The sequence below is a fragment of the Scyliorhinus torazame genome, chromosome 29 (genome assembly GCF_047496885.1).
Source record: "Scyliorhinus torazame isolate Kashiwa2021f chromosome 29, sScyTor2.1, whole genome shotgun sequence".
Lineage (NCBI taxonomy): Eukaryota > Metazoa > Chordata > Chondrichthyes > Carcharhiniformes > Scyliorhinidae > Scyliorhinus > Scyliorhinus torazame.
This window is the reverse complement of record NC_092735.1, coordinates 11,274,098-11,417,974: the sequence shown is the minus strand read 5'-3', so window position 1 is coordinate 11,417,974 and position 143,877 is coordinate 11,274,098. Positions and strand designations below refer to the sequence as shown.

General features: G+C 51.7%; 1 protein-coding gene across 1 annotated transcript; it reads left to right on the top strand.

Annotated features, from left to right (window-relative positions):
• Positions 1–55,399: 55,399 nt before the first annotated feature.
• foxred2 (FAD-dependent oxidoreductase domain containing 2) lies at positions 55,400–114,695 on the top strand. Its single transcript, XM_072492059.1, is given in 10 exon segments — positions 55,400–55,458; positions 63,275–63,814; positions 66,075–66,326; positions 67,273–67,422; positions 67,424–67,501; positions 71,643–71,803; positions 83,114–83,279; positions 83,685–83,926; positions 111,020–111,190; positions 112,894–114,695. Coding segments are annotated over 9 exon segments (1,914 nt in total). The 5' UTR covers positions 55,400–55,458; positions 63,275–63,281; the 3' UTR covers positions 113,055–114,695.
• Positions 114,696–143,877: the final 29,182 nt, after the last annotated feature.

Genomic DNA, 143,877 nt, shown 5'->3' with positions numbered 1-143,877 from the left:
AATTATGGCGGGAATAGAGAAGCAGGAAGGAGGGGGCGTCGCACGGTGCGAGCCGTGGTCACGGGGGGAAGCCGAGGTCAGCCAGAGTTTGCTGACTTCTGGGAGCAACATGGGGGGAGTAATTACGCTAGCGGGGGGTCTAGCGGGGGGGTGGGAGGGGGGAATTACTGGGTTGCTGCTGCTGGGGAAAGGGGGGAGTGGGTACGGGAGAGGATGGGCGGGGGGGGCACCGCCTGGGGGAGATACAGCTGCGTGGGAACTGGGTGAGAAGCTGGAAAAAGATGATGGCTAACCGGCAAGGGGGGGGGGGGGTGGGAAGCCCCCCAACTCGGCTGATCACGTGGAACGTGAGAGGGCTTAACGGGCCGATAAAGAGGGCACGAGTACTCGCACACCTTAAGAAACTTAAAGCAGATGTGGTTATGTTACAGGAAACGCACCTGAAACTGATAGACCAGGTCAGGCTGCGCAAAGGATGGGTGGGGCAGGTGTTCCATTCGTGGCTGGATGCGAAAAACAGGGGCGTGGCTATATTAGTGGGGAAGCGGGTAATGTTCGAGGCAAAGACTATAGTGGCGGATAACGGGGGCAGATACGTGATGGTGAGTGGCAAATTACAGGGAGAGATGGTGGTTTTGGTAAACGTGTATGCCCCGAACTGGGACGATGCCAACTTTATGAGGCGAATGCTAGGACGCATCCCGGACCTAGAGACGGGAAAGCTGATAATGGGGGGAGACTTTAACACGGTGTTGGAACCAAGGCTGGATAGGTCGAAGTCCAGGACTGGTAGGAGGCCGGCAGCAGCCAAGGTGCTTAAGGATTTTATGGAGCAGATGGGAGGGGTGGACCCGTGGAGATTCAGTAGACCTAGGAGTAAGGAGTTCTCGTTTTTCTCCTATGTCCATAAAGTCTATTCGCGCATAGACTTTTTTGTGTTGGGTAGGGCATTGATCCCGAGGGTGAAGGGAACGGAATATACGGCTATAGCCATTTCGGATCATGCCCCACACTGGGTAGACTTGGAGATAGGGGAGGAAACAGGAGGGCGCCCACCCTGGAGAATGGACATGGGACTAATGGCGGATGAGGGGGTGTGCCTAAGGATGAGGGGATGTATTGAAAAGTACTTGGAACTCAATGACAATGGGGAGGTTCAGGTGGGAGTGGTCTGGGAGGCGTTGAAGGCGGTGGTTAGGGGGGAGCTGATATCAATAAGGACACATAAAGGGAAGCAGGAGAGTAAGGAACGGGAGCGGTTGCTGCAAGAACTTTTGAGGGTGGACAGACAATATGCGGAAGCACCAGAGGAGGGACTGTACAGGGAAAGGCAAAGGTTGCAGGTGGAATTTGACTTGCTGACTACAGGCACTGCAGAGGCACAATGGAGGAAGGCGCAGGGTGTACAGTATGAATATGGAGAGAAGGCGAGTAGATTGCTGGCACACCAATTGAGGAAAAGGGGAGCAGCGAGGGAAATAGGGGGAGTGAGGGACGAGGAAGGAGAGACGGAGCGGGGAGCGGAGAGAGTGAATGAAGTGTTCAAGACATTTTATAAAAAATTGTATGAAGCTCAACCCCCGGATGGGAGGGAGAGAATGATGGATTTTTTGGATCGGCTGGAAATTCCCAAGGTGGAAGAGCAGGAAAGGGTGGGACTGGGAGCACAGATCACGGTAGAAGAAGTGGTGAAAGGAATTAGGAACATGCAGACGGGAAAGGCCCCGGGACCGGACGGATTCCCAGTTGAATTTTACAGAAAATATTTGGACTTGCTCGCCCCGCTACTGACGAGGACCTTTAACGAGGCAAAGGAAAGGGGACAACTGCCCCCGACTATGTCAGAAGCAACGATATCGCTTCTCTTAAAGAAGGAAAAGGATCCGCTACAATGCGGGTCCTACAGACCAATTTCCCTCCTAAATGTGGATGCCAAGGTCCTGGCCAAGGTAATGGCAATGAGAATAGAGGAATGTGTCCCGGGGGTGGTTCATGAGGACCAAACTGGGTTTGTGAAGGGGAGACAGCTGAACACGAATATACGGAGGCTGTTAGGGGTAATGATGATGGCCCCACCAGAGGGTGAAACGGAGATAGTAGTGGCGATGGATGCCGAGAAAGCATTTGATAGAGTGGAATGGGATTATCTGTGGGAGGTGTTGAGGAGATTTGGTTTTGGAGAGGGGTATGTTAGATGGGTGCAGCTGTTGTATAGGGCCCCAGTGGCGAGTGTGGTCACGAATGGACGGGGATCGGCATATTTTCGGCTCCATAGAGGGACAAGGCAGGGATGTCCTCTGTCCCCATTACTGTTTGCACTGGCGATTGAGCCCCTGGCGATAGCGCTGAGAGGTTCCAAGAGATGGAGGGGAATACTTAGGGGAGGAGAAGAACACCGGGTATCTTTATATGCGGATGATCTGCTACTATATGTGGCGGATCCGGCCGAGGGGATGCCAGAAATAATGCGGATACTTGGGGAGTTTGGGGATTTTTCAGGGTATAAATTGAACATGGGGAAGAGTGAGCTGTTTGTGGTACATCCAGGGGAGCAGAGTAGAGAAATAGAAGACCTACCGTTGAGGAAGGTAACAAGAGACTTTCGTTACCTGGGGATCCAGATAGCTAAGAATTGGGGCACATTGCACAGGCTAAATTTAACGCGGTTGGTGGAACAGATGGAGGAAGATTTCAAGAGATGGGATATGGTAGCACTGTCAATGGCAGGGAGGGTGCAGGCGGTTAAGATGGTGGTCCTCCCGAGATTCCTCTTTGTGTTTCAGTGCCTCCCGGTGGTGATCACGAAGGCTTTTTTTAAAAGGATAGAAAAGAGCATCATGGGTTTTGTTTGGGCCGGGAAGACTCCGAGAGTGAGGAAGGGATTCTTACAGCGTAGTAGGGATAGGGGGGGGCTGGCACTACCGAGCCTAAGTGAGTATTATTGGGCCGCTAATATTTCAATGGTGAGTAAGTGGATGGGAGAGGAGGAAGGAGCGGCGTGGAAGAGATTAGAGAGGGCGTCCTGTAGGGGGACCAGCCTGCAGGCTATGGTGACAGCCCCATTGCCGTTCTCACCGAGGAACTATACCACGAGTCCGGTGGTGGTAGCTACACTGAAGATTTGGGGACAGTGGAGACGACATAGGGGAAAGACCGGAGCATTGGGGGGGGTCCCCGATAAGAAACAACCATAGGTTTGCCCCGGGGGGAATGGATGGGGGATATGGAATGTGGCAAAGAGCAGGAATAACGCAACTGAAAGATCTATTTGTGGACGGGAAGTTCGCGAGTCTGGGAGCGCTGACCGAGAAATATGGGTTGCCCCAAGGGAATGCATTCAGGTACATGCAATTGAGGGCTTTTGCGAGGCAACAGGTGAGGGAATTCCCGCAGCTCCCGACACAAGAGGTGCAGGACAGAGTCATCTCAAAGAAATGGGTGGGGGTTGGTAAGGTGTCGGATATATATAGGGAAATGAGGGACGAAGGGGAGACTATGGTGGACGAACTAAAAGGGAAATGGGAAGAAGAGCTAGGGGAGGAGATCGAGGAGGGGCTGTGGGCAGATGCCCTAAACAGGGTAAACTCGTCGTCCTCGTGCGCCAGGCTAAGCCTGATTCAGTTTAAGGTATTACACAGGGCACATATGACTGGAACACGGCTCAGTAAATTTTTTGGGGTGGAGGATAGGTGTGCGAGGTGCTCGAGAAGCCCAGCGAATCATACCCATCTGTTTTGGTCATGCCCGGCACTACAGGGGTTTTGGATGGGGGTGACAAAGGTGCTTTCGAAAGTAGTAGCAGTCCGGGTCGAACCAAGCTGGGGGTTGGCTATATTTGGGGTTGCACAAGAGCCGGGAGTGCAGGAGGCGAGAGAGGCCGATGTTTTGGCCTTTGCGTCCCTAGTAGCCCGGCGCAGGATATTGCTAATGTGGAAAGAAGCCAAGCCCCCGGGGGTGGAGACCTGGATAAATGACATGGCGGGGTTCATAAAGTTAGAGCGGATTAAGTTCGTCCTAAGGGGGTCGGCTCAAGGGTTCACCAGGCGGTGGCAACCGTTCGTCGAATATCTTGCGGAAGGATAGATGGGGGAAAAAAGAAGGCAGCAGTAGCAGCCCAGGACTTGGGGGGGGGGGGGGGGGATGGGGTGGGGGGGGGGTGGCCTGAGACAAGGCAGTTGCCAATTAGGGCTAGTTTTTATTTTTGTTATTTAATATTTATTTATTTGTTGTTGTTTTTTTTTTTGTTTAAATAAAAAAGGTCATTATTATCTGTATTGTTATAATGGTGTGTAAAGGATGCACAATGTACTGTGTTGGTTGACCAAAAATTTTCAATAAAATATTTATTAAAAAAAAAAGAAACCCCCCCCCTTTGACAAAACATTTGATCAACACGTATGGGACTGTGATTTATTCGCTACATCTCCTGAGAAATGCTGCAGGATGTTTTGCTGTGTTAAAGCAGCTATTTAACTGTTGTGGTTGTTGCAGTGCAGTGGGAGAGAGTTAGTGCCTGTACGCTGATCCAGCCTCTGCCGAAATTGGCCATCAGTCAAAAACAGCTCGTGATTGGAACAGTAAGAACATTTGAGCCCAAACAGTGATTCAGCACAAAGTCAAAGCCAAGGGGTAGTCAGCAGTTTCCTGTTGTTCATGGGACCTTGACCTAGCGTGACTCAGCAAAGTTTGCTTGGCCACTATTGATTCAGCAGAGTAAGAACCAGATTGAAGTGGCGGCTAGCCAAATATTGAATCAGCATAATATGTCTGTGAAAAAGGGGACTTCGCTCAGTCCTTGTAAACATGGCCTCGTGTGTGTGTGTGTGTATTTAGATGTTTGTGTGGTGACTGTGTGCGTGTATTTGTGTTTGTTAGAATGTGTTTGTGTGTGAATGCAGATATTAAAAAAACAAAAAACAGTCGTAATAACCACGCCAAGGGTACACAGGTGTGTATAGCCCCTGGGTGGCGAGGGGCTACATGTACCACCCCCGGCCATGCCAACCTGGCAGTGCTGGGATGGCAGTGCTGGGGTGTGCCCTCTGGGGAGCCCGATTTGGGGTGTTCAACTTATATGTGGGGGGGGGGGGGGGGGGTGATGCCAGTGAGGGGAGGATGCCCTGATGCCTGTGTGGTGGGGTATCACCCTAGGAGGATCCTCCGTGTCCATGGGGGTGGCCATCTTTAAAGATGGCGTCCTGATCTGTGTGGAGCCAGCCTTGCCAAGCTCTATCAGGCCCCGCCCCGCTAGAGTGATGGCATAAACCCCCAGATTCTCTGTGCGCTAAGTGCCTGAAAATCAGGTGAGAAAACTCAGCTGTGCAGCTGGAGAGCAACACATTGGTTTTCCATCAGAAACTGGCACTCTGGGGCAGCACGGTGGTGCAGTGGTTGGCACTGCTGTCTCATGGTGCCGAGGTCCCAGGTTCGATCCCGGCTCTGGGTCACTGTCCGTGTGGAGTTTGCACACTCTCCCCGTGTTTGCGTGGGTTTCGCCCCCGCAACCCAAAGATGTGCGGGGTAGGTGGATTGGCCACGCTAAATTGCCCCTTAATTGGGAAAATTGGGTATTCTAAATTTATTTTTAAAAATAAACTGACACTCTGATAAATTTTGGGACAATCCCAGCCTGTGTGAGTGTGTTTATCTTTGAGAGAGAGAGCGCAATCTATCTGAATTGGAATCCCGTAACGAGTGCGTCTAGGCAGCTGTTAGGCGCCGGGAAATAGCACGCTACCTCTTGGCACTCTGGTTCTATTTGGGGCCTCAGCGGGGATCGCTCCGACAAGGCCCGTTTTCTGCACGGAGGAGCTCCTCCGTGCTGGAGGTGGTCTGGTCCCCCAACTCAACTATCCTCAGGGCCCCCGCACCCAGGTAGGGCACCCCAGGCCCCATCCCCATCGAGGGACAAATACCAGTGTGCCACCTTGGCAGTGCCAGCCTAGACCCTGACAGTACCCCAGGTTGGCACCCAGGCAGCACTTCCAGGGTGCCAGTCTGGCAGTGCCAAGTTGGCACCAGCAGTGCCAGGGTCCCATCCTGCCCTGGGAGAAAGCACTGAGGGGCCTTTGATCCCCTGGGAGACCCCCAAAAGTAGTGTTCCATCTGGTCCCCGTTTGTGGAGACCAGCACTGAACGCCGTTTGCCCGAGGTCTCCGAGGCAAAAGGGTTAGATTCCAATGCCTCGGGTAGATCGGGACGAGCATATTAGAGTGAGACTAGCTGTTTCACTCTAATATGCAGATTTGTAAAATACTGATCCCGCCAAAATGGGCAGGATTCAGATTGTGTTAGGTCTCGGGAGGCATGGCGAGACGGGTAAATCCCGGCATCTACCGGCCGCGCTGCCTTTCGGGCGCCATGCGGCTGGTAGATCGCGGCCAGAGAGTTTGTCTATGTTGGCTGGACAGAATGGAGGTGACTGGGATCTTGCCTGCCTGTTTATTGTCCAATTGGATAATGGTGAGGTGATTGGCTTCTACGAATGGCGAGTGGTGCAAGGATGGACGTGTCAGGTGGCCAATGATGTGGGTGTCTGGGGGAGTGGCCTAGTTGGAGGTCGGAGGTTATCCGATGAGATCACCAGGAATACATTAATCCTGAGTTGGCCACTTCCTCACCTCCCCCACTCCCCTCTTCCCCAGACACACTTTCCCCCACTTCCCGGGACATTCTCTCCCTTGTTTCTCAGGAGACTCTCTCCCCTCCCTTCCCCGGGAACTCCCTCCCACCTCTCCCCATTAGTTGGCTTCCTGTGTCCAGCTTTGGCGCAGCATTGCCAGCGGCATTCCAGTGGGAATGATGCGAGATCCCTAGGAAGGTGAAAGTAGCATCTACTGACCTCAGAACCGTGGAAAGGTGAAGTTCACCAGGTGTACGGCCTTTTCTATGCAGGCGTAAAAATGAGTGTTCTAAATTCTCACTGGCGGAGAACTCATTTGAAGAGCCAACATAATTGCAGTGAGGTGGTCTGCTAATAGGCAAGGATGAAATGTGAATGCATGCTGACGGGGTTTCCAACATCGCTTGTCAGGAAGTCGGAAGACAGTTTATCCCACCGTCCAGGAACAGATTCTCGCTGCTGGCGGGGGTGGAAGATTCCGCCCATTATTTGACTGGAGAGAGGTTGCAGAAACCTGCGGCACAGAGGGATCTGGCCGTCCTGGCCCATGAAATGAAATGAAATGAAAATGGCTTATTGTCACAAGTAGGCTTCAAGTGAAGTTACTGTGAAAAGCCCCTCGTCGCCACATTCCGGCCCCTGTTCGGGGAGGCTGGTACGGGAATTGAACCGTGCTGCTGGCCTGCCTTGAAAGCCAGCTCTTTAGCCCTGTGCTAAACCAGCCCCTGTGAATCACAAAAGGTGATCATGCAGGTACAGCAAGTGATTAGGAAGGCAGATTGAACGTTGACTATTATTGCAAGCAGGAAAGGAATGTAAACGTCGGGAATGTCTTACTACAACCAGACAGGACACTTGTGGGATGGCGCCTAGAGTACTGTGTGCAGTTGTGGTCTCTTTACTTAAGGAAGGATATACTTGCATTGGAAGCTGCTCAGAGCAGGTTCACTAAGCTGATTCCTGAAACTACATAGAGTCGTGAACACAGCCCAGTCCATCATGCGAACCCACCTCCCATCCATTGGCTCCGTCTACACCTCCCGCTGCCTTGGGCAAGCGGGCAGTATAACCAAAGACCCCTCCCACCCGGGTCATTTTCTCTTCCAACCTCTTCCATCAGGCAGGAGATACAAAAGTCTGAGAACACACACTAACAGATTCAAAAACAGCTTTTTCCCCGCTGTTACCAGACTCCTGAATGACCCTCTTATGGACTGATATCTCTTCACGCATCTTCTCTGCTGAGTAGCACTACACTCCGTATGCTCACCCGATGTCTATGTATTTACATTGTGTATCCATCATATGTCCTATGTTTTTCATGTATGGAATGATCTGTCTGGACTATACGCAGAACAATACTTTTCACTGTACCTCAGTAAATGTGACAACAAACCCAAATCCAAAATCCAAATCCAATCCTTATGTGGCAAGATTGAGCTGCCTGGGCTTATACTCATTAGAGTTTAGACGAATGAGAAGTGATTGTGACATTATGGAAATGTGCAGAATGCAAAGGGTTAATGTCACATCATAGAATTTACAGTGCAGAAGGAGGCCATTCGGCCCATCGAGTCTGCACCAGCTCTTGGAAAGAGCACCCTACCCAAGGTCAACACCTCCACCCTATCCCCATAACCCAGTAACCCCACCCAACACTAAGGGCAATTTTGGACACTAAGGGCAATTTATCATGGCCAATCCACCTAACCTGCACACCTTTGGACTGTGGGAGGAAACTGGAGCACCCGGAGGAAACCCACGCAGACACGGGGAGAACGTGCCGATTCCGCACAGACAGTGACCCAAGCCGGGAATCGAACCTGGGACCCTGGCGCTGTGAAGCAATTGTGCTATCCACAATGCTACCGTGCTGCCCTATCATAATTAACCACTAGATGGAGCTAGATGCAGAACTCTATAAAACACTGACTCACAGAAGGCTGGAGAGGAGAGTTGGAAGAGAGCTAGAGAGAGCAGTGATAGAGAAGACAGTACAGTTATAGATAGAGCACAGGCACAAGTGTTAGTTGAGTGTAGATTACTAGACTATTGTTTACTACAGGAGTAAGTGGTCGAACTTTAATTAAGTAGTGTAAATAAATGTTAGCTTTGTTAATGAACTTAGCTTCTGTGGTCTTTGTGATCATTGCAACATTCAGAGAACAAGAATCACAAAGACCACCACAGTGATCTCATTAAAACTGATAAGATTCTGAGGGAGCTTGACAGGATAGATGTTGACGGGATGTTTCCCTTTGTACAAGAGCCTAGAAGTAGGGGGAATAATTTTAAAATAAGTGGTCTGCCGTTTAAGACGGTCTGGTCCCCAGAGAGAAGTGGAGGCTGGGTCTTTGAATATATTCGAGGCTGAGTTAGACAGAATTTAGGCCTGCAAGGGAGTCGAGGGCTACTGGGGGGGGGGGGGGGGGGGGCAGGCAGGAAAGGGAGTTAAGACCACAATCAGGTCAACTGTGACTGTATTTAATGGGGCAGCAGTCTTGATGGGCCGAATGGCTTACTCCTTCTGATATCCCTTATGGTCTTATTGAACCTTTCTTTACCCCCTCTGCTAAATTATTTTATAAATGTAATATAATTTAGCATTGATCTCTTGGAGCTTGTTCCCGTTCTTCGCTAAGGGAGGTGACGTCTTTTGCTGAATATGAGGGAAGGTCAGAGTTCAAGTCTTGATAGCGTGAACCCTCTAGTTTCACCCATAAATCACATCTTTTAAAAAACAAATTCCAATTTAGCGTGGCCAATTCACCGACCCTGCACATCTTTGGGTTGTGTGGGGGGGGGGGGGGGGGGGGGGGGGGGGGCTGAGGCCCACGCAGACACGGGGAGAATGTGCAAACCTCCACACGGACAGTGACCCGGGGCCGGGATCGAACCCGGCATCGTGCTAACCACTGCGTCACATCCAAAATCCACACCTGGTGTCATTGGCTGAATTGTTCATGACACGACCACATAGTTCCCACGTGGCCAATGACGTGAAAGCTTGATGAAACTTTTGTTCAGCCTGGCCATTCTGCCCGTCCCTTTGCCTGGCCCACCCGTCTCGGCTCGTGGTCGGTGCCTTGCCCAGCTTCCCTGCTGCGGTTTCGCATTTTGCTGAGTCGCGGCCAGCTGCGGGGAAATGGCTGGAAAATGCTGAGTAATGCTTCGGTTCTGCCCTCCTGCTGGATCAGTGCAGTGACGTGCGGAGTAGCATGACTCTGGCACAGGCCCCAGTCTCCTCTCAGAAGCAATGATTGATTCCCTTTGCCTGCCGCGCAGAACATTGTTGCTCTGAGGGAAATCTTGCGAAAGAAAAACATTCACAAGGTAGAAATGATTCTTTTTTCACTCGGGGAGCACACTTGGCATCTCTGAAACACTCCCTCTTACTTCAAACTCAGCATTTTTCAATTTAATTTTTTAATAATTGTTTTCTGGGATCTAGGCTATTGCATAACATGAATTGCCCTTGAGAACTGCCTTGATGAACTGCCCTTTGAACCGCTGCAGTCCTCGTTGTGTAGGCACACCCACAGTGCTGTTAGAGAGGGTGTTCCAAGATTTAAAAAAATATAAATTTAGAGTACCCAATTATTTTTTTTCCAATTAAGGGGCAATTTAGCGTGTCCAATCCACCGACACTGCACATCTTTTTGGTTGTGGGGGTGAAACCCACGCAGACACGGGGAGAATGTGCAAACTCCACACGGACAGTGACCCAGGGCCGGGATTCGAACCCGGGTCCTCAGCGCCGCAGTCCCAGTGCTAACCACTGTGCCACATGCCGCCCTGAGTTCCAAGATTTTAACCCATTGACAATGAAGGAACGACCGATATATTTCTAAGTCAGGATGGTGTGTGGCTTGGAGTGGACTCTCAGGTGGGGAGACTAGGGGCGAAATTGTCCGTAATCGACGCGATGTCCGCCGACCAACGCCAAAAACGGCGCAAATCAGTCCGGCATCGCGCCACCCCAAAGGTGCGGAATCCTCCGCATCTTGAGCGGTTGAACCCTAACCTTCAGGGACTAGGCCTGCGCCGGACTGATTTCCGCTCCGCCAGCTGGCGGGAAAGGCCTTTGGTGCCCCGCCAGCTGGCGGGGAAATGACATTGCCGGGCGGCTCATGCGCGGGAGCGTCAGCGGCCGCTCACGGCATCCCCGCGCATGCGCAGTGAAGGGGGGCTCTTCCGCCTCCGCCATGGTGGAGACCGCGGCGAAGGCGGAAGGAAAAAAGTGCCCCCACGGCACAGGCCCGCCCGCGGATCGATGGGCCCCGATCGTGGGCCAGGCCACCGTGGGGGCACCCCCGGGGACCAGATCGCCCCGCGCCCCCCCCCAGGACCCCGGAGCCCCCCCGCGCCGCCGTGACCCACCGGTAAGAGAGGTGGTTTAATCCACGCCGGCGGGACAGGCATTCTAGCAGCGGGACTTCGGCCCATCCGGGCTGGAGAATCGTCGGGGGGGGGGTGCCCGCCAATCGGCGCGGCGCGATTCCCGCCCCCGACGAATCTCCGGTGCCGGAGAATTCGGCAACCGGCGGGGGCGGGATTCACGCCAGCCCCCGGCGATTCTCCGACCCGGCGGGGGGTCGGAGAATCTCGCCCTAGATTGCAGCACGGTGGCGCAGTGGGTTAGCCCTGCTGCCTCACGGCGCTGAGGTCCCAGGTTCGATCCCGGCTCTGGGTCACTGTCTGTGTGGGGTTTGCACATTCTCCCCGTGTTTGCGTGGGTTTCGCTCCCACAGTCCAAAGATGTGCAGGGTAGGTGGATTGGCCACGCTAAACTGCCCCTTAATTGGAAAAAAATAATCATTATCTCTAAATTTTTTTTAAAAGGTGGGGAGACTAGTGCTGAAGTTCTAAATCTTGCCCTGGTTGTATCACTGGATTTGTTCATTAAAACTCCTGATGGGGACTTCCGGTTGCGGCTATGCGGAGCTAAGTCGCACATTCGGCAGCTCCCGCAAAAAACGGATTTTTGGGCTCTTTTCAGGGCCCCCAACGGGACTTTTTTGGCGTTTCCCGGTGTGGGAAGGAGATTACAATAGTTCCCCGACAGTGTATGGCTTTTACCAGGAGCGGGGCGACAAAAAAGGTGGTGGTGGACCCGAAGAAGGTGCGAGGGAAGAAGAACAAAATGGCGGCGGGCGGGGACCAGGCAGCGTGGAGGCAGTGGGCGGAGGAGCAGCAGGAGGGTATCCAGCGCTGCTTCAGGGAGATTAAAGCGGACCTGCTGGAGCCGATGAAGGCTTCTATTGATAAGCTGCTGGAGACACAGACGGCCCAGGGGGTGGCGATCCGCGAGGCCCGACAAAAGATCTCTGACAATGAGGACGAGACCTTAGGCCTGGCGGTAAAGGTGGAGGCGCACGAGGCGCTCCACAAGAAATGGCAGGAGCGGTTCGAGGAGATGGAGAATCGGTCGAGGCGGAAGAATCTGCGGATTCTGAGCCTCCCGGAGGGGCTGGAGGGGACGGACGTGGGGGCCTATGTGGTCACCATGTTGAACTCGCTGATGGGTCTGTCCAGGGGCCCCTGGAGCTGGAAGGGGCCCATAGAGTGCTGGCGAGGAGGCGCAAGGCTAACGAGCCTCCGCGGGCGGTGCTGGTGCGGTTCCATCGGTTCGTCGATCGGGAGTGTGTGCTCAGGTGGGCCAAGAAGGAGAGGAGCAGCAGGTGGGAGAACGCGGAGGTTCGGATATATCAGGACTGGAGTGCGGAGGTGGCGAAGAGGAGGGCCGGGTACAATCGAGCAAAGGCGGTGCTGCACAGGAAGGGGGTGAAGTTTGGCATGTTGCAGCCGGCGCGACTGTGGGTCACCTACAAGGACCGGCACCATTATTTTGAGTCTCCGGAGGAGGCGTGGGCCTTTGTTCAGGCCGAGAAGTTGGACACAGATTGAGGGTCGGGACGGGCGATTGGGGACTGCGGTTGATATGTTACTTTTTGAGGGGGGGGTCCTTTGCTCATTTTTTTTTTCTTTCTGGTTCGGTGAGGGTGGTTAGGGCGGGTTGGGCACTGTTTTGGTTGGGTTAGTCGGGGGGACTCTTGGGGGGGGGGGGGTAAGCAAATGGAACAGGGGTGGATGGCCGGCAGTGGGATGGGGCCCCGCTGGGGAGGGGGAGGCCCGAGTCGGGGGTGAGGGGACCGGGCCTGTAAAAGGAGCTGCGTCAGAGGTGGTGGGGCCGGGTAGGTGGAAAGCGCGGGCTTTTTCCCGCACTAAAGACTGGAAGGGGCGGGGTCTGGGCGGGAAACGAGGGATGTTTCCCGTGCTTAGGACGGAAGGGGGAGGGGAAGAGCCTGTGGATGGGGAACGGAAGAGGAGGGTGTGTCACACAATGGGAGGAGTCGAAGGAGAGGCGGGAGTGGCCGGGGTCAGCAGGAGTCAGCTGACTTGCGGAAGTGCAATGGGGGGAGTAAAGCAGCTAGGAGGGGTCCTAGCCATGGGGGGGGGGAGGAATCGAGTTGCTGCTGCTATGGTCAAGGGGGAGCTGGAGTGAGTAGGGGGGTCGAGACGGGGGTCTGCCGCCGTGGGGAACGGGCCGGGCGTGGGGTGCGGGCGCGTGGCAGGCCGAGGAGGGGGAGGGGGGTGGGTAGCCCCCTGATCCGGCTGATAACCTGGAATGTAAGGGGACTGAACGGGCCGGTCAAGTGGGCCCCGTGTTCGCGCACCTGAAGGGACTGAAGGCGGATGTGGTCATGCTCCAGGAGACACACCTGAAGGTGGCAGACCAGGTAAGATTGAGGAAAGGGTGGGTAGGTCAGGTGTTTCATTCGGGGCTGGATGCCAAAAATCGAGGGGTGGCGATCTTGGTGGGAAAAAAAGGTGTCGTTCGAGGCGTCGAGCATTGTAGCAGACAATGGCGGTAGGTACGTAATGGTAAGTGGTAAGCTGCAAGGGGAGAGGGTGGTGCTGGTCAACGTGTGCGCCCCGAACTGGGACGATACGGGTTTTATGCGGCGCATGTTGGGTCGGATCCCAGACTTGGAAGTGGGGGGCCTGATAATGGGGGGGGGGGACTTTAACACGGTGTTGGATCCGGCACTGGATCGCTCCAGGTCTAAGACGGGTAGGAAGCCGGCGGCGGCTAAGGTGCTGAGGGGGTTTATGGACCAGATGGGACGGGTGGACCCTTGGAGATTTGCAAGGCCGGGGGCTAGGGAATTTTCATTCTTCTCACATGTCCATAAGGCTTATTCCCGGATCGACTTTTTCATTTTGAGCAGGGCGCTGATAGCGAGAGTAGAGGATACGGAGTACTCGGCGATAGCCATTTCGGATCACGCCCCGCATTGGGTGGACTTAGAGCTGGGGGAGGAGAAGGACCAGCGCCCGTTGTGGCGCTTGGTGGTGGGGCTGTTGGCGAACGAGGAGGTGAGCGAGCGGGTCCGAGGAAGCATAGAGAGGTACCTGGAGGCCAACGATAACGGGGAGGTCCGAGTGGGAATGGTATGGGAGGCACTGAAGGCGGTGGTGAGGGGAGAGCTGATCTCAATTAGGGCCCACAAGGAGAGGAGGGAGCAGAGGGAGAGGGAGAGGTTGGTGGGGGAGATGGTGAGGGTAGACAGGAGGTATGCGGAGGTGCTGGAGGAAGGATGTTGAGGAAGAGGCACAGCCTCCAGGCCGAATTCGACCTGGTGACCACCAGGAAGGCGGAGGTGCAGTGGAGGAAGGCCCAGGGGGCGATTTATGAGGATGGGGAAAAGGCAAGCCGGATGCTGGCGCATCAGCTGCGGAAGCGGGACGCAGCTAGGGAGATCGGGGGAGTTAAGGACAGGGGAGGGAGTGTGGTGCGGAGTGGGGTGGGCATCAATGGGATCTTCAGGGACTTTTATGAGGAATTGTATCGGTCCGAGCCCCCACTGGAGGAGGGAGGGATGGGCCGCTTTCTGGACCAATTGAGGTTTCCGAAGGTGGAGGAGGGACTGGTGGCGGGATTGGGGGCCCCGATTGGGCTGGACGAGCTGACCAAAGGGATAGGGAGCATGCAGGCGGGGAAGGCACCGGGGCTGGACGGTTTCCCGGTCGAATTCTACAAAAAATATATGGACCTGTTGGGCCCGTTGCTAGTTAGGACCTCTTACATGCCGATTTAGTTGCTAAACGTAGATGCCAAGGTGCTGGCGAAGGTCTGAGCCACAAAGATTAAGGATCGTGTGCCGCAGGTCATCCACGAAGACCAGACGGGGTTCGTGAAGGGGAGGCAGTTGAACGCGAATGTGCGGAGGCTTCTGAACGTTATCATGATGCCGGCGAGGGAGGGGGAGGCGGAGATAGTGGTGGCGATGGACGCTGAGAAAGCCTTCGATCGGGTAGAGTGGGGGTACCTGTGGGAGGTGCTGAAGAGGTTCGGGTTTGGGAAGGGGTTTGTCAGGTGGGTTAGGCTGTTGTACGAGGTCCCGATGGCGAGTGTGGCCACGAACAAGAGGAGGTCTGAGTACTTTCGGTTGCACCGATGGACGAGGCAGGGGTGTCCCCTGTCCCTCCTGCCAGGAGCTGGGGGCTCTGCATAGGCTTAATTTCACAAGGCTGGTGGAGCAAATGGAGGAGGAGTTCAAGAGGTGGGACGCGTTGCCGCTGTCCTTGGCGGGTAGGGTGCAGTCAATCAAAATGACGGTGCTCCCAAGGTTTTTGTTCCTGTTCCAGTGCCTCCCCGTGTTTATCCCGAAGGCCTTTTTTCGGCGGGTCAACAGGAGCATAATGGGATTTGTGTGGGCGCGAGGGACTCCGAGGGTGAGAAGGGTGTTCCTGGAGCGGAGTAGAGATGGGGGGGGGTGCTGGCGCTGCCCAACCTCTGTGGGTACTACTGGGCCGCGAATGCGACATTGGTGCGCAAGTGAGTGATGGAGGGGGAGGGGGCTGCATGGAAGAGGCTGGAGACAGTGTCTTGTGTGGGTACGTGTCTGGGGGCGTGGCAACGGCGCTGCTGCCACTCCCTCCAAGGAGGTATACCACGAGCCCGGTAGAGGGCAGCCGGTGGCGGCTGCCCTCAAAATCTGGGGGCAGTGGAGGTGGCACAGGGGGGAAGTTGGGGCCTTGGTGTGGACCCCAATACGGGGGAACCACCGGTTCGTCCCAGGGAGAACAGATGGAGGGTTTTCGGGGTGGCACAGGGCAGGAATACGAAGGTTGGGAGACCTGTTTGTGGACGGGAAGTTCACGAGCCTGGGGGAGCTGGAGGAGAAGTACGGGCTCCCCCCCGGGGAACACCTTCAGATACTTACAGGTAAGGGCGTCTGCCAGGCAGCAGGTGGTGGAATTCCCGCGGCTGCTGCCACACACAGTACAGGACAGGGTGCTCTCGGGGGGGTGGGCGGGACTGGGGTAGATCTCGGAAACTTACCAGGTGATGCAGGAGGAGGAGGAGGAGGAGGCCTCGGTGGTGGAGGTGAAAGGTAAGTGGGAGGAGGAGTTGGGAGGGTAGATCGAAGAGGAGACGTGGGCAGATGCCCTAGGGAGGGTGAACTTTTCCTCTTCGTGCGCGAGGCTCAACCTCATACAGTTTAAGGTGCTGCACAGGGCGCACATGACCGGGACAAGGCTGAGCCGGTTCTTTGGGGGTGAGGACTGGTGTGTTAGATGCTCGGGGAGCCCACCAAATCACACCCATATGTTCTGGGCATGCCTAGCGCTGGAGGAATTTTGGAGGGGTGTAGCTAGGATGGTGTCGAGGGTGGTAGGTTCCAGGGTCAAACCGGGCTGGGGGCTCGCAATATTTGGGGTGGCAGAGGAGGCGGGAGTGCAGGGGGCGCAAGAGGCCGGAATTCTGGCCTTTGCGTCCCTGGTAGCCCGGCGAAGGATTCTTCTTCAGTGGAAGGATGCAAGGCCCCAAGCGTGGAATCCTGGATCAGCGATATGGCAGGGTTCATTAAGTTGGAGAGGGTGAAATTCGCCTTGAGAGGGTCGGTGCAATGGTTCTTCAGGCGGTGGCAACCGTTCTTAGACTTCCTGGCAGAACGGTAGACAATGGTCAGCAGCAGCAAACCGGCGGGGGGGGGGGGGGGTTATTTTATTTTTGTTTATTTACACTGGGGGATCTGAGGGGGTGTATATATTTGCTATGTTTGCTTTGTGTTAATTCGGGGTGTTAATTTATTATTTATGTACAGTGGAGAGAGGGGTAGGGAGGGTTGTTTTTTGACTGTGTTTTGTATTTAACCCTGTTGGGTTCCTTTTTCATTTTGTTATTGATATTCTGTGAAAACCTTAATAAAAATTTTTTTTTTTTTAAACTCCTGATGGCCTGTGTTAATAAACCGGAGAATGAATGTCCAAAACCACATTATAAATTTTGTTTTTAAAAATGATATATACGATCAGTTAAAGAGACCATGAAAGTGTTAGAGTGTCACTAAAAACCCATCCGATTCACTCATGCCCAGCTAGCGCCTCAGAATGCATCAGAATCAGTCGAAAACTTAAATAGCATTGCATTTTCTGTGATGGTGTTTCGGATTGGATTGGATTTGTTTATTGTCACGTGTACCGAGGTACAGTGAAAAGCATTTTTCTGCGAGCAGCTCAACAGATCATTAAGTACATGGGAAGAAAAGGGAATAAAAGAAAATACATAATGGGGAAAAGATTAGAACGAGTATAAGTTAAGTAAAAAGTGGATCTGTTGGGGAGAGCTCGCAGAGAGTCGCGTCGCTCCGGCGCCATCTCCTGTGGTAATTTTGTAATGCTCTTTCAGATATTTTACGAATAAAGTCTATCTTTGAAACAAAAACAATGTGGTTCCTGTGCTCCAACTGCCCTCTGAAGTGACCGAGACAGCCATTCAGGAAAAGGGTCCACATTTTTTAGGATAGGCAGACATCCATGCCACAGGAAGTTGACCTTAGTCCTTGGATAAATCCAACAACCAACGGATTCTCCGCTGACGATCTTATTGCTGTTTGTGGCACCTGGTTGTGCGCTGGAAACCCTAGTAAATGAGTGGGACTGCTCCAAACTGGAGCTACATTTTCAGGTGTACGAGACCTTTTCGGACCAGTGCCACTCACCTGCCTAGCGTGTTACTGTTGTTTCCTTCTGTTTCCTGCATTGTAGCTGTGAAAACACCATTCAAAGGATACTTAATTGGCGGTGAAACATGAAGGTCATGAATGGAGCCTCGTTGCCTCCTCCATTCAAGGTGGACTTTCCAGGACAGCTAAAGTCCATTATCGTAGCGTATGTTCGTTGTTGGAGGTCAATGCAACCGGTTAAGTCTGGATCCTGGTTTGGCTCGCGCCCAAAGTCTGATGCTCTTAACTAAGGAAGGAAACACTGGTCACGCCACCTTCGTCCTCAAATATGCATAGGAACAGATTACAGAGAGCGAAACTGATCACATGCCTTTGCTTTATTGTTTGCAGGAAGTAATTTGAACGTGGTGGATCTGCTAGTGAAGTGGCTCTGGTATGGGATACTGATAGAAATCAGATTTTCTGGTTAGCTGTAGATAAGATAGATAAAAGGTTTAATGAAGAAATCCTGGTTGGAAAACTCTGGGCATACCCAGCGCTGGAGGAAATTTGGAGGGGTGTAGCGAGGACGGTGTCGAGGGTGGTAGGTTCCAGGGTCAAGCCAGGCTGGGGGCTCGCAATATTTGGGGTGGCAGAGGAGCCGGGAGTGCAGGAGGCGAAAGAGGCCGGTATTCTGGCCTTTGCGTCCCTGGTAGCCCGGCGGAGGATTCTTCTTCAGTGGAAGGATGCGAGGCCCCCAAGTGTGGAATCCTGGATCAACGATATGGCGGGGTTTATTAAGTTGGAGAGGGTGAAATTCGCCTGAAGAGGGTCGGTACAAGGGTTCTTCAGGCGGTGAAGAAGCCTTAAGAGTAATTAACTAAATCAAAATATATTAACCATGAGAGTGAGAAACAGCTATTTCAGATAAGACTCAATGTTCACATTTTGCAAGTTGTTTGAAGACTGCTAGCGAGTGCAAGGCTAAATAGCAGAAAAGACCCTTTGTGTTATGGAGAACTGGGCTGACATCCCAGTTCTGTTTCGATGGTAATGGCTAGTCAGCCCTTAGTGATAATTTCTTGTGGGAAACGTGTTTCGCTCAGACCATCATGGAAAATTACAGCAAATCGTTTATCTCTTAAATTTGACAGACAGACACTTTGGTCGAATTAAGTGAATTATAAATTAGTTAAAACCAATCACAGCTGTAAAGAGGGCGTGACTTTAAAGATAGTAATCTCCTTAAAAAGATCAGTTGTCGGGATGAGAACTCATTCAGGAATCATTCTTACCTAATCTCTGAAACCTATTCTCAAGCTTGCTTTGCAAATCGTCATTTTTCTTTTGTTTAGTTTTGTACTATGCATCTTGATTTGAAGAAATTACCACAAACTATAATTGTATTTTAAATTCAATTCAACTATCTGTATTTGCGAAAGACAATCGATCTGACAAGCTTGCCGCAGGGCTAGTCGGAACTTCTCAAATTTTTTATCGAAAATTGACTTTACCAGTAGACACTACAAGCTGATAAAAATAAAGTTTCAAATAGCTTTGCCAATATCGCAGTCTGGAATCTCTGTTATTTGGGAACTAAGAAGGGATAACGCATATCCAGGGTTCCGAATAGACACAGAGATCCATCAGATACATAACCTAGAGGTGGGATGCTCACATTGCCCCCATTATGCAATAACCTCAGGTGAGGAAAAGAGTCCTGAACAACCCAACAGGCTCAGTAAAGGGAGGTGGTGGCTCAGTGGTATTGATTAATAATCCAGAGGCACCGGATGATGACCTGGCTTCGAATACCACCATGGCAAATGGAGGAACTTAAACCTAATAAAACATCTGGAATTAAATGTCTAATGATGACATTGTCGTAAAAAACCCAACTGGCTCGCTAATGTTCTTCCCTAGTTTGACTTGTGACTCCAGACCCTTGTGACTCTGAAATGGCCTCTCAGTTGTATTCAATCGCTACAAAAGGAATGAAACCCCGGCAACGACGGCAGCAAACCCAGCCCTGTCGACCCTGCAAAGTCCTCCTTACTAACATCTGGGGGCTTGCGCCAAAATTGGAGAGCTGTCTCACAGACTAGTCAAACTGCCTCACGGAATCATATCTTACAGGTAATGTCCCAGGCACCACCTTCACCCTTCCTGGGTACGTCCTGACCCACCGGCGGGACAGACCCAGCAGAGGTGGTAGCGGCACAAGTGGTATACAGTTGGGCAGGAGTTGCCCTGGGAATCCTCAACATCGACTCTGGACCCCATGAAGTCTCAAGCACCAGGTCGAATATGGGCTTGATTACCAGGCACTGTCGCTCCCTCAGCTGATGAATCTGAAAAACCATTTGGAGGAAGCACTGAGGGTGGCAAGGGCACAGAATGCGTGGGAAACGTCAATGTCCGTCACCAAGAGTGGCTTGGTAATACCACCGCAGACCAAGCTGGCCGGGACCTAAAGGACGGAGCTGCAAGACTGGGATTGCAACAGGTGATGAGGGAAGCAACAAGAGGGAAAGCCATACTTGACCTCATCCTCACCAGCCTGCCTGCTGCAGATCATAGATCATAGAATTTACAGTGCAGAAGGGGACCATTCGGCCCATCGAGTCTGCACCTGCCCTTACAAAGAGCACTCTACTCAAGCCCATGTATCTACCCTATCCCCGTAACCCAGTAACCCCCACTTAACCTTTTTGGACACTAAGGGCAATTTATCATGGCCAATCCACCTAACTCGCACATCTTTGGACTGGGAGGAAACCGGAGCACCCGGAGGAAACTTACACAGACGCGGAGAGAACGTGCAGACTCCGCACAGACAGTGACCCAGTCGGGAATCGAACCTGGGACCCTGGAGCTGTGAAGCAACTGCGCTAACCACTATGCTACCGTGCTGCCCTTGTCCAAGGTGCATCTGTCCAGGACAGTATTGGTACAAGTGACCACCGCACTGTCCTTGTGGAGACAAAGTCCCATCCTCACATTGAGGATACCCTCCACCGTGTTGTGTGGCACTACCACCGTGCTAAATAGGATAGACTTCGAACAGATTTAGCAACTCAAGACTGGGCATCCATGGAGCACTGTGGGTCATCATCAGAATTGTATTCGACCACAGCCGCAATCTGTAAGCTCATGGCCCAGTGTATCCCCCTCTCTACCTTTACCACAAAGCCAGGGGATCAACTCTGGTTCAATGAAGAGTGCAGGAGAGCATGCCAGGAACAACATCAGGCGACAGCACAGGACTACTTGTGTGCCAAACAACATAAGCAGCAAATAATAGACAGAGCTAAGCGATTGCACAAGCAATGGATCAGGTCTAAGCTCTGCAGTCCTGCCACATCCAGCCGTGAATGGGGGTGGACTATTCGATGGAGGAGGAGGCTCCACAAATATCCCCATCCTCAATGATGGAGGAGCCCAGCACATCTGTGCAAAAGACAAGGCTGAGGCACCAGAAGTGCCGAGTGGATGATCCACCTCGGTCTCCTCCGGAGGTTCCAGCATCACAGACGTCAGTCTTCAGCCAATTCAATTCACTCCACGTGGCATCAAGAAATGGCTGAAGGCGCTGGATACTGCAAAGGCTATGGGCTCTGACAATATTCCAGAAATAGTACTGAAGATTTATGCTCCAGAACTTGCCGCACCCCTAGCCAAGCTGTTCCCATGCAGCTATGTCAGTGGCACCTACCTGGCAACGTGGAAAACTGTCCTGTACACAAGAAACAGGACAAATTCAACCCAGCCAATTACCACCCCAGTCTAATTGCGATCATCAGTATTGTGTTGGAAGGGATCATCAACAGTGCTATCAAGCGGCACTTACTCAGCAATAACTTGCTCACAGATGCTCAGTTTGGGTTCTGCCAGGGTCACTCAGCTCCTGACCTCACTGCAGCCTTGGTTCAAACATGGACAAAAGAACTGAAGGTCAGAGGTGAGGTGACAGTGACATCAAGGCAGTATTTGATCGAATACATCAAGGAGCCCGAGCTAAACTGGAGTCAATGGGAATCAGGGGGAAACTCTCCGCTGGTTGGAGCCATACCCGGCACAAAGGAAGGTGGTTGTTGGATGGTAGTGGTCAGTTCTAGGACATCGCTGCAGGAGTTCCTCAGGGTAGTGTCCTAGGCCCAACCATCTTCAGCTGCTTCATCAGTGCCTTTCCTTCTATCATAAGGTCAGAAGTGGGGATGTTTGCGGGCGACTGTGCACAATGTAGGTGGATTGGCCGCGCTAAATTGCCCCTTAATAGGAAAAAATAATTGGGTAATCTAAATTTATTTTTTTTTTAAAGAAAAAAATCTCTGTTTTAAATGGACGACCCCCTTACTCTGAGATTCTGCCCTGTGGTCCTAGACTCTCCCAAAAGGGGAGACAACCTCTCAGCATCGACCCTGTCAAACCCCCAGAGAATCCGATATGTCTCAATAAGGCCGCCTCTCGTTCTTCTAAACTCCAATGAGCACAGGCCCAACCCACTCAACCTCTCCTCATAAGAAAATCCCTCCAAAGCTGGGATGAACATTCATCTGTGGCTCCATCTGCTGATTGGGTGGATGTAAAAGATCCCATGGTGGTAGTTTGAACGAGAACAGTGGAGCTCCCCCTGGTGTCAGGCTCAACATTTACCCCTCAGTCCAATGATCATCTGATTTAAAGGAATGAGTCTAGGCTGTTATACTTTTGTGTCTGTGCATTAATCTTCAAGAGACAGTGCAGCAACCCAGCAAGGCTCCTTCGACAGCGCCTTCCAAAGCCAGGGGGCGGGATTCTCCACTCCCGCGCCGAAGAGCCCACGCCGTCGACGGCGCGAAACGGCCCCTATCCCGACCGATTCAGGGCCTGATAATGGGCTAGGAGCGGGGCCGCGTCAGCTACACGCGCCAGGCCTTGTCGCCACGTAAAGGCGGCGCCGCATATATGACGCCGCCGGCGCCGCATAACTGGTGCCAACCCACGCATGCGTGGTTGCCGTCCTCCCCGAGTCCGCCCCGCAAGGTGGCGGACGGATCTTGCGGGGCTGCGGAAGGAAGGAGGTCCTCCGATCGCGGGCCACCCCACGTTTGAGGTACCCCCTGGTGCAGGATCCCCCTTCCACCCCCCCTCCGCAGGTCGCCCCCCCAGCGTTCCCGCGCTGTTCCCGACGGCAGCGACCAGGTGTGGACGGCGCCGGGGGGGGGGAATCCGCCATTTTAGCCTGGCCGCTCGGCCCATCCGGGCCTGAGAATAGCAGGGGTGCCGGGGAATCGCCATTTTGGTTGTCTCGGGCGATTCTCCGGCCTGCCCAGCGCGGAACCCGCGGGAGGGCGTCGGACCGGCGTCGCGGGAAGTTTTGGCGGCCCAGGCGATTCTCCCAACCGGCGCGGGAGTGGCGAATCTCGCCCAGGGTCTCTGCCGTTTAGAAGGACGAGAGCTAGGGTTGCCAATCTTCCACGATTGGCCTGAAGTCTCCACGAATTGTATGTGAACCTCCAGAGCACAGCTGTGTGCAGTGGAGAAAAATCATCGGGGCATTAAAAAAGATTATGGGCTGGATTCTCCTGTTCAGCGGCTAATTGCCGGCTCAGACGGAGATTTCCCGGGCTTTTACGACTCAAAAATTGGCATCGAACCCTCAACGATTCCGGGATGGGTGAGGGGCTTGCAACGGTGCCGGGTGAAACTCCCGGCTCCCATGCCGCAAACGGCTGGAGAATGGCCGGGTCCCTGGCCGCACAGTGACGACCTGCAGCGGTCGTGCCGTACAGAAGACATAGGAGCAGGATTAGGCCACTCGGCCCATCGAGTCTGCTCCGCCATTCAATCATGGCTGATATTTTTCTCATCCCCATTCTCCTAGGAACATGGCGCCGGCGGTGCGCGGACCTGGCCCGCCATCTGCGACCCCACAGGCCACAACCCCACCTGTCCCCCCAGCCCTTGCCGAAGTCCCCACCTCTCCCCGGCCAGCGTCCCCCGCGCGATCAGGAACTCGGCCCATCGGGGGTGGAGCGTCGCGGGAAGGCCTGTCAATGACGCAGCAAAGCCGTTACAACGGCGTGTGACTCGATTATGCCACTTCCACGGGGGCGGAACCAGCGCCGGCCCTGATTTGGGCATCGGAGTGAATTCTCCGCCCGATCGCCGATATCGGCATCGGACAACGGAGAATCCCGCCTACGTTTTGAAATTTCGTTCGAATATTTCTCTTTACCAGATATTTAAAAAGTTTAAAATTGTAAAAAAAAAGACAAATAGCCATTTAGGTCATTCATTCATTCATTCGGGAAATGGGTCTTTCTGTCTTCCAAGTGGTTTTGGATGGCGGTGCGTCACGAGGATGGATGTGTTGGCCAACTAATGATAAGCGTGTGAGGACAAGCCATATGACGAAACTTCCAGGAATACATTGAATCACAGTTGGCAACCCAAACAAAGGCAGAGGAAGCACCATCACCTCAACGTTCCCCGCCAAACCACACACCACCTTGATTTGAAATATATCAGCCGTTCCTTCACTGTCAAAACCCTGGAATTCCCTCCCTAACAGCACTGTGGGTGTACCTACACCGCATGGGCTGCAGTGGGTTCAAGAAGGCGGCTCACCACTGTCATGATATTCAAACACACACATCATGATAGACACACCAACAGACAAATCAGAACACACAACACCACAACCAATGACAGAAAGATATAAAAGCACAGACACGACCCCCGGTGGTCAGTATTAGCTGCAGAGGAGAACCAGGACACATCTATTGCCAAACATACTCAGGGAGACAGCACGTGCAGAGTATCCAGAACGAACTGTATTATAAGAGTTATAATAAAATAGAGTTGTACCACATACAACTGTGTTGGCTCATCTGTGCACCAGAGCACCCAACACCACATGGTACAGGAGTGGATCGATACCTGCCGGCATACCTCAGTGTACACAGACAACCAGCAGTGCCCAGGCATGATGTACGAGCTCCCGGTTCCGCAGGCGCTCCAGTGCCACGGCGACCTCCGTGAAAACTGGCGGCGATTCCGGCAAATGTTCGAATTGTTCCTGGTGGCAGCTGAACTCAAAGACCTGGATGATAGGGAAAAAATTGAATTTCTCCTCACCATCGCCGGTGCAAGGGCAAGAGAAATATTCAGAAGGTTCAGGTTCTTAAGGAGGCAGCAAAGGTACGATTACCAGGCAGTCCTGGGCAAATTCTCCAAGTACTGTGAAGAAAACGCAATCCAATCGGCACATAAAGGTAAGAAAAGCTGCAGTACTCACCTCGTGGCTGGGATCCCGGAGCCCGAATTCCCAGAAGCCAAAATCCCGGGCCTGAGAGAAGGCTGGGTCGAGGTCGGCGGCCATCTTGCTAAAGGTATAACGCTAGCACAGTTGCGCGAGCAGTGCGCAGAACCGGAAGTTTCGTTTGCGCATGTCAGAGGCCCCAGACTGCACCAATTTAAAAGGGAAATGTCCCAAATCCAATTTAAAAGGGAAACGTCCCAAATCAAAAAAACAAAAATCTGTTAAAGCTGTAAAACAACCTTCCCTCACCTGGAATGACAGCACAGTGCCGCAAATTGACCCAGGAGATGAATTTGACCTCCGAAGAACCCTCCGACAAGCAGTTACCTACGCACAAGCCGATGATTCCGACCTTGAATACTTCGATGACGATCTTTACAGTGTTTCCGGACCTCGCGAGCCCAATGATAGCTCCGTGGTCCTATATGACTATGACTCGGACGAACCTTTCGTGTTGCACATTGGCGGCCCCCACATTGAATCCGACGCAGATGCGGATTCATTTTTCGGATTTGAGGATCTTCAATCCAGCAGATATGACGTTCCAACTTATCAGTACCGGATGATGCTGCAGCCTGACATTAACAGACAGGGAGCGGTGCAAGCACACGGAGAGTGCCCTGCTGCCACACAGAGCGTGGTCCACGTCCCGCTCAACGTTCCCGACTCTATGAAAGAAGACATGCAAGACTCCAGAGTGCAGTCCTCGCATGAACCAGAAGTGACTCCAGTGTCACAAGCTTCCACAGCAAGCTCGTGGACAGACTCCACAATTGCAGAAATGCAAGACTCCAGAGCGCAGTCCTTGCACGAACAAGAAGTGACTCCAGTGTCACAAGCCTCCACAGAGAGCTCGTGGACAGCCTCCACGATAGAAGCAACGCAAGACTCCAGAGCGCAGTCCTTGCACGAACAAGAAGTGACTCCAGTGTCACAAGCCTCCACAGAGAGCTCGTGGACAGCCTCCACGATAGAAGCAACGCAAGACTCCAGAGCGCAGTCCTTGCACGAACAAGAAGTGACTCCAGTGTCACAAGCCTCCACAGAGAGCTCGTGGACGGACTCCACGATGGAAGGAACGCAAGACTCCAGAGCGCAGTCCTTGCAGGAACAAGACCATGAGGGTCTAGCAACCTCTCCTGACCAACCAGCGGCAGACGATGCAAGTCTGCCATGCTCACGTGAACAGCAAGAAGGCTATAACAGCCTACCATGCTCCACTACACAGCAGCATGAACATGACGGTCTCTCATGCTACAATGAAGGGCACAGCGCTGAAGACTGTTCAAGCCCAACTGAAGACAAGCCAAAGGAATCGCCTCGTCCAAGCCCGAAGAAAAAAGGTTTATGCGCTGACCTTCAGGATCATTATAGCCGAACAGAGATTAATAATGCTGCACGGCCACAGAAGGATGCTGAGGATTTGCTAACGAAATTAATTGAATGTTTAACTTGCAAGGAGCAGACTGAGAATTGCCAGTGTTTTAGTACGGATCGAAAAAATGGACAAGACATTGATCCTCAGGTAATGGAAATAACACAACCTGAATCATATCTACAGCAGGGACAAATGTCTCCCTTCAACACAACACCGCAAAATCCCAACTTCGGAGACCAGCAGTTAGTCAGTAATGACTCTTCAAACCTTGAGGGGAACATTAATTGCATTGAACCTATACACGCTCCACTGATTATTGAGCAGAACATTGGAGCAAGAATCCTGAGGACACCGACATCGAGTAGCCAGATAACAAATTTAAAACCCACAGCAGTGTCAAGTGAACCAAGTGTGCTTTCCACTAATGGTGAAGATGCAGATAAGGTCGACCCGATTATCCATTGTACCACACTAACCCCAGTGATTAAGCAGTTATGTATGGGGAGTATAAGGTGGGCAATTGAGAACAGTAAAAGAGAGACTGTGACCATGCCAGTCCCAGCAAAATCAGACCCAGAGACCATGAAGGCATGTACATTAGACAAAGATACACATGAGGCACCTGAGAAGAAAAGTGAAACGGAATGTTCTTTGGAAAATAGTACAATGTCGATAGAAACATTGGATCCTATATTCGAGACCATACCTATGGGAGAATTTGGGGGTAATAAACAAGGTTCAGCAATGTCTGGGGGAAGATTTAAAATTCCAAAGAAGAAAAGCCCAAATGAAGGACAACGGCAAGACAATGACAGTCCACCGACATGGTGTGCACCACCAGATGAAAACTCTGACAATTTACCCAACCCTAGTGAACAGCAAGCTGCTAATGAGGATCTATCCACGGGATGTGAGACGAGTGACGACAGCATCCCACTTCCCATGCAAAAGGTGCAAGGTGACAGACCTCGCCTAGTGCGTACCGAGGCACTCGACGATCACGGTGGGACCACTGACGACTGCGGTGGCAGCGCACCGCTTCCACCCTCGATGGCTCGACCCTCTCCACTGGTTGGTGCATTCCTGCATGTTCCGACTCCAGAAGTGCAGCTTCAGGGAATCTCGGCTGCCTCCAGTGAACCTGTTGGGACTCCGGACGGGGGGCATCGACGGAAGGCAGACCGGACTCCAGATGGGGAGCAGCCAAGCGCCGACTCTGATTCGCGCACGCCAGACCTTGCTCCGGATGGGCGGTGTCGCGGCCTCGGTGATGGCACGCTCAGGGTGACGGCGGATGCCACGGCGACAGGGAATGGATCGCGTGGCAGTCCCACTGGGTCGGCAGTGGCAACCAGCACCGGCGGTCCAAGATGGACACACCAATTCGCGCCATCGCCAGACGTTGATGCGAGCAACAATTCTCTCTCCAAGGCGACATGCTTCGACGTTTCTCTGCGGAGTCGCCCTTCCGGCACAGCAGGTGGCCGGAACCAGCGTACACGGTCTCGGCCAACTTCCACATCTGGCACAGTCATCGCCTTGCATGATATTAGTGATGGTGCTACTTCGATGGCAACGACCCATCGGCTACAAGATGCCGTCCACCACAAACATAAAAAGAAAAAGACTCCACCTTGTTCCTGGCATGCAGGGCGGATGGATTGGTGCGTAGGCGCAATCAGCGAGCTTTGCGCCGCCTTCCACGCTCGCAACTGAACCGTACGCACACGCCGGATCCTCCACTGGTTCCCAAGGATGACTTCGTGGAGATGCCATGGATCATGCCCCTTCCATCGCCACCAGAACCAAATCTCCACAGCTGAACCGGCTTGAGGACCAGCCCATTCTTGAGGCGGTCACCCATTAGACTGGACTTATAACGCTGTTCATACGTTCAAAAAGTCAAACACTTCTGTATTATAACCTGTTGTTGTTTATTGTTCCAGATATCGTCTGACCAGACCAATGTTCAAGTTTTTTTTTTTTCTCTCTCGCATCCAAGTTTTGTTATGGTACAACCTTGTTAGTGTGACGCACCCGACATCGCCCCATGTAAATAGTTACGTCATATACACACGCTGTACATAACACACACACACACTCTTCGATGCACTCACGACACAATTATATTTATAACCACGTAGGCACATATCTTTGTAAAAAGGGGGGATGTCATGATATTCAAACACACACATCATGATAGACACACCAACAGACAAATCAGAACACACAACACCACAACCAATGACAGAAAGATATAAAAGCACAGACACGACCCCCGGTGGTCAGTATTAGCTGCAGAGGAGAACCAGGACACATCTATTGCCAAACATACTCAGGGAGACAGCACGTGCAGAGTATCCAGAACGAACTGTATTATAAGAGTTATAATAAAATAGAGTTGTACCACATACAACTGTGTTGGCTCATCTGTGCACCAGAGCACCCAACACCACAACCACCACCTCAAGGGGCAATTAGGGATGGGCAGCAAATGCTGGGCCTAGTCAGCGATGCCCACATCCCTCGGGCGAATAAATCAACATTTACCAGAATTGGTCCAGGGATGGGAGTTTACAGTGATATGGAGAGGCTGCAGTTATTCTCCTGAGAGCAGGAGGAGATTTGAGAGAGGCGTTTAAAATTATGCCTGACAGGTTGAGAACCAGAGGGCACAAATATAAGGTGACTGGCAAAAGTGCCAGGGGTGACAGGAGGAAAAACCTTTTTATGCAACAAGTCGTTAGGATTTTTCAAATGATTCGCCTGGGAACACATTCAGTCGGAGCTTCCACATGGGAATGATTTAAATACCTGAATATCGTTGTATGGTTATGAAGTCGTAGAGGGAGGGAGTGGGTGGGTGGGTTTGGGCTTTGAGGCTAATTGGATTGTTCCTCCATTAGCCAGGACAAACTGGATGGGCTGAATGGTCTGCTCATGCGTTACATGGTTTAGCACACTGGGCTAAATAGCTGGCTTTTAAAGCAGACCAAGGCAGGCCAGCAGCACGGTTCAATTCCCATACCAGCCTCCCCGAACAGGCGGCGGAATGTGGCGACTAGGGTCTTTTCACAGTAACTTCATTTGAAGCCTACTTGTGACGAGAAGTGATTTTCATTCATTCACACCGATTTCTGATTCACTGTGTCACAGGCTCTTCTGCAGCGCCATGCACAGGCAGCAGCTGGTACAACAACTGAATTCCATTTATTTTCACAAAACATTTCACTTGCTTCTGACTTTCCTCAGCATTTTGAAGGGACGTAAGTGCTGGGAGCGGGAGTAGACCGGGGTCTACCGAGCCTGCGCCACCATTCAGTATAGTCATAGCTAATCTATGGCTTCAATTCCCCCTTATCCCTTGATCTCAGTCCTAACTATATTCAAGGATGGAACATCCACAAAGTTTGGAGCAGGGAACACCCGGTGCCTGAGAATGAATGCATATCACCTCTCGTAAGTGTAAATGAGCTTGACTGGGTACCTTCAAATGGTTGTCAGTGTAATAATAATAATCTTTATTAGTGTTGGAAATAGGCATCCATCAACACTGCAATGAAGTTACTGTGATAAGCCCCCAGTCGCCACACTCCGGCGCCTGTTCGGGTACACGGAGGGAGAATTCAGAATGTCCAATTCACCTTTTCTTTTTTTTAAATAAATGTAGAGTACCCAATTCACTTTTTCCAATTAAGGGGCAGTTTAGCGCGGCCAATCCACCTACCCTGCACATCTTTGGGTTGTGGGGGCGAAACCCACGCAAACACGGGGAGAATGTGCAAACTCCACACGGACAGTGACCTGGGGCCGGGATCGAACCTGGAACCTCGGCGCCGTGAGGCAGCAGGGCTAACCCACTGCGCCACTGTGCTGCCCTATGTCCAATTCACCTAACAAGCACGTCTTTTGGGACTTGTGGGAGGAAACCGGAGCAGCCGGAGGAAACCCACGCAGACACGGGGAGAAGGTGCAGACTCCGCACAGACAGTGACCCAAGCAGGGAATCGAACCCGGGTCCCTGGCGCTGTGAAGCAACAGTGCTAACCACTGTGCTACCGTGCTGCTCCTCAGTCAAGGCTGTAATGTGCAAAACAAGGCCTCCCACTGCACACAGCAAGATCCCACACAAACAGCCCTGCATTAACAGCCAGTTAATGTCGGGATTCTCCGTTTCTGAGACTAAGTGTTGACGCCGACGCAGAATTCGTGAACTGTCACGATAGAAAAACTGGCGCTGAACCTGGATCGATTCAGCAATTGTGGAGGGGCTAGTACCGCCGCCACGTGGAACACAATTGATTCCAATGAGAAACGGTGCGAGAGTCGCCGAGTCCATGATTGACACTCAGATGGCTGATAAGCTGCAGCCGCACATACACATTGCAATCCCCACACACACTCATCCCAGCTAACAAGGTGGCACTGGTTGTGCTGGAGCGCGCCCTTACAGCTGATGGGTCGGCTGGGGCCAGCGGGCACGTGGGGGCTGGCCTGGCAAATGCCCATACTGTGGTGATATGCAACACTGTAAATACACAAGGGGTTAATGCAAATACACTAAGACTAAATAAACACTAGAGGGAGCACCAGAGACATCATGACACCCAGACATTCAACCAATAGGCCAGTAAGATAGGACACGACCAATGGGCAGTCAAGACACACCCAGAGGTGACACTATCACAAGGGGGCTACCCATATAAAAGGACAGGGCACACATGCTCTTTCTCTTTCCATAGGCGACACTCAGGAAGACAGGGGCAGATCAGGAAGCATCACACCCACCGCATGGATTAGAGCAGACTGGTTAGTTAGATTGAGTTACAATAGCAAGATCAGCTGGAGAGTCGAACTCAAGTAGGAGAATTGTTATCTGTTCAATAAATGTGTTAAACCTATCTCCAAGTCTGAACCTTCCTTTGTCAGAGTACACATCAAGGAAGCAGCTTATGCTACATGAAGAAGCAGAACACAACATGGTTCCAGGAGTGCCTGTTGAATCTCTATAGTTCATCTTTTCCCCCCCCCCCCAATTAAGGGGCAATTTAGCGTGGCCAATCCACCTACCCTGCACATTTTTGGGTTGTGGGGGCGAAACCCAAGCAAACACGGGGAGAATGTGCAAACTCCACACGGACAGTGACCCAGAGCCGGGATCGAACCTGGGACCTTGGTGCCGTGAGGCCACAGTGCTAACTTCACTGCGCCACCCTGCTGCCCTCTCTATAGTTCATCTGAACATACCAGTGACAACCAGCAACAGCACCCAGGCAAGATGTTCAAGATTCCGGTTCCGCAGCATCTCAGGTACCACGGCAATCTCAGGGTCAACTGGCGTGCATTCCAACAGAGCTTTGAGGTCTAGCTGGTATCGTCCGACCTAGATGGCGTGGTGGGTGCAGAGAAAATAAAGTTTCTGCTCACTTTTGGGGGTGCAAGTGCAGCAGAAATCGTCAAGACCTTCAAGTACTCCAAAGGGCAAGACAAGAGCGACTTCCAGGCAGTCCTGGACAAGTTTCAAGAGTACTGCGAGGAACACACAAGAGAGAACGGTAAAAGAGGCGCCAATACTCGCCGCGAGGCGAAGGTAGGCCTGCAAATGCAGAAAACAGCAGTTTTGATTGGCAGCCATCTTGAGAAAGGAGCCGCACATGCGCAGTTCTCCAGCAAACGAGAACCGGCAAAACAGTGGTTCGCGCATGCGCAAGAAGTCAAGCATGCGCAGTTGCGCAAAGAAGGGGAAGTTCTGTCTGCGCATGCGCGGGAAGCCACACATGCGCAGTTGCAACAACGGATCACAGTAAAGGAACAGCGATCTGCGCATGCGCACTCCGTTCCCACGCACTACGTCACAAGCGTCATGACCAGGGGCCCCGGTCCACGCCCACTTAAAGGGGAAATGTCCCAAAATAGTGAGAAAAAAAATTTAAAGCCGGAAAACACAATTCTTTCACTTGGAACGGCAGCACAATGCCTGAACTTCGACCAGTAACTGAAAGTAACCTCCGCAGAACCCTGCAACAAGCAGCAAGCACCGCCCTAAGAGATGATTTAGTCCTTGACGACTACGACTCAGACGTTGATTACTTCTTTGGACATCGCGATCACAATGTCAGCTCCGACACAGAAAGTGATGATATTGTCCTTGAAGACTACGACTCATACGATGATTTCATCATTGGACGTGGCGACCTCAGTACCAAATCCGAACCGCAACGAGACGTGTTGTACAGTGAAGAATCCGACACAGACATGGACGAGTTCTTCGGATTTGAGGATCCTCAGCCCAGCACAGACGACATCCTAACCCAGAAGTACAGGATTCTTCTGTGGCCTGACACCTAGAGACAGAGAGCGGTACAAGACCACAGAGAGCGGCCTGGCGCCAAGAGACAGAGAGCGGTACAAGACCACAGAGAGCGGCCTGGCGCCAAGAGACAGAGAGCGGTCCAAGCCCACAGAGAGCGGCCTGATGCCACACCAGTAGTCTACGCACCACGAAGAGTCCCTGACTCCACACAGAGAGTGGTCCACGCACCACGAAGAGTCCCTGACTCTACACAGAGAGTGGTCCACGCACCACGAAGAGTCCCCGACTCCACACAGAGAGTGGTCCACGCACCACGAAGAGTCCCCGACTCTACACAGAGAGTGGTCCACGCACCACGAAGAGTCCCCCACTCCGCACAGAAAGTGACGAAAGACTCCACAGCGAAACCACTGCACGACTCCGCTGAGAGCGCACAGATCGACTCCACAGCGAGATCACTGCATGACTCCACACAGGGAACGCTGCCAGACTCCACAGAGATGGCGATACAAGGCTTCACAACGATACAAAGCTCGTTGACAGACTCCACGATGGAAGCAACGCAAGACTCCAGAGCGCAGTCCTTGCATGAACAAGACCATGAAGGTCTAGCAACCTCATCTGAGCAACCAGCAGCAGACGATGCAAGTCTGCCACGCTCAAGTGCACAGCAAGACGACTATGACAGTCTACCACGCTCACGTGAACAACAAAAAGACTATGACGGTCTACCCAGATTATTTGAGCCACCAGAAGAAGACTGACAGTCTACCCAGCTCATTTAAGCAGCAAGAACACACTGAAGGTCTACACACTGTATGTGCGACAAGTGACGAAGGCATTGCAATTCCCATATAGGATGTGCAACATGACAGCGAGACTGACAGAGGCACTCGACAGTCAAATTAAGGCTACTAGTAACTCCAGTGACACCACGTTAATTCAAACCTCATCCACTCGAGCCTCTCCACAAGAAAATGCATTCCTGAATGTTTTGATTCCGGACGGGGAGCATCAAGACACCTCAGATGATTCAAGTGAACCCGAAATGACTCCGGACGGGGAGTGTCAAGAAACCAAAGCTGATTCAGGTGAACCAGAAAGTGTCCTGACGGGGAGCATCGAAATGCCAAAGATGACTCTAGTGAACCGGACATGACTCCAGACGGGGAGCGCCGATGAATCAGAGACGTCACGTTCAATGAAACAGCAGATGCCACAAAGGACACTGACACAAATAACTTTGTGAAGGACTCGACTTATCCACAGAGGGTGGTCATTGAGCGCAATACGCATAACAACAAAACCTACGGAAACAACAACAAAGACAACAACAAGAAGCGTACCAAAGGCACCAAAGTCAACAACAAGCACGACAAAAACAACATGGTATGACTCTGCAACTGCAGGACAATGTTACAGTACAGCTCCTAACACTGGCAAGAGTACAGCTATACCATGGCATGACAGCAAATCTCACCGATTCAAGTTTGCTCCACTACAAACAAGCCAACCAGCTTTCAAGGCAGGTGACATACTGCATCAATATCGCAAACACAGGGAAAAGTCCAGGTCGGACAACACAGATGCCATACTGCGTCGCTACCACAAGCATAGAAAAAAAGGGTCCAAATCAGACAACGTAGTGCTTTGACCATTTGCACACATCCTGGTGACTTCTTGGTTCCTTAAGCACAGGGACACTGACGGCGTTCACAAGGAAATGACAGCACGAACATCGACACTTCAATAACACATGAAAGCCACTCGATTGTATACATTCATTAACTTTGGACTCATACATATTGTTTAGTATTGTGTAATCATCACTGTCATCATGATTTGTACGTGTCATCACTTATGTACCTATTTTTTTCAATTTTCTTTAACACTGTACAGAAAATGTGTAACACGGAAAAAGGGGGGATGTGGTGATATGCATCACTGTAAATACACAAGGGGTTAATGCAAATACACTAGAACTAAATAAACACTAGAGGGAACACCAGAGACATCATGACACACAGACATTCAACCAATAGGTCAGTAAGATAGGACACGACCAATGGGCAGTCAAGACACCCAGAGGTGCCACTACCACAAGGGGGCTACCCATATAAAAGGACAGGGCACACAAGCTCTTTCTCTTTCCATAGGCGACACTCAGAGAGACAGGGGCAGATCAGGAAGCATCACACCCACCGCATGGATTAGAGCAGACTGGTTAGTTAGATTGAGTTACTATAGCACGATCAGCTGGAGAGTTGAACTCAAGTAGGAGAATTGTTATCTGTTCAATAAATGTGTTAAACCTATCTCCAAGTCTGGACCTTCCTTTGTCAGTCAGAGTATACATCAAGGAAGCAGCTTATGCTACATGAAGAAGCACAACCCAACACAAACGACCTGTGGCCCTAAGTTCAGAGCGGGCAGTCAGCGGCGGGCGCAGCTGCATAGCAGCCTTTCCGGCTGCGGGAATGATGTTCCGTGTCTGACTACCCTGACGTCACAGCCCACCTCCCGCTACTCCCCGCCAGCCCTGGCAGAAGCCCCTCCCTCCCAGCCAGCGGCACCACTGACAGCAAACTATGGCGATATTGGACTCTTTGTGTACCCCCTCTATCTCCATCAGCAGCCACAATGCCGGTTTCACGATTTTCAAAAGCACAAGTAAACCACGCCATCGGAAACTCGGCCCATCGGAGGCAGAGAACCGCGGAGGCCCCGGAGAATACCGGGTCGGGCCCGCTAATGGTATGCAAACGCTATTTACTGCTGACTCAGTCCTATTTTACCACGCACTTCCAAGTACTCCCCGATCTCATCTTCAATAACAGACTCTAAAATCTTACCAATGACTGAAGTCGGGCTAACCGGCTTATAATTTCCTGTCTTCTGTCTCCCTCCCTTCTTAAACAGCGGTGTTAACCACTTTCCAGTCCTCTGGGACCCTTCCTGCCTCCAGTGATTCCTGAAAGATCACCACCAAGGCCTCCACAATATCCTCAGCTATCTCCTTCAGAACCGTGAGGTGTAGTCCAGCTGGTCCACCTTCAGACCTTCTCTTTAGTTTCTAAAAAAAAAATTTAGAGTACCCAATTCATTTTTTCCAATTAAGGGGCAATTTAGCGTGGCCAATCCACCTACCCTGCACATCTTTTCTTTTTTGGGTTGTGGGGGCGAAACCCACGCAAACACGGGGAGAATGTGCAAACTCCACACGGACAGTGACCCAAAGCCGGGATCGAACCTGGGACCTCGGCGCCGTGAGGCAGCAGTGCTTTTTAAAAATAAATTTAGTGTACCCAATTAATTTTTTCCAATTAAGGGGCAATTTAGCGTGGCCAAAGCCTGCACATCTTTGGGTTGTGGGGGCGAAACCCACGCAAAAACGGGGAGAATGTGCAAACTCCACTCGGACAGGGACCCAGAGCCGGGATCGAACCTAGGACCTCGGCGCCGTGAGGCTGCAGGGCTAACCCCTGTGCCACCGTGCTGCCGTGAGGCAGCAGTGCTACCCATTGCGCCCGAAGCTTCTCCTTAGTGTTGGTCACTGCACTCACCTCTGCCCCCTGATTTTCCTGGAGCTCTGGCATCCCACTGGTGTCTTCCACCATGAAGACTGATGCAAAGTAACTATTCAGTTCCTCTGCCATTTCTTTATTTCCTATTATTACTTCTCCAGCCACTTTTCCGGTGGTCCAGAGCCTATTTTTGCCTCTCTCTTACCTTTTATATATTGAAAAAAACCTCTTCTTATCTTCTTTTATATTACTAGCATTCATATTTCATCTTCTCACCCCTTATTGCTTTTTTAGTTGTCCTCTGCTTGCTTTTAAAGGTTTCCCAATTCTCTGGCTTCCCACTAATTCTCGCCACTTTGTATGCTTTTTCTTTTGCTTTTATGCTGTTCTTGACTTCCCTCAACAGCCATGGATGTCTTGTCCTCCCCTTCGCATGGTTCCTCCTCCTTGGGATGAATTTCTGTTGTGCCTCCCAAATTACCCCCCAAATCTCCTGCCATTGCTGTTCCACTGTCTTCCCTGCTAGGGTCCTTTTCCAATCAACTCTGGCCAGCTCCACCCACATGTCTTTGTAGTTACCCTTATTTAATTGTAATACCGTTACATCTGATTCCAGCTTCTCCCTCTCAAAATACAGGGTAAATTCTATCATATTGTGGTCACTGCTCCCGAAGGATTCCTTCACCTTAAGTTCCCTAATCAAGTCTGCCTCATTACACATCACTAAATCCAGAATTGCCTGTACTCTAGTAGGTTCTGTCACAAGCTGCTCCAAAAAACTATCTCTTAGACATTCCACAAATTACTTTTTGTGGGATCCACTACCAATCTGATTTTCCCAGTCCACCTGCATATTGAAGTCCCCTATGATTATTGGATTATTGCCTTTTTTACATGCCTTTTCTATCTCCTGATGTATTTTCTGCCCCACATCCTGACTACTGCTAGGGGGCCTGTACATAACTCCCATCAGGGTCTTTTTACCTTTGCGATTCCTCAACTCTACCCACAGAGATTCTATGCCTTCTGATCCTATATCGCCCCTTGCTATCGATTTAACTTCATTCCTTATGAACAATGCAACCCCGCCCCCTTTGCCCATCTGTCTGTCCTTTCGATAGGACACATATATGGGGCTGGTTTAGCACAGGGCTAAATCGCTGGCTTTTAAAGCAGACCAAGGCAGGCCAGCAGCACGGTTCAATTCCCGTACCAGCCGCCCCGAACAGGCGCCGGAATGTGGCGACTAGGGACTTTTCACAGTAACTTCATTTGAAGCCTATTTATGACAATAAGCGATTTTCATTCATTTCATTTTTCATCCTTGTATATTTATGTCCCAGCTCTGATCCCCTTGCAGCCACGTCTCTGTGATGCCCACAACATCGTACCGGCCAATTTCAAGGTGCGCAACAAGCTCATTTACCTTGTTCCATATACTGCGCGCATTTTGGTACAACACCCTCAGTCCTGCATTGACCACCTCCCTTCTCACATTTGTCACCTTTTTTGCTCTGCCTGAGGGTGATGTTCTATTATTTTTGTTCTCTATTTCCCTTCTAAGTCACATTCTAAGCTAACACTCTGGTTCCCACCCCCCTGCCATACGGGTTTCAAGCCTCCTGAGTGACTCTAGCAAACCTCCCAGCCAGGGTATTGGTGCACCTCCAGTTTAGATGCAACCCGTCCTTCTTGTACAGGTCCCACCTGCCCGGGAAGAAATGCCAATGGTCCAGAAATCTGAAACCCTCCCTCCTACACCACCAGTTTAGCCACATGTTTAGCTGCACTATCCTCCTAGTTCGAGCCTCACTGGCATGTGGCACAGGGAGTAATCCAGAGATTATAACCCTAGAGGTCCTGCTTTTTAGCTTACTGCCTAACTCCCTGAGCTCCTTCTGCAGGACCTCATCACTCTTCCTGCCGATGTTGTTAGTACCTATGTGTACTACAACCTCTGGCTGTTCCCCCTTAAGGATGTCCTGTGTTCGTTCAGAAATTTAAGCAACGTGGCAGCCAGTTTATGCACCACAACCTCCCACAGGGAGGAATGTGATAACATTTGGGTCATCTGTTTTCCTGATGTTAATCAAGGGATAATTATTGCCAGGACCGTCTCCTTCAAAATACTGCCACGAGATATATTTTTTTCTTTATTCTTACATGGGTTGTGGGCATCGCTGCCTGGGCCAGCATTTATTGTCAATCCCGGAGGGTAGTTCATAGAATCATAGAATTTACAGTGCAGAAGGAGGCCATTCGACCCATTGAGTCTGCACCGGCCCTTACAAAGAGCACCCTACTCAAGCCCACATCTCTACCCTATCCCCGCAACCCAGTAACCCCCACTTAACCTTTTTGGACACTAAGGGCTTTTTAGCATGGCCAATCCACCTAACCAGCACATCTTTGGACTGTGGGAGGAAACCGGAGCACCCGGAGGAAACCCATGCAGTCACGGGGAGAACGTGCAGACTCCGCACAGACAGTGACCCAAGCCGCGAATCGAACCTGGAGCCGTGAAGCAACTGTGCCAACCACTATGCTGCCGTATTTAAGAGTCAACCACAACCCATAGATGTGCAGGGTAGGTGGATTGAACACGCTAAATTGCCCCTTAATTGGAAAAAATGAATTGGGGTTTCCAAATGTATTTATTTTTAAAATTTGGGTTGTGGGGGCGAAACCCACGCAAACACGGGGAGAATGTACAAACTCCATACGGACAGTGACCCAGAGCCAGAATCGAACTTGGGACCTCAGCGCCATGAGGCAGCAGTACTAACCACTGCACCACCAAATTCCCATCATTAGACTTCTAATTCCAGATTTTTATTGAATTGCCCTGGAGGGGTTCGAACACGGGTACTCAGAGCATTACCTTGGGTCTTTGGACTATTAGTCCAGTGACAATACCACTACGCCACTTGCCTCCCCGTATCACCACTAGAACAGGCAGATGGGGCTGTCGTGTAACAGCTCATCTGGAATACACCACCTTGTCATGAGAATGTCGCTTTAAGAAATGTTTGGCTGCTCATGTTACTGCAGTGATGTCAGAGTGTGGGTGGAGCCGAGCTCTGGCTCTGCTTTTTAGTTTCATTTTGAGAAAAGCTTGGGTGTGTCTATGATTTTTTGGTTTCGTTTTCAGTGTTGGAGCTGAAGCCAGACAAAGCAGGTGTACTGTTGTTCTCTCTGCCATGAAAAGACTATCTCTTGATCATTTGGTGAATTCAGAATTATAAATGTTTTCAGCAGTGAATGTAAACCCGATGTGCTTCTGTTAAAAGGTTTCTTTTGTCTTCTGGAAAGTTATTAAGGATTACTTAGTGTTGTATTCTTTGGGGGCTGTATTTGAATTAATGGTTGCTAAGATGTTCACTGTATGTTTTAAAAAGATTAACTTGAGTTCATAGAATAAACATTGTTTTGCTTTAAAAAATACTTTTCCATTTCTGCTGTACCACACCTGTAGAGTGGGCTGTGTGCTCCCCATACCCCAATCTATCAAAAGTTGTGCGTCAGGTGAACTCCATGATACACTTTGGGGTTCTCTAAACCCTGGCCCATAACAACCTAGAAATATAGAATCTCTACAGTGCAGAAGGAGGCCATTCGGCCCATCGAGTCTGCACCCATCCTCTGAAAGCAACACCCTACCGAGGCCCACTCCCCCACCCCGAACCCCGCAACTCCACATAACCTTTTGGACACGAAGGGGCAATCCACCTCAGCTGCACATCTTTGGACTGCGGGAGGAAACCGGAGCACCCGGAGGAAACCCACGCAGACACAGGGAGAACGTGCAAATGGTCAGTCACCCAAGGTTGGAATCAAACCCGGGTCCCTGGCACTCTGAGGCAGCAGTGCTAACCTCCAGTAGCGCAGCTTCCCCTCAGTAACCTACTAGAGTGTTAACCTTGATTTTTGCGCTCAAGCCCTGGGGTGAGACGTGAACCTGGAACCCGAGGTGAAAGTACTACCATCTGCAGTACTACCATCTGCAGCGCTTTGACAAGATCCTTCCCATCCAGTGGCAAGAAAGGTAGTCCAACAGCATCAGTGGTCTCTCCCAAACCAATATGCCCAGCATTGAGTTGCTGGCCACTTAAAACCACCTCCCCTGGGCAGGATGCATTGTCCTTATGCCTTACACTGGACTCCCGAAGTAATAGCTCTATTTGAAACTCAGGAGGCACACAGGAAGACACCGGAAACACGCTGGGGATGTCCTGGTAGCATCTCTGAAGAGGTCCAACATACCCGTTGACTGATAGGAGTCCCTGGCCTATGATGAGTATAGGAGGAACCTCTTCACCCAAAGGGTTGTGAATCTCTGGAATTCCTTGCCCAGTGAAGCAGTTGAGGCTCCTTCTTTAAACGTTTTTAAGAAAAAGATAGATACCTTTCTAAAGAATAAAGGGATTCGGGGATATGGTGTACGGGCCGGAGAGTGGAGCTGAGTCCACAAAGATCAGCCATGATCTCATTAAATGGCAGAGCAGGCTCGAGGGGCCAGATGGCCTACTCCTGTTCCTAGTTCTTATGTTCTTGATAGATCAAAATGGAGATTGCTCATTTGGTAAGGCACCAAACACATTGAGAAACTTCATCAGAGGTGGAAGTTTCGAACTCAGAAAACTCCAAATAACCCATCTCCCCAACCCTCCCAACACCACCTGCCCCGCCTGTGGCGGGATTTGCAGATTGTGCATTGGATTTACCAATTTGGAGGGCAGCATGGTGGCGCAGTGGTTAGCACTGCTGCCTCACGGCGCTGAGGACCCAGGTTCGAATCCCGGCCCTGGGTCACTGTCCGTGTGGAGTTTGCACATTCTCCCCGTGTCTACGTGGGTCTCACCCCCCCCCCCACAACCCAAAGATGTGCAGGGGAGGTGGATTAGCCATGTTAAATTGCCCCTTAATTGGAAAAAATAATAATTGGGTAATCTAAATTTAAAAAAGGATAGGATTTACCAATTTGCCGTGGAATCAGGTCATGCTTAGTCCTGAGGGACTGCCCAGGAAGGGAGCTACAAACACAGCCACTGTTGAAAAAGACAGTGGAAGCAGATTCATAGAATCCTACAGTGCAGGAGACCATCGGTCCATCGAATCTGCACCAACCGTCTGAAAGAGCTCTCTACCTAGGCCATGCCTCCACCCTATCCTCACCCAACCTTTAGGACACAAAGAGGCAACTTATCATCACCAATCCACCTAACCCTGCACATATTATTTGGACTGTGGGAGGAAACTGGAGCACCCGGAGGAAACCTATGCAGACACGGGGAGAAAGAGCAGACTCCACACAGACAGTCACCCAAGGACGGAATTGGACCCGGCTCCCTGGCGCTGTGAGGCAGCAGTGCTAACCCACTGTGCCACCATTGGTGAATATGATGGGTTTTTAACAACGGTCACCAATGGTTCAATCATTAGACTTTTAATTCCAGCTATTTATTGAATTCAAGTTTCACCATCTGCCGTGGTGGGATTCGAACCCAGATCCCCAGAGCATTATCCTCGCTCTCTGCATTACATCAACCCAGAGATACCCTCAAGATTTTACTGCCATTTGGTGCCATCTTTCCTTTTACAATGGTGGCGCAGTGGTTAGCACTGCTGACGCAAGGCGCTGAGATCCCAGGTTCGATCCCGGCTCTGGGTCACTATCCGTGTGGAGTTTGCACATTCTCCCCGTGTCTGCGTGGGTTTGAGCCCCATAACCCAAAAGATGTGCACGGTAGGTGGAATGGCCACGCTAAGTTGCCCCATAATTGGAGAATCCCACCCATAAGATTCTGAGGGGGTTCGACAGAGTAGATGCTGAGGGCACAGACCACAGTTTTTAAATTAAGGGTCTCCAACTGAAGATGTGGATGCGGAGGGATTTCTTCTCTCAGAAAATCGTTAATCAGTGGAATTCTCTTAAACAGGGAGCAGAGGAGTTGGGTCATTTAATACATTCAAGGCCGAGTTATATGGATTTTTAACTGACAAGGGGGGTCAAGGGTTATGGGTTGGGGAGCAGGCAGAAATGAGGGGCGAAATTCTCCGGTATCGGCGCGATGTCCGCCGACTGGCGCCCAAAATGGCGCAAATCAGTCGGGCATTGCGCCGCCCCAAAGGTGCGGAATGCTCCGCATCTTGGGGGGGCCGAGCCCCAACCTTAAGGGGCTAGGCCCACGCCGGACGAATCTCCGCCCTGCCAGCTGGCGGAAAAGGCATTTGGTGCCCCACCAGCTGGCGCGGAAATGACATCTCCGGGCGGCGCATGCGCGGGAGCGTTAGTGGCCGCTGATGGCATACCAGCGCATGCGCAGTGGAGGGAGTCTCTTCCGCCTCCGCCATGGTGGAGACCGTGGCGAAGGCGGAAGGGAAAGAGTGCCCCCACGGCACAGGCCCGCCCGCGGATCGGTGGGCCCCGATCGCGGGCCAGGCCACCGTGGGGGCACCCCCCGGGGCCAGATCGCCCCACGACACCCCCCCCACGACCCCGGAGCCCGCCAGCGCCGCCTTGTCCCACCAGTAAGGTAGGTGGTTTAATCTACGCCGGCGGGACATGCATTTTAGCGGCAGGACTTTGGCCCATCCGGGCCGGAGAATTGCGGGGGGGTGTGCGCCATCCGGTGCGATTCCCGCCCCCGCCGAATATCCGGTGCCGGCAAATTCGGCAACTGGCGAGGGCGGGATTCATGTCAGCCCCTGGCGATTCTCCGACCCGGCGGGGGGTCGGAGAATCTCGCCCAAGGAGTCATAACCTTAAACAGATCAGCCACCATTTTATGGAACACAACAGGTTTGAATGGCCTACTTCTAGTTCTTTTAATCTTTTGATCCTGTTTTCACGTAGCACACATATAAAGTAAAAGTAAAGTCATAATCATCCCAGATGACCACAGGCTGCTTTCCCCTTTGAGGGGGGAGAGCTGACTGGTGGTGATTTAACCCGAGGATCACCCACACCTCAAGCGAGGGGCAAGGTTGAGACGGCGGGGCCTTCACGAATAACCCCAGGCGGTACGGGAATTGAACCCGCGCTGCTGACCTTGCTCTGTACCACAAACAAACTGTCCAGCCAACTGAGCTAAACCACGTGCGAACACATGCAATCGCACGCATACAAACAACAACAACTTGCGTTTATAAAACGCCTTTAAAAAAAGTAACCCGTGTTGAGTTGCTTTTCTTTTTTTTAAAATATATTTTATTGAAGTTTTTCAAACAAAGATTTTCCGTTTTTACAACTTAATAAAGGAATATACATTAAACATTATTTAAATAATATGTTAAACTAACAACAGATGGAAAAAGAAATAAACAAAAAGCAAATATCAACAACTAACTAAGAAAAAGCAAGAACACGGAATAATCCTAACCCCCTCCCCCCTCCCCACTGGGTTTTCTGTTTTTCCATTATCGTTCCGCGGGATAGTCAAGGAACGGTTGCCACCGCCTGGTGAACCCCTGAGCCGATCCTCTTAACGCATATTTTATTCGTTCCAGTCTTATGAACCCCGCCATGTCGTTTATCCAGGCCTCCACGCCCGGGGGCTTCGCTTCTTTCCACATAAGTAGAATCCTTCGCCGGGCTACTAGGGACGCAAAGGCCAAGACATCGGCCTCTTTCGCCTCCTGCACTCCCGGCTCTTCTGCAACCCCAAATATAGCCAACCCCCAGCTTGGTTTGACCCGGACCCCCACCACCTTTGCGATCACTCTTGCCACACCCTCCCAGAACTCATGCAGTGCCGGACACGACCAGAACATGTGAGTGTGGTTCGCCGAGCTTCCCGAGCACTTCCCACACCTGTCCTCCACCCCAAACAACCTGCTCAGTCTTACTCCCGTCATATGCGCTCTGTGTAGAACCTTAAATTGAATCAGGCTAAGCCTGGCACACGAGGATGAGGAATTTACCCTACTTAGGGCATCTGCCCACAGCCCCTCCTCAATCTCTTCCCCCAGCTCCTCTTCCCATTTTCCCTTCAGCTCCTCTACCAACGCCTCCCCCTCGTCTCTCATCACCCTGTATATTTCGGACACTTTACCTTCTGCAACCCATGCCCCCAAAATCACTCTATCCTGGACCCCTTGCGTCGGGAGCCGCGGAAATTCCCTCACCTGTTGCCTCGTAAATGCCCTCACTTGCATGTATCGGAAAGCATTCCCTGGTGGCAACTTATATTTTTCTTCCAATGCTCCCAAACTCGCAAACGTCCCATCCACAAACAGGTCCTTCAGCTTCCTAATTCCTGCTCGCTGCCAACATTGAAATCCCCCATCTATCCTCCCCGGGACAAACCTGTGGTTATTCCTTATCGGGGACCACACCGAGGCACTCGTCACTCCCCTATGTCGTCTCCACTGCCCCCAGATCTTCAAGGTGGCCATCACCACTGGGTTTGTGATGTACCTTTTCGGGGAGAACGGTAGTGGCGCCGTCGCCAGCACTTTTAGGCTTGTTCCCTTACAGGACGCCGTCTCCAACCTTTTCCACGCCGCACCTTCTTCTTCCCTCATCCACTTACAGACCATCGACACATTGGCGGCCCAATAGTAGTCACTCAGACTCGGCAGTGCCAGTCCCCCTCTGTCCCTACTGCGCTGCAGGAACCCCCTCTTTACCCTCGGGGTCTTTCCCGCCCACACAAAGCTCATAATGCTCCTGTCTATTTTTTTGAAGAAGGCCTTTGTAATCAGGATGGGGAGGCACTGAAACACGAAAAGAAATCTCGGGAGGACCACCATTTTAACCGCCTGTACTCTGCCCGCCAATGACAGGGGCACCATATCCCACCTCTTAAAGTCCTCCACAGTCTGCTCTACCAGTCGCGTCAGGTTAAGTTTATGTAGGGTTCCACAGTTCCAGGCCAACTGAATCCCCAGGTATCGAAAATTCCTTGCTACTCTCCTCAGCGGCAGAGCATCTATCCCCCTGCCCTGTTCCCCGGGGTGCATCACAAAAAGTTCACTCTTTCCCATGTTTAATTTGTATCCCGAGAACTCTCCAAACTCCCTGAGTATCTGCATTACCTCTGGCATCCCCTCTACCGGGTCCGCCACATATAGCAGCAAATCGTCTGCATATAGTGACACTCGATGTTCTTCTCCCCCTCTAAGCACCCCCCTCCACTTCTTAGAGTCCCTCAGCGCTATGGCCAATGGTTCAATTGCCAACGCGAACAGTAACGGGGACAGGGGGCACCCTTGTCTTGTACCCCTATGTAATCAAAAGTATCCCGATCTTTGCCTGTTTGTAACGACGCTTGCCACCGGGCGCGTACAAGAGTCTAACCCATCTAATGAACCCCTCCCCGAACCCAAATCTCTTCAGCACCTCCCACAAATAGTCCCACTCCACCCTATCGAATGCCTTCCCTGCATCAATCGCCACCACTATCTCTGCCTCCCCCTCCGGTGGGGGCATCATCATCACCCCCAGCAACCTTTGTACATTGGCATTCAATTGTCTCCCCTTAACAAACCCTGTCTGGTCGTCATGTACCACCCCTGGGATGCAATCCTCTATCCTTGCCGCCATCACTTTGGCCAGCAGTTTGGCGTCTACATTTAGGAGGGAGATGGGCCTGTATGACCCGCACTGCAGCGGGTCTTTGTCTCGTTTCAGGATTAGCGATATCGTCGCGTCCGACATTGTCGGGGGTAATGTCCCCCTCTCCTTAGCCTCATTAAAGGTTCTCGCCAAAAGCGGGGCCAACAGGTACATATATTTCCTATAAAATTCCACCGGGAACCCATCTGGTCCCGGGGCCTTCCCTGCTTGCATGCTCCCAATTCCTTTGATCACCTCATCCACCTCAATCTGCGCCCCCAGACCTGCCACCTCCTGCCCCTCCACCCTCGGGAACTCTAGCTGGTCCAAAAAGTGTATCATTCCCTCTTTCCCCTCCGGGGGTTGGGACTTGTACAGCCTCTCATAGAATGTCTTGAACACCTCGTTCACTTTCCCTGCTCTCTGCTCCATCTTTCCCGTTTTGTCCCTAACTCCTCCGATCTCTCTCGCCGCCCCCTCTTCTGAAGTTGTTGGGCCAGCAGCCGGCTCGCCTTTTCCCCATATTCATATTGTATCCCCTGTGCCTTCCTCCACTGTGTCTCTGCCTTTCCCATGGTCAGCAGGTCAAACTCCGTCTGAAATCTTCGTCTTTCCCTGTATAGCCCTTCGTCTGGGGCCTCCGCATACTTCCTATCCACCCTCAAAATTTCCCCCACTAATCGCTCTCTTTCTTTACCCTCTTGTTTCCCCTTGTGGGCTCTGATGGAAATCAGCTCTCCTCTAACCACCGCCTTCAGCGCTTCCCATACTACTCCCACCTGGACCTCCCCATCGTCATTGACCTCCAGGTATCTTTCGATACATCCCCTCACCCTTCCGCATACCCCCTCGTCCGCCAGTAGTCCCATGTCTAATCGCCAGAGTGGGCGCTGGTCCCTTTCTTCTCCTAGTTCCAGCTCCACCCAATGCGGGGCGTGATCTGAAACGGCTATGGCCGAGTACTCCGTTCCTGCCACCTTCGGGATCAGTGCCCTTCCCAAAACAAAAAAATCTATCCGGGAATATACCTTGTGGACGTGGGAGAAAAAGGAAAACTCTTTACCCATTGGTCTGGCGAATCTCCACGGATCTACTCCCCCCATTTGCTCCATGAACCCCTTAAGCACCTTGGCCGCTGCCGGCCTTCTCCTGGTCCTGGATCTGGACCGGTCCAGCCCTGGGTCAAGCACTGTGTTAAAGTCCCCCCCCCCCCATTAACAAGCTTCCCGCCTCCAGGTCCGGGATACGTCCCAGCATTCGCTTCATGAATCCCGCGTCATCCCAGTTCGGGGCATATACATTCACCAGCACAACCGCCTCACCCTGCAATCTGCCACTCACCATCACATACCTGCCCCCTCTATCCATCACTATGGTCTTAGCCTCGAACGCTACACGTTTCCCCACCAGTATTGCCACCCTCTGTTTTTCGCGTCCAACCCGTCCCACCCATCCTTTCCTTAGTCTAACCTGATCCGCCAACTTCAGGTGCGTCTCCTGGAGCATGACTACGTCCGCCTTCAGTCTCTTTAAGTGCGCAAACACCCTTGCCCTCTTAATCGGCCCATTTAAACCTCTCACATTCCACGTGATCAGCCGGGTTGGGGGGCCATTTACCCCCCACCCACCCTCGTCGACTAGCCATCCCCTTTTTTAAACCATCTCCTCACCCAGGTCCCACGCACCCGTCTGTCCCCCAGACGGCGCCCTCCCGTCCTGACCACCTCGTCTCGTATCAGCTCCCCCTTACTCTCAGCAGCAGCAACCCAGTTAATCCCCCCCCCCCCACTAGATCCCCCTCTAGCTTGGTTACGCCCCCATATTGCTTCCGGAAGTCAGCTAACTCTGGCTGACCTCGGCTTCCCCCGTTCATCCTTTGACCTCCCTGCGTGTGAGGCTCCCTTCCTTCCTGTGCCCTTTTTCCGCCATAGTTTCCATAGCGCGGGAAAATACCCGCGCCTTCCTCTCGGCCCCACCCCTAATGGCGCAGTTCCCTCATTCCCCTTCCCTGTCCCCTTTTCCACCGGCGCCCACATTTCTTCGTGCCCCCCCCCCATCGGGAGGAGAAAAAATTCCCCGTCCAACGTTATTATACATTAGCCCTCCCCTCTCCCCACTTTACATTTCTGTGCCACCACCTCGCTACCCCTCTCCGGGCAATTTCTCAAGTCTAGTCCAATTTCTCTTCCTGAATGAATGTCCATGCCTCCTCCGCCGTCTCGAAGTAGTGGTGTTTGCCCTGATGTGTGACCCACAATCTCGCCGGCTGCAGCATCCCAAATTTGACTTTCTTCCTATGGAGCACCGCCTTGGCCCGGTTGAAACTCGCCCTCCTTCTCGCCACCTCCGTGCTCCAGTCTTGATACACGCGTATCACCGCGTTCTCCCGCTTGCTACTCCGTGTCTTCTTAGCCCAGCTCAGGACCATCTCTCTGTCCCTGTAGCGATGGAACTTCACCACTATTGCTCTTGGTGTTTCCCCTGCCTTTGGTCTTCTCACGAGGACCCGGTACGCTCCCTCCACTTCCAGGGGGCCCGTTGGGGCCTCAGCTCCCATTAGCGTGTGGAGCAGCGTACTCACATACGCCCCAGCATCAGCTCCCTCTGTTCCTTCGGGGAGACCTAGAATCCGTAGGTTTTTCCTCCTCGAGCTGTTCTCCAGGGCTTCCAGCCTTTCTATACACCTCTTGTGTAGTGCCTCGTGCGTCTCCGTTTTTACCACCAGGCCCTGTCTTCTTGTCTTCGTTCTCGGCTGCTTTTGCCTTCACTCCACGGAGCTCCATCACCTGGATCTTCTGTGTTTCCTTTAGTCCCTCGATTGCCAGTAACATCGGCGCCAGCACCTCTTTCTTGAGCTCCTCCACACAACGTCGGAGGAACTCCTGCTGTTCCGGGCCCCATACCATCTGGGCTCCATCCGCCGTCATCTTGCTTCTCCCTTCTCTTCTCTGCCGCTGCTCCAAAGGATCCTCTGCAATCTGGCCACTACTGTCGCTCCTTTCCATCCACACCCGGGGGGACTCCTTCCTTTGTCACCTCACACTGGGTTTGGCCGCAAAAAATTCCGTTGGGGCTCCCGATAAGAGCCCGAAAGTCCGTTGAAACGGGAGGTGCCGAAACGTGTGGCTTAGCTGGTCATCGCCGCAACCGGAAGTCCCCTTGAGTTGCTTTTCTGACCAACAAGGCACAAAGAGATATTTGAGCGCTGTGAGGTGTCTTGACGACCGGTGTTTTGTTGACTGTAGACCTCTTGGAGATGTGCGGAGGCCATAAAAGGTGCTCTATAAATGCAAATCCCTCTCGCTGAAAAAAACAATTGACGCATTCAATAGATGTGGTTGGGATCAAAATTGTGGAATTTTGTAAGGGCCAACTGGATATTTCAATAGGGTGGAGGGACGGAGAGGGTTTTGGGGAGGGGGGAGGTGGCTGGAGAACCAATGGTCTTTCTGGATTCCATGATGCTGTCCTAAATTTTACTTGGTCAGTTTTTAAAAAATAAATTTAGAGTGCTCAATTATTTTTATTTCCCCAATTAAGGGACAATTTAGCGTGGCCAATCTACCTAGCCTGTAGACCTTAGGGTTGTGGGGGTGAGGCCCACGAAGACACGGGGAGAATGTGCTAACTCCACGAGGACGGTGACCCGGGGCTGGGATCAAACCCGGGTCCTCGGCGCCGTGAGGCAGCAGTGCTAACCACTGCGCCACCGTGCTGCCCTTGTTTGGTCACTTTTCCTGATTTCAGCTATCACATAGCCATTGCTTTAAGATTAACATGGTACCAGGCAGGACTGATGAAGGTTTGTCAATCCTGCAGGTAAAGTGTTGAGGGCCCATACAGGCTGTATGTGAACAGCAGTGCGCATGGTCTGGGGGCAAAGGGCTGGCTTGAACGGTCCATCGATGGTGTGTGGACAGTAAGACACGTCAGGTTGAAGTTAACAAGACCGCTTGAACGCTTATTGTCACAAGTAGGCTTCAAATGAAGTTACTGTGAAAAGCCCCTAGTCGCCACATTCCGCCGCCTGTTTGGGGAAGCTGATATGGGAATCGAACCGTGCTGCTGGCCTGCTTTCAAAGCCAGTGATTTAGCCCTGTGCTAAACAGCCCCATTACCTGGGCAAGAGGCCAAAACAAACTTCCTGAGTTGCAACAACAGAAATTAGTTTAGTCCAAAGATGTGCAGGTTAGGTGGATTGGCCATGATAAATTGCCCTTAAAGTGTCCAAAATTGCCCTTAGTGTTGGGTGGGGTTACTGGGTTATGGGGATAGGGTGGAGGTGTTGACCTTGGGTAGGGTGCTCTTTCCAAGAGCCGGTGCAGACTTGATGGGCCGAATGGCCTCCTTCTGCATTGTAAATTCTATGATATGATAAAGCTTCACCTTTGAGTCATGTCATTAATAAAAGCCACTTTCCCAGCTCAACACTATCTGGCAGATATGGACTAATGGAAGTTCTCACTATTAATTCTATATCAGTTCCAAATGTTTTATCATTTTTCTCAAATCCCTTCCTGACCTCGTCCCTCCCTATCCCTACGATCTCCTCCAGCCCCAAACCGGAATCTCTGTGCTCCTCTAACTCTGGCCGAATGATTATCCCCAATTTTAATTCCATCATTGGCAGCCGTGCCTTCTGCTCCCTGGGCCCTAACCTCTCGAGCACAAACTCTCTCTAAACCTCTCTGACTCTCTACCCCTGTTAAGCAGATCCTTGAAACGCCCCCCCCCCCCCCCCCCCCATCTTTGACAAAACGTTGGGTCAGCACTTTTCGGTCTCAGATTTTATTTGCTACCTGATAGTAATCAACTATTTCCTGATAGATCTGATGGGTAAAAAGGCTATTTTAATGCAAATATTAAGACCCAGTTTTAATACCCATTTTAAAATGAGGATTTCAGCACTCATAACCTCAGGTCATGACAAAACACATAGCTTCACAAGAGACACAAAAAGCCTGACACATGAATAAACTAATTGGAGATAAAAACAACATTTTCGCTAAGCAAGATGAAAAAGCTATTGTTCTGATGAACATATTTTCAAAGTCAGTTTGACATTAGGAAATAAGCTGTACCAGTAATCAGATCAAGGCCAAGTAAGCACCATAGTATAATGAAGACACCATTGTCCAGAATGTGGATAAAGCAAAGTCTGCAGAAAACTAGTAGAAACCAGTCTTGATAATAGCACAGAATCGCATTCCATAACATACACAAATATTCAAACATGAAACATTCAGAACTTATGTTGCCCATTAAGGATTGACAGTTAACCATCGAATCAAATGTATTTGATTCTAACCCAAACCAATTCGGACGACATAGAGGTGTAGACAGATGGCTAAAGACTGATAAGATTCTCCTCAAACATGATGGTCCGTACGGCCATCTTTATCCTGGATCATTCTATACTTTGATCTAACTACTCGCTATCTTTATTTTCATATTTTCACTTTTCCACTCTTAACTCTTGAAGTAAATGCAAGCTGTTTTGCCACAGGCAAGAAACCATTTCTGTATTATTTTGACAGTTAAATTGTTTATAAGTTACTTCTCTTTAAGTCCTTTGCTAGCTGGACTTTATTGAGAATAGATTTAAGTTTCTCCTAATTGTCATCAAATAGAGGCAATAAAGATTCTTGTTTGCATCCGAGAAGTTTAACTCAAATTTCTACTGAGTTTTAGTGTCGCAAGACTTCACTAATTCCGCATGGTAGATCTCTTCAATTCGGCGTAGTTCGGCAAAAGGGGAGGAGTGCTGAGACGGCGATCGGAAGAAATCGGACGAAATCGGAGAGGATCGGAAAGAATCGGAACGAGTCTGAGACGATCGGGGAGAATCGGAGGACATCGGAAGACCGAAGATTGTACCGCCCAGAAGGACGGAATACCCAAAGAAAAACGGCTAGACTGGGGTAAGAAACATCTTTTTCACCCATTAAAAGTCTTAAAGCCGCATCAAGCAGTGCTTCAACCCCTTAGAAAGGACCTTTTTCAAGACTGTGTTATTCAATCGGGTGCCGGTCGTAGAAACTAAAATAAAACAGGACTGAATAGTGAATAGTCGTGGTAGTGTACAAAGATTGCATAACAACATAGTTGACTGCCAAAACATTGGATGTAAGGCTGAGTTTATGGGGGACATGACTCCTAAAATAGATTCAGAACCTTCAAATGGTAGAGAACTACTTCCCATAACGTCCAAGGGAGGTCACGCTGTACCGGATGTCTCTATTGACGATATATTGTGAGATCTTAGATCTTTGATTTATAGACATTTTGGACAGTCTGAAGTAGCCACAAAAAGTGAATCAAAATATGACATCCCCAAAGGGCAGTGGTCCCTTGATAACATCAAGAAGGCATGGGGAAAAACCACACGCTTAAATAGAGGAAAACATATGAAATGGTCTTTTGCAGTAATGGCACAGCTCCACAAACATCAAGAGACAATCGCAAAAATGAAATTTGATCATGACCTTAAGTCCACTAAAGACCAGCTAGCAGCAGTTGTTGAAGAATTACGAGATGCAAAATCTAAACTTGAACAATGTGATCATATTAAAACATTATTGGAAAATGAAACCTTTAAAGTTCAACAACAATCATTTCAAATTGGTGAATTACAATGTAAAAATACTGACTCAGAATCCAAACTTCAACAGTTAATATCAGCAAATGATGGTCTTAAAAGTCAAAATTGCCAGTTACTTGAGGAAAATATATTTTGGAAAGTGACATGGACACCATGAAATGTCAGAACAAATTACTGACAGACAAATTAACAGCTCAAAAGCCTTCAAATCTGTCTTTAAAAACTCAGCTGAACTCTCCAAAGCAAACAGCGCCACAAATGGGAAGAGTTGAAATGATTTTAACTAAGGCCCAAGATGTACCAGTGATATCTAAATCAAATCCTACATTATTGCAAGCTGCTACTGACATGAAAACAATGAATACACTGATCGAAGTTCCACAGGGGAAGTCTGGCCAAATTAACTATCACTACCTTTCCTGAGAAGTGCCCTGCAAAGTTTTGCTGTGTTAAACCAGCTATTTAAATGTTGTAGTGCAGTGGCGACAGTGTTGGGAGAGAGTTAGTGCCTGTACTCTGATCCAACCTCTGTCGAAGTTGGGCACAGGTCAAAAACAGCTCGTGATTGGAAGTCATAACATTTGAGCCCAAACAGTGATTCAGCACAATGCCAAAGCCAAGGGTTAGTTCAGCAGTTTCCTGTTGTTCATGGGACCTTGGCCTAGCGTGACTCAGCAAAGTTTGCTTGGCCACCATTGATTCAGCAGAGTAAGAACTAGATTGAAGCGATAACTAACCAAATATTGGATTAACAAAACATGTCTGTGGAAAAAGGGATTCGCTCAAGTCCTGGTAAACATGGCACATTGTGTGTGAGTGCATAAGTGTGTATCTATTAATATGTTTGAATGTGACAGTGTGCATATACATCTGTACTTAGCCTGAATCCTCGGTAAGCAAATACCAAGTGTCACTATGTGTTGAGCATTTACCTGTCCTCAATGTTACGAAGGATGGGACTGGCCTCATTATTGCCAAATGCTCCAAGCTGTACCACCTATCTCTTTTGCATAAGTTTGTGCAGAAAAACACCTTTGACAACAGGAAATAGCCTGTGTGTAATGTCCTTGAGGCCTGGAGGGAATGGGAGAGAGCAGATTCTTTTTTCTGAAATGTTTGTATTGGCATTTTTCAATTTTACAGAGTGAAACTTTTGCGTCCGATATTTACAATTTATACAGTTTCTTATTTACATACATCTTTCTTGGTGTATCTTCTACCCCTCCCTCCTTGGTATCCACCTCTTCCGCCCTGGTGTTTTATCATTGCGCTCCCGTTCTTATTCTTTTATAATGATCTTTATTGTCACAAGTAGGCTTACATTGCAACTAAGTTACTGTGAAAAGCCCCTAGTCGCCACATTCCGGCGCCTGTTCGGGTACACAGAGGGAGAATTCAGAATGTCCAATTCACCTAACAGCACGTCTTTCGGGACTTGTGGGAGGAAACTGGAGCACCCGGAGGAAACCCACGCAGACACAGGAGAAGGTGCAGACTCCAACCCCTTTACAGTGGCTTTTGTTTCTCCCCTGGATTTCCTCCTCATCGCCTCCCCCCTTTGTACCTCCTTATAGTATGTATTCTTGTCTGCTCTCCCCCATCTCTCCCTCTTTCCCTAGTCGCTGTTGGCCTCAAACAGGGCTTGGATCTTGATCTTCTCCTGCTGGAGAAATTCTGCCAGCCAGTCTGCAGCTGTGGGAGGTGCTGCTGATTGCCAGCCGAGCATGTGTAGCTCTGGCTGTTCCGATACACCGAAGACTGCCACTCTCGGGCAAGGTTTCACCCTCACCCCCCCCCCCCCACAACCTCAGACATTGCCTTGAAGAAGGCTGTCCAGAGTCCTACAAGTCTGCTTTCTCTGTCTGCACCCTCACCTGTGGTTCCCTGTCCTTGCTCTCTCCTGTGACCGGTCTTTCTGATCAGAACGAGGCAGTACAGTGCTGTGCAAACCTATTACATTGTTCTACGAGTCTCTGTTTCTGTTTCTTTCAGCGATCTTCCTCCGACTTGCCGTGATCGCTGCCTCGCCTGTCCTTTGGCCCATACAAAGTCGTTTGCCTCCGCCGGGGTATTGAAATAGTACTCCTTGCTCTAGTGTGTGACCCAGAGTGTGGCTGGGAATAACATGCCAAATCGCACCCCATTTTTATAAAGCGTCGACTTTGCCTGATTAAACTCGGATGTTCTTTTTACATAGCAGATCCTGTTGGATGGTTCCCTGAGCAGACTGTCCAAGCCATTTGGCAGAAGACGCTGTCATGATATTCAAACACACATCACAACACACACATGATAGACAGACCAACAGACCAATTAGCACACATAACACAACCGCCAATCACAGACAAGAGCAGTCACAGTATAAGACAAGAAACACGACACCTGGTGGCCAGTCCATCTGGAGACAGGACAAGGCCAGGACCTCATTAACAAGACACTCACACAGTCATCACGTGCTGAGTACCAAGTCAGATGTGTAAATAACTAGTTGGAATAAAACTGCGTTGTAGCAATCGCAACCGTGTTGGTTCGTCTGTACCTCAGAGCACCCAACACCACAGGCGCCATCATTGGGACTTTCAAACAAGCACGGCGGCAGAGCTTGGGTGGTGGGGAGGAGGGCCCCACCCAGGTAGATTGTTCCTACACGGCCGAAGGCTCACTCCGCCCGCGCCTCCTCGAGGCGGCTGCGGCGAGGAGGAGGCCTCTGTCCATCATTCTCTGGATAGGTTGGAGACGTTGGGGGTGTTTCCGCTGGGGGAGGTTGGGAAGGAAGTGGGGGAGCTGGAATTAGATTATTGTCTGGAAAAAGAGAACAAAAGGGCAAGTTTGTGGAGGGAAGGGCGGGGGATTGGTCCTCCAGAGGGCTAGCACCAACACGAGCAGCTGAATGGCCGCCTCCTGCCTCCCCCTCAAAGAGCTGCCCTCAAGGGGCCCGACGGGCCGAACGGTCGCTGCAGCAATGCGGCCGCCCAGCGCTAGGGGCGCACCAGAGTCCGCGGGGGCCGCACGGCCGGATTGTTGTGCAGGGCGTGTGGGAGGGGGCGGGGCTGGCCAAGGGGCGTGGTCGGAGAGGGGGCGGGGCTTCGCCGCCAGCATGTTTTAAATGGGTGGGTGGGGCCTAGGGGGGGTTTAAAAAGAATCGGAGGAGCAGTTGCCACGTTAACGGAGAGATCGGGACAGGAGCCGCGCTTTGACGGGTAGGTCCGTCCGGATGGGGGCAGCGCTGCGTCCTGAGGACAGGAGGCAGGATCCGGGTGGTGGTGGTGGTGGTGGTGGTGGTGGTGAGGGAGGGAGGGGGGGGGGGCGAGGTGAGGTGAGGTGGGGGGGGTGAGGTGAGGTGAGGTTGGGGGGGGAGGTGAGGTTGGGGGGGGGGGTGAGGTGAGGTGGGGGGGGGTGAGGTGAGGTGGGGGGGGGTGAGGTGAGGTGGGGGGGGGTGAGGTGAGGTGGGGGGGGGTGAGGTGAGGTGGGGGGGGGTGAGGTGAGGTGGGGGGGGGGTGAGGTGAGGTGGGGGGGGGTGAGGTGAGGTGGGGGGGGGTGAGGTGAGGTGGGGGGGGGTGAGGTGAGGTGGGGGGGGTGAGGTGAGGTGGGGGGGGGTGAGGTGAGGTGGGGGGGGTGAGGTGAGGTGGGGGGGGTGAGGTGAGGTGGGGGGGGTGAGGCGAGGTGAGGTGGGGGGGGGGTGAGGCGAGGTGAGGTGGGGGGGGGGTGAGGCGAGGTGAGGTGGGGGGGGGTGAGGCGAGGTGAGGTGGGGGGGGTGAGGCGAGGTGAGGTGGGGGGGGTGAGGCGAGGTGAGGTTGGGGGGGGTGAGGCGGGGGGTGAGACGAGGTGAGGTGAGGTGAGGTGGGGGGGGTGAGGCGAGGCGAGGTGAGGTGGGGGGGGGTGAGGCGAGGTGAGGTGAGGTGGGGGGGGTGAGGTGAGGTGAGGTTGGGGGGGGGGGTGAGGCGGGGGGTGAGACGAGGTGAGGTGAGGTGAGGTGGGGGGGGGTGAGACGAGGTGAGGTGAGGTGGGGGGGGTGAGACGAGGTGAGGTGAGGTGAGGTGGGGGGGGGTGAGGCGAGGTGAGGTGGGGGGGGTGAGGCGAGGTGAGGTGAGGTGGGGGGGGCGAGGTGAGGTGGGGGGGGCGAGGTGAGGTGGGGGGGGGCGAGGTGAGGTGGGGGGGGGCGAGGTGAGGTGGGGGGGGGCGAGGTGAGGTGGGGGGGGGCGAGGTGAGGTGGGGGGGGGGCGAGGTGAGGTGGGGGGGGGCGAGGTGAGGTGGGGGGGGGCGAGGTGAGGTGAGGTGGGGGGGGCGAGGCGAGGCGAGGTGGGGGGGGGGCGAGGCGAGGTGGGGGGGGCGAGGCGAGGCGAGGCGAGGTGGGGGGGGCGAGGCGAGGCGAGGTGGGGGGGGCGAGGCGAGGCGAGGTGGGGGGGGCGAGGCGAGGCGAGGTGGGGGGGGCGAGGCGAGGCGAGGTGGGGGGGGCGAGGCGAGGCGAGGTGGGGGGGGCGAGGCGAGGCGAGGTGGGGGGGGCGAGGCGAGGCGAGGTGGGGGGGGCGAGGCGAGGCGAGGTGGGGGGGGGCGAGGCGAGGCGAGGTGGGGGGGGCGAGGCGAGGCGAGGTGGGGGGGGCGAGGCGAGGCGAGGTGGGGGGGGCGAGGCGAGGCGAGGTGGGGGGGGGCGAGGCGAGGCGAGGTGGGGGGGGCGAGGCGAGGCGAGGTGGGGGGGGCGAGGCGAGGCGAGGTGGGGGGGGCGAGGCGAGGCGAGGTGGGGGGGGCGAGGCGAGGCGAGGTGGGGGGGGCGAGGCGAGGCGAGGTGGGGGGGGCGAGGCGAGGTGGGGGGGGGCGAGGCGAGGCGAGGTGGGGGGGCGAGGCGAGGCGAGGTGGGGGGGGCGAGGCGAGGCGAGGTGGGGGGGGGCGAGGCGAGGCGAGGTGGGGGGGGCGAGGCGAGGCGAGGTGGGGGGGGCGAGGCGAGGCGAGGTGGGGGGGGCGAGGCGAGGCGAGGTGGGGGGGGCGAGGCGAGGCGAGGTGGGGGGGGGCGAGGCGAGGCGAGGTGGGGGGGGGCGAGGCGAGGCGAGGTGGGGGGGGGCGAGGCGAGGCGAGGTGGGGGGGGCGAGGCGAGGCGAGGTGGGGGGGGCGAGGCGAGGCGAGGTGGGGGGGGCGAGGCGAGGCGAGGTGGGGGGGGGCGAGGCGAGGCGAGGTGGGGGGGGGCGAGGCGAGGCGAGGTGGGGGGGGCGAGGCGAGGCGAGGTGGGGGGGGCGAGGCGAGGCGAGGTGGGGGGGGCGAGGCGAGGCGAGGTGGGGGGGGCGAGGCGAGGCGAGGTGGGGGGGGCGAGGCGAGGCGAGGTGGGGGGGGCGAGGCGAGGCGAGGTGGGGGGGGCGAGGCGAGGCGAGGTGGGGGGGGCGAGGCGAGGCGAGGTGGGGGGGGGCGAGGCGAGGCGAGGTGGGGGGGGCGAGGCGAGGCGAGGTGGGGGGGGCGAGGCGAGGCGAGGTGGGGGGGGCGAGGCGAGGCGAGGTGGGGGGGGCGAGGCGAGGCGAGGTGGGGGGGGCGAGGCGAGGCGAGGTGGGGGGGGCGAGGCGAGGCGAGGTGGGGGGGGCGAGGCGAGGCGAGGTGGGGGGGGCGAGGCGAGGCGAGGTGGGGGGGGCGAGGCGAGGCGAGGTGGGGGGGGGCGAGGCGAGGCGAGGTGGGGGGGGCGAGGCGAGGCGAGGTGGGGGGGGCGAGGCGAGGCGAGGTGGGGGGGGCGAGGCGAGGCGAGGTGGGGGGGGGCGAGGCGAGGCGAGGTGGGGGGGGCGAGGCGAGGCGAGGTGGGGGGGGCGAGGCGAGGCGAGGTGGGGGGGGCGAGGCGAGGCGAGGTGGGGGGGGCGAGGCGAGGCGAGGTGGGGGGGGGCGAGGCGAGGCGAGGTGGGGGGGGCGAGGCGAGGCGAGGTGGGGGGGGGCGAGGCGAGGCGAGGTGGGGGGGGCGAGGCGAGGCGAGGTGGGGGGGGCGAGGCGAGGCGAGGTGGGGGGGGCGAGGCGAGGCGAGGTGGGGGGGGCGAGGCGAGGCGAGGTGGGGGGGCGAGGCGAGGCGAGGTGGGGGGGGCGAGGCGAGGCGAGGTGGGGGGGGCGAGGGCGAGGCGAGGTGGGGGGGCGAGGCGAGGCGAGGTGGGGGGGCGAGGCGAGGCGAGGTGGGGGGGGCGAGGCGAGGCGAGGTGGGGGGGGCGAGGCGAGGCGAGGTGGGGGGGGCGAGGCGAGGCGAGGTGGGGGGGGCGAGGCGAGGCGAGGTGGGGGGGGGCGAGGCGAGGCGAGGTGGGGGGGGCGAGGCGAGGCGAGGTGGGGGGGGGCGAGGCGAGGCGAGGTGGGGGGGGCGAGGCGAGGCGAGGTGGGGGGGGCGAGGCGAGGCGAGGTGGGGGGGGCGAGGCGAGGCGAGGTGGGGGGGGCGAGGCGAGGCGAGGTGGGGGGGGCGAGGCGAGGCGAGGTGGGGGGGGCGAGGCGAGGCGAGGTGGGGGGGGCGAGGCGAGGCGAGGTGGGGGGGGGGCGAGGCGAGGCGAGGTGGGGGGGGGCGAGGCGAGGCGAGGCGGGGGGGGCGAGGCGAGGCGAGGCGGGGGGGGCGAGGCGAGGCGAGGCGGGGGGGGGCGAGGCGAGGCGAGGCGGGGGGGGCGAGGCGAGGCGAGGCGGGGGGGCGAGGCGAGGCGAGGCGGGGGGGGCGAGGCGAGGCGAGGCGGGGGGGGCGAGGCGAGGCGAGGCGGGGGGGGCGAGGCGAGGCGAGGCGGGGGGGGCGAGGCGAGGCGAGGTGGGGGGGCGAGGCGAGGCGAGGCGGGGGGGGCGAGGCGAGGCGGGGGGGGCGAGGCGAGGCGAGGCGGGGGGGGGCGAGGCGAGGCGGGGGGGGCGAGGCGAGGCGAGGCGGGGGGGCGAGGCGAGGCGAGGCGAGGCGGGGGGGCGAGGCGAGGCGAGGCGGGGGGGCGAGGCGAGGCGAGGCGGGGGGGCGAGGCGAGGCGAGGCGGGGGGGCGAGGCGAGGCGAGGCGGGGGGGCGAGGCGGGGGGGCGAGGCGAGGCGAGGCGGGGGGGCGAGGCGAGGCGAGGCGGGGGGGCGAGGCGAGGCGAGGCGGGGGGGGCGAGGCGAGGCGAGGCGGGGGGGCGAGGCGAGGCGAGGCGGGGGGGGCGAGGCGAGGCGAGGCGGGGGGGCGAGGCGAGGCGAGGCGGGGGGGCGAGGCGAGGCGGGGGGGGCGAGGCGAGGCGGGGGGGGCGAGGCGAGGCGGGGGGGGCGAGGCGAGGCGGGGGGGGCGAGGCGAGGCGGGGGGGGTGAGGCGGGGCGAGGGGGGGGCGGGGTGGGGATGGCGAGGCGGGGTGGGGATGGCGAGGCGGAGTGGGGATGGCGAGGCGGGGGGGGGGGGCGAGGTGGGGGGGGCGAGGCGAGGTGGGGGGGGCGAGGCGGGGGTGGGGATGGTGGGGCGGGCGGGGCGGGGCGAGGTGGGGGGGGGCGGGGCGAGGTGGGGGGGGCGAGGCGAGGCGAAGCGAGGTGGGGGGGGCGAGGTGGGGGGGCGAGGCGAGGCGAGGTGAGGTGGGGGGGGCGAGGCGGGGTGGGGGGGGCGAGGCGGGGTGGGGGGGGCGAGGCGAGGCGAGGCGGGGTGGGGGGGGGGGCGAGGCGGGGTGGGGGGGCGAGGCGAGGCGGGGTGGGGGGGCGAGGTGGGGTGGGGGGGCGAGGCGAGGCGAAGCGAGGTGGGGGGGGCGAGGTGGGGGGGCGAGGTGGGGGGGCGGGGCGAGGCGAGGCGGGGTGGGGGGGGCGAGGCGGGGTGGGGGGGGCGAGGCGGGGTGGGGGGGGCGAGGCGGGGTGGGGGGGGCGAGGCGGGGTGGGGGGGGCGAGGCGGGGTGGGGGGGGCGAGGCGGGGTGGGGGGGGGCGAGGCGGGGTGAGGTGGGGGGGGCGAGGCGGGGTGAGGTGGGGGGGGCGAGGCGGGGTGAGGTGGGGGGGGCGAGGCGAGGTGAGGTGGGGGGGGCGAGGCGAGGTGGGGGGGGGCGAGGCGAGGTGGGGGGGGCGAGGCGAGGTGGGGGGGGCGAGGCGAGGCGAGGTGGGGGGGGGCGAGGCGAGGTGGGGGGGGGGCGAGGCGAGGTGGGGGGGGGCGAGGCGAGGTGGGGGGGGCGGGGCGAGGTGGGGGGGGGCGAGGCGAGGTGGGGGGGGGCGGGGCAAGGTGGGCGGGGTGGGGGGGGGCGAGGTGGGGGGGGGGGCGAGGCGCGAGGCGGGATGGGGGGGGGCGAGGCGGGATGGGGGGGGCGAGGCGGGATGGGGGGGCGAGGCGGGATGGGGGGGCGAGGCGGGATGGGGGGGCGAGGCGGGATGGGGGGGCGAGGCGGGGGGGGCGAGGTGGGATGGGGGGGAGGTGGGGGGGGGCGAGGCGAGGGAGGTGGGGGGAAGCTGGGGGTGGTGAGGGGGGGGGAGCTGGCGGTGTGGGGGGGGGGGGGGGAGAGCTGGCGGTGTGGGTGGGGGGGGGGGGGGGAGAGCTGGCGGTGGGGAGCGAAAGTAAAACAGCCAGACAGCCCAGCTCCACCCAATTATTAGAGAGGTCCTAATTATTTTTTTCCAATTAAGGGACAATTTATCGTGGCCATTCCACCTCCCCTGCACACTCCCAAAGGCTGTTCATGGTTTCTGGAATGCGGGTGGGTATTTGGAGGTGTGGGGTCGTTCCAGAGGTCGAATAGACTTTACTCCCCTCCGTGTTTTAGACAGAATTGGAATTTCCACAACGGAAAGATGTGAAGTTCGATGGGACATTCAGAGCTCACGATGAAAAACCCAGAGTGCCTTCCAGGCAATGGAATGTTTGTTTTTGAAGTGTAGCCAGTTTGCGCACAGCAGGAGGCCTTGCTGATTGCCCGAAGGTGTTGGGGTGGAGGTCGGTTTCTCCACCCTGTGCCTCGGCGTGGCGGGGGACCTGCTGGTATTTTATACGCTCAAGAAGGTGATGTTTGAGTGGAGGGGGAGGATGGAAGGGTTCTACAATTCCTGGGCCGTATTTTATCTTGCACTTTCAAGAATTGGATACCATTCAACACCTGGAGGGTGGGTTTGAGTGGATTATTTACCGTGTATGGGATAATCTTTTATTGTCACAAATATGAAGTTACTGCTAGCACAATTGCTTCACAGCTCCAGGGTCCCAGGTTCAATTCCGGCTTGGGTCACTGTCTGTGTGGAGTCTGCACGTCCTCCCAGTGTGTGCGTGGGTTTCCTCCGGGTGCTCCGGTTTCCTCCCACAGTCCAAAGATGTGCAGGTTAGGTGGATTGGCCATGATAAATTGCCCTTAGTGTCCAACATTGCCCTTAGTGTTGGGTGGGGTTACTGGGTTATGGGGATAGGGTGGAGGTGCTCTTTCCAAGAGCCGGTGCAGACTCGAAGGGCCGAATGGCCGCCTTCTGCACTGTAAATTCTATGAAAAGCCCCCTGTCGCCACATTCCAGCGCCTGTTCGGGTAAGCTGGTACGGGAATTGAACCCGTTCTGCATCACAAACCAGCTGTCTAGCCCACTGAGCTAAACCAGCCCAGTATGGGATGACTGTGAATTCTCTTTTTTTGGTCTGTCTTGTTTTGTATTTGGGATGCAGAGGGGAGGTTTGGGGATTGTATGTTGAAGGGGCTGCTGGTTGGGGATTGCTTTTTTATTTGTTGTTGTTCATTATCTTTTGTTGGGTGTACATTTGATGATAAAATCGGAAAATGAGGCGAATAAAAATGTTTTAAAAAACATTGTTAAACTCAGCCCCAGATTAATTAAAAGTTAAATATGTTTATTCAAAGTTTTTCCAACAAGTTTTCAACCAATTAAACCCCCCCCCGAAAGAGACACACTTCCCTCCCTGGGTTGCTGCTGCTGCTGACCGACCTCATTCTAATGCTCCGCGAGATAGTCTAGGAACGGTTGCCACTGCCTGAAAAACCCCTGCGTCAACCCTCTCGGCAAACTTTATCCTCTCCAGCTTAATGAACCCAGCCATGTCATTTATCCAGGCTTCCACACTGGGGGGGCTTCACGTCCTTCCACATAAGCAAGATCCTCCGCCGGTCTACCAGGGACGCTAAGGCCAGAATGCCGGCCTCTTTCGCCTCCTGCACTCTCGGCTCGTCCGCCACCCCAAATAATGCCAGCCCCCAACTTGGCTTGACTTGGACTTTCACCACCTTGGACATAGTCTTCGCGAAACCCATCCAGTGCCGGGCACGACCAGTACATGTGGGCGTGATTCGCCGGGCTTCCCGAGCATTCCTTCAGTACGAGCTCCATCAGTATTCTCCCTCTGACTTTGCAGCACTCCCTTTCTACTGCACCTCTGATGCTCCCTCTGAAGGGGCCCCTCCAACCGTGCGGCTCTCCCTTTGAACTTCAGCTCCGATAGAGCTGCCCTCCGCCCTCTCAACGCTCCCCCTCAACTGCACTTTCCAACTGAGTGGCTCGCCTTTTGACCTGCACTGGGAGGACATCAAATTGTGTTCAGTTTTGGTCTCCTTACTTGAGAAAGGACGTACTGGCCCTGGAAGGTGTGCAGAGGAGATTCACTAGGTTAATCCCAGAGCTGAAGGGGTTGGATTACAAGGAGAGGTTGAGTAGACTGGGACTGTACTCGTTGGAATTTAGAAGGATGAGGGGGGATCTTATGGAAACATATAAAATTATGAAGGGAATAGATAGGATAGATGCGGGCAGGTTGTTTCCACTGGCGGGTGAAAGCAGAACTAGGGGGCATAGCCTCAAAATAAGGGGAAGTAGATTTAGGACTGAGTTTAGGAGGAACTTCTTCACCCAAAGGGTTGTGAATCTATGGAATTCCTTGCCCAGTGAAGCAGTAGCGGCTCCTTCATTAAATGTTTTTATGATAAAGATAGATAGTTTTTTGAAGAATAAAGGGATTAAGGGTTATGGTGTTCGGGCCGGAAAGTGGAGCTGAGTCCACAAAAGATCAGCCTTGATCTCATTGAATGGCGGAGCAGGCTCGAGGGGCCAGATGGCCTACTCTTGCTCCTAGTTCTTATGTTCTTATGCTTCAAAGTGAATATCTGCCTCTGATTTATTTAACTAGGAGCAACATGCCAAAACCACATAGGGGTTGTACCTTCGCCACGCTTGTGGCATGTATGACCTTTGCCTCTGCCTACGGAGCTATGCCAACAGACTACCTGCACATTGACTACTGTGTAATTGGAGCAGGTCCAGGCGGCCTGCAGATCGCTTACTTCCTGCAGCAGTCCCAAAGACACTACCTGGTCTTTGAGCGCAACAACATCTCCGGGAGTTTCTTTGTGAATTATCCCCGCCATCGGAAGCTCATCAGTATTAACAAGCGGTACACCGGGAAGCAGAACAAAGAGTTTAACCTCCGTCATGACTGGAACTCGCTCCTCAGCCATGATGACAATCTGCTCTACAAACACTTCTCGGAAGATTTCTTTCCTCACGCTGACACCATGCTGCACTACTTGAACAACTTCACAGACCGATTTGATCTAAAGGTTCAGTACAACACTACGATAACCTGGATTGAAGCCGAGAAGGACCCCGTGGCCTGGAACGGGCACTATTTCTTCTTGACTGATCAGAATGACAATCGTTACCGATGCAGGTACGTCACATAGTCTTAGCTCTGCTGGTGTCAGTCCAGGCACCCGGTAGCAGTGGGTTTCAGCAAAGCGGTGCAGGCATTGGAGAGGATGCAGAAAAGCTTGACTAGAATGGTTCTCCTTCGAGAAGAGCAGGTTTGGGGCACATTTTGATCGAGGCGTTGCAAAATAATGAGGGCTCGGGGCAGAGCGGGAAGGGAGAATCTGTTCCCACTGGAGGAAGGATTGAGAACCAGAGGGGGGCAGAAGGAAAAGCTGCTTTATCGCAGAGGAACGGTTAGGATCCAGCATGGGCTGCCTGCGAGTGAGGCAAAGGCAGGTTCAAGCAAGGCTTTCAAAAGGAAATTGGATAATTAACGAAAGAGAAAATTGCAGGAGCGTGACTTGCTGAGTCTCTTTAGTAGAGAGCTAGCGAGCGCATGGCAAACCGAATGGTCCCTTCCCGTGCTGTGACCATTTTACGTGAGTCCACCACACGTTGTACTGAAGAGATGGTCCTGCTTTTATCGAGAGAAGTTGCTGTAAGGACCTCTGTTCAGGAGAAGGAAGACGTCACTTGGCTGCTTGAGGCTGTTTGGGTGTCATTCAGAGCAAGGCCACCCACCTGCCTTGGCCCACCTGCCTTGGCTTCATATCCCTTCATCTCCTTGGCTCTTAAAAGGCTGTCAAGTGCAGATTTAAAACTTGTACTTCATAGTCATAGAATTTACAGTGCAGAAGGAGGCCATTCAGCCCATCGAGTCTACACCAGCCCTTGGAAAGAGCACCCCACTTAAGCCCACTCCTCCACCCTATCTCCGTAACCCCACCCAACCCAACCTTTTTTGGTCACTTGGGGCAATTTATCATGGCCAATCCACCTAACCTGCACATCTTTGGACTGTTGGGGGGGGGAGCCAGAGCACCCGGAAGAAACCCACGCAGACACGGGAAGAAAGTACAAGCTCCACACAGGCAGTGACCCAAGCCAGGAATCGAACCTGAGACCCTGGAGCTGTGAAGCAACGGTGCTGACCACTGTGCTACCGTGTTGCCCATTGAGTTAGCATCGACTGCTTTTTCTTGGCATAGCATCCTTTGCATGAGAAGGTGTTTTGGCATAGCATCCTTTGCATGAGAAGGTGTTTCTGATGTTTGTTCCAAAGTGGTCTCGCTCTGACTTTAAGCCCATGTCTCCTTCTGCTCGACTCCCCAATCAACAGGAAAAGTTTCTCTTTCTGCCCTATTGATTCCTTTCAAAATTTTAAAAGCATGAATTAAATCGGCACAAACTCTCTCAAACTGTAATGTGATTATGATCAATCAGTCTGTTTAGTGATGTTGATAGAATCATAGAATTTACAGTGTAGAGGAGGTCATTTGGCCCATCGAGTCTGCACCGGCCCTTGGAAAGAGCACCCCACCGAAGTCCACACCTCCACCCTATCCCTGTAACCCCATCCAACCTTTTTTGGACACCAAGGGGCAATTTAGCACGGCCAATCCACCCAACCTGCACCTCTTTGCACCTTTTTGTGGGAGGAAACCAGAACACCCGGAGAAAACCCGTGCAGACTCTGCACAGACACTGACCCAAGCCGAGAATCGGACCTGGGACCCTGGCGCTGTGAAGCAACCGTGCTAACCACTGTGCTACCGTGCTGCCCTACATGGGATCTTTTTAACGTTCGCTGAACAAGCAGTTGGGGATCTCCAGTTTAAGGTCCCATTCTGAAAGATGGTGCCTGTGGCAGTGCAGCCCTTCCTCAGGATCACACTGGGCTGCCAATCTGGATTATTCAGTCACACTCCTGGAAGTGAATCTTCAATCCACAACCTTCAGGAGTTAAGGACCTCAAACCTGCATCCTTCCATCAATTTGCAATGAGTCATTGCTGCTCAATGGGCAGCCACCACATGGCTGACTCCTGTTACATTGCAAAAGGACTGCACCGTTTTGAGGCCCTACAGAAGAACTGCTGTGAAAGTAAAACCGGTGAGCCTTAGTTGCAGCCCAGCAAGTTTGGAGGAGCAGGAAGGAGCTTGGATTTGTAGTTTTGAACCGGAGGGAAGGGTTCTGGGAAGCATTGATTGGATTTGATAGTTGATCGAGGTTGCATCAAAGAAGGTTCAGGTGTCTGCCGAGCTGACCCTGTTGTGTGCTTTGCTCTTGGTGCTGCCAGAGGCTGTGTGACATTGGGTGCTGCATTGAAGAGGATGAAAGAACCCTTTTTTTGAGTTCAACTACAAGCTGACAGTTTTTGCTTCCCTCTCTGCCTTCAGTGTCCTGTTGGTTGCGACTGGGATATCGATGCCCAACATTCCGAAGTTTCCAGGTTCCGAGCACAGTGAGGGCTACGAGACTATCTCCGTGGACCCAAACGACTTTGTTGGGCAGACGGTTCTCATCCTAGGCCGGGGCAATTCGGCGTTTGAGACGGCAGACAATATTGTTGGAGCAACCAACTTTATCCACATGTTGAGTCGGTCCCGGGTACGGCTCGCCTGGGCCACTCACTACGTCGGAGACCTCCGGTAAGTCAAATGGGGCCTTTAATCCAGCTGCTTGTGTTGGCTTCATTAGTGAGTGCAAGGTGACCAGATTGTGATTACTAAGAAACCCGTTCCGCTTTCAATGCCGTGTATTTTCTTCATCGTTTACAGTACAATTGAGACCAGCACCATTAGGAAAAAAGATAATAAATCGCTTATTGTCATGAGTAGGCTTCAATGAAGTTACTGTGAAAAGCCCCTAGTCGCCACCTTGCGGCGCCTGTTCGCGGAGGCCGGTATGGGAATTGATCCCGCACTGCTGGCATTGTTCTGCTTAACAAGCCAGCTATTTAGCCCACTGTGCTAAACCAGCCCTTTGATGACAGGGACATGATTATCTCTAACCTCTTGCAGCCAGTGATTCCTCTAACTTGTGATAGCTGTCAGCCTGCTTATTGCCCGGCACAACCCCTTAAAGATTGCCATGCGACTGTGCTTGCGCACGTTTTAGAGCGTGTTCCCAGTGCAGTGAGTCCCAGAATGCAGTGCTGCTGTGCACGCACGCATGCAGCTTAGCGGGAACATTGCCTCCAAGATCCACGTGTTCATCCAATTCTGGTGTCTTGCCCATTTTCACCATTCTACCACTGGTGGGTTCTGCCTTCAGTTGTCTAGCCTCAGTTTTGGAATTGTCAGGCAGCACGGTGGTGCAGTGGTTGGCACTGCTGCCTCACAGCGCCGCGGTCCCAGGTTCGATCCCGGCTCTGGGTCACTGCCCGCGTGGAGTTTGCACATTCTCCCCGCGTCTGTGGGTCTCACCCCCAGAACCCAAAAAGATGTGCAGTGTAGGTGGATTGGCCACGCTAAATTGCCCCTTAATTGGGATAAAGAATTGGATACTCTTTGTTTAAAAACAAAAACACTTGTTGGTCAAGGGGAGTTGTTGCTTTAAGTACGTCACATTTCTGTTCATTCTTGTGCTGCTCAGGGCTGTGAATAACGCCATGCTCGACACCTACCAGCTGAAGTCGCTGGACGGCTTGCTGGAAAGAGACCTGGAGAACATTGCCATCATCCAGGACAGTAAAGGAAAGCTGCACCTAAGACTGAGATACCAATATGACGAGATCAAAGCCTCCTAACTTTTCTGTGCGCGAGCCCTATGACCGTGTCATCCGTTGCTTGGGCTGGAAGTTCGACTTTTCCATTTTTGACAAGTAAGCACAGTCACACTGCCCATTGAACTCTCCAGACCGTGCTGGGTGGCAGCTTTAGAACCCCCATCTCCCCCGACCCATCCCCGTCAGTTTTGCCTATCAGTTGTGACGTGTTCAGTTATATTATAGTGAAGCCAATGGTTTTCCTTTCCAAAAGCCACTCAAACTTTCTGTCCAGCAGTATTACTCCACCTTATTTCCGAGCTTTTCTGATCCTCTTCCGTTGCATCCTCGTCTGACACTTTTTTTAATGGTAATGGAGATATTTTCCTTCAGCCGTTCCTTTTATAACTTCTTTTGTCTTGAAACAAATTTTTAGAGTACTCAATTTTTTTTTTTTTTCCAATTAAGGGGCAATTTAGCGTGGCCAATCCACCTACCCTGCACAGGTTGCGGGGGTGAGACCCACGCATGCACGGGGAGAATGTACAAACTCCACACGGTCAGTGACCCGGGGCTGGCATCGAACCCTGGTCCTCGACACCGAGAGGAAGCTGTGCTAACCACCGTGCCGCCCTCGCTCAGCCGTTTCTAGATGCCAGTCTTTCTCCTTGTGCCATTTTTTTCTTTTTATTTTAAGCTTCCACTCTCGGTGTATTTTCATTGCCCCCACCCCAATGGTGCATTCTCAGCATCATTCCCATCACCAGACTCTTTCCTCCCCCCCCCCCCCCCCCAGTTGCTGCTGCTGACCGACCTTCCTCTAACGCTCCGCGAGATAGTCTAGGAATGGTTGCCACCGCCTGTAGAACCCCTGCGCAGACCCTCAAGGCGAACTTAATCCTCTCCAACTTTATGAACCCAGCCATATCGTTTATCCAGGCCTCCACGCTGGGGGGCTTCGCCTCCTTCCACATTAGCAAGATCCTTTGCCGGGCTACTAGGGACGCAAAGGCCAGAATGCCGGCCTCTTTCGCCTCCTGCACTCCCGGCTCGTCCACTACTCCAAATAGTGCTAGCCCCCAGCTTGGCTTGACCCGGACTTTCACCACCTGAGATATTGCTCCCGCCACTCTCCAGAACCCCTCCAGTGCCGGGCATGACCAAAACATATGAACATGGTTCGCCGGACTCCCTGAGCACCTTCCACATCTGTCCTCTACCCCCAAAGAACCTGCTCCACCTCGCCCCCGTCAGGTGAGCTCTGTGAACCGCCTTAAATTGTATCAGGCTGAGCCTGGCACACTAGGAATTAACCCTACCTAGGGCATCTGCCCACAGACCTTCCTCGATCTCCTCCCCCAGCTCCCATCGCCAGTCTCAAACCCAGCATGCTGCTAAACACTTTTGTCAACTTTGCATCTTCCCCCCCCCATCCCCACCAGACGCACACACGCACACGCACACACACACCCCAGCACCACTATCTTTTTTTAATAAATAAATTACATTTAAAGTACCCAATTCATTTTTTCCAATTAAGGGGCAATTTAGCGTGGCCAATCCACCTACCCTGCACATCTTTGGGTTGTGTGGGCGAAACCCACACAGACACTGGGAGAATGTGCAAACTCCACAGTGACCAGGGATCTAACCTGGGACCTTGGCGCCCTGAGGCAGCAGTGCTACCCACTGCGCCACCATGCTCCTACCATCTCTGCATTTATTCATTCACACTTGCACAATTCCCCTCGACACCTGACCCTCGTGCCTCATTGATCAACCTGACCCTTCCTAACTGTCTTTATTTTTTTTTTATTTACTGGAAATTTGGCTGTAGCACTCCATTCCTAATTTACCTGTCTTTGAATTTACAATTCTCCATTTCTGTGGGGTCCAGTCCTAACTTATTATCAAACCCACTGTCCGATGTCACTATTGTTGTGTGACGTAAGGGCTTCCTCAAACTAACCAAAGCTATATACCAACTCTCTGGGCAACACCTCCTGTCTCCTCGACTGCAACCTCACGGTTGAATACCATGACGCATCATTGGCCTATCTAGAACAACGGGCGGTGGTTGTGATATTTGGAGACTATTCAAATCAGTTCCAGAACATCACTGCAGGCATTCCTCAGGGCAGTATCCTATCCCAACCATCTTCAGCTGTTCCATCAATGAACATCCCTCCATCATTTATTTTTTTTAAATTTAGAGCGCCCAATTCATTTTTCCCAATTCCGGGGCAATTTAGCGTGGCCAATCCATCTACCCTGCACATCTTTGGGTTGTGGGGGCGAAACCCACGCAAACACGGGGAGAACATGCAAACTCCACACGGACAGTGACCCAGAGCCGGGATCGAACCTGGGACCTCGGCGCCATGAGGCAGCAGTACGAAGCACTGTGCCACCATGCTGCCTTCTTCTCCATCATAAGGTTATAAGTGGGAATGTTTTCTGATGACGCACAGTATAGAGTAACTGTCACAATTCCTCAGATACTGAAACAGTCCATGTGTGGATATAGTAAGACCTGGACAACATTCATGTTAGAGCTGATAAAGTGGCAAGAAGCAATGGTGTCACACACAGTGCCAGGCAATGTCCATCTCTCCTTGAAGTTAAATGGCATTGGCGTCATTGCATCCTCTGCAATCCGCATCCTGTGGCTACGAGATCAGGTCGAATAAATTTTAAGAGTACCCAATTATTTTTTTCCCAATTAAGGGGCAGTTTAGCGTGGCCAATCCACCTAACCTGCACATCTTTGGGTTATGGGGGCGAGAACGTGCAAACTCCACACAGACGGTGACCCGGGGCCGGCCGCCTGCCCAAAGGCCAGGAATTCTGCCGAGTTTGGGATTTGTTTGCGGAGAGGAGGTTCGCGGGGCTGGAGGAATTGAAGGAGAAGTATCCGCTACCGAGGGAGAGTGAATTCCGGTACATGCAAGTGTGGGACTTTGCACTAAAAGAGTTTCCTTTGTCCCCTCAGCTGTACTGTTCGATCGGCCTGTCAAGCGATTGAGCTGGGGGAGGGGTGCATCTCAGACATATATGGGTGGTTGCTGGACACTGGGAAGGCCTTCATTAGAAAAGGGAAGTGGGAGGAGGAGTTGGGAGTGGCACTGGGGGGGGGGGGATCCGGAGTGAAGTATTACATCGGGTGAACTCTACCTCCTTCTGTGCCAGGATAGGCCTGATATGATTTAAAGAGCTTCACAGGGCTCTCATGAGCGGGTTCGACCCAGAGGTGGAGAAAACAATCATGGGTGTGAGAGATGAACAAGGGGAATTTGTAAAAGAGGTGAAAAATGACCAACTGTTTGGTAACTTGATTTTCATGAATGCAGAACTTTCTGCATGTTTTGGGAGTGAAATAAATATATATTTTTTTCCTTTTTATAAATTTGGAGTACCCAATTCTTTTTGTTTCCAATTAAGGGGCAATTTCAGTGTGGCCAATCCACCTACCCTGGACATCTCTTTGGGTTGTGGGGGTGAGACCCACACGCAGACATGGGGTGAATGTGCATACTCCACGCAGACAGTGCCGTGGGGCCGGGATCGAACCCGGGTCCTCAGCGCCATCGGCAGCAGTGCTAACCACTGCGCCACCATGCTGCCCATCCACTACCAGCACACCGTGGCAGCAGTGTACACCATATACAAGACACACTGTAGCAACTCACCAGCACCTTGCAACCTCTACCATTTAGGAGGACACTGGCAGCAGGCACGTGGGAATACCATCGCCTCGGCAAGCCACATCCTGACTTGGGGCTATATAACCGTTCCTTCACTGTTGCTGGATCAATGTCTTGGGCTTCCTAGCAGCACCGTGGATGTACCTACACCCACATGGTCTGCAGTAGTGCAAGAGGCGGCTTACCACCACTGTCTGAAGGATAATGGGTGAAAGCAATAACTGCTGGAGACGCCCGTGTCGCGCAAACAAATAATGATAAATTCCCAGCCGATACTGGCATTCGCTCAAGAACTTCCCCTAGAGCCTCCAAACCTGTGGTTTTGGTTCCCCAGCCCGATTCGGGCTGTTGCCATCTGGGAGAGCCAGTTATACTCTGAATGCTTTTCATGTTCCCCTGTCTACACATGCTTCTGCAGATTCCCACGGAGCCCGGATCCAGCAAGAGGCTGCCACCTTCAGCTCGGACAGGGGGGAACAAAGAAAATTGTTGTGGAGCAAAATGTTAGTTTGCTTTTCTTCACCCCAGCTCATTTTTTTTCTTTTATCCAACAGTGTTACCAAACCTCAGGGGGGTGGAGGCCACAAGTACCCACTGGTCAAAGCCACCTATGAATCGGAAAGCCTGCCTGGAATGTTTATTATTGGGACGGCCAGTCATTCTGTCGATTACAGGAAATCAGCTGGTGGATTCATCCATGGGTTCCGCTATACAGGTGAGCATCAGGGCTGGTCATAGTCTCTGCAGACATATCATGGGGAGGTCTGCATTGAATTTTCAACGCAGAAGCAGGACATTCAACACAACTGGTTTGTTTTAGGTGTTTATGCTCCACATGAGCCCCTCCCACCCGACTTCATCAGGCTTGTCAATATAAGGGCAGCACGGTAGCATTGTGGATAGCACAATTGCTTCACAGCTCCAGGGTCCCAGGTTCGATTCTGGCTTGGGTCTCTGTCTGTGCGGAGTCTGCACATCCTCCCTGTGTGTGCGTGGGTTTCCTCCGGGTGCTCTGGTTTCCTCCCACAGTCCAAAGATGTGCAGGTTAGGTGGATTGGCCATGATAAATTGCCCTTAGTGTCCAAAATTGCCCTTAGTGTTGGGTGAGGTTACTGGGTTATGGGGGTAGGGTAGAGGGGTTGACCTTGGGTAGGGTGCTCTTTCCAAGAGCCGGTGCAGACTCGATGGGACGAATGGCCTCTTTCTTTAAATTCTATGAAATTAAATTCTATGAAATATCCTTCTATTCCAGTGGCGGCTATGAGGGAGTAAGTCACATACTTGGTGGCTCCCGCTCTGGCTGGACTTTTGGACCTTTTTCCCCGACTTTTTTGTGGTTTTGAGTTTTGGCTTTGAAGGCACAGATAATTTGGTTCCGGATCCACACAGTGGTGCATGGAACAGAGAATCCCAAGGGACCGAAAAGGAAGTAACAAGAAGATAAGCAAGGGCTGGGTGGAGATTGCGGCTCAAGACAACATGGCTGATGTTCGGACCCCTGCTGCGACGGCCCAACCATCGACGGAGGAGCTGATGCAGGTCATCCAAGAGGGCTTTGCCAGACAGAAACAGACTGTCTTGACCCGATAAAGGAGTCTATCGGCTGGAGCGCAGGCAGGATGCCCTAAATCGGACAATTCAGAAGCTGGAAAAAGCACTGGCGGACCAGGAGGAGCACCAAACGGTGGTTGAGCTAGAGGTAGGGATGCTGAAGGATCAGCAAAAGAGGCCGCTGGAGAAGGTAGAAGATCTGGAGAACTGAGCTCGCCGGCAAAACTTAAAAATTGTCAGTCTCCCTGAGGGGGCTGATGCTGGCGCGTTTGTGCGAGTATGTTTCAGAAGCTTCTGGGGGAAGGGGCATTTCCCCAACCGTTGGAGGTGGACAGGGCGATGGTGAGGAAGCTGCGGCCGGGGGACCCCCCTAGGGCGATGGTGGTCCGGTTCCTCAGATTTTTGGATAAGGAGTGTTCTCCAGTGGGCCAAACGAACGTGGAGCTACAAATGGGACAATAGCATATTGCGTGTCTATCAGGACCTGAGTGTGGAGGTGGCCAGAAGGAGGGCAGGCTTCGGGCAAGTGAAGGCGATCCTGTTTAAGAAGAAGGAGAAATTTGGGCTGCTATATCCGGCGCGTCTTTGTGTTTTGCACGAGGACCAGCACCATTATTTTGAGTCGCCCGAAGACGCGATGGACTTTGCCAAGAAGAAAGGGCTGGTGCTGCACTGAACTTATGTTGTAACTTTTCTGAGTGATGTTTATACGTTTTGATTGTCGTTTTTCTTCTGCTTTTGAGTTTGGGTGAAGATGGGGGAAGTTTTTTGGTTTCTATGGGTTTTCGGTGTTTTGGTGGGGATGGCTGGTGGGGGCTTTTTACTTTTTATTACTTTGATTTGCACTATTGGGGGGGGTTCGTTGTGGGTTTTTTCGTTTTTGGTTGTCTCTTATGGTAATTGGGAGATTGTTTGGGGTCGGTTTGATGAGAGAAGTGGTTTCGATGGGCGGAGGGGAGTAGGGAACAATAGGTGGGAGACTTCTTGGCGCCGGAGGCGAGGGCCACCAGGCTAGCTGGGTGAGCTAGTCTACGGAAGCACAGTGGGGGGGGGGGTATATGTTTAATATATGGCAGGGGTTAGGTTACAAAGTGGTGTTGCGAGGGGGGGGGGGGGGGGGGGGTGCAAAGTGGTGTTGCTGGGGGGGAGGGGGGAGTTACTTTGCTGACGAGGGAGGGACTTGGGTTTTGGGACAGAGGAGGTCGGGGGTGGGGGCTGCCAGGAGGCGGGCCAATGGAGGCACGGTGCATGGGCTGGGGGTGGGCCCTGGAAAGGGGATGGCTGATCAGCGGAGGGGAGGGAGGGGGGGGGCATGGTACCCCCCAACTAGGCTGATCACTTGGAATGTTAGAGGGTTGAATGGGCCGGTCAAGAGGGCACATGTGTTCGTGCATCTGAGGGCTCTGAAGGCGGACATGATGATGTTGCAGGAGACACACCAGAAAGTGGCGGATCAAGTCAGGCTAAGGAAGGGTTGGGTCTTTCACTCGGGGCTGGGCACCAAGACTAGAGGGGTGGCGATTTTAATCCAATAAGCGGGTGCAATTCTAGGTGGTAGTATAGTCTCAGACAGGGGGGGGGCCATTATGTCATGGTGAGCGGTAAGCTGGAAGGGAGGAAGGTCCTCTTGGTTAACGTGTACGTACCAAACTGGGACGATGTAGAATTCATAAAGAGGGTGCTGGGGAAGATACCTGACCTGTACTCGCACCAGTTGGTGATGGGAGGGGATTTTAATACAGTCATCGGCCCTGGCCTGGACCTGCCGTGTTCGAAAACTTGGGAGGGTGCCAGCAATGGCAAGGGAACTGATGGGGTTCATGGAGCAGATGGGGGGTTCGACCCATCGACCCATGGAGGTTTAGGTAGTCGACAGGGAGGGAGTTTTCTTTTTATTCGCATGTGCATAAGGTCTACTCCCGGATTGATTTTTTTTCATTTTGAGCAGGGATTTGCTAGCGGGGGTGGTGGACACTGGGTACTTGGCCATCACTATTTCGGATCATGCCCCACATTGGGTGGAACTGCAGGTTAGTGAGGAGAGCTTCCAGCGCCCACAATGGAGATTGGACGTGGGCTTGTTGGCGGACGAGGCGGTGTGCGAGAGGGTGAGGGAGTGCATGCAGAACTACCTGCAGGTTAATGATACAGGGAAAGTCTCAGCAGCGGTGGTCTGGGAGGTGCTGAAGGCAGTGGTGAGAGGAGAGCTGATTTTGATCCGGGCTTGTAGGGACAGGACAGATAGGGCAGAGACGGACCGACTGGTTAAGCAGATTCTACAAATAGATAGGAGGTAGGGGGTGACCCCGGGGGTGGCGCTTTTCAGGGAATGTCGGAGGCTGCAGGCCGCATTCGGGGTGCTGTCCACAGGCAGGGCAGTGGAGCAGCTTAGGAAGGCGAGGGGCGCATTGTACGCACATGGGGAGAAGGCTAGCAGAATGCTTGCACTGCAGCTTGGGAAGAGGGAGGCGGCCAAGGAAATAGAAAAGGTGGTTGATGGGGGTGGGAATTTGGTAGGGGACTCGGCTGGGCTAAACAGGGCATTCAGGGACGTTTACAATAGGCTCTATCGCTCGGAACTCCCCCATGGGGCTTGAGGGGATGAGATGCTTTTTGGACAGACTGACCTTCCCAAGGGTGGGCATGGAGCTGGTGGATGGTCTTGGGGCCCCAATTGGGGCCAAAGAAATAGCCGAGGGCTTGAAGGCAATGCAGTCGGGTAAAGCCCCGGGGCCGGATGGGTATCTGGTGGAATTCTACAAGAAATTCTCTGGGATATTGGGGCCGTTGCTGGTCAAGGTTTTCAATGAGGCGAGGGATAGACTGGTGCTGCCCCCGACAATGTCCCAGGCCACTATTTCGTTAATATTGAAGCGGGACAAGAACCCGGAGCTATACGGGTCATATAGGCCGATCTCACTGCTTAATGTGGACGCCAAGCTGCAGGCCAAAGTTTTGGCCTCCAGGATTGAAGATTGTGTGCCGGATGGATTATGGAGGATCAAACCGGGTTTGTCAAGGGCAGGCAGTTGGTGGCCAATATAAGAAGGCTGCTTAATGTGATTATGATGCCCCCGGAGAGTAGGGAGGTTGAGGTAGTTGTGGCAATGGATGCGGAGAAGGCGTTCAACCGGGTGGAGTGGGACTATTTATGGGAGGTGCTGGGACGATTTGGGTTCGGTAGGGGCTTTATCGACTGGGTTAGGCTGTTGTACCAGGCCCCGGAGGCTAGTGTTAGGACGACCTCGGACTATTTTAGACTGCACCGGGGGACAAGACCGATGCCCCCCCTCCCACTGCTGTTTGTGTTAGCTATAGAGCCGCTGGCAATTGCTCGCTGGTTCGGGGGGTGGGGGGAACATAGGGGCTCGCTGTCCATGGACGACCTGCTCTTCTATGTAGCAGATCCAGGGGCAGGGATGGGTGAAATCATGGCGATTTTGGGGGAATTTGGCCGGTTTTCGGGATATAAACTGAATATGACAAGAGCGAGATGTTTGTAGTCCAGGCGAGGGGTCAGGAGGGTCGGCTGGAGAAGCTACCGTTTTGGTTAGTGGGGGACAGTTTTAGGTACCTAGGGATACAAGTGCCGCGCGACTGGGACCGGTTACACAAGTTGAACTTGTCCCGGTTGGTTGAGCAGATTAGGGGAGAGTTCGGAGATGGGATGCGCTACCGCTGTCGCTGGCTGGGAGGGTGCAGACTGGTAAAATGACGGTCCTGCTGATATTTTTATTTGTATTTCAATGCCTCCCAATTTTCATCCCGTGGCCCTTTTTTAAGAGGGTTAACAAAATCATTCTGGGCTTTGGGCGGGTACGTCCCCGCGAGTGAACCTGCCAAATTTCAGTAATTATTACTGGGCAGCCAACATAGCCATGATAAGGAAGTGGGTGGTCGGGGCGGGGTCGGTTTGGGAGTGGATGGAGGCAGCTTCGTGTTGGGCACCAATCTGGGGGCGTTGATAACTGCACCGCTGCCGTTTCCGCCGGCAAGGTACTCCACCAGCCCCGTAATGGTGGCGGCCTTGAGGATCTGGGGTCAGTGGAGGAGGTACGTTGGAGCAGTGGGAGCATCGGTCTGGTCCCCAATATGTGACAACCACTGGTTTGCCCCGGGGAGCTTGGATGGGGGGTTTCGAGTATGGCGAAGGGTAGGAATTGAGAGGATGTTATCAAATTGGAGCGGATAAAGTTTGCCTTGAGAGGGTCTGCGCAGGGGTTCTACAGACGGTGGCAACCGTTCCTAGACTATCTCGCGGAGCGTTAGATGAAGGTCGGTCAGCAGCAGCAACCCAGGGGGGGAGGGGGGGGGGATGTCTCTCGTGGGGGGTGGGAGGGGGAAGGGGGGGCTTGTTTGGGGGCTATTTGAGCAAGAAAATACATGAAGGATCTGGAAAACTGACATATACGGGAGGAATCCAATGTACAAAGTTCTGTATCATATCGATTTACCATGTTCATGTCTTGCTATGTGCGCTTTCTTTCTTTTTGTTACGGGGGGGGGGGGGTTTGTTTGTAAGGGTGAAAAACTGTTAACATTCTCAATAAATATATATTTTTTAAAAAAGGAATTGAGAGGATGGGGGACCTGTTCGTAGAAGGGAGCTTCCCTAGCTTGAGGGCACTGGAGGAGATGTTTGGGTTGGCAAGGGGGAACAAATTTTGATATTTACAGATGCGGGACTTTCTGCGCAGGCAGGTATCATCCTTCCCACTCCTGCCACTAAGGGGAATCCAGAACAGGTAGTGTCTAGGGGATGCGTGGGAGAGGGGATGTCTCGGACATCTACAAAGAACTATTGGGCGCGGAGGCGATGCAGACCGAGGAGCTGAAGCGTAAGTAGGAGGAAGAGCTTGGGGGTGAGATGGAAGATGGCTTATGGGCGGACGAGTTGAACAGAGTCTACGCGACTGCAACATGCGCCAGGCTCAACTTGATCCAATGCAAGGTGGTCCACCGGGCCCATATGACAGTGGCCCAGATGAGTAGATAGATTCTTTGGGGTGGAAGACAGGTGTGTAAAATGTGTGGGAGGACCAGCGAACCATGTCCACATATTCTGGGCATGTCCAAAACTTAGGGGATATTAGCAGGGGTTTGCGGAAGTCATGTCCAGAGATTTGAAAACCAGGGTGGCAATAAGTCCAGAGGTGGTGATTTTTGGAGTGTCGGAAGACCTGGGAATCCAGGAGGAGAAAGGCAGATGTTGTGGCCTTTGCTTCCCTGGTAGCCCGGAGATGGATACTGCTAGCTTGGAGGGACTCAAAACCCCTGAAGTCGGAGACCTGGCTGACTGACATGGCTAGCTTTCTCAGCCTTGAAGATTAAGTTCGCCTTGAGAGGGTCATTGTTCGGGTTCGCCTGGAGTTGGCAACCATTCATCGACTTCTTCGCAGAGAATTAATCGTCGGCAGGGGGTGGTGGGGTTAGGGCAGCATAGAATAGGGTCAAATAGGTGGGTCTTGGAGAGATGGAAGTCGGTGTTTGCACTATGTTTATTGTTCTTTGTACATTGTTTTTATACTGTTGCTGTTTGTAATGCCAAAAATACCTCATTAAAATTGTTTGTTAAGAAAAATATATCCTTCTATTCCATATGTTAGTCATTATAGCACTGGAAGAGGGCTTCCTGCCCATCAACACAATGCCAGTTCTGCATTCCTTTTTTTCTTTTTCCAGAATATATTTAAGAGTACCCAATTATTTTTGGCCATGATCGAACCCGGGTCCTCTGCACCGTGAAACAGCAGTGCTAACCATTGCGCCACCCATTCTGTATTCCAATATTAAAGTCACTTTTTTTAAAAAGCAGTGGTCCTGGGGAACACCCACTGTCTTATTGTCTGCTGGTCTGGGAAACAACAAATTATCATGACTCTCTGTTTCCTGCTTTTAAAACCAATTTTTAAAATCAACTTCCCACATTCTTGTCCACTTTTTGGGTAAAGCCGTTTGTGCAATACTTTAATCCCCTCGCTTTGGTCTCCCCACAAGTGACAACATCTACTTTCTTTAAACTAAAATTAAAGAGATGGGATTTGGGACAAACGGCAGCAGATAGGGTTTTACAAAGTGGGCTGTGAGGCTGTTGAATTGGCCTGTTTCTGTGCTGTAATTGTTAACGGGAGCGAAACTTTCCTTTTGCGGCCCCCAGATGTGTCACAGTCAGTACAATGAAGCACTTTTGAAATGCAGCTGCTGTTTTTGTTGGAAACGGCATACTGCACTCGAGGATTTTAACTCTTTCCCCACCCCCTCCAAGCCGGCAAGGAGGAATGCTGCATTGTTAGATGTGCTTTCCTTCCAGCGGGACGCCGTCTGGCTGTTCAGCTGAATGTTAAAGATCAGAGCGCCAGTTGACATCACAGCATCAGCCAATGAGTTGGGAGGCAGGCTGGGACTTGTGGCAGGACTTGTAGTAAGCAGTCTACTGTACAAAAAAACAACATCTACTTAGCACTTATTCTGTTTCTGATGAAAGTTTAATTCCCTCTTGGCCGCATGTAAAGGTGGAGCAGAGAGGGAGAAAGTGAGCATTGCTGCCCGTTTCTGAGGCACCCACACCCTCTACCTAGAGAGTCTTCAAATGATAAAATGTTCAGTGAATACTTCTCTCAAGCCAGATGTTTGTAACCAATCAGTGCCTGGCAACAGCAGTTCTTCATGACATTGATATCCAAAGTATTTCTTCCCTCTCCCAAGTGTCCCCCATGGGGCGTTATTCTGTTGGGCTGTGGTTTCTTGAAGATGGCAGACTTTTAAAAAAAAAAAGACTCGGGCGAGAGAATGTCCAAAATTCAGTGTCCCTCAATTATTTTCCCAAATGGGTTCCTCTTGGAGTGAGAAAAGCCAGAGGCTAGCGGGAAGTATTCCTGCTCCGAAATGCAATTCCCTTAACTTAACTCCTTGTAGTTCATGGAAGAGGTGGTGACATACCGGTATTGGCACTGGATTGTAATTCTGAACCCAGGGAAATGCCCTGGGGATCACCTAAAATCTTTTTTAAAAGTACCCAATTTTTAGAGTACCCAATGCTCTTTTTCAATTAAGAGACAATTTAGCGTGGCCAATCCACCTACCCTGCTCATCGTTTTGGGTTGTGGGGGTGAGGCCCATGCAGGCACGGGGAGAATGTGTAAACTCCACATGGACAGTGACCCGGGTCTGGGATCAAACCCGTTTCCTCGGCGCTGTGCAGCAGCAGTGCTAAAGACTATTCTACCGTTTCGCCCTTGGGGACCCAAGATCTAAAGATGACCAGTGTCGATTGTTGTAAAAAAAAAAAACACCCGGTTCACTGTGGGCAGGTCAAAGGCTAGGAACCCTGCGATGCGTATCCCACCTTCTGACACCCCAGAACCTCTCCACCATCTACAAGGCATAAGTAAGGCGTTTGATGGAATACTGTCCCTTTGCCAGGATGAGTGGAGCTCCAACAACGATGAAGCAGTTCCAGAGCACCCGGAGGAAACCCACACAAACTTCAGAGCCTCTGAAAGAGCCGTTGTCCACAACACACTCCCCACTTAAACTAAAATACCACACCTGAAAAGCTACCACAATATGCTCACCCTTCACTGTCTTTAAGTTCACTAAGCCAATCCAATAGATAGACTTTTATCACGGACAAGCCCCCAATTTGTTATGGGCCAGGGTTTAGAGAACCCCAAAGTGTATCATGGAGTTCACCTGACGCACAACTTTTGATAGATTGGGGTATGGGGAGCACACAGCCCACTCTACAGGTGTGGTACAGCAGAAATGGAAAAGTATTTTTTAAAGCAAAACAATGTTTATTCTATGAACTTAAGTTAACCTTTTTAAAACATACAGTGAACGTCTTAGCAACCATTAATTCAAATACAACCCCCAAAGAATACAATACTAAGTAATCCTTAACTTTCCAAACAACATCCAGAAGACAAAAGAAACACCTTTCAACAAAAGCACATTAGGTTTACATTCTCTACTGAGAACATTTATAATTCTGAATTCACCAAATGATCAAGAGATAGTCTTTTCATGGCAGAGAGACTAACAGTACACCTGCTCTGTCTGGCTTCAGCTCCAACACTGAAAACGAAACTATAAAACACTGCAGCAAACAGCCTAAAACAAAAGTAAAGAGCTGACAGACAGCCCTCCGCCCACACTCTGACACCACTGATAAACACCCATTTCTTAAAGGTACATTTCTTAAACACCCATTTCTTTTGGTGCACTCACATGACCAGGCCAATTTCAGAATTTGAGCACATAATCTGTGCTGATGGTTCACTGCAGTCCTGATGTGGTGGGGCACTTCGGATGTGACATTAAACCAAGATCCTGTCACCTTGTCCAGGTTATATGTCTCAAGGGGGAGGGGTAATCCCCTGCCCTGGACTCCCGTCACTTTTTCAACCACCACCCCCAAAAACTGGATTGCTGATATTTGATCTTATTGCTGTTTGTCCGGTCTCTTCATATGAAAATTAGGAATGTAAGCAGTAGGAGCAATAGCTGTGAACCTCAGGACAGCCCAAGGGTGCCAAAAGGCCGTGCATAAAATGGAAAGTCCTTTCTTTCTGTCACAGCCTAGCCTCCAGTGTAGATCAACGAGGATGCAGAGAACCTTCAGTGTGATTTGGACAATTTGAGTGAGTGGGCCAATGAATGGCAGATGCGGTAAAATTTGTTTAAATGGAAGGTTATCCAATTTAGTAGCAAAGACGGGAAGGTAGATTATTATCTGAATGGCCATAAATTAGGAGAGGGGAATGTGCAACAAGACCTGGGTGTCCTCGTGCAGCAGTCACTGAAGGTAAGCATGCAGGTACAACAGGTGGTACAGAAGGCAAATGGTGTGTTGGCCTTTATAGCGAGAGGCTTCGAGTACAGGAGCAGGGATGTCTTGCTGCAATTATACAGGGCCTTGGTGAGGCCACACCTGGAGTATTGTGTGAAGTTTTGATCTGCTTATCTGAGGAAGGATATTCCTTCTATAGAGGGAGTGCAGAGAAGGTTTACCAGGCTGATTCCTGTGATGGCGGGTCTGATGTATGAGGAGAGATTGAATCAGCTAGGATTGTATTTGCTGGAGTTCAGAAGAATGAGGGGGGAATCTATTAGAAACCTATAAATTTCTAATAGGACTAGACCGGGTAAGATTCAGGAAGGATGTTCCCGATAGCGGGTGTGTCCAGCACCATGGGTCGAAGTCTGAGGATTCGGGGTAGACCATTTAGGACCGAGATGAGGAGAAATTTCTTCACCCAGAGAGGGGTCGGCCTGTGGAATTTGTTACTACACAAAACAGTTGAGGCGGAAACATCATATTTTCAAGAACAGTTCGATATAGCACTTGGGGGCAGCACTGCTGCTTCACGGCGCTGAGACCCGGATTCGATCCCGGCCCCGGGTCACTGTCCGTGTGGAGTTTGCACGTTCATAAAATTTCATAGAATTTACAGTGCAGAAGGAGGCCATTCAGCCCATCGAGTCCGCACCATCCCTTGGAAAGAGCACCCTATCTAAGCCCATATCTCCCCATCCTTTCCCCGTAACCCCCACCTAACCATTTTTGGACACTTAAGGGCAATTTAGCATGGCCAATCCACCTAACCTTCTCCCCGTCTTTGTGTGGGTCTCACCCCCACAACCCACAGATGTGTAGGATAAGTGGATTGGCCACGCTAAATTGCCCTTTAACTGGGGGGGGGGGGAAGAATTGGTACTCTAAATTTAAAAAAAAAAAGATATAGCACTTGGGGAGAAGGGCATCAAAGGATATAGAATCATAGAATTTACAGTGCAGAAGGAGGCCATTCGGCCCATCAAGTCAGCACTGACCCTTGGAAAGAGCACTCCACTTAAGCCCTCGCCTCCACCCTCGTAACCCAGTAACCCTATGGGGTGGGGGGGGGGAGGCGGGATCAGGCTATTGAGTTGGATGATCAGCCATGATCATAATGAATGGCGGAGCAGGCTCGAAGGCCTCCTCCTGCTCCTATTTTCTATGTTTCAATGTCTATGCCAGGAATGAATGACGGACCCCCTGGCTTGAGTGGCTGCCTGCCCCGGGGGAGATGTCTACGCTTAGATTTACTCTGGCAGCCAATACACCCTTTCTGATGTGCAACCGGAAGAGCTTTTGGTTTTAATTCATTTTTATACCACTTTTAATGTATTAAATGACCCACAGTGCTTTACAGGAGTATTATCAAGCAAGGTTTAACACTGAACCATGTGAGGAAATATTAGGACAGATGACCCAAAGTAGATTATCAGGAGCATCGTAAAGGAGGGGGGCAGAGAGGTGTAAGTCGGGGAACAGGACTTGGTGCGAATTAGGATTCAGGCAGCTGGTTTGGATGAGCTTCGGTTTCCAGAGGGCGGAGGATAGGAGACCAGCCATGTCTGACCCCCAGATATCACATTTGATCGTGTGGGTTTTGCTATGCGGCTGTTATAACCGGTTGTTTCTCACCAGCCCGTGCGGTCCATCGCCTGTTGGAGCATCGGAACCATGACGTTTCCTGGCCGGCCACGATCCTGCCCATCACCCATTTGACCAACATGATAGTAAAGCGTGTCAATGAGGCTTCTGGTTTTTATCAGATGTTCAGTGTCCTGACTGACATTGTACTGCTACGGAAGTGAGTGAACCTCCACTTTAAGAAGTTTTCCCCTCCCTTCCTCCCTCCCCCTCCTCCCTCCCACCACACGGACAGCGACCCGGGGCCGGGATCGAACCCGGGGCCCTCAGCGCCGTGAGGCAGCAGTGCTAACTACTGCGCCATCGTTCAGTTTGGGTTCAGTTTTAAAATGAGCACGTTTATTGACTGTTTATATTCTCATTGCGTTGGATGTTATAGCCTATGGGGCCATTATACCAATGATTTTGGTGCCGTGCGAAGCTGGGGCAAGTGTTACCGCAGCCTTTTGCACGTCTCCCACAGCCCCACGGAGCAGTAGTGAGGAATAAAGTCTTGTATCCCAAATGGGGAAACATTTCCTGTGTCCTGTGGCTGCCAACGTTAATTCCTGATGTCTGTTTGCAGAAATGGCACCGAGTTTGAGTACTTGGAGGAGTATCCCATTGGAGCACTCACTCAGCTTCAGGAGAACACGGGGAGAAATGTGACCGATGGACTATTTGTTATCAACCTGGAATATGGGTGCAACTTTTCCAGCCCGGAATCTGATGTTTTCCACCTGGGCCGTTCCGTGGGAGAGCCCAAGCACGCATGGCTTTCGAACTTCCTTCACCCCGTCATCTACTACTACAAACATCTCCCAACAGGTCGGTGTCTTTGCTCTATCCTGCCGTTCTCCCTCCCGTTCTCTCGCTACCTCAGCCAGGGATCTGATTGCTGATACAATGAGTGGATCAATTACATACACCGCAGAATTGTTACAGTGCAGAAGGAGACCATTAGGCCCATCATGTCTTTCCACCTCTCAAATGAGCATTAGGACTTAGTGCCGTTCTCCTGTGTTTTCCCCCTGCCCTTGCATATTGTTCATATTCAAATAATTATCCAATGCCCTCCAGAATGCCTCGATTGAACCGGCCAAGAATACACATCCAGTGTATTGAACCACTTGTGGGAATAGTTTTTCTCTCTCATTACATTTGCTTCTTTTGCAAATCACTTTAAATCTGTGGCCTCTAAGGTGGTGCAGCGGTTGGCACTGCTGTCTGCGGCGCCACGGACCCAGGTTCGAATCCCGGCCCTGGGTCACTGTCAGTGTGGAGTTTGCACATTCATAGAATTTACAGTGCAGAAGGAGGCCATTCGGCCCATCGAGTCTGTGCCGGCTCTTGGAAAGAGCACCCTTCCCAAGGTCAACGCCTCCACCCTATCCCCATAACCCAGTAACCCCACCCAACACGAAGGGCAATTTTGGACACTAAGGGCAATTTATCATGGCCAATCCACCTAACCTGCACATCTTTGGACTGTGGGAGGAAACCGGAGCACCCGGAGGAAACCCACGCACACACTGGGAGGATGTGCAGACTCCGCACAGACAGCGACCCAAGCCGGAATCGAACCTGGGACCCTGGAGCTGTGAAGCAATTGACCTTGGGTAGGATGCTCTTTCCAAGAGCCGGTGCAGACTCGATGGGCCGAATGGCCTCCTTCTGCACTGTAAATTCTATGAATGTCTTTTGTCAGTTTACAGCACTTCCAAGTTTTGTATAATCTGCAAACTTTAAAACTGTCCCCTGCACACCAAGATCCAGATCGTTAATGTATATCAAAAAAAGCAAGGATCCCAATACCGACTCCTGGGGAACTCCACAACAAAGCTTTCTACATCCCGAAAAACATCCATTGACCATTACTCTCTGTTTCCCATTATTCAGCTAATTTTGTATCCAGGTTACTACTGTCCCTTTATTCCACGAGCTATGACTTTGCTCACTAGTCTGTTGTGTGGCACTGTATCACATCAATAGCATTACCCTTTCTTCAAAACACTCCCAATTTAGTTAAACACAATTTCCCTTTAAGGAAAAGCCAGTGTGGATTTCATCAACCTATGTTTTTCCATATTACTATTAATTCTACCCCAAATAATTGTTCCTAGGAGCTTGCCCACTGCTGAGGTTAAACCAACTGGTCTGTGATTGTTGGGGTTATCCTTACAACCTCTTTGAGCAAGGGCATAATATTTGCAATTATCCTGTCCTCTGGCTCTGAGTCGAGAGAAGACTGAAAGATTATGGCCAGTGCCATGCAATTTCCATTCTCATTTCCTGAAATATCTTTGAATGAATCTCATCTGGCCCTGGTGCCTTGTCAATTTTAAGTAGTGACAGTCTATTCCTCCTTATCAGTTTCAAACCCTTTTGGGGAGAGAGTTTGCTTGACTATCACCATGGCCAGGGTAGCATCTACCTCCTTGGCAAAGATAACTGCAAAATATCCATTTAGCGATGGCGATGAGGACTGTCAGAGGATACAGCAGGATTTAGATTGTTTGGAGACTTGGGCGGAGAGATGGCAGATGGAGTTTAATCCGGACAAATGTGAGGTAATGCATTTTGGAAGGTCTAATGCAGGTAGGGAATATACAGTGAATGGTAGAACCCTCAAGAGTATTGAAAGTCAAAGAGATCTAGGAGCACAGGTCATTGAAAGGGGCAACACAGGTGGAGAAGGTAGTCAAGAAGGCATACGGCATGCTTGCCTTCATTGGCCGGGGCATTGAGTATAAGAATTGGCAAGTCATGTTGCAGCTGTATAGCACCTTAGTTAGGCCACACTTGGAGTATAGTGTTCAATTCTGGTCGCCACACTACCAGAAGGATGTGGAGGCTTTAGAGAGGGTGCAGAAGAGATTTACCAGGATGTTGCCTGGTATGGAGGGCATTAGCTATGAGGAACGGTTGAATAAACTCGGTTTGTTCTCACCGGAACGAAGGAGGTTGAGGGGCGACTGGATAGAGGTCTACAAAATTATGAGGGCCATAGACAGAGTGGATAGTCAGAGGCTTTTTCCCAGGGTAGAGGGGTCAATTACTAGGGGGCATAGGTTTAAGGTGAGAGGGGCAAGGTTTAGAGTAGATGTACGAGGCAAGTTTTTTTACACAGAGGGTAGTGGGTGTCTGGAACTCGCTACCGGAGGAGGTGGTGGAAGCAGGGACGATAGTGACATTTAAGGGGCATCTTGACAAATACATGAATAGGATGGGAATAGAGGGATACGGACCCAGGAAGTGTAGAAGATTGTAGTTTAGCCGGGCAGCATGGTCGGCACGGGCTTGGAGGGCCGAAGGGCCTGTTCCTGTGCTGTACATTTCTTCTTTGTTCTTTGTTAATATCTCAATCACCCTCCCTTTTAGCGTTTATTCATTTACCACCTTTTTACTATTTATGTGCCTGCAGAAAACTTGAGATTCCCTTTATTTTAGAGTACCCAATTCATTTTTAGGGACAATTTAGCGTGGCCAATCCACCTACCCTGCACATCTTTGGGTTGTGGGGTTGAGACCCACGCAGACACGTGGAGTATGTGCAAACTCCACACAGACAGTGACCCAGAGTCGGGATCGAGCCCAGATCCTCAGCACCGTGAGGCAGCAGTGCTAACCACTGCTCCACCGAGCCGTCCTGAAGGAATATAAGAACTAGGAGCAGGAGTAGGCCACCTGGCCCCTCGAGCCTGCTCCACCATTCAATGAGATCACGACTGATCTTTTGTGGACTCAGCCCCACTTTCCGGCCCGAACACCATAACCCTTAATCCCTTAATTCTTCAAAAAACTATCTATCTTGACTGTGCCTGAACCATTCCTTTTTTGAAGGAAGCCTATTGTTCAGCTACAGTTTTTCCCCACTAGCCTTTTGTTCCAGTCTATCTGGCCCAACTCTGTTCTTGCCCCATTAAAATCTGCTCTCTGCCAAATTAATTATTCTTACTCTAGATTGCCTATTGCACTTTTCTAACATCATCCTCGTGATATAATGATCACTACCGTCTAAATGTTCCCTCACTGATGCTTAGGCCCGTAACTTCCTCAAAATGGCAATCTATGGTGGGTTCCCGCTCTGAATGGACTTGATTTGAAGCAAACCTGTTGGACTTTAAACCTGGTGTTGTCAGACCTCTTACGGTGAGACACGAGCAGCGAAGCATCCCCCCGGCTGCATCGGCAAGGAGTGATTGGTGCTCAGGGAACAAAGGAACACCACGAGTTGGGGGTGGGGGTGGGGGGGGTGGTGTTGGGGATCGGGTCGGACTGGGAAAATGGGGGGGGTCACAACGGTAGGGGGAAGGAGCACCCATTGGACTGGTGGAGGTGATGGAGGGTATGGGGGTGATGCAGGTCCCTGGAAGGCTTCCCGGTAGAATTCTCAAAAAGGTTTTTGGGAGACCTGCTGGTCAGGACATTTAATGAGGCAAGGGAGAAGTCAGAAATTGTTGAACATACTTTCACTGTGGGTTAACATGATATTAGATTGAACTAAAGACCTATGCCTTGTCCTAACCAGTCTATGCACTCAGCACATGGTGAAGATCTGTGCTGCAAGCTGTAAGCTCTGTCCTACTAGGAGGCTGCATCTCGAATGAGTGGGAACTCTGATGCCCCCTGCCTTTCTAGTGCGTGTGCTCTAACTGGTGATTGGCTGCGGTGTTGTGTGTGTTGATTGGTCCCGCTGTGTGTCCATCAGTGTGTGTGTATCTGCACCATGATATACTGGTGTATATTATGACATCCCCCCCCTTTTATAAAAGAATGTATGTGTGTGGCAATAAATAATGTATGGTGAGAATGCTCCTTACTATGTGTGGTGTGCAAAGACATATTTACAGGACTACGTACATGAGAACTAAGCTATTTACATGGGAAGGTGCCTGGTGCAGAGAAGCAGTATGCAACAAGAATAACGAGATCAACACTATATACAAACCAGGGAAACGATCAAACAAAGCAACGAAACAATTCAGAAAGTCTATAAGTCTGCAAAGTTCATGAATTAAGTCTCAGAGGTGGGCGACGAATTCTGGTTGACCGCCTCAAGGGTGGGTCGAGAGCCGCCGGTTCAGGAGCGGGCTGGACTGCGTCAGAGTCAGGGGGATGCAGAGTGACAAGGATTTCTGCATAGTCCGTGGCGGGGTCTGCAGGAGGGCGAGGCGACAGTGGAGGATCACGTAGTGAGCGTGGAACGAGACGAAGGGCGTCGATTGCGGCGCAGAATGGAGCCATCCGGGAGATGAACCAGGAACGAGCAGGGGGCCACCTGTCGAAGGACAACAGCGGTTGCAGACCAGCCACCATCCGGAAGATGGATGCGGACGTTGTCATCTGGAGCCAGAGCAGGGAGATCAGCTGCACGGGAGTCATGAGCCGCCTTGTGCTGCGCACGAGACCGCTGCATCCGGCAAAGGACCGGAACGTGGTCTAGGTCTGGGACATGAATGGACGGCATCGTCGTCCTCGGGGTGCAACCCATGAGCAGCTGGGCTGGCGACAGGCCAATGGACAGTGGGGCGTAGCGATAGGCCAGCAAGGCGAGGTAGAAATCGGACCCAGCATCGGCAGCCTTGCAGAGGAGCCGTTTGACTATATGTACTCCCTTCTCCGCTTTGCCGTTGGATTGGGGGTACAGGGCACATGGGCAAAATTGTACCGCCTGGCAAAGTTGGACCATTCCTGGCTGGCGAAGCAGGGGCCATTGTCCGACATAACCGTGAGCGGGATGCCGTGTCGAGCAAATGTTTCTTTACAGGCACGAATGACTGCAGACGAGGTGATGTCGTGCAACCGTACCATCTCCGGGTAATTCGAAAATTAGTCTCTACCCAGTGCGTGAAACAGGTCGATGCCCACCTTGGTCCATGGTGACGTGACCAACTCGTGGGGCTGCAGGGTCTCACGTGGTTGGGCCGGCTGGAAGCGCTGACAAGTGGGACAGTTGAGCACTGTGTTGGCTATGTCCTCATTAATGCCGGGCCAGTACACTGCCTCTCGGGCCCGTCGGCGGCACTTTTCCACGCCAAAGTGGCTCTCGTGTAGTTGTTCCTGGACAAGCTGTCGCATGCTATGCGGGATGACAATGCGGTCCAGTTTTAGAAGAACCCCGTCTACTACCGCCAGATCATCTCTGACATTATAGAATTGAGGGCATTGGCCCTTGAGCCACCCGTCTGTTAAGTGGCGCATGACACGCTGTAGCAAAGGGTCAGCTGCTGTCTCGCGGCGAATTTGGATGAGGCGTTCATCCGAGGCAGGTAGATTGGAGGCCGCAAATGCCACATAGGCGTCAACCTGGCAGACAAATCCCGCTGGGTCACACGGAGTGTTGACTGCCCTGGAGAGAGCGTCAGCAATGATGAGGTCTTTGCCTGGGGTGTATACCAACTGGAAGTCATATCACTGGAGCTTGAGAAGAATACGCTGGAGGCGAGGCGTCATGTCGTTCAAGTCTTTCTGTATTATATTGACCAGCGGGCGATGGTCGGTCTCGACGGTGAATTGAGGAAGTCCGTAGACATAATCGTGAAACTTAACCACACCGATCAGAAGGCCCAGGCACTCCTTTTCTATCTGCGCGTAGCGCTGTTCCGTGGGAGTCACGGCGCATATACAACGGGGGCCCATGATGAGGCCTCATCACGTTGAAGGAGCACTGCCCCAATGCCGGATTGGCTGGCATCGGTCAAAATTTTGGTCTCCTTTGCTGGATCAAAGAAGGCTAAGACCGGGGCCGTGGTGAGTTTAGTTTTGAGTTCTCTCCATTCGCGCTCGTGGGCAGGGAGCCACTGGAAGTCTGTCGTCTTCCTGACCAGGTTCCTGAGAGCCGTGGTATGCGAGGTTAGGGATAAATTTCCCTAAATAATTTACCATGCCCAGAAACCGGAGGACTGCCTTCTTGTCCTCTGGTGTTTTCATAGCTGTGGTAGCAGCTACCTTGTCCGCATCCGGCTGCACGCCCAATTGGGAGATGTGATCCCCGAGGAACTTGAGTTCCGTCTGACCAAAAGAGCATTTGGCCCTGTAGAGGCGGAGGACATGCTCATGTATACGTTTGAATACGCGCTGGAGGCGACTAACATGCTCCTGCGGGGTGGTGGACAAATGATTATGTCGTCGACAAAGACGCAAACACGTTCAATGCCTTCCATCATTTGTTCCATAATCCTATGGAACACTTCAGAAGCAGATATGATCCCAAACGGCATCCTGTTGTAACAATATCTGCCAAAGGGGGTATTGAACGTGCAAAGTTTCCTGCTGGATTTGCCAGAATCCTTTTGCAGCGTCGAGTTTGGTGAAGAGCTTGGCGCGAGCCATCTCTCATGTGAGCTCTTCGCGCTTGGGAATTGGATAATGCTCCCTCATGATATTGCGATTTAGATCCTTGGGATCAATGCAAATTCTCAATTCGCCGGAAGGCTTTTTTACACATACCATGGAACTGACCCAGTCGGTCGGTTCCGTGACTTTGGAAATCCCTCCTTGGTTCTGGAGGTCCTGCAGCTGCTGCTTGAGGCGGTCCTTAAGGGGTGCTGGGACCCTGCGAAGTGCGTGCACCACAGGCGTGGCGTTCTGTTTTAATAAGATCTTGTAGGTGTACGGGAGCGTGCCCATGCCCTCGAAGACATCGTGGTGCTGTTTGATAATGGCGTTGAGTCGCGCTCTGAAGTCGGTGTCCTGAAAGGCAGACGTGTCAGCAGGAGAGAGAGAGAGTGAACTCTCTGAACTATGTTCAACAGCTTGCATGCCAAGCAGGGAGGCTTTCGAGGAGCCCACAATTTCAAAGGGAAGGATGGCTTTGCGTGACCTGTGCGTCACTTCAAATTGGCATGAGCCGCTGGCAGCAATGGCATTGCCATTATAATCTAATAGCTGGCAGGCTGATGGCAGGATGGCTGGTTTGACATGAAGGCTTTGGAGGTCAGACCGCGCACTGAGATTGACGGAGGCACCAGTGTCCAGGCGGAATAGTATTTGGGACCGGTTGACCATAAGGGTGGCACACCACTCATCGTCCGGATCGATGCTGTATACCCACAGAGGCTGGATTCTTTGCTTCGGCGACACCCTGCTTTTTGTAATGATACCGACTCGAAAAGGCGCTTTTGGGTCATCTGTGTCAATGTTGACACCGCATCGGACTCTGTGACCGTGGGTTGAATGGCCCGGACATTCCTGCGAGGCTGGCTGAAGCGCTCTGAGTTGGCAGGCTGAGCTGCTCTGCATAAGGCAGCATTATGGCCAAGTCTGCCACATCTCCGGCATTGTCAGGATTTGGCAGGGCATTGCCGCTTTAAATGGGCGGAGCCACAGTTGCCGCACGTCATAGCGTCAGTACATTCGCTGCGTCACCGCGCATGCGTGGTGCGGTCGTACATGGTCCGTGCCTGCGCATTACATTCGTCGACGTCGCCGTCCCCTCGTTTGGTGCGCACAAGCGCGGGAGTCCGCGAAAAGCGCGCGAAATGGCCGCCCTCATCCAAGCTGATGCCCTGGAGCTGCTCGATTGCTTGGACCCGTTCCGCCTCGTGGGGACCTTGCCGCGCCGTTTCAGCCGCTTGGATGTGGGAATATCGACTAGTGGCGTGTTCATGTAGCACGCAGGTCTCAATGGCAATCGCTTGGGTAAGCTGCTTTACCGCGAGGAGCTGCTGACGTAGGGGGTCCGACTGAACACCGAAAACGATCTGGTCGCGTATCATGGAGTCGGAGGTGGGCCCGTAATTACAGGACTGCGCAAGAATGCGGAGGTGGGTGAGAAAGGACTGGAAAAGTTCATCCTTACCCTGCAAACGCTGTTGGAATACATAGCGCTCGAACCTTTCATTCACCTCTATGCTGCAGTGAGTGTCAAACTTGAGGAGGACAGTCTTGAAACTTGTTTTATCTTCATCATCTGCAAAGGTGAGAGAATTGAAAATGTGGATGGCATGTTCCCCGGCCGTGGATAGGAAGAGAGCGATCTTCCTGGTGTCCGAGGCATCCTCCCGGTCTGTGGCTTCAAGGTAGAGCTGGAAGGGTTGTTTGAATATCTTCCAGTTGGCCCCTAGGTTACCGGTGATGCGGAGCGGCAGCGGGAAGACGCTGTCCATTTTGCAGGATGACGGTATGATGGTGGAAGGCGGATCACTTGCAGGTAGGTCTAAGAAGTTCTAATACCCCTCAACTCCTGGTATCATGATGTATTGGGTGCTCTGGATCCGTGGAACACATACAGGCCACCAACACTTAAAATAGTACAACACTATTTTATTAAGTTAGAAACTGTTGAACATACTTTCACTGTGGGTTAACATAATGTTAGATTAAACTAAAGACCTATGCCTTGTCCTAACCAGTCTATGCACTCAGCACATGGTGAAGATCTGTGCTGTAAGCTATGTCCTACTAGGAGGCTGCATCTCGAATGAGTGGGAACTCTGATGCCCCCTGTCTTTATAGTGCGTGTGCTCTAACTGGTGATTGGCTGTGGTGTTGTGTGTGTTGATTGGTCCCGCTGTGTGTCCATCAGTGTGTGTGTATCTGCACCGTGATATAGAACATAGAACATAGAACAATACAGCGCAGTACAGGCCCTTCGGCCCACGATGTTGCACCAAAACAAAAACCATCTAACCTACACTATGCCATTATCATCCATATGTTTATCCAATAAACTTTTAAATGCCCTCAATGTTGGCGAGTTCACTACTGTAGCAGGTAGGGCATTCCACGGCCTCACTACTCTTTGCGTAAAGAACCTACCTCTGACCTCTGTCCTATATCTATTACCCCTCAGTTTAAAGTTATGTCCCCTCGTGCCAGCCATATCCATCCGCGGGAGAAGGCTCTCACTGTCCACCCTATCCAACCCCCTGATCATTTTGTATGCCTCTATTAAGTCTCCTCTTAACCTTCTTCTCTCCAACGAAAACAACCTCAAGTCCGTCAGCCTTTCCTCATAAGATTTTCCCTCCATACCAGGCAACATCCTGGTAAATCTCCTCTGCACCCGCTCCAAAGCCTCCACGTCCTTCCTATAATGCGGTGACCAGAACTGTACGCAATACTCCAAATGCGGCCGGACCAGAGTTCTGTACAGCTGCAACATGACCTCCCGACTCCGGAACTCAATCCCTCTACCAATAAAGGCCAACACTCCATAGGCCTTCTTCACAACCCTATCAACCTGGGTGGCAACTTTCAGGGATCTATGTACATGGACACCTAGATCCCTCTGCTCATCCACACTTTCAAGAACTTTACCATTAGCCAAATATTCCGCATTCCTGTTATTCCTTCCAAAGTGAATCACCTCACACTTCTCTACATTAAACTCCATTTGCCACCTCTCAGCCCAGCTCTGCAGCTTATCTATATCCCTCTGTAACCTGCTACATCCTTCCACACTATCGACAACACCACCGACTTTAGTATCGTCTGCAAATTTACTCACCCACCCTTCTGCGCCTTCCTCTAGGTCATTGATAAAAATGACAAACAGCAACGGCCCCAGAACAGATCCTTGTGGTACTCCACTTGTGACTGTACTCCATTCTGAACATTTCCCATCAACCACCACCCTCTGTCTTCTTTCAGCTAGCCAATTTCTGATCCACATCTCTAAATCACCCTCAATCCCCAGCCTCCGTATTTTTTGCAATAGCCTACCGTGGGGAACCTTATCAAACGCTTTGCTGAAATCCATATACACCACATCAACTGCTCTACCCTCGTCTACCTGTTCAGTCACCTTCTCAAAGAACTCAATAAGGTTTGTGAGGCATGACCTACCCTTCACAAAGCCATGCTGACTATCCCTGATCATATTATTCCTATCTAGATGATTATAAATCTTGTCCCTTATAATCCCCTCCAAGACTTTACCCACTACAGACGTGAGGCTCACCGGTCTATAGTTGCCGGCGTTGTCTCTGCTCCCCTTTTTGAACAAAGGGACCACATTTGCTGTCCTCCAGTCCTCTGGCACTATTCCTGTAGCCAAAGATGACATAAAAATCAAAGCCAAAGGTCCAGCAATCTCTTCCCTGGCCTCCCAGAGAATCCTAGGATAAATCCCATCAGGTCCCGGGGACTTATCTATTTTCAGCCTGTCCAGAATTGCCAACACCTCTTCCCTACGTACCTCAATGCCATCTATTCTATTAGCCTGGGGCTCAGCATTCTCCTCCACAACATTATCTTTTTCCTGAGTGAATACTGACGAAAAATATTCATTTAGTATCTCGCCTATCTCTTCAGACTCCACACACAATTTCCCATCCCTGTCCTTGACTGGTCCTACTCTTTCCCTAGTCATTCGCTTATTCCTGACATACCTATAGAAAGCTTTTGGGTTTTCCTTGATCCTTCCTGCCAAATACTTCTCATGTCCCCTCCTTGCTCGTCTTAGCTCTCTCTTTAGATCCTTCCTCGCTACCTTGTAACTATCCATCGCCCCAACCGAAACTTCACACTTCATCTTCACATAGGCCTTCTTCTTCCTCTTAACAAGAGATTCCACTTCCTTGGTAAACCACGGTTCCCTCGCTCGACACCTTCCTCCCTGTCTGACCGGTACATACTTATCAAGAACACGCAGTAGCTGATCCTTGAACAAGCCCCACTTATCCAGTGTGCCCAACACTTGCAGCCTACTTCTCCACCTTATCCCCCCCAATGATGATGTATTGGTGTATATTATGACATCTTCTACACCAAATAACCTGCTCATCCGGGCCAGTCATGTGAGCCCGGTGAACAACCTTGAACTGTATCAGGCTGAGCCTGGCGCATGTTGTGGACACGTTGACTACTCAATGCCTCTGACAAGAGACCATCCTCTATCTCTCCTCCTAACTCCTCCTCCCACTTGCCCTTCAGCTCCTCAGTCTGCGTGTCCTCTGACCCCATGAGCACCTTATAGATATCGGAGACCTTCCCTTCTCCCACCAACATCCTGGAAACTACCCAATCCTGTATCCCCCTTGGTGGTAGGAGCGGGAAGGTTGAGACCTGTCTACGTTGGAAGTCCCTCACCTGCAGGTACCTGAATTTGTTTTCCCTCGCCAATCCAAATTCTCCTCCAGCTCCCTCAAGCTAGGAAAGCTCCCCTCTATAAACATATCCCCCATCCTCTTAATTCCTGCCTTCTGCCATCTCCGAAACCCCCCCGTCCATCCTTCCCGGGGCAAACTGGGGTTGTTGCAGATTGGAGACCAGACCGATGCTCTCACATGTCTCCTCCATTGCCCCCAGACTCTCAGGTCTGCCACCACCACGGGGCTGGTGGAGTACCGTGCCGGCGGGAACGGCAGAGGCGCAGTTATCAACGCCCCCTTACATGAAGTCGTCTCCATACACTCACATGCCGATCCTCCCCCCACCACCCATTTCCTGATCATGGCTATATTCGCCGCCCAATAGTAGTTACTGAAGTTTGGCGGCGCCAGCCCGCCCTCTCCCCGGCTCCGCTCAATCATCCCCTTTTTTACTCGCGGGGTCTTGCCCGCCCATACAAAGCCCGTGATAACTTTGTTAACCCGTTTAAAAAAGGTCTGCGGAATAAAGATTGGGAGACACTGGAACACAAACAGGAATCTTGGAACACGTGTGCCCTCTTGACCGGCCCATTGAGCTCTCTTACGTTCCAGGTGATCAGTCTAGTTGGGGGGCTCATCGCTCTCTTTTTCCCCCCCCTTTGCCGATCAGCCATCCCCTCTCTTGGGCCAGGCGCCAGCCTGCGCCCCACACCTCCATCGGCCCGCCCCCAGGCAGCCTCCACCCCTGACCTCCTCACTGTCCCTCAACAAAAGTCCCTCCCTCGTCAGCAGAACATCCCCCCCCCCCCCCCCCCCCCCCCCCCCCCCCCCCAGTAACAGCACAAAATAAATCAACCCCTTTGATAAGCCTAACATCTGTTCACCCCCCCTCCCACTATGCTTCTATAAGCTAGCTCGCCCCTGGCGCCAGACAATCTTCCACCTATTGCCCCCCCCCCCCCCACCCCCGCTCATACATATTCAAATGAAAAACAATCCCAACACAATTGTCCGACAGATTTTTTTTTAAACCAAGTTGAACACAAAAAAAAGATCCAGCATCTGAAGAAACACACCTCCATCCCCCAACAGTGCAAATGCAAACTTTACCTCACTCAGCTCTGCAGCTGGCCCCAGATCCATACAGCACGCATGACAAATAACATCTGAAAAAGCAAGTGACAAGAAACTTGTTTTGGAAAACATAAACGTGACAGCAAAATTCAACGTTCTCAGTCCGACAGCAGTCCTTTCCTTTTTGCGAAGTCCAGCACTTCCTCAGGCGACTCAAAATAGAAATGTGGCTCCTCATGTGTGACCCAGAGGCGGGCTGGATTCAACAGCCCAAACTTCACCTTTTTCTTGAAAAGGGTCGACCTGATCTGGTCCCCCATTCACTGCTTCCTCGTGAGCGCTCTGTGAGCCTTGTCCACCTCCAAGTGTCGGGGGAATGCCCCATCCCCCAGCAGCTTCTCGAACATGGCCGCTATGTATGCCCCAGCGTCAGCTCCTTCGAATCCCTCCAGGAGCCCAATGATCCTCAAGCTCTGCCGACGGGACCTGTTCTCTTGGTCCACCACCTTCTCCAGGAGCCTTTTCTGCTGGTCTCTTAGCATCCCAACGCCAACTCCACCGCTGTTTGATGTTCCTCCTGGTAAGCCAGCACCTTCTCTACTTTCTGGATCGCCCGATCTTGGGCATCCAATCTAAGTTCCAGCCACGAAATTGCCTCTTTAATCGGGTCCAAGCAGTCCCGCTTCTGCTTGGCGAAGCCCTCCTGGATAACTTGCATCAACTGCTCCGTTAACCACTGGGTCGACAAGCCAGAGTTCCGATCCTCTGCCATGCTTCCTCTCGGTGCTGCTTCAGCCTTCTCTGTCCTTCTGTTTCTGCCTTTGCGAGCATTCTCCATGCGCCGATGTGGGAATTTAGTTCACAATTGCCTTAGTCATTCATTTTTCAAATAAAGGACTGTATAAAATCGAGGGAAAAGGTCCAAAAGTCCGACCTGAGCGGGAGCCACCAAATGTGTGACTTATTCCTTCATAGTCGCCACCGGAAGCCCCTCTCTGCTCTTTATTGAAGTCTCGCCTCTCTGTGCTCTTTATTGAAGACTCGCCTCTCTCTCCGCTCTTTATTGAAGTCTCGCCTCTCTCTCTTTAAGCTCTTTATTGAAGTCTCGCCTCTCTCTCCGCTCTTTATTGAAGTCTTGCCTCTCTCTCCGCTCTTTATTGAAGTCGCGCCTCTTTCTCTGCTCTTTATTGAAGTCTGGCCTCTCTCACTCCGCTCTTTATTGAAGTCTCTCCCCTCTCTCTCTGCTCTTTATTGAAGTCTCGCCTCTTTCTCTCTACGCTCTTTATTGAAGACTCGCCTCTCTCTCCGCTCTTTATTGAAGTCTCGCCTCTCTCTCCGCTCTTTATTGAAGTCTCGCCTCTCTCGCCGCTCTTTATTGAAGTCTCGCCTCTCTCCGCTCTTTATTGAAGTCTCGCCTCTCTCTGTTCTCTTTATTGAAGACTCGCCTCTCTCTCTCCGCTCTTTATTGAAGACTCGCCTCTCTCTCTCCGCTCTTTATTGAAGACTCGCCTCTCTCTCTCCGCTCTTTATTGAAGACTCGCCTCTCTCTCTCCGCTCTTTATTGAAGTCTCCCCGCTCTCTCTGCTCTTTATTGAAGTCTCGTCTCTCTCTGTTCTCTTTATTGAAGTCTCGTCTCTCTCTCTCTTTACGCTATTTATTGAAGTCTCGCCTCTCGCTCCCCGCTCTTTCTTGAAGTCTCGCCTCTCTCTGTGCCCTTTATTGAAGTCTCGCCTCTCTGCTCTTTATTGAAGACTCGCCTCTCTCTGCTTTTTATTGAAGTCTCGCCTCTCTCTCCGCTCGTTATTGAAGTCTCGCCTCTCTCTGTGCCCTTTATTGAAGTCTCGCCTATCTCTCTTTACGCTCTTTATTGAAGACTCGCCTCTCTCTCCGCTCTTTATTGAACTCTGGCCTCTCTCTCTCCGCTCTTTATTGAAGTCTCGCCTCTCTCTCCGCTCTTTATTGAAGTCTCGCCTCTCTCCACTCTTTATTGAAGTCTCGCCTCTCTCTCTCTGCTCTTTATTGAAGTCTGGCCTCTCTCGGTTGTCTTTATTGAAGTCTCGCCTCTCTCTCTCCGCTCTCTATTGAAGTCTCGCCTCTTTCTCTGCTCTTTATTGAAGTCTCGCCTCTCTCTCCGCTCTTTATTGAAGTCTCGCCTCTCTCTCCGCTCTTTATTGAAGTCTCGCCTCTCTCTCCGCTCTTTATTGAAGTCTCGCCTCTCTCTCTGCTCTTTATTGAAGACTCGCCTCTCTCTCTCTCCGCTCTTTATTGAAGTCTCGCCGCTCTCTCTGCTCTTTATTGAAGTCTCGTCTCTCTCTGTTCTCTTTATTGAAGTCTCGTCTCTCTCTCTCTTTACGCTATTTATTGAAGTCTTGCCTCTCGCTCCCCGCTCTTTCTTGAAGTCTCGCCTCTCTGCTCTTTATTGAAGACTCGCCTCTCTCTGCTTTTTATTGAAGTCTCGCCTCTCTCTCCGCTCGTTATTGAAGTCTCGCCTCTCTCTGTGCCCTTTATTGAAGTCTCGCCTATCTCTCTTTACGCTCTTTATTGAAGACTCGCCTCTCTCTCCGCTCTTTATTGAACTCTGGCCTCTCTCTCTCCGCTCTTTATTGAAGTCTCGCCTCTCTCTCCGCTCTTTATTGAAGTCTCGCCTCTCTCTCCGCTCTTTATTGAAGTCTCGCCTCTCTCGCCGCTCTTTATTGAAGTCTCGCCTCTCTCCGCTCTTTATTGAAGTCTCGCCTCTCTCTGTGCCCTTTATTGAAGTCTCGCCTCTCTCTCTGCTTTTTATTGAAGTCTCGCCTCTCTCTCTGCTTTTTATTGAAGTCTTGCCTCTCTCTCTCCGCTCTTTATTGAAGTCTCGCCTCTCTCTCTCCGCTCATTATTGAAGTCTCGCCTCCCTCTCTCCGTGATCTTTATTGAAGTCTCGCCTCTCTCTCCGCTCTTTATTGAAGTCTCGCCTCTCTCCGCTCTTTATTGAAGTCTCGCCTCTCTCCGCTCTTTATTGAAGTCTCGCCTCTCTCTCTCTGCTCTTTATTGAAGTCTGGCCTCTCTCGGTTGTCTTTATTGAAGTCTCGCCTCTCTCTCTCCGCTCTTTATTGAAGTCTCGCCTCTTTCTCTGCTCTTTATTGAAGTCCCGCCTCTCTCTCCGCTCTTTATTGAAGTCTCGCCTCTCTCTCCGCTCTTTATTGAAGTCTCGCCTCTCTCTCCGCTCTTTATTGAAGTCTCGCCTCTCTCCGCTCTTTATTGAAGTCTCGCCTCTCTCCACTCTTTATTGAAGTCTCGCCTCTCTCTCTCTGCTCTTTATTGAAGTCTGGCCTCTCTCGGTTGTCTTTATTGAAGTCTCGCCTCTCTCTCTCCGCTCTCTATTGAAGTCTCGCCTCTTTCTCTGCTCTTTATTGAAGTCTCGCCTCTCTCTCCGCTCTTTATTGAAGTCTCGCCTCTCTCTCCGCTCTTTATTGAAGTCTCGCCTCTCTCTCCGCTCTTTATTGAAGTCTCGCCTCTCTCTCCGCTCTTTATTGAAGTCTCGCCTCTCTCTCTGCTCTTTATTGAAGACTCGCCTCTCTCTCTCTCCGCTCTTTATTGAAGTCTCGCCGCTCTCTCTGCTCTTTATTGAAGTCTCGTCTCTCTCTGTTCTCTTTATTGAAGTCTCGTCTCTCTCTCTGCTTTTTATTGAAGTCTCGCCTCTCTCTCTGCTTTTTATTGAAGTCTCGCCTCTCTCTCTCCGCTCTTTATTGAAGTCTCGCCTCTCTCTCTCCGCTTTTTATTGAAGTCTCGCCTCTCTCTCTGCTCGTTATTGAAGTCTCGCCTCTCTCTCTGCTCGTTATTGAAGTCTCGCCTCTCTCTCCGCTCGTTATTGAAGTCTCGCCTCTCTCTCCGCTCGTTATTGAAGTCTCGCCTCTCTCTCCGCTCATTATTGAAGTCTCGCCTTTCTCTCCGCTCGTTATTGAAGTCTCTTCTCTCTCTCTGCTTTTTATTGAAGTCTCGCCTCTCTCTCCGCTCGTTATTGAAGTCTCGCCTCTCTCTGTGCCCTTTATTGAAGTCTCGCCTATCTCTCTTTACGCTCTTTATTGAAGACTCGCCTCTCTCTCCGCTCTTTATTGAACTCTGGCCTCTCTCTCTCCGCTCTTTATTGAAGTCTCGCCTCTCTCTCCGCTCTTTATTGAAGTCTCGCCTCTCTCTCCGCTCTTTATTGAAGTCTCGCCTCTCTCGCCGCTCTTTATTGAAGTCTCGCCTCTCTCCGCTCTTTATTGAAGTCTCGCCTCTCTCTGTGCCCTTTATTGAAGTCTCGCCTCTCTCTCTGCTTTTTATTGAAGTCTCGCCTCTCTCTCTGCTTTTTATTGAAGTCTTGCCTCTCTCTCTCCGCTCTTTATTGAAGTCTCGCCTCTCTCTCTCCGCTCATTATTGAAGTCTCGCCTCCCTCTCTCCGTGATCTTTATTGAAGTCTCGCCTCTCTCTCCGCTCTTTATTGAAGTCTCGCCTCTCTCCGCTCTTTATTGAAGTCTCGCCTCTCTCCGCTCTTTATTGAAGTCTCGCCTCTCTCTCTCTGCTCTTTATTGAAGTCTGGCCTCTCTCGGTTGTCTTTATTGAAGTCTCGCCTCTCTCTCTCCGCTCTTTATTGAAGTCTCGCCTCTTTCTCTGCTCTTTATTGAAGTCCCGCCTCTCTCTCCGCTCTTTATTGAAGTCTCGCCTCTCTCTCCGCTCTTTATTGAAGTCTCGCCTCTCTCTCCGCTCTTTATTGAAGTCTCGCCTCTCTCCGCTCTTTATTGAAGTCTCGCCTCTCTCCACTCTTTATTGAAGTCTCGCCTCTCTCTCTCTGCTCTTTATTGAAGTCTGGCCTCTCTCGGTTGTCTTTATTGAAGTCTCGCCTCTCTCTCTCCGCTCTCTATTGAAGTCTCGCCTCTTTCTCTGCTCTTTATTGAAGTCTCGCCTCTCTCTCCGCTCTTTATTGAAGTCTCGCCTCTCTCTCCGCTCTTTATTGAAGTCTCGCCTCTCTCTCCGCTCTTTATTGAAGTCTCGCCTCTCTCTCCGCTCTTTATTGAAGTCTCGCCTCTCTCTCTGCTCTTTATTGAAGACTCGCCTCTCTCTCTCTCCGCTCTTTATTGAAGTCTCGCCGCTCTCTCTGCTCTTTATTGAAGTCTCGTCTCTCTCTGTTCTCTTTATTGAAGTCTCGTCTCTCTCTCTGCTTTTTATTGAAGTCTCGCCTCTCTCTCTGCTTTTTATTGAAGTCTCGCCTCTCTCTCCGCTCTTTATTGAAGTCTCGCCTCTCTCTCTGCTCGTTATTGAAGTCTCGCCTCTCTCTCCGCTCGTTATTGAAGTCTCGCCTCTCTCTCCGCTCGTTATTGAAGTCTCGCCTCTCTCTCCGCTCATTATTGAAGTCTCGCCTTTCTCTCCGCTCTTTATTGAAGTCTCTTCTCTCTCTCTCTCTCTCTCCATGCTCTTTATTGAAGTCTCACCTCTCTCTCTGTGCTCTTTATTGAAGTCTCGCCTCTCTCTCCGCTCTTTATTGAAGTCTCTCCTCTTTCTCCGCTCTTTATTGAAATCTCGCCTCTCTCCGCTCTTTATTGAAGTCTCGCCTCTCTCTCTCCGCTCTTTATTGAAGTCTCGCCTCTCTCTCTCCGCTCTTTATTGAAGTCTCGCCTCTCTCTCTCCGCTCTTTATTGAAGTCTCGCCTCTCTCTCTCTGCTCTTTATTGATGTCTCGCCCTCTCTGCTCTTTATTGAAGTCTCGCCTCTCTCTCTCCGCTCTTTATTGAAGTCTCGCATCTCTCTCCGCTCTTTATTGAAGTCTCGCCTCTTTCTCCGCTCTTTATTGAAATCTCGCCTCTCTCTCCGCTCTTTATTGAAGTCTCGCCTCTCTCTCCGCTCTTTATTGAAGTCTCTTCTCTCTCTCTCTCTCTCTCTCCATGCTCTTTATTGAAGTCTCACCTCTCTCTCTGTGCTCTTTATTGAAGTCTCGCCTCTCTCTCCGCTCTTTATTGAAGTCTCTCCTCTTTCTCCGCTCTTTATTGAAGTCTCGCCTCTCTCTCCGCTCTTTATTGAAGTCTCGACTCTCTCTCCGCTCTTTATTGAAGTCTCGCCTCTCTCTCCGCTCTTTATTGAAGTCTCGCCTCTCTCTCCGCTCTTTATTGAAGTCTCGCCTCTCTCTCCGCTCTTTATTGAAGTCTCGACTCTCTCTCCGCTCTTTATTGAAGTCTCGCCTCTCTCTCCGCTCTTTATTGAAGTCTCGCCTCTCTCTCCGCTCTTTATTGAAGTCTCGCCTCTCTCTCTCTGCTCTTTATTGAAGTCTGGCCTCTCTCGGTTGTCTTTATTGAAGTCTCGCCTCTCTCTCTCCGCTCTTTATTGAAGTCTCGCCTCTTTCTCTGCTCTTTATTGAAGTCTCGCCTCTCTCTCCGCTTTTTATTGAAGTCACGCCTCTCTGTGTGCTCTTTATTGAAGTCTCTTCTCTCTCTCTGTGCTCTTTAGTGAAGCCTCGCCTCTCTCTCGCCGCACTTTATTGAAGTCTCGCCTCTCTCTGCTCTTTATTGAAGTCTCGCCCCTTTCTCTCTATGCTCTTTATTGAAGTCTCACCTCTCTCTCTGTGCTCTTTATTGAAGTCTCGCCCCTCTCTCTCCGTGCTCTTTATTGAAGTCCCACCTCTCTCTCTCTCGGTGCTCTTTATTAAAGTCTCGCCTCGACTTCCGGTTGTGGCTATGCAGAGCTAGGTCGCACGTTCGGCAGCTCCCGCTTGGAACGGACGCTTGCGCTCTTTTCAGGACACCCAATGGAATTTTTTCGACATTTCCCGGTGTGGGAAGAAGACTGCAACATTCCCCCGACAGTGTATGGCTTGGACCAGGAGCGGGGCGACTAAAAAAAGTGGTGGTGAAGCCAAAGAAAGTGCGAGGGAAGACGAGCAAGATGGCGGCGGGCGGGGACCAGGCAGCGTGGATGCAGTGGGCGCAGGAGGTTATCCAGCGCTGCTTCAGGGAGCTCAAAGCGGACCTGCTGGAGCCGATGAAGGCTTCTATTGATAAGCTGCTGGAGATCCAGATGGCCCAGGGTATGGCGATCCGCAACGCAAGGTCCGACAAAAGATCTCCGATAACGAGGACGAGATCTTGGGCCTAGCGGTAAAAGTGGAGACTCACGAGGCGCTCCACAAGAAATGGCAGCAACGTTTCGAGGAGATGGAGAATCGGTCGAGGCGGAAGAATCTGCGGATCCTGGGCCTCGTGGAGGGTCTGGAGGGGTCGGACGTGGGGGCCTATGTGGTCACCATGTTAAACTCGCTAATGGGAGCGGCGTCCTTCCAGGGGCCCCTGGAGCTGGAAGGGGCCCATAGAGTACTGGCGAGGAGGCGCACGGCTAACGAGCCGGCCGTGGGTGGTGTTGGTGCGGTTTCATCGGTTCGCTGATCGGGAGTGTGTGCTCAGGTGGGCCAAGAAAGAGCGGAGCAGCAGGTGGGAGAATGCAGAGGTTCGAGTATATATGGACTGGAGTGCGGAGGTGGTGAAGAGGAGGGCCGGGTACAACCGGGCAAAGGCAGTGCTGCACAGGAAGGGGGTGAAGTTTGGCATGCTGCAGCCAGCACGACTGTGGGTCACCTACAAGGACCGGCACCATTATTTTGAGTCCCCGGAGGAGGTGTGGGCCTTTGTTCATAGAACATAGAACATTACAGCGCAGTACAGGCCCTTCGGCCCTCGATGTTGCGCCGACCTGTAAAACCACTCTAAAGCCCATCTACACTATTCCCTTATCGTCCATATAGTCTATCCAATGACCATTTGAATGACCTCCGTGTTGGCGAGTCCACTACTGTTGCAGGCAGGGCATTCCACGCCCTTGCTACTCTCTAAGTAAACAGATGGATTATGGAAACCACAGTGCAGAAGGAGGCCATTTGGCCCTCCGAGTCTGCACCGGCTCTTAGAAAGAGCACCCTACCCTTCAACCCTATCGCCATAACCAAGTAACCCCACCCAACACTAGGGGCAATTTTGGACACTAAGGGCAATTTATCATGGGCAATCCACCTAACCTGCACATCTTTGGACTGTGGGACGAAACCGGAGCACCCGGAGGAAACCCACGCAGACACAGGGAGGACGTGCAGACTCCGCACAGACTGAGACCCAAGCCGGAATCGAACCTGGGACCCTGGAGCTGTGAAGCAATTGTACTAACCACTATGCTACCGTGCTGCCCTAAATAACCTATCTCTGACATCTGTCTTATATCTATCCCCACTCAATTTAAAGCTATGTCCCCACGTGCTAGACATCACCATCCGAGGAAAAAGGCTCTCACTGTCCACCTTATCCAATCCTCTGATCATCTTGTATGCCTCAATTAAGTCACCTCTTAACCTTCTTCTCTCTAACGAAAACAGCCTCAAGTCCCTCAGCCTTTCCTCATCAGATCTTCCCTCCATACCAGGCAACATTCTGGTAAATCTCCTCTGCACCCTTTCCAATGCTTCCACATCCTTCCTATAATGCGGCGACCAGAATTGCACGCAATACTCCAAATGCGGCCGCACCAGAGTTTTGTACAGCTGCAATATGACCTCATGGCTCCGAAACTCAATCCCTCTACCAATAAAAGCTAACACACCGTACGCCTTCTTAACAACCCTCTCAACCTGGGTGGCAACTTTCAGGGATCTATGTACATGGACACTGAGATCTCTCTGCTCATCCACACTGCCAAGAATCTTACCATTAGCCCAGTACTCTGTCTTCCTGGTATTCCTTCCAAAATGAATCACCTCACTCTTTTCTGCATTAAACTCCAGTTGCCACCTCTCAGCCCAGCGCTGCAGCTTATCTATGTCCCTCTGTAACTTGTAACATCCTTCCGCACTGTCCACAACTCCACCGACTTTAGTGTCATCTGCAAATTTACTCACCCATCCTTCTATGCCCTCCTCCAGGTCATTTATAAAAATGACAAACAACAGTGGCCCCAAAACAGATCCTTGTGGTACACCACTAGTAACTGGACTCCAGTCTGAACATTTCCCATCAACCACCACCCTTTGTCTTCTTACAGCTAGCCAATTTCTGATCCAAACTATTAAATCACCCTGACTCCCATGCCTCCGTATTTTCTGCAGTAGCCTACTGTGGGGAACCTTATCAAACGCTTTACTGAAATCCATATACATCACATCAACTGCTTTACCCTCGTCCACCTGTTTGGTCACCTTCTCAAAGAACTCAATAAGGTTTGTGAGGCACGACCTACCTTCACAAAACCGTGTTGACTATCTCTATTCAAATTATTCCTTTCCAGATGATTATACATCCTATCTCTTATAAACCTTTCCAAGATTTTGCCCACAACAGAAGTAAGGCTCACTGGTCTATAGCTACCGGGGTTGTCTCTACTCCCCTTCTTGAACAAGGGGACAACATTTGCTATCCTCCAGTCTTCTGGCACTATTCCTGTAGACAAAGATGACTTAAAGATCAAAGCCAAAGGCTCAGCAATCTCCTCCCTAGCTTCCCAGAGAATCCTAGGATAAATCCCATCTGGCCCAGGGTACTTATCTATTTTCACACTTTCCAGAATTGCTAACACCTCCTCCTTATGAACCTCAAGCCCTTCTAGTCTAGTAGCCTGAATCTCAGTATTCTCCTCGACAACATTGTCTTTTTCCTGTGTGAATACTGACGAAAAATATTCATTTAGCACCTCTCCTATCTCCTCGGACTCCAAGCACAACTTCCCACTACTGTCCTTGATTGGCCCTACTCTTACCCTAGTCATTTGTTTATTCCTGACATATCTATAGAAAGCTTTAGGGTTATCCTTGATCCTACCTGCCAAAGACTTCTCATGTCTCTTCCTGGCTCTTCTTAGCTCTCTCTTTAGGTCCTTCCTAGCTAACTTGTAACTCTCGAGCGCCCTAACTGAACCTTCATGTCTCATCTTTACATAAGCCTCCTTCTTCCTCTTGACAAGTGTTTTGGCTGCTTTAGTAAACCACGGTTCCCTTGCTCGACCACTTCCTCCCTGCCTGACAGGGGGAGGCCCCGCGGGAGAGGGGGAGGCCCGAGTCGGGGGTGAGGAGACTGGGCCTGTAAAGGTTTTTCCCGTGCTGAAGGCTGGAGGGGGCGGGGCCGGGGCGGGGAAGGGTGGGTTTTTTCCCGCTCTTGGGATGGAAGGGGGAGGCGGAGAGCCTGCTGATGGGTTAATGGAGGGGAGGGGAAGTCCCACAATGGGAGGAGTCGAAGGAGAGGTGGGAGCGGCCGGGGTCAGCAGGAGTCAGTAGTGCAATGGGGGGAGCAATGCAGCTAGGAGGGGTCCTGGGCGGGAGCGGGTGGCTGGCCGAGGAGGGGTTATGGATAGTCGGCGGGGGGGGGGAGGGGGGCGGGTAGCCCCCTGATCCAGCTGATAACCTGGAATGTAAGGGGACTGAATGGGCCGGTCAAGCGGGCCCGGGTGTTCGTGCACCTGAAGGGGCTGAAGGCGGATGTGGTCATGCTCCAGGAGACACACCTGAAGGTGGCAGACCAGGTAAGATTGAGGAAGGGGTGGGTAGGCCAGGTGTTTCATTCGGGGCTGGATGCCAAAAATCGGGGGTGGCGATCTTGGTGGGAAAGAGGGTGTCGTTCGAGGCGTCGAGCATTGTGACAGACAATGGCGGCAGGTACGTAATGGTAAGTGGTAAGCTGCAGGGGGAGAGGGTGGTGCTGGTCAACGTGTACGCCTCGAACTGGGACGATGCGGGTTTTATGCGGCGCATGTTGGGTTGGATCCCGGTCTTGGAAGTGGGGGGCCTGATAATCGGGGGGGGGGCGTTAACATGGTGTTGGATCCGGCACTGGATCGCTCCAGGTCTAGGACTGGTAGGAAGCCGGCGACTGCTAAAGTGCTGAGGGGGTTTATGGACCAGATGGGAGGGGTGGACCCTTGAAGATTTGCAAAGCCGGGGGCTAGGGAATTTTCATTCTTCTCGCATGTTCATAAGGCCTATTCCAGGATCGACTTTTTTGTTATGAGCAGGGCGCTGATTGCGAGAGTGGAGGATACCGAGTACTTGGCGATAGCCATTTCTGATCACGCCCCACATTGGGTAGACCTAGGGCTGGGGGAGGAGAGGGACCAGCGCCTGGTGTGGCGCTTGGAGGTGGGGCTGTTGGCGGACGAGGAGGTGAGCGAGCGGGTCCGAAGAAGCATAGAGAGATACCTGGAGGCCAACGATAATGAGGAGGTCTGAGTGGGGATGGTCTGGGAGGCGCTAAAGGCGGTGGTTAGGGGAGAGCTGATCTCCAGTAGGGCCCACAAGGAGAGGAGAGAGCAGAGGGAGAGGCTTGTGGGGGAGATGGTGAGGGTAGACAGGAGGTATGCGGAGGTGCCGGAGGAAGGATGTTGAGGGAGAGGCATAGCCTCCTGGCCGAATTCGACCTGGTGCCCACCAGGAAGGCGGAGGTGCAGTGGAGGAAGGCCCAGGGGGCGATTTATGAATATGGGGAAAAGGCAAGTCGTATGCTGGCGCATCAGCTTCGGAAGCGGGACGCAGCTAGGGAGATCGGGGGAGTTAAGGATTGGGGGAGTGTGGTGCGGAGTGGGGTTGGCATCAATGGGGTCTTCAGGGACTTTTATGAGGAATTGTATCGGTCCGAGCCCCCACTGGAGGAGGGAGGGATGGGTCGATTTCTGGACCAACTGAAGTTCCCGAAGGTGGAGGAGGGACTGGTGGCGGGATTAGGGGCCGCGATTGGGCTGGAGGAGCTGGCTAAAGGGATAGGGAGCATGCAGGCGGGGAGGGCACCGGGGCCGGATGGTTTCCCGGTCAAATTTTACAAAAAATATGTGGACCTGTTGGGCCTGTTGCTGGTTAGGATCTTCAATGAGGCAAGGGAGGAGGGGGCATTGCCCCCGACGATGTTCCGGGCACTGATCTCCTTGATCCTGAAGCGGGACAAGGGTCCCCTGCAGTGTGGGTCTTTCAGTCCGATTTCATTGTTAAATGTAGATGCCAAGGTGCTGGCGAAGGTCTTAGCCACGAGGATTGAGGATTGTGTGCCGTAGGTCATCCATGAAGACCACACCGGGTTCGTGAAGGGGAGGCAGTTGAACGCAAATGTGCGGAGGCTCCTGAACGTTATTATGATGCCGGCGAGGGAGGGGGTAGCGGAGATAGTGGCAGCAATGGATGCTGAGAAGGCCTTTGATAGGGTAGAGTAGGGGTACTTGTGGGAGCTGCTGAAGAGGTTTGGGTTTGGGGAGGGGTTCGTCAGGTGGGAGGTCCCAAAGGCGAGTGTGGCCATGAACAAGAGGAGGTCTGAGTACTTTTGGTTGCATCGAGGGACGAGGCAGGTGTGTCCCTTGTCCCCCCCCCTGCTCTTCGCGCTGGCGATTGAACCCCTGGCTATGGCACTGAGGGAGTCGAGGAACTGGAGGGGGCTGGTGCGAGGTGGGTAGGAGCATAGGGTGTCGCTCTATGCGGACGACTTGCTGCTGTATGTGGCGGACCCGGTGGGGGGGGAATGCCGGAGGTAATGAGGATCCTCAGGGAGTTCGGGGATTTCTCCGGGTACAAGCTCAACATGGGGAAGAGCGAGCTGTTCGTGGTTCACCCAGGGGACCAGGAGAGGGGGATTGGCGAGCTCCCACTAAAAAGGGCGGAGAGGAGCTTCAGGTATTTGGGGGTCCAGGTGGCCAGGAGTTTAAGAGGTGGGACATGTTGCCGCTGTCCCTGGCGGGTAGGGTGCAGTCAGTCAAGATGACGGTGCTCCCAAGGTTTTTGTTCCTGTTCCAGTGCCTCCCCATTCTTATCCCGAAGGCCTTCTTTAGGCGGGTCAACAGGAGCATAACGGGGTTTGTGTGGGTGCAAGGGACTCCGAGGGTGAGAAGGGTGTTCCTGGAGCGGAGTAGGGATGTGGGGGGGGGGCCTGGCGCTGCCCAATCTCTGTGGGTACTACTGGGCCGCCAATGCGGCGATGGTGCGCAAGTGGGAGCTGGAGGGGGAGGGAGCTGCATGGAAGAGGCTGGAGACGGCGTCTTGTGTGGGTACGAGTCTGGGGGCGCTGGCAACGGCGCCGCTGCCGCTCCCTCCAATGAGGTATGCCACGAGCCCGGTGGTGACAGCTGCCCTCAAAATTTGGGAAGCGGCACAGGGGGGAAGTGGGGGCCTCGGTGTGGACCCCAATACGGGGGAACCACTGGTTTGTCCCAGGGTGAACAGATGGAGGGTTTTCGGGGCGGCAGAGGGCAGGGATACGAAGGTTGGGGGACTTGTTTGTGGACGGGAAGTTCACGAGCCTGGGTGAGCTGGAGGAGAAGTATGGGCTCCCCCTGGGAAACGCCTTTAGGTACTTACAGGTAAGCGCGTTCGCCAGACGGCAGGTGGTGGAATTCCCGCGGCTACGGCCACACACAGTACAGGACAGGGTGCTCTCGGGGGGGGGTGGGTGGGAGTGGGGAAGAGCTCGGAAACTTACCAGGTGATGCAGGAGGAGGAGGAGGCCTCGGCGGTGGAGGTAAAAGGTAAGTGGGAGGAGGAGTTGGGAGAGGAAATTGAAATTGAGGAAGGGACGTGGGCAGATGGCCTGGGGAGGGTGAACTCTTCCTCATCATGCGCGAGGCTCAGCCTCATACAATTTAAGGTGCTGCACAGGGCACACATGACCGGGACAAGGATGAGTCGGTTTTTTGGGGGTGAGGACAGGTGTGTTAGGTGCTCGGGGAGCCCAGCATACCACACCCATATGTTCTGGGCATGCCCAGCGCTGGAGGAATTTTGGAAAGGCGTAGCGAGGACGGTGTCGAGGGTGGTAGGATCCAGGGTCAAACCGGACTGGGGGCTCGCAATATTTGGGGTGGCAGAGGCGAAAGAGGCCGGTCTTATGGCCTTTGCGTCCCTGGTAGCCTGGCGGAGGATTCTTCTTCAGTGGAAGGATGCGCGGCCCCCAAGCGTGGAATCCTGGATCAACGATATGGCGGGGTTTATTAAATTGGAGAGGGTGAAATTTGCCTTAAGGGGATTGGTACAAGGGTTCTTCAGGCGGTGGCAACTGTTCTTGGACTTCGTGGCAGAGCGGTAGACAATGGTCAGCAGCAGCAGCAACCTGGGTGGCGGGGGGGTGGGGGGGGTCTATTTTATCTTTGTCTATACTGGGGGATCTGAGGGGGTGTATATATTTGCTATGTGTTTCGGCAGGTGTTAATATATTATTTATGTACAGTGGGAAGGGGGGCATTGGGTTGTTTTGTTTAGTTTTGTATTTAATTTTATTGGTTCCTTTTACATTTTATTGTTGATATTTTGTGAAAATTTTAATAACATTTATTTTTTTTTAAATTTTAAGTCCAAAAACAAAAAAAAAAGTCTCGCCTCTCTCCACTTTTTATTCAGCCACATCAGCTATAGGATAGGGGCGCTAATTCAGGACAGATTGGTAAAGGCTGATGAGCCAATTAGTGTGGGATCCCAGAGAAATCCCAATGAGCTGAGCACAAAATTGTCGACATTTCGCACAGATAGGAGCCGTTTGCGGTGTGTCCGCTGTACAGTATCTCACACACTTTAGCTGACACTAGCTGGTTGGGTAGATCATACCCCTGGTGTTTATGACCATGAGTTGAACAACAGTGAAGGAAGGAGCTGGTTGAGCAGGTCTTAAAAGTGGAGAGTGATGCAAACCCACCATACCATGCGGTGTGTAGAGTGTGGCAATGCAAGGAGAACAACGTAGGTCCATGCAGAGGGAGCAGAGCGGGGAATAGTGTGGGGAGCAGTCGATTCATGGGGAGCAGGGACGTTGTGTCGGAGGGAATCGCGCTGGGAACTCAGCACGCCAGGGTGTAATTTTATTGCTTTTCAGAGACTGAGATGATGTACAGACCAAAGTTCTGGACGCTCCCCCGACCACACAAAATCCATCACGTTGTGGAAGATTTCCTGACTGACTGGACAGCTGCCAGAGCTCACATCCTGCCACTCCGCCGCTTCCTGGAAAACTGTCTGGGCACGGACCTCCGCAGCTTCTTTGCAGGTGTGACTTTCCCCCTCGTAATGAAATCCTGCTAAACTGCCGCTTCCTCATTTAGCGATGCCTTTATTGCGAGCTGTGGGGTTGGGGACTGTTCCTTTTCTCTCTGATTGTTTGGTTCTCTGCACCCGAAGAGTAGTGTAACCGAGCCCCACAAGTGCTGAGGATGAGATTCTGCCCCTCCACACCCTGGCTTCCAAACTCTCACTACTCCAGTCATTAATTGTAGCCCCATTCCGACTATCCAGCAGCACACAACCATGGTCCACAAGGTATGCCGCATTATGGAGCTTCGGGCTACACGACAGAGCTTGGGGACCTGTGCTGTGCAGGTGGGGTCCCCACGGCCACTTAACTCTGGTTGCTGTAAAGGCAACACAGTAGCACAGTGGTTAGCACTGCTGCCTCACGGCACTGAGGTCCCAGGTTCGATCCCGGCTCTGGGTCACTGTCCGTGTGGAGTTTGCACATTCTCCCCGTGTCTGCGTGGGTTTCGCCCCCACAACCCAAAGATGTGCAGGGTAGGTGGATTGGCCATGCAAAATTGCCCCTTAATTGGAAAAAATGAATTGGGTATTACTAAATTTATTTTTTTTATAACTCTGATTGCTGTGTGTGGGTGGCATGGCAGTGCAGTGGTTAGCACTGCTGCCTCACGGCGCAAAGGCCCCGGGTTCGATCTCGGCCCTGGGTCACTGTCAGTGTGGAGTTTGCACATTCTCCCCGTATCTGCGTGGGTCTCACCCCCACAACCCAAAGATGTTCAGGGCAGGTGGATTGGCCACGCTAAATTGCCCCTTAATTGGGAAAAAAAAGGCTTGGTTGCTGTGTACGGGAACTCCATGGGTTGAGCCTGTCCTGTCCCGTTCCATCCCTCCCTCCTGTCCATCTGTCCGTCCCCTCTCTCTGCAACTATTTTACCAGAGGAGGTTCACAAGAATGATCCCTGGAATGTAGAGCTTGTCGTATGAGGAACGGTTGAGGACTCTGGGTCTGTACTCGTTGGAGTTTAGAAGGATGAGGGGGGATCTTATTGAAACTTACAGGATACTGTGAGACCTGGATAGAGTGGACGTGGAGAGGATGTTTCCACTTGTAGTAAAAACTAAAACCAGAGGACACCATCTCAGGCTGAAGGGACGATCCTTTAAAACTGAGATGAGGAGGACTTTCTTCAGCCAGAGGGCGGTGAATCTGTGGAACTCCTTGCCGCAGAAGGCTGCGGAGGCCAAATGACTGAGTGTCTTTAAGACAGAGATAGATATGTTTTTGATTAATTAGGGGATCAGGGGTTATGGGGAGAAGGCAGGAGAATGAGGATGAGAAAATATCAGCCATGATTGACTGGCGGAGCAGACTCGATTGGCCGAGTGGCCTAATTCTGCTACTATGTCTTCTGGAGGGCATTGCTCTCTCATCCAGAACAAAAGCTAGAACTATTCAGCCTCCCTTCCCCACTGTTGGGTGCCCAACCCATCCTCGGCTCCGCAGCTGAACTTCTCCCTGACCTGTGTTATGATCACTATCCACATGCATGTGGCTGAAGCTGCCACATTTCATACAAGTGACTACACTTCAAAATTCGGGTGAAGCACTTTTATGAAAGTTTGTTCATTCCTTCTTAACTCGCTGGGGAAGTGTGTCTTTTGAGCAGTGTGTTTGATGGAAAGATTTTGCGTTCTAACAGGATTCCCATTTCCTTGCAGAATCCTGCTTCACGTTCGCTTTAACCAATCGGCACGTGCCGCCCTCCTGTCACCACGGTTACTTAAACAAGCAGGGATTGCTGGATGACGAGAGCCCGTGGCTCCGGTCAATGGAGGCGGGCCACTCTTCCACTAACCCGATCTCGACCAAGGAACGTTGACAGCAGCACTTGGCGGGTCCGTTTGGCACAGCGACCATTCTTTGGTGAAACTGTTTTAGAGAGTGCAGAACGGCAACTTGTGTACTTCAACCAGGTGAGGGCCATGTGCGCACACAATTTCTCCATGTTATCATAGATTATCATAGAATTTACAGTGCAGAAGGAGGCCATTCGGCCCATCGAGTCCGCACCAATATACACGAACATACATACACACACGCATACATGCACACACAAACGCACATTTATACACCAACAAACACACACGTTGGAGCTGCTGCCTTATGTAAGGAACTGATCAGGTTTTATCCAACTTCCGGGACATGTATATTGTACAAAAAAAGCAAGTATACTGTTTTTTTATTCTTCAGTTTGAGACGCTGTGAGGCCGCTGTGAGCATATTTTAAAATGTTTCCCGTCGCATGTTTGAACACTAAATGACGTTTGGAGACTCCGGGTAACGCTCGAAGCTTCACTGCCAATTCCTGTCCACGCTTCACAAAGCAGCTGTCTGAATCTCTGAAGATCCGGGCAGTCACACCTCCGCACTTGTCTCAAAGCAGGTTCTCTGGAATTCTAGGAAGGCGTCTTGTAACATAGAACATAGAACATAGAAAATACAGCACAGAACAGGCCCTTCAGCCCACGATGTTGTGCCGAACCTTTGTCCTAGATTAATCATAGATTCTCATTGAATTTACAGTGCAGAAGGAGGCCATTCGGCCCTTTGAGTCTGCACCAGCTCCTGGAAAGAGCCCCCTACCCAAACTCAACACCTCCACCCAACGCTAAGGGCAATTTTGGACATTAAGGGCAATTTATCATTGGCCAATTCACCTAACCTGCACATCTTTGGACTGTGGGAGGAAACCCACGCAAACACGGGGAGGACGTGCAGACTCCGCACAGCCAATGACCCAAGCCGGAATCGAACCTGGGACCCTGGAGCTGTGAAGCAATTGTGCTATCCACAATGCTACCGTGCTGCCCTTAAGAACAAATAAATCTACACTATATCATTTAACCGTAATCCATGTATCTATCCAATAGCTGCTTGAAGGTCCCTAATGTTTCCGACTCAACTACTTCCCCAGGCGGTTTCCGGTTTGCTCGCAACATGATGGTGTTCCTGTTATCACCGTGCTGATTTTGCAATCTTGCTGTGCTATCACGGCCATCGAGTTTCCTCTTTTTTTTAAAAAAATGTATACTACCCAATTCTTTTTTTTTTCCCCAATTAAGGGGCAATTCTGCGTAGCCAGTTCGCCTGCCCTGCACACATTTTTTGGGTTGTAGGGGTGGTGAGACCGACATAGACATGGGGAGTATGGGCAAACTCCACATGGGCAGTGATCCAGGGCTGGGAGCAAACCCGGGTCCTTAGCGCCGTGAGGCAGCAGTGCTAACCACTGTGCCGCCCGTGACCACTGAGTTATATCTACACCAGGGGGCGGCAAATGTTCAGGAATGGCCCGCTTCATTTATTCCCTCGAATTTAAAGTTGTTTTTTTGCATGCATGCCAGTGGTACATTGTAATGTGTATACGGTCTCTGTATATCATTAGTTATTGTTGCATGAAAAAGCAAATAAGACTTTTCAAAAGCTTAAGCAGCTTCAATTAAAATGATATTAAAATGCAGTTTTGTGTGATCCTTGTTTCATGAAAAAAAAACCCAGCACCAGCAACATCAAACGTGCTGCGCCGTCCGTTCAGCCTCGTGTGAGGTTGACACCAGCAGCAAATTGGGACGTCAAAATATCCCAGCAATGAATGAAGCAAGAGAATTCGCTACTTCAATTCCATCTATCCTTTATCAATACCTTCCTGGGATAAGTAAATGAGAGAATTTTATTTTTTCTTAACTTTTTTGTGTTGTTAATTGGACGAGCATCACGTATGTCAATCATCTCATGCTACAGGCAGCCAGATCCGGACCTCCAGGAGGAAAGGGTCGGCAGGTTGACTACTTTCTCCCTTCATGCGCTAACCCCGCACCCCCCCCCCCCCCTCCCTCCCCGTTTCCCAGCTCACAGCAGCCCTGTAAACAAATGAACGTCCTGAATGATACAGCACAGGAGGAGCCTATTGTGCCTGTGTGACTGCTCTTTGACAGAGTTATCCAATTGTTACCATTTCCCTGTTCTTTCCCCAACCCTGAAAATGGCTCCTTTTCAAGCATTTCAGTCTCTCTTCCCTCCCTCAAAGGTCCGCGAGACCATTGGGGCTTTGGCGAAGAGATCGATAGGTTGTTGTTGAGTGAAAGATGCCACTGAAGCGGCAGCTAAATGGATATCAGATGCAGACCAGCTACGATTTAATTGAACGGCACACTCGGGCTGAATGGCCTTCATATTTTTCATATGAAACTGCAAAGCCATTAGGTTCCTGCAGGGGATGCTACTGAGCTGTTGATATCCGCAAATCCGGGTGGGGGAAACCTGTGCGATACATCATTATTTTCTTTTCTTATTAGAGTATCCAATTCATTTATTACAATTAAGGGGCAGTTTAGCGTGGCCAATCCACCTACCCTGCACATCTTTGGGTTGTGGGGGTGAAACCCACACAAACACGGGGAGAATGTGCAAACTCCACACGGACAGTGACCCGGGGCCAGGATCATAGAGTTTCATAGAATTTACAGTGCAGAAGGAGGACATTCGGCCCATCGAGTCTGCACCGGCTCTTGGAAAGCCCACACCTCCACCCTATCCCCATAACCCAGTAACCCCACCCAACACTAAGGGCAATTTTGGACACTAAGGGCAATTTAGCATGGCCAATCCACCTAACCTCCACATCTTTGGACTGTGGGAGGAAACCGGAGCACCCGGAGGAAACCCACGCGCACACGGGGAGGATGTGCAGACTCCGCACAGACAGTGACCCGAGCTGGGAATCGAACCTGGGACCCTGGAGCTGTGAAGCAATTGTGCTATCCACAATGCTACCGTGCTGCCCTCAGCGCCGTAGGCAGCTGTGCTAACCACTGTGCCCCATGCTGTCCTGGCGACCCAGCATGGTGAACAAAAATGGAATAATTAGCAGTTTGACAAACTAAAGAAGTTTGACAGACTTTAGGCAGCCATGGAGGTTAGCGAAATAGATCCTAGAGTAGCAGAGCAATATAATACACACCGCTGCAAGCTCAGCGAATCATTCATGGAGTCTCCGAATGATAGAGCACCGAGGAAGCCATTCAGCCCATCAACTCTTTGAAAGAGCTTCACAATAAGTCCCATGTGCCCTGCTCTTTCCCAATAGCCCTAGAACCTAGATTGATAAACTGAGGACGAGGGGGGTCAGACTCTCCCAATTCCTCCTTTTTAGAAGTAATTTTCAGACCAATAATATTTATCAAAGAAATATGGATTCAGCCACAGCAGTGGCCCGTGAGGAACTGAGTGGAGCATCACATGATTGTTCCCTTTGCTCAGTTAACATAGCTCAGCGGGAACTCCTGCTGTTGGCACGTCTCTGTGAACCTTGAGAGGATTGAACGTGATGCCCGATGCAGTTGAATCGCCTCGTGGCATTTACTGTCTGAACATGCCAAAGAGAGGAATGACATCTTTGTGCAGTCCTGCAGGGGCAGGGCAGCTAGGCAGCTGTTAATATAGACCCCAGCCAGCAAAGGAACACCGCGCTCGGGAGGAGTGAGGTAGGTTGGTGAAGGATAAGGAGCAGGATGCTGTTTGCTGTATTTGTTTGTAAAAAGGAATTTGTATCGATGTATATCTCTGTTAGACCTGCTTTATCCTTTCCCCGGTGCAGGCCCTACTAGGCCCACACTCCGGAGTCCGACCACATAGCCGCTCCCTCCAGACTCTGACCATGTGACCTGACCCAACCAGGTGGTGTTCAGCCTGTCCATCATCCTGAAGCACCTGGAGGAAGAAAAGGTAAAGGACGGGCCCTTTCCGGGCCCCCCACCAAGGCCAATCTCAGCGTGACTGAGGGGGGGGGGCGGGAGACCAGCGAAGCGGGAATGCCCGCGCCAACCCCAGAGCGACAGGTACCCGCCCGACCACACCAGAAGGTGAACCCAACCTCACCGCCCCACAAGACCAGAGCGGCCCATGTACAACCCCCTCCAGTGATCCTGACACCGCTACCATTATCCAGGACCCCTCCGAACGCAATCACTTACCTTGCGCAAAGCCAGCCCTGCCATCCAAGAGCAGCCGCCGATCCAGGAAGTGGTGAAAACGTGCTGGGCTGATTGGTTCCAGAAACATATATATTATATATATATATATATATATATATATATAGACAAGTCAAAGATGCAAGACTTTGTCTATATATATGTTTCTGAAACCCACCTCTTCATTCACCTGAGGAAGGAGCTGTGCTCTGAAAGCTAGTGATTTGAAACAAACCTGTTGGACTTTAACCTGGTGTTGGCAGACTTCTTACTGTGCTCACCCCAGTCCAACGCCGGCATCTCCACATCATGCCTCAGGAAGGCAGCCAGCATTGTCAGAGACCCCTCCCACCCAGGCTTTGCCCTCTTCCAGACCTGTCCATCAGACAGAAGATACAGACGTCTGAAGACTCGCACATTCAGACATAGGAAGAGCTTCTTCCCCACAGCTACAAGACTCCTCAACGACTCCCCCCTCGGAGTGATCTGTTCCCTGTAAGAACACTATTCACTACGCCCTATGCTGCTCTTGCTCATGTATTTGCTTTGTTTGGCCCCTTGTTCCGCACTGTAACCAATCACTGTTTGTTGATTTTTTTTTTTTGTCTTCTGTGAACGTTCCCTCGGCTGCAGAAAAATACTTTTCATTATACTTCGGAACATAGAACATACAGTGCAAAAGCAGTCCATTCAGCCCATCGAGTCTGCACCGACCCACTTAAGCCTTCATTTCCACCCTATCCCCCTAACCTAATAACCCCTCCTCACATTTTGGACACGAAAAGCAATTTATCACGGGCAATCCACCTAACCTGCACGTCTTTGGGACTGTGGGAGGAAACCGGAGCACCCGGAGGAAACCCACGCAGACACGGGGAGAACATGCAGACTCCGCACAGACAGTGACCCAAGCCGGGAATCGAACCTGGGACCCTGGCGCTGTGAAGCCACAGTGCTAACCACTATGCTACCGTGCTGCCCATACATGTGACAATAAATCTTGATGTTTTGGATCACGTTGGGCTGCTTGTTTTGGGGGTAATTGTTGTAAAAGGAAAGGCCATTGAATGTGATTCTTCTGTTTGCGGTTTATCACCATTCTCTCCTCTGCACCGTGTTCTGCGATCTTGGCTCCATGTATACTATTAGTCAAATTCACAATAAAAATAACTCTTGCCTTGGAGGCTGTAACTGGACCTAGCCCTTGTAGTTATGATTATGGGTTGTGGGGTTGCTTGCTCATCCCTGCAGTCCACAGTGCTGTTAGGAAGGGACTTCCAGCAGTTTGACCCAGTGACAGTGAAGGAACGGCCGATACAGTTCCATGGTCGGATGGTGTGTGGATACTACACACTGCAGCCACTGCCTCGATGATGGAGGGAGTGAATGTCGAACGTGGTGGATGTCAATCAAGCGGGGCTGCTTTGTCCTGGATGGTGTCGAGCTTCTTGAGTGTTGTTGGAGCTGGGCTCATCCGGGCAAGTGGGGAGTGTTCTCCTGACTTGTTGAAGCATTCATAGAATTCACAGTGCAGAAGGGGGCTATTCGGCCCATCGAGTCTGCACCAGCCCTTGGAAAGAGGGCCCCACACCTCCACCCTATCCCCGTAACCCCACCTAACCTTTTTGAACACTAAAGGCAATTTAGAATGGCCAATCCAGCTAACCTGCACATCTTTGGACTGTGGGAGAAAACCGGAGCACCCGGAGGAAACCCACACACACATGGGGAGAATGTTCAAACTCCAAACAGTGACCCAGCGGGGAATCGAACCTGGGACCCTGGAGCTGTGAAGCAACCGTGCTAACCACTGTGCTACCTTGCTGCCCTCCTTGTTTCTACAATCTGCCAAACCTTAGATTCGCACACCTCCACCTGTATGCAACACTTACTTTCTGTGATCACGTCGGTTCTTTACAGTAGAGATTTGTTTGTTCACATTCATGGGATCTACCTGTGTAAATTTCAGGTGCAGTTGCAGCTTCACACCTGCGGGACATCAGTGCTGCTTCTCCTAATGCCCCAGCCTGTACAGCATGCTCAATCTTGCACCTCGCCTGAGGTGTGGTGATCCTCAGGTTAAATCACCGGCAGTCAGCTCTCCCCCTCAAAGGGGAAAGCAGCCTGTGGTCATTTGGGACGTTACTGCAGACAAAACTCCTCTGCTTCAGTCAACATTACTTGCCATAAGTTTTCTATTTAACAGGGACACAATACAAGATATTAAATGAACACGAGGACAAAATGTGGACCTTTAAAATGGGAGATATATTATATAATGCCCGTCTAACCTGGCCCACCCAATTAGTTTTCCAACCCACCCTCTCCCCAATAGCCGAATCTTCGGAAAGCCATCAATTAGTGATCCTGTCATTTTTCTTCCCCCGTGTTAGTGCAGCACGGCAGCATTGTGGATAGCACAATTGCTTCACAGCTCCAGGGTCCCAGGTTCGATTCCGGCTTGGGTCACTGTCTGTGCGGAGACTGCACATCCTTCTGCAGGTAGCGGATGAAGCAGAGGGAAGAAGGTTTTGTTTTTAACCCAGCGAGTTGTTGTGATCTGGGACGGCCCGCCTGAAAGGGCGGTGGGGGAACAGCTCCAGTCGTAACTTTCGAAACTGAATTGGATAAAGACTGGAAGAGGTGAAAGGTTAACCTATTTCATGGCGGGTGGTGGATTTGCCATCTGAGCATTTGGAGTATTGTGTGCAATTCTGGTCGCCGCATTATAGGAAGGATGTGGAAGCATTGGAAAGGGTAGAGGAGATTTACCAGAACGTTGCCTGGTATGGAGGGAAGATCTTATGAGGAAAGGCTGAGGGACTTGAGGCTGTTTTCGTTAGAGAGAAGAAGGTTAAGAGGTGACTTAATTGAGGCATACAAGATGATCAGAGGATTGCATAGGGTGGACAGTGGGAGCCTTTTTCCTCGGATGGTGATGTCTAGAACGAAGGGACATAGCTTTAAATTGAGGGGAGATAGATATAAGACAGATGTCAGAGGTAGGTTCTTTACTCAGAGTAGCAAGGGCGTGGAACGCCCTGCCTGCAACAGTAGTGGACACGCCAACACTAAGGGCATTCAAATGGTCATTGGATAGACATATGGACAATAAGGGAATAGTGTAGATGGGCTTTAGAGTGGTTTCACAGGTCGGCGCAACATCGAGGGCCGAAGGGCCTTTACTGCGCTGTAATGTTCTATGAGCCAGAGGGTTGGTTGGTTGGTTGGGGGCCGGGGGGGGGGGGGGGGGGGGGGGGGGGGGCGGCTACTTAATCAAATCCTGCAGCAAAGGACAATATCGATCAACTTGTGAATTGCTGGAAAGGATTGACGACCAGAAGCTGTTAAAGTTATTAACTTGATTTTCCACGATCGGTCCAGTTGGTTTAGCAATCTGTATGTATTAATAGCCTTGGTTTGCTGAGGTCATAGGGCTCGGAGGCAGTTCTGTCAGAGAAGCCAACTTTTATTCCTTCTCACCCTAAAGCCACATTCAGAGTGGAGAGTTTAAAAAAAAAATTTAGAGTACCCAATTCTTTTTTTCCCAATTCAGGGGCAATTTAGCGCGGCCAATCCATCTACCCTGCACATCTTTGGGTTGTGGGGGTGAGACACACGCAGACACAGGAAGAATGTGCAAACTCCACACGGACAGTGACCCGGGGCCAGGATGGTATTCCACACTAATCTGGGAAGTTTAAATGTTGAATATTATGGGTTAATTTAATTTGAGGATGATGGCTGATATTTGATTGCAGCAACAATGCAGTCTAATCCTGCTGCTTAGTTACCAGGGGTCAAAGAACAGGCGGGTGGCTGGAAATTTCACTCCATCATGTGCTGCATTTTTCCTGGTGCTTTTCGAAAAAAATAATACTTGGAGTGGGAATGTCGTGGGCAACGTTATCCTGTGTCAGAGGGTCAGAGAGCTGCAGAGAACTACTCCTGGGACCTGCTTTATGGCAGACATTCCAGTGAGATATTAACCCTGGTTTTCAGATTAGGGTAAATTGAAATGTAAGCCTCTGATAAGGCTATACAATCGGCCTACTGTCTAATCTGCTCCGCCTCTGGAATCCTTCACACTAAAGGTTTGAATAGGGTAAATAATACTGGCCGGAGGGTTGGTTCGTAACCACAGGACACTGACCAAAGTTAATCAACAAAAGAACCAAGACGGGAAGATCAGGATATTCTTTTATGCAACGAGTTACTGTCTGGAAGAGACAGATGGAGAGGGTGGAGCATGCAACAAAAACTTGCATTTACAAAGCGCCTTTACTGTGTTATAGCGTCAGGATTAACGTACTACTACGCCTCCTCTTCTTTGTACCATGCTCTTAGGAGACATGCTCAAACTTGGCGAAGTGCTACAGTAGTTTGCCGTTGCCTCCCGCAGCGTGGTTCACCAGGAATCCATAGAATCCCTAATGTGGGCCAGCACGGCACCACAGTGCTGTCCCTGGCTTCACAGCGCCAGGGTCCCAGGTTCGATTCCCCGCTGGGTCACTGTCTCTGCGGAGTCTGCACGCTCTCCAGTGTCTGCGTGGGTTTGCTCCGGGTGCTCCGGTTTCCTCCCACAAGTCCCGAAAGACGTGCTTGTTAGGTGAATTGGCCATTCTAAATTGCCCTGAGTGTCCAAAAAGTTAGGAGGGGTTATTGGGTTACGGGGATTGGGTGGAAGTGAGGGTTTAAGTCAGTCGGTGCAGTCTTGATTGGCCGAATGGCCTCCTTCTGCACTGTATGCTATATGTTCTAGTGCAGAAGGAGGCCTTTCGGCACATCGAGTCTGCACCAACCCGCCAAAAGAGCACCCTACCTAGACCCCCCCAACCCCACCCCCATCACCCCGCCTAACTGGCACATCTTTGGAGGAAACTGAAACAGCCAAAGGAACCCTCCTCGCTCGCCGTCAGGCATACTGGAAGGATTTACAGGCTGATAATCAACCTGTTGTGGCCACATTGTGAACACATCTTCCTTGGCCATCCAATCCTGAAGCGGGACTTGGACCTCGTGGCCCAGAGTCAGGGATGCTACCCGCTGCGCCACAAGGTGGCGACTCAGGCTCCTCACAAGCAACGATTGTCAAACAAAATGTGACACCTGGTGGATATTGGGGCAGGTGACCAAAAGGAAATCATGGAATTGTAAAGGACAGAAGGAGGCCATTCAGCCCCTTGAGTCTGCATCCGCTGTTTCGAAGGGCAATCGTCCAGTCTTGGGCTTTGTCTCTCATACCCCTGCGTTTTCTTTTTCTCCTTCCAATGCTGGGGATCTTAAAGAAGGAGACGTTTAGGAAAGGCATTCCAGAGCTCAAGGCTGAGAAAGCTGAAGACATGGTCGACAAAGGTGAAGCTAGAGATCATAGAATTTAAGTGCAGAAGGGGGCCATTCGGCCCATCGAGTCTGCACCGGCTCTTGGAACGAGCACCCTACCCAAGTCCACATCTCCTCCCTATCCCCATAACCCAGTAACCCCACACAACACTAAGGGCAAGAGGCCAGGTCTAATAGGAATGTGAGAAAGGAATTGAATATAGGTTTAAAAGAAGGAAATCACAGGGCTATGGGGAAATAATGCAGGAGTCGGACTAATTGCATGTCTCTTTTGAAGGACCAGCACAAGTAGAGTGGCACGAATGGCCTCCTGTGCCAAATGATTCTGTCAGAGGAGGGATTACTCCTGATCTGAGTTTATATGTTGAGGCGGAGACTTTGTATGGTTTAACGGCTGAAAGCGAGGCCCAAACCTCCAGAGAGACGAGAACATAAGAACTCGGAGGAATAGACCATTCGGCCCCTCCACTCTGCTCCACCCGTTCAGTGCAATCATGGCTGACCTTTGACTTCAACTCCACTTTCCTGCTCACCCCCTGTCCCCACATCCCTAAATTCCCTGAGAGATCGTACATCTGTCTATCTCAGCCGCAAAATTCAATGATGGAGCATCCGCATCTCTCTGGGAAAAGAGAATTCCAATGTACATTTCCCCACCAGCAGAGGGTTTCTGACTCAGCTCCTGATTCCTGTCTCTGTTAAAATTACGCCCAATATCTCTTTGCAGCCTCTTTGTATCCTCCTCGCAGCTTGCATTCCCACCTGGCTTTTTATTGTCTGCAAACGGAGAGGTATTATTCTGTCTCTTCATCTAAGTCATTAACATAGATTGTAAATAGCTGAGGCCTCAACAGTGATCCTGGTGACTCCCCATTAACCATCAACTTGAAAATGCCCCATTTATCCTACGAGCGTAATGATTTTCACAAAAAATGGACAGAATTGTGGAATGTGATTTGCAAAACACCAGTTTATAAAAACTCTTGAGTTCTCATATCATAAAAGCAGAATATATCCACTTCAGTCCCTGCTGTTACAGTCATGAGGTTTATAAATGTGTCTTTAAATTTATGGTCAAATTGAGGGGGTCCTGGCCTGTTCTGAAGACTGCCTGTCAGTAAGACTGGGCGATTTAGGGCAGCATGGTGATGCAGTGGTTAGCATTGCTGCCTCACGGCGCCAAGATCCCAGGTTCGATCCCCGCTCTGGGTCACTATCCGTGTGGAGTTTGCACATTCTCCCTGTGTTTGCGTGGGTTTCGCCCCCACAACCAAAAGATGTGCAGGGTAGATGGATTGGCCACGCTAAATTGCCCCTTAATTGGAAACAAAATGAATTGGGTACTCTAAATTTAAAAAAAAGACTGGGCGATTTGATTGTTAGAGATTAAAGGAAGGCTTAGATTATTTTACTAGGAAGAATCTGCAAGGTTTACACTAGGAGACAATCTCAGCAGTCTCTGAGTTTACAATGAGTAGCCTCTGCGACTCCCAATGTCCCAGAAAGGTGTTGAAGGTAGCAGGTTGTAAACAGTTGTCCATTTACTTGAGTTGTGGGTCTGCATTTCTACCTGGAGCAAGGTTTCACGTTTCCATGGGGAAGAAGAGGCCAGAGGGAAGCCATTTTTGAGATCAAGTTACAGGCTTCCCTCCAAATGAAGGAATATTTCAGCAATTCTGTGATCAGCCGTGGAAAACGACTGTTTTCGCTTTGTGAATTACCATAGCTGGATGTGAGAGGGGGGTGTGGTGATGTGCATCACTGTAGATACATGTGGGCTGGACAGACACTAGAGGGAGCACCAGAAACATCACACACACACACACTCAACCAATGGATGGGCTACATGGGAGGCGACCAATGGATATTCACGATGCACAAGGAGGTGACACGACCACAGGGGAGCATTACACCAACCCATACATAAAGGACAGGACACACATAATCAGCCCCTTCGGCCAGTGGAGACAGTCAGTGAGGAGAGGCACAGGGTTGATTCATTATCACACCACGTGGAAGACAGCAGATGGTTAGCAAGTTAGGTAGCTATAATAGGATTAGCAGTAGTGTCGAACTCAAGTTATAAAAGTGTACATAGTGTAAATAAATGAGTTGAAGTTATTTACACGTCTCGACTTTCCTTGACAAATGCAACACAAGGAAGCCGCTGATGTCACGAAGGAAACAACAAAACAGGGGGCAGTCTCTCGTCGAAGAGATACATCCTGCAGTCATGTAAGGATTCTGGGGGAATGGCCAGGTGGAAGAGGAATTATTGGACAGATTTTACCGCTGGTGGTAGATTTAAGAAATGCTCTGAAAACTGAGGAAAGCACCTGGGTTGGTCATTCCAATTGCAAATCAGAAACAGTTGAAAGCTGGGAGCAACTGTGGACTGTTTGCTGCAAAGACTGTAATTTTATGGTGAGTGAAATGGGTAATAAGTACAAAATGGCACTGTTACTCTCTGTAGTTTAAAGTATGAGTTGCTTACAAAATGTGTTTGGTTAGTGTTGTTTTTAGTGATTTATTACAGTAAAAGTTTGAAAATGTGAAACCTTGTCATGTCATTCTTTCATCTATCAATTGGAAGTTCGAATGAGATCTCTTGGGATCTTAACATGGTGAAGCAACAGCCCTGGATCTGCCACTGCGAGTTTCTAATTGGAGGCCTCGCATTTGTAAAAGACCCCACAGGAACACTCGTCTGTTTGCGTCTCGCTTAGTTTTCCTTCTGCACAGGTTTATCTGGAAAACAGGATTCCCATTGTAGCCAGTCCACGGTACCTGCGGCCTGACAACATTACTCATCTCCACAGCCATTACTGATTCTCTCAAATATGGTCACTCATTTGCCATGAGCAACATTACAAATAAAATTTTCCCTCGCCAGTGTCCCCCCCCCCTCCCGCTCTGAAGGCGTCGACGCCTGCTGGCTTATGGTTGCATATCCGGTACAGGCCCTTTTATTATCACTCGAGCGACTATTCTTCCTGTGTGCATCTGGAGCCAAAGAGAAAATGCTGGAAAATCTCAGCAGGTCTGGCAGCATCTGCAGGGAGAGAAAAGCACTCCCGTTTCGAGTCCAGATGACCCGGTGTCAAAGGTGGAGCATCTGGAGACTATTCTGCAGTGGGGGCATCACTTTTGCCAGCAATCTCCCCCACCAATTCTCTTCCCTCTCTCAACGCCCAATGCTGTCTATCTCACCGAGGCTCTTTCTGCAATACTGTTTCTCAGACGAGACCAGGAAGCTCGGTTGGCCGCCTCTCCATAATTTAGGTGGGGGAACCGGGGCGGAGGGTGGGAGAGAGCTATAAAAGCAATCCCATCTACTGCTCACCAAATTTTCCTTAGTGGTTGAACAACGGCTGGGTAATAATATTAAAACATTAAAAACTTTCAGTTAAATAGTGGGGGTGGGCGATCAGATGAGGGAAGAGATGTCACACATTAACAGGAGCGGGCGAGGCGAGATAACGGCAAGGGTAATAAGGGCGGGTAGGGCTAAATGTACAAACTTGAGTGTACCCGCCGATCAGGCTGGCAAAAACAATGGGCAGAGCTAAAGGCTCTGTATCGGAATACACATAGCATTTGTAACAAAATAGCGTACTGTAAGCTGAAATAGAAATAAATATATCTGATCTGATAGCCATTGCCGAGATGTGGCTGCAAGGGGACCCAGTCTGGGGCCTGTGAATTCAAGGCTCCTTCACATTTTGGAAGGAGGGGAAACTATGAAAAGGTTGTGGGGTGTCTCTGTTAATTAAGGATGTAATTACAATAGTGAGTGATGGCCTTTGTTCTAAAGATCAAGATGTAGAATTGGTTTGGGTAGAAATAAGAAATATCAAAGGTCACTTGTGGGAATAGTTTATGGATCCCCTGACACTAACCACACTAAAGGATGTGGTAAACAGAAGGGAAATAAATTGGGGGGGGGGGGGGGGGGGGGGGGGAGTGGGTCCTGAGAAAGGTACAGCGATAATCATGGGTTATTTTAATTTACATATAGATTGGACAAATCAGATTGGCAAAGGGAGCCCAGAATTTGAGTCCATAGTGTTTTCAGGACAGTTTCATAGAACAACACTTTCTAGGGCCAACCAGAGAGCTACTCTAGATTTGGGAATGTGCAATGAGGTACAATTAATTAATGACCTCACAGTTAAGGAGCCATTAGGTTGTGGTGATGACAACATGATTGATAATGCATCCAGTTTGAGAGAGGGAAGAGTGGGTCAAAGACTAGAGTTTTAAAATTAGATTAAGACAACTATAATGGTATGAAGACAGAGCTGGCCAAAGTGAAGTCGGAAATTAGGTTAGGAGAGTACAATAAGTAGAGATGCAATGGAAGATTTTTAAGAAGATATTTCATAACGCTCACCAAAGATATGTTCCAGTGAGAAAGAAAGACTCTTAAGAAAAGTGCATGACATGGCTAATTAAGTTAAAGATGGGATCAAATTGAAAGAAAAAGTGTACAGTTCCAGAAAGATCGGTGGCAAGTCAGGAGATTGAACTGACGATTAAAACCCAGCAAAGAATGACTAATAATAATGAGAAATTAGAGTGTTAGAAAGCTATCCTGAAATATGAAAATAAGATAATAAAAGTTTCTAGTTATTTGAAAAGGAAAAACTATAATAATAAACTTTGTCACAAGTAGAACACTGCAATGAGGTTACTGTGAAAAGCCCCCAGTCGCCACATTCCGGCGCCTGTTCGGGTGCACAGAGGGAGAATTCAGAATGTCCAATTCACCTCACAAGCACGTCTTTCGGGACTTCTGGGAGGAAACCGGAGCACCCGGAGGAAACCCACGCAGACATGGAGAACGTGCAGACTCCGCACAGACAGTGACCCAAGCGGGAATCGAACCTGGGACCCTGGCGCTGTGAAGCAACAGTGCTAACTACTGTGTTGGTCCTCCAGAGATGAATCTCGGAAATTAGTATTGAGAAATAAGGTCACAGCGGATGTGCAGGACATTTTGTGTTCACTGCAGGAGACACACATGACCTCCCAGAAAAAATTACAAATCAAGGGCAGGAGGAACTTACAATCACCAGGGAAAGGATACTGAGAACTGAAGGTTAACAATTCCCCGGGTCCTGGGCAGCATGTGGCACAGTGGTTAGCACTGGGACTGCAGCGCTGAGTACCCAGGTTCGAATCCCGGAACCTGGGTCACTGTCCGTGTGGAGTTTGCACATTCTCCCCATGACTGCGTGGGTTTCGCCCCCACAACCCAAAGATGTGCAGGTTAGGTGGATTGGCCATCCAAAATTGCCCCTTAATTGGAAAAGAAAAAATAATTGGGTACTCTAAATTTTTTTAAAAAAATTCCCCGGGTCCTAATGGACTTCATACTAGGGTCTTGAATGAAGTGGCTACTGTGATAGTAGATTCATTGGCTCTAATTTTCAAAAATTCTCTAGATTCTGGAAATTTCCATCAGATTGAAAACTTGTCCCTGTGTCTGCATGGGTCTCACCCCCACAGCCCAAAGATGTGCAGGGAAGGTGGATTGGCCACACTAAATTGCCCCTTAGTTGGAAAAAAGAATAATTGGGTACTCTAAATTTGTATTCAAAATAGATTCTGATGATCAGCCAAGATCATAATGAATGGCGGAGCAGGCTCGAAGGGCCGAATGGCCTCCTCCCTCTATTTTCTATGTTTCTTCAGCATGGACGTGAGGTGTGGTTAATTTAGCTAGGTGTGAGACTTTGTCGAAGTTTAGTCCCCAGTGGCCGGGATGGAACCCGGGTCCTGAGCGCCGTGAGGCAGCAGTGCTAACCACTGCACCGCCTAAATTGCCCCTTAGCTGGAAAATAAGAATTGGGTACTCTAAATTTAAAGTGGACGGTTATCAGAGGGTCACGGTGCCATTGGTCATGGTGATCCTGATCGCGAGATGAAGTGCCTAACTCATTGTTGGAGCTGCACTCATCCAGGCAAGTGGAGAGTATTCCATCACGCTCCTGACTTGTGCCTTGTAGATGGTGGACAGGCTGTGGAGATTCGAAAGGTGAGTTACTCACCATAGGATTCCTAGCCTTTGAACTGCCGTAGTAGCCACAGTATTAATATGGCTGGGTCCACTTCAGTTTCTGATCAATGGTAACCCCAGGATGTTGATTGTGGGGGATTCGGTGATGGTAATGCCACTGAATGTCAAGGGGCGATAGTTAGATCCTCTCTTATAGGAGATTGGCATTGACTGGCACTTGTGTGGCACAAATGTAACTTGCCACTTGTCAGCCCGAGCTTGGATATTGTCCAGGTCTTGCTGCATTTGGACATCGACTGCTTCAGTGTCTGAGGATTCGCGAATGGTGCTGAACATTGTGCAAAGTCGCCCGCAAACATCCCCACTTCTGACCTTATGATAGAAGGCAAGTCATTGATGAAGTAGCTGAAGATGGTTGGGCCAAGGACATCAACCTAAGGAACTCCTGCAGTGATGTCCTGGAGTTGAGATGATTGACCTCCAACCACCACAACCATCTTCCTTTGTGCCGGGTCTGACTCCCACCAGCAGAGAGTTTTCCCCCTGATTCCCATTGACTCCAGTTTAGCTCGGGCTCCTTGATGCCACACTCGGTCAAACGCTGCCTTGGTGTCAAGGGCAGTTACTCTCACCTCACCTCTGGCATTCAGCTCTTTTGTCCATGTTCTTTTTAAGTTTAGAGTACCCAATTATTTTTTTCCAATTAAGGGGCAATTTGGCGTGGCCAATCCACCTATCTGCACGTCATTTTGGGTTGTGGGGGTGAGACCCACGCAGACACAGGGCGAATGTGCAAACTCCACACGGACAGTGACCCGGGGCCGGGACCGAACCGGGTCCTTGGGGCCCTGAGGCAGCAGTGCTAACCACTGTGCCATCTTTTATCCATGTTTGAACCGAATGTAATGAGGTCAGGAGCTGAGTGACCCTGGCAGAACCCAAACTGAGCGTCTGTGAGCAAGTTATTGTTGTGTAAGTGCCGCTTGATAGCACTGTTAATGACTCCTTCCATCACTTTGCTGATGATGGAGAGTAGACTGGGCAGTAATTGGCTGGGTTGGCTTTGTCCTGTTTCTTGTGTACAGGACACACCTGGGCAATTTTCCACATTGCCGGGTAGATGCCAGTGTTGTAGTTGTACTGGAACAGCTTGGCTAGGGGTGTGGCAAGTTCTGGAGAACAAGTCTTCAGTACTATTGCCGGAATATTTTCAGAGCCCATAGCCTTTGCAGAATCCAGTGCCTTCAGCTGTTTCTTGCTATCACATGGAGTGAATCGTATTGGCTGAAGACTGACATCTGTGATGCTGGGGACCTCTGGAGGAGACCGAGGTGGATCATCCACTCGGCACTTCTGGCTGAAGATTGTTGCGAATACCTCAGCCTTGTCTTTTGCACAGATGTGCTGGGCTCCTCCATCATTGAGGATGGGGATATTTGTGCAGCCTCCTCCTCCAGTGAGTTGTTTAATTGTCCACCACCATTCACGACTGGATGTGGCAGTACTGCAGAGCTTAGATCTGATGCGTTTGTTGTGGAATCGCTTCGCTCTGTCTATTACTTGCTGCTTATGCTGTTTGGCAACAAGTAGTCCTGTGTGTAGATTCTCCAGGTCGACACCTCATTTTCCAGTATACCTGGTGTTGTTCCTGGCACTGCTCTCCTGCACTCTTCATTGAACCAGGATTGATCCCCTGGCTCGGGGGTAATGGTCGAGTTGGGGATAGGCCGGGCCATCAGGTTGCAGATTGTGGTCGAGTACAATTCTGCTGCTGCTGATGGCCCACAGTGCTCCATGGATGCCCAGTCTTGAGTTGCTGGATCTGTTCGAGATCTATTCTATTTATCACGGTGGGAGTGCCACACAACACGGTGGAGGGTATCCTCAATGTGAAGCCGGAACTTTGTCTCCACAAGGACTGTGCGGTGGTCACTTCTACCGATACTGTCTTGGACAGATGAATCTGCAACAGGCAAGTTGGTGAGGATGAGGTCACGTATGTTTTTCCCTATTGTTGCTTCCCTCATCACCTGTCGCAAGCCCAGTCTAGAAGCTCCGTCCTTTAGGTCCCGGCCAGCTCAGTCTGTGGTGGTAATACTGAGCCACTCTTGGTGATGGACATTGAAATCCCCCACCCAGAGCATATTCTGCGCCTTTGTCACCGTGAGTGTTTTCTCCAAGTGGCGTTCAACATGTAGGAGTACTGATTTATCAACTGATGGTGGCCAGTATGTGGTAATCAGCAGGAGTTTTCCTTGCCCATGTTTAACCTGAAGCCATGAGACTTCATGGAGTCCAGATGTGTGTGCATAGTCAGTTATTGAGGGTGTGTGTGTGTGTGCGCGCATAGTCAGTTATTGAGGGTGCGTGTGTGTGCAGTCAGTTACTGAAGGTGTGTGTGTGCAGTCAGTTATTGAGGGTGTGTGCTCAGTCAGTCATTGAGGGTGTGTCTGTACAGTCAGTTACTGAGGGTATGTGTGTGTACAGTCAGTTGAGGGTGTATGTGTACAGTCAGTCATTGAGGGTGTGTCTGTACAGTCAGTTATTGAGGGTATGTGTGTGCACAGTCAGTTGAGGGTGCCATGATGTGGAGATGCCGGCGTTGGACTGGGGTGAGCACAGTAAGAAGTCTTACAACACCAGGTTAAAGTCCAACAGGTTTGTTTCGATGTCACTACCTTTCGGAGCGCTGCTCCTTCCTCAGGTGAATGAAGAGGTATGTTCCAGAAACATATATATATAGACAGATTCAAAGATGCCAGACAATGCTTGGAATACGAGCATTAGCAGGTGATTAAATCTTTACAGATCCAGAGATAGGGTGACCCCAGGTTAAAGAGGTGTGAATTGTGTCAAGCCAGGACAGTTGGTAGGATTTTGCAGGCCAGATGGTGGGGGATGAATGTAATGCGACATGAATCCCAGGTCCCGGTTGAGGCCGCACTCATGTGTGCGGAACTTGGCTATAGGTTTCTGCTCGGCGATTCTGCGTTGTCGCGCGTCCTGAAGGCCGCCTTGGAGAACGCTTACCCGGAGATCAGAGGCTGAATGCCTTTGACTCCTGAAGTATTCCCCGACTGGAAGGGAACATTCCTGCCTGGTGATTGTCGCGCGATGTCTGTTCATTCGTTGTCACAGCGTCTGCATGGTCTCGCCAATGTACCACGCTTCGGGACATCCTTTCCTTCAGCGTATGAGGTAGACAACGTTGGCCGAGTCGCACGAGTATGTACCGCGTACCTGGTGGGTGGTGTTCTCACGTGTAATGGTGGTATCCATGTCAATGATCTGGCACGTCTTGCAGAGATTGCCATGGCAGGGTTGTGTGGTGTCGTGGTCACTGTTCTGAAGGCTGGGTAGTTTGCTGCAAACAATGGTTTGTTTGAGGTTGCGCGGTTGTTTGAAGGCAAGTAGTGGGGGTATGGGGATGACCTTGGCAAGATGTTCATCTTCATCGATGACGTGTTGAAGGCTGTGAAGAAGATGTCGTTGTTTCTCCGCTCCAGGAAAGTACTGGACAACGAAGGGTATTCTGTCGGTTGTGTCCCATGTTTGTCTTCTGAGGAGGTCGGTGCGGTGTTTTGCTGTGGCGCGTTGGAACTGTCGATCGATGAGTCGAGCGCCATATCCCGTTCGTACGAGGGCATCTTTCAACGTCTGTAGATGTCTGTTACGCTCCTCCTCGTCTGAGCAGATCCTGTGTATACGGAGCGCTTGTCCATAGGGGATGGCTTCTTTAATGTGTTTAGGGTGGAAGCTGGAGAAGTGGAGCATCGTGAGGTTATCCGTGGGTTTGCGGTAAAGCGAAGTGCTGAGGTGACCGTCCTTGATGGAGACGAGTGTGTCCAAGAATGCAACTGATTTTGGAGAGTAGTCCATGGTGAGTCTGATGGTGGATGGAACCTAGTGATGCCATCGTGTAGTCGTTTCAGTGATTCTTCGCCGTGGCTCCAAAGGAAAAAAATGTCATCGATGTATCTGGTGTATAACGTCGGTTGAAGGTCCTGTGCGGGGAGTAGGTCTTGTTCAAATTTGTGCATGAAGATGTTGGCGTATTAGGGTGCGAATTTGGTCCCCATGGCTGTTCCGTGCGTCTGGATGAAGAACTTGTTGTCGAAGGTGAAGACGTTGTGATCCAGAATGAAGCGGATGAGTTGCAGAATTGCGTCTGGTGATTGGCAGTTGTCGGTGTTGAGTACGGAGGCTGTTGCAGCAATGCCGTAGTCATGGGGGATGCTGGTGTAGAGTGCCGAGACGTCCATTGTGACGAGGAATGTTCCTGGTTCAACTGGTACATGGGTGCTGAGTTTCTGTAGGAAGTCTGTCGTGTCGCGACAGAAGCTGGGCGTACCTTGTACGATGGGTTTCAAGATGCCCTCGATGTAGCCAGAGAGGTTCTCACACAGGGTCCCATTGCCTGAAACGATAGGACGGCCTGGTGTGTTGGCCTTGTGTATTTTCGGGAGGCAGTAGAGATCTCCAATGCGGGGAGTATGTGAGATGAGAGCACGTAGGGTGCTCTGAAGATCTGGATCCAAGGTCTTGATCAGTCTGTTAAGTTGGCGGATGTGTTCCTTGGTCGGATCTGCGGGTAACTGTCTGTAGTGTTCTTGGTTGTTCAGTTGTCGGTATACGTCTTTGCAGTAGTCCGTTCTGTTCAGTATGACAGTGGCCCCTCCTTTGTCTGCTGGTTTGATGACGATGATGCGGTTGGTCTTGAGAGCGTGGATGGCATTGCGTTGTGCTTGGGTGACGTTCGGGACCGTCTTGTGAATGTGACTGATGAATCTGGCATTGACGTGACTCCTGACGGCTTGAGCATACATGTCAAGTCTAGGGCAGCGGCCTTCCGGAGGGGTCCAATTCGACTCTTTCCTCTTCGGTTGCCGCACCGCAGATCTCTCGGTCTGCTGTTCCGGTTCATTGGTAGTCTGCTTGGGTTCGCTATCGGCCTCTTGTGGTCTGTGGAAGAATTCCCAGAGCCTCATTCGCCTGATCAATTCCTCCGTGTCTGCCGCGAGACTGATGGGGTCTATTTTGGTGGTGGTGCAGAAATTGAGCCCTCTGCTGAGGACTTCGATTTCGTCTGGTTGAAGGGTGTAGTCTGACAAGTTGACAATAGATTTCCCTGCATTGTTTTACACTGTGGTACCGGGGGTGGCTTGGTTGCTGCTGGTGGTGATGCCGAGTTTCTCAAGCTTCCTGTTCTTGGTGTGCATATCGGTGGCATAGTATCGTTGTCTCATCTGTTTGGCGGTGTTCCGCAGCTGGTCTGCGTCCTGAGTGCAAGTTGAGAATATGGCCTCTATCTTGGTTTCCAGGTTGCGTCGTCTGCTGTAGAGCTGGTGTACGAGGTGGTTGAGGAGTGTGAGAGGTGCGACGGCAGAGTCTCTCAGCGTAGTCTGTGTTGTAGGTCAACTTGAGTGGGTTTGTGATCTGTAGCCCTTTCGGGATCTTGTCTGCTTTCTTGCATCTTTGTAGAAACTTAATGTAAGTGACTATATGCGCGATCTCTGAACTTTGAGCCGGCAGTTTGCGGTGCCAATGGTAGCCATGATGTGAAGATGCCGGCGTTGGACTGGGGTGAGCACGGTAAGAAGTCTTACAACACCAGGTTAAAGTCCAACAGGTTTGTTTCGATGTCACTACCTTTCGGAGCGCTGCTCCTTCCTCAGGTGAATGAAGAGGTATGTTCCAGAAACATATATATAGACAGATTCAAAGATGCCAGACAATGCATTGCAGTTGAGGGTGCGTGTGTGTATAGTCAGTTTTTGAGGGTGTATGTGTAGTCAGTCATTGAGGGTGTGTATACAGTCAGTTATTGAGGGTGTATGTGTACAGTCAGTTATTGAGGGTGTATGTGTAGTCAGTTATTGAGGGTGTGTGTACAGTCAGTTTTTGAGGGTGTATGTGTACAGTCAGTTATTGAGGGTGTATGTGTACAGTCAGTCATTGAGGGTGTGTGTACAGTCAGTTATTGAGGGTGTATGTATACAGTCAGTTATTGAGGGTGTATGTGTAGTCAGTCATTGAGGGTGTGTGTGTGTACAGTCAGTTATTGAGGGTGTATGTGTACAGTCAGTCATTGAGGGTGTATGTGTAGTCAGTCATTGAGGGTGTGTGTACAGTCAGTTATTGAGGGTGTATGTGTAGTCAGTCATTGAGGGTGTGTGTACAGTCAGTTATTGAGGGTGTGTACAGGCAGTTATTGAGGGTGTATGTGTACAGTCAGTCATTGAGGGTGTATGTGTAGTCAGTCATTGAGGGTGTGTGTACAGTCAGTTATTGAGGGTGTGTACAGGCAGTTATTGAGGGTGTATGTGTACAGTCAGTCATTGAGGGTGTATGTGTAGTCAGTCATTGAGGGTGTATGTGTACAGTCAGTCATTGTGGGTGTGTGTGTACAGTCAGTTATTGAGGATGTGTGTGCAGTCAATTTTTGAAGGGAGTGTACAATCAGTTATTCAGAGTGCCTGTGTGTGCACAGTCAGTTTTTGAGTGAGTGTGTGTGTGTGTATTTCTGTCCAGTCAGTTATTGTGAATCTGCGGGTGCGCGGCCCCTAGGTCTGGTCTTGCTGTCAGTTCAAAGCCGCTTGGGCAGTCAGCTCTTTGCCTTGTACATGTAGCTGAAGGTGACACCGGCGATGTCGGGCAGCGAGGCCAGGCTGAGGCCTTTCCCTGTCGTGTGGATAATTCTCTTCATCTGTCATTGATTGCCCATTGGCTCAACAAACTAATAAAAAGCAATCCTGCAGAAGAAGTCCCTCTGTTGGTAGCTGCTCAGTTGGGCAGTAGTGACAGCCCCCCCCCCCCGGGGAAGTGTGGAAGAGTTATGATGCCCTCTGAAGTCGAATAGCAGCCACAGTAAGCGTCAGTGTCCCGCCGAGGAATGGGCACTCATCCAGTAAACGGCGACACTGTGAGAGATGGGGAAATGGTTGGGGAGTTGCAACACTTGCCTTAGCTCTGCTAAAATTCGAAGACTGTGGGGCAGAAACTGAGAGTTTCCTCCTCGTGCCCTGTCTTGTACAGCAGCAAATGCCGTTAATTACAGCGGCTGTTCTGTGGCTGCTGTGTGGGATTATTTCCCAACTTCCGCCACTCCTTCCCTCAAGGCGCGGGGCCTGCTGTCACAGAGCTCCACGGCTGGAGTGAGAGAAAGTAAGAACGAGCCTGCAACAGGAGGCCTGGCTGACAGCCCCTCCCTGACAACCCCTCCTGTGGCCCCCAGCCCAACTCCAATGGCGATTCCCCTGCTAAAATGGGGCTGACTTAGCACAGACCAGCACCTTGTACTTCCAGGTGCTGTGCTTGCAACCCCAGTGTGATCAGTCCTGACCTCCATCGTGACACGATATGCAACTGAATCCAGTGAAACCCAGGCTGGCACCAGAGATACAATCACAAAAGCTGCTGCATTGTATTGGAAACTCAATCTGGGCCTACCCAGATTCCTGTGCCACGCAATGGAGTTCACTCTTCAAACCCTGGGGCAACTAGGGCAGGGCTGTGAACCAACCCTGTCAATCGACACCCACGCCCTAAGGACAGATAACAATTAAAACAAACGGCATCCTCATGAGAGCTGGGATCTGATTATCTCAATGCTTTACCTTTACTCACCAAGCCGTCACTGGCACTGTGATTGGTCCCCTGTGGAATGTGTCACGAGGCCTTCATTTTTTTTTTAATAAACATTTTATTGAGGTATTTTTGGTATAGTAACAACAACAAATTAACAATATACATGAAACCATAAACACAGTGCAAAACCCTTATTAACCCCCTTCTCTAGCCATGTCCGATAGCCAGGTCTCCGACTTCGGGGGCTGTGAGTCCCTCCAAGCTAATAGTATCCGTCTCCGGGCTACCAGGGTAGCAAAGGCCAGAACGTCTGCCCCTTTCTCCTCCTGGATTCCCGGGTCTTCTGACACCCTGAAAATCGCCCCCTCTGGACTCAGCGCCACCCTTGTTTTTAACACCGTGGACATGACATCCGCAAACCCCTGACAGAATCCCCTAAGCTTCGGGCATGTCCAAAACATGTGGACATGGTTCGCTGGTCCTCCCGCACATTTTGCACACCTGCCTTCCACCCCAAAGAATCTGCTCATCCGGGCCACGGTCATGTGAGCCCAGTGAACAACCTTAAATTGTATCATGCTGAGCCTGGCACATGTTACGGACGCATTGACTCTACTCAACGCGTCCACCCAAAGACTGTCCTCTATCTCTCCTCCCAGCTCCTCCTCCCACTTGCGCTTCAGCTCCCCATTCTGCGTCTCCTTTGACCTTTAAGCTCCTCATAAATGTCCGAGACTCTCCCTTCTCCTACCCACCCTCTGGAAACTACCATGTCCTGAATTCCCCCTTAGCGGTAGGAGCGGGAAGGTTGACACCTGTTTAAGAAGGAAGTCCCGCACCTGCAGATACCTGAATTTGTTTCCCCTTGCCAACCCAAACGTCTCCTCCAGCGCCCTCATACTCTAAAAGCTCCCCTCTATAAACATATCCCCCATCCTCTCAATCCCTGCTCTCCGCCATATCCGGAACCCCCCATCCATACACCCCGGGGCAAACCGGTGATTATCACAGATTGGGGCCCAGACCGATGCTCCCACTGCTCCCACATGTCTCCTCCATTGGCCCCAAACTCTCAGGGCCGCCACCACCAGGGGGCTGGTGGAGTACCGTGCCGGTGGGAACGGCAGAGGCGCAGTTACCAACGCCCAGACTGGTGCCCTTGCATGAAGCCGCCTCCATACGCACTCATCCCTCCCCCACCACCCACTTCCTGATCATGGCTATATTCGCCGCCCAGTAATAGTTACTAAAATTTGGCAGTACCAGCCAGCCCTCTCCCCGACTCCGCTCAAGCATCACCTTCCTTACTCACGGGGTCTTGCCCGCCCAGACCAAGCCCGAGATCACTCTGTTGACCCGTTTAAAAAAGGACCGCGGAATAAAGATGGGGAGACACTGAAACACAAACAGGAATCTCGGGAGGACCGTCATCTTCACCGTCTGCACCCTCCCAGCCAGAGACAACGGAAGCGCGTCCCATCTCCGAAAATCGTCCTTCATTTGGTCCACTAGCCGGACCAGATTCAATTTATGCAGCCGGTCCCATTCCCGCACCACTTGGATGCCTAGGTACCTAAAGCTTCCCTCTACTAACCTAAACGGCAGCTCTCCCAGTCGCCTCTCCTGTCCCTTCGCCTCGACCACAAACATCTCACTCTTTCCCATATTAAGCTTATACCCCAAAAACCTGCCAAATTCCCCTAGAATACATGATTTCTTCCATCCCCTCTATTGGGTCCGAAACGTACAGAAGCAGGTCATCCGCATAGAGCGAAACCCTGTGCTCCACCCCCCCCCCCGGACCAGTCCTCTCCAGCCCCTTGAGGCTCCCAGAGCAATTACCAACGGCTCTATTGCCAGTGCAAACAACAGTGGGGAGAGGGGGCATCCCTGTCTCGTCCCCCGGTGCAGTCTAAAATAGTCCGATGTTGTCCTATTCGTCCGTACATTTGCCACAGGAGCCTGATACAGCAACCTGACCCAGTCAATAAAGCCCAGCCTGAATCCGAACCGTCCCAGTATCTCCCGCAGATAATCCCATTCTACCCGATCAAAAGCCTTTTCTGCATCCATTGCGATCGCTACCTCCACCTCCCTACCTTCCGGGGGCATCATGATCACATTTAACAGTCTTCTTACATTGGCCACCAACTGCCTGCCCTTAACAAACCCCGTCTGGTCCTCCCCAATAACGTCCGGAACACAATCCTCAATCCTGGAGGACAAGATTTTGGCCAGCAACTTGGCATCTACATTCAACAGGGATATCGGCCTGTAGGACCCACACAGCTCCGGGTTCTTGTCCCGCTTATGAATCAGCGAAATCGTTGCCTGTGACATCGTCGGGGGCAGCACCCCTCTTTCCCTTGCCTCATTGAACATCCTCATCAACACCGGCCCCAATATCCCAGAGAACGTTTTAGAAAACTCCACTGGGTACCCATCCGGACCCGGGGCCTTACCTGCCAGCATGGCCTTCAAGCCCTCCACTATCTCTTCCAGCGCAATTGGGGTCCCCAGCCCTTCTACCCGCTCCCCATTCACCTTTGGGAAATTCAGCCCCCCCAAGAAGTGCATCATCCCCTCCGGCCCCGTAGGGGCTTCCGACTTGTACAGCTTGCTGTAGAAATCCCTAAACGCCTTATTCACCCCTACTGAATCACCAACCAGGTTCCCATCGCCGTCCTTTACTTTCCCTATCTGCCGAGCTGCCTCCCTCTTCCTGAGCTGCTGTGCTTCCCAGACCACAGCTGCTGAAATTTCCCCCGTGTCGTTGACCTGCAGATAGTTCTGAATACATTTCCTTAGCCGCTCGCACACCCCTTCATCCGCCAAAGTCCCACATCTAACCTCCAGTGCGGGCGCTGGTTACTGTCTTTACTAACCTGCAGGTCAACCCAGTGCGGAGCATGGTCTGAGATTGTGATCGCCGAGTACCCCGTGCCCACCACCCCTGTCAGTAAGGCCCTGCTGAAAATGAAGAAATCGATCCGGGAGTACACTTTATGCACGTGTGAGTAGGAGGAGAATTCCTTCACCCTCGGCTGCCCGAATCTCCATGGATCCACCCCCTATCAGCTCCATGAACCCTTTTAGTTCCTTTGCCATTGCTGGCACCCTGCCCGTTTTAGAGCTTGACCGGTCCAAGCCAGGGTTCATAACTGGGTTGAAGTCCCCTCCCATGACCAACCTGTGCGAGTCCCGGTCCGGTATCTTCCCCAGCGACCTCCCACATCCGAGACTATTCCACCCGCTTCAAACACCACCTGCTTATTGATCAGGATCGCGACCCCTCTAGTCTTTGAATCTAGTCCCGAGTGAAAGACCTGACTGACCCAGCCTTTCCTCAATCTAACCTGTTCCGTTACCTTAAGGTGCGTCTCCTGCAACATTACCAGGTCCGCCTTCAATCCCCTAAGATGCGCGAACACACGTGCCCTTTTGACCAGCCCATTTAACCCTCGAACATTCCAGGTGATCAGCCTAGTTGGGGGGCTCATTGCCACCCCCGTCCGCCGATCAGTCATCCCCCCTTTTAGGCCCTCCTCCAGCCCGTGCTCCGCGCCTCCACTGGTCCATCCCCAGGTAGTCCCCGCCCCCAACCTCCTCTCTGTCCCTCAGCCCAAGTCCCTCCCTCGTCAGCAGAACATTCACCCCCCCTCCCCCCCAGTAACAACATCCTGTAACCCAACCCCTTTACTAAACCAAACATATGCACCCCCCCCCCCACAGTGCTTCCGAGAGCTAGCTCGCTCAGCTAGCTCGGTGGCCCCCATCCCCGGTGCCAGATAGTCTCCCACCTATTGTTCCCCCCCCCCCATACAAACTCCAACATCAAACAATCCCCACACAATTGCCCAACAGAAAAACACCAAGATCAAAACAAGCACACCTCCATCCCCCAACAGTGCAAATGAAAACCTTAACTCACTCAGCTCTACCGCTGGTCCCAAATCAATGCAAACGGCATCACAAACATCTTCCATGAAACGTAAAACGAGAAACTTTTTACAAAACAGAGAAACAAAAAGAAAAATCAAAAACATGAACGTTGCAGTCAAGTTCAAAAGTTCTCAATCCATCACCAGTCCTTTCTTTTTCACAAAGTCCAAGGCGTCCTCAGGCGACTCGAAGTAGAAGTGCTGATCCTCATGCATGACCCAGAGACGGGCTGGGTATAACAGTCCAAACTTCACCTTTTTCTTAAAAAGGAGCGACCTGATCTGGTTGAAGCCTGCTCTCCTCCTGGCCACCTCTACACTCAGGTCCTGGTAAACCCGCAGGATGCTATTGTCCCATTTACAGCTCCGTGTCTGCTTGGCCCACTGTAGAATACGCTCCTTATCCGAGAACCTGTGGAATCTCACACCATTGCCCTCGGGGGGGTCTCCCATTCGCGGCTTCCTCGCGAGTGCTCTGTGGGCCCTGTCCACCTCCAAGAGCCGGGAGAATGCCCCATCCCCAGCAGCTTCACAAATATGTCTGCGATGTATGCCCCAGCGTCCGTTCCTTCGGACCACTCCGGGTGCCCGACGATTCTTAGATTCTGCCGGCGGGACCTAATCTCTAGGTCCTCCACCATCTCCAGGAGCTTCTTCTGCTGGTCCCTCAGCATCCCCACCTCCAGCTCCACCGCAGTCTGATGTTTCTCCTGCTCAGCCAGCGCGTTCTCTACCTTCTGGATCGCCCGATCCTGGGCGCCCAATCTATGCTCCAACCGCTCAATCGACTCTTTTATCAGGTCCAGGCAGTCCCGTTTCTGCGTAATAAAGCCTTCCTGAATGACTTGCATCAGCTGCTCCATAGACTGCTGTGTCGACAAGCCAGAGGTCCGAACCTCCGCCATGCTGTCTTCTGTTGCAGCTACAGCCCAAGCCTTGTCTATCATTTTGTTTCTGCCCTTATGAACACTTCTAGACCAAGGCAGGCCAGCAGCACGGTTCAATTCCCGTACCAGCCTCCCCGAACAGGCGCCGGAATGTGGCGACTGGGGGCTTTTCACAGTAACTTCATTTGAAGCCTACTTTTGACAATAAGAGATTTTCATTTCATTTTCATTAGTCCTTCTTTCCATGCACCGAATTGGGAATTCAGTAAACAATCGCCACTAACATCCGTCTTACAATTCAAGTCCGGTAGAAAAACGGGGGAAAGGTCCAAAAGTCCGACCAGAGCGGGAGCCACCAAATGTGCGACTTACTCCTTCATAGCCGCCACCGGAAGTCCGTCACGAGGCCTTCATGACGTGTACAACTCTCTTATCAAATCTGTGCCACCTTCCCCTCTGCCAGAGGGTGACCCAGCTTGACCTCACACACTGCAGTGACCGAGGTTGGGGCGAGCACACCGGATCAGTCCCATCGTGTTTGTTAATGGAGATATCGGAGCTCCCTCTCCATCTGATTTTAGGCCTCGACCAGACAATTCACACCGCTGCCCCTGTGGCTAGAGGACCCTGATTTCTCCACCCTCCAGCCAATGACCCGAGCCGAGGCCTCACAGGGGCAGTGCTGGGGTTTCGGAATGGCCAGGCCAAAGGTGGGACAAATCCCTGCTGCAGCACGGCCACTGACTTTGGCTGGCAAGCGCAGAGGACAACAAAAGAGCGGACAGGGCTGAAATGCAACGTCTCTGTGGTCAAAGAGCCACTGAGGGCCTCACGGCGCTGAGGACCCGGGTTCGATCCCAGCCCCGGACCTCTGTCCGGGTGGAGTTCGCACATTCTCCTCGTGTCTGCGTGCGTCTCACCCCCACAATCCAAAGATGTGCAGGGTAGCTGGATTGGCCACGCTAAATTGCCCCTTAATTGGAAACAAAATAACTTTTTTTTTTTTAAAGAGCCAACTGATCATCATCAAGGTTCTCACATGTCGGCCGAGGTTTTGGGAGTTTGGCGGCATGGCACCTCAGCAGGACGGTACCTCAGCGAGGGAGAGCTCGTGTGCGTGTGTATCCTTGTTGGTGCCTGGGGAACTGTACCCGTGTGAGATGAGTCCGTGCCTGACCCTTTGAGCGGCAGAAAGAGCATTGGAGCCTCCACCATCACTGTCTTTGGCCCCAGACTGCAACCTTCATGTAAAAAGCACACATTAAAACCAAGTTCTGGAAAAACTAAGCAGGTCTGGCTGCATCTGTGCTAAGAGGGAAAAATGGAGTTAACATTGAGCTTCAGACCTCTGAAGAAGTCATGTGGATTTGTAACATCTTTTTTGTCCATTTAAAGCACCTAATTCATTTTTTTCCCCAATTAAGGGTAATTTAGCGTGGTCAATCCACCAACACTACACATCTTTTTTGGGTTGTGGGGGGGGGGGGGGGAGAATGTGCAAACTCCACACGGACAGTGACCCAGAGCCGGGATTCGAACCTGGGTGCTCGGCGCCGTGAAGCAGCAGTTCTAACTATTGCGCCACAGTGCTGCCCGGACCTGTAAGATTAACTCTGTTTCTCTCCCCACAGACGCTGCCAAACTTGCTGAGTTTTTCCAGCATTGTCTGTTGATTATTTCAGATTTCCAGCATCCACAGTATTTCGCTTTTATTTTCATGTAAAAGTGCAGGTTGCCACGGCAAAACTCCCTGAGTAAAGGGTATCCCACCGCCCCCAATGCCCTCTGGAGTTTAGAAGAATGAGCAATGATCTCATCGAAACGCAGAAGGTTCTGAGAGGGCTCGACATCCGGGATAGGCACCGAGAGACTGTCTCTCGAGGCTGAGGAATCTCTGAATAAGGGGTTGGCTGTTTCAGACAGAGATGAGAAATTTTCTTCATCGAGAGGGTTGCAAATCTCTGGAATTCTTACCCCCAGGGAACTGTGGATCCTCGGTTGTTGAGTTGAGTATATTCAAGATTGAGATTAATAGGGTTTTGGACTCGAAGAGATTTAGGAAGCATGGAGATCAGAGGGGCAAGTAGAGTTGAGGTCAAAGAACACCGTTTATCTTTTTAAATGTGAAGCAGGCTGCATGGGCAAACTATACAATATACAAACTACTGACAATATAGCTCCATTGATGGTCCATAGTCTGCATTTCACAAGAACATTGAATCTGGAACTGAATTGGACAGAACACTGCTACCTGGCAGCTGATCCACACCAGTCTGCGCCACGCTACATCTGGAGACCAGTTAATGGTGGGGAAAGATGAAGTGAGGATAGAAGGATACTGATGTGTTAGGCAGGTAGGTTCGATGTGGACTGCACTCGATGCAGGGAAGCTAGAAACAGACGTCTAACACTGGAGAAGATCCAACACTGTTTTATTCAACGATAGAACTGATATACATATTCAGCTGTGGGTCGACACTATACTGAACTGACTGGAGACCTTTTAGTAGCCTGACCAGACTTACTAGCTACCGCATGGTGTTTGCACTTGCTAGCTCGTGGACTCGACTGTCTCAGTGGCTGGGTCCCGAGAGAGCGGGAAACCTAGTGCCCTCTGGCTTTATAGTGGTGGTGTCCTGTCTGGTGGTGTCCTGTCTGGTGATTGGCTGTGCTGTGTTGTATGCTTACTGGTCATCCTATGTGTCAATCACTGCCTGTCTGCATCTCATTATATAGGAGTGGATATTATGACAGGTACGGAGGGTATAATTTTTGAAGACAGGCAGGCATGGGCAGGTTTGATTGAGGAACCATGTCAAGGCTGCTGTTGGGCAAGGGCAGCATGGTGATGCAGTGGTTAGCACTGTTGCCTCACGGTGCTGAGGACCCGGGT